The sequence below is a fragment of the Macaca nemestrina genome, chromosome X (assembly GCF_043159975.1).
Source record: "Macaca nemestrina isolate mMacNem1 chromosome X, mMacNem.hap1, whole genome shotgun sequence".
In the NCBI taxonomy this organism is placed as follows: domain Eukaryota; kingdom Metazoa; phylum Chordata; class Mammalia; order Primates; family Cercopithecidae; genus Macaca; species Macaca nemestrina.
In genome coordinates this window covers 108,175,956-108,320,134 of record NC_092145.1, presented here as the reverse complement: position 1 = coordinate 108,320,134, position 144,179 = coordinate 108,175,956, and the positions used below count along the sequence as shown (strand labels likewise).

General features: G+C 41.2%; 2 protein-coding genes, 2 long non-coding RNA genes and 1 other non-coding gene across 9 annotated transcripts; 3 read left to right on the top strand and 2 right to left on the bottom strand.

Moving 5' to 3' along the window:
- Positions 1-46,002: 46,002 nt before the first annotated feature.
- LOC139355393 (melanoma-associated antigen D4-like) lies at positions 46,003-53,432 on the top strand. 3 transcript variants are annotated; one of them, XM_071088305.1, is made up of 13 exons: positions 46,003-46,144; positions 47,065-47,305; positions 47,560-48,393; positions 48,805-49,008; positions 49,112-49,175; positions 49,370-49,449; positions 49,837-49,928; positions 50,553-50,632; positions 50,718-50,760; positions 51,152-51,214; positions 52,159-52,273; positions 52,595-53,025; positions 53,221-53,432. In XM_071088305.1, exons 2-13 carry the CDS (start codon positions 47,096-47,098, stop codon positions 53,228-53,230), a joined length of 2,226 nt encoding a protein of 741 aa, XP_070944406.1. In that variant the 5' UTR covers positions 46,003-46,144; positions 47,065-47,095; the 3' UTR covers positions 53,231-53,432. The 3 variants fall into 3 exon arrangements, with proteins under 3 accessions (XP_070944406.1, XP_070944407.1, XP_070944405.1); XM_071088306.1 differs by having other exon boundaries at positions 46,036-46,144; positions 47,095-47,305; XM_071088304.1 differs by lacking the exon at positions 46,003-46,144 and adding an exon at positions 46,631-46,838.
- On the top strand, positions 51,786-51,913 carry LOC112424069 (small nucleolar RNA SNORA11). The gene has a single exon (XR_003014715.1). It is a non-coding gene; the product is annotated as a small nucleolar RNA SNORA11 (small nucleolar RNA).
- Positions 53,433-56,600: 3,168 nt separating the features above from the next.
- Positions 56,601-139,938, bottom strand: LOC105466790 (uncharacterized). 2 transcript variants are annotated; one of them, XR_011618257.1, is made up of 5 exons: positions 139,700-139,938; positions 64,066-64,198; positions 60,475-60,550; positions 60,118-60,261; positions 56,601-59,585 (listed from the first exon to the last, which is right to left on the bottom strand). It is a non-coding gene; the product is annotated as an uncharacterized lncRNA (long non-coding RNA). The 2 variants fall into 2 exon arrangements; XR_011618258.1 differs by lacking the exon at positions 64,066-64,198.
- Positions 60,890-62,309, top strand: LOC105468590 (putative uncharacterized protein FLJ39060). Its single transcript, XM_071088718.1, has 2 exons — positions 60,890-61,150; positions 62,129-62,309. The coding sequence occupies exons 1-2, from the start codon at positions 60,899-60,901 to the stop codon at positions 62,246-62,248; spliced, it is 372 nt and encodes a 123-aa protein (XP_070944819.1). The 5' UTR covers positions 60,890-60,898; the 3' UTR covers positions 62,249-62,309.
- LOC105468587 (uncharacterized) lies at positions 123,336-133,648 on the bottom strand. Of its 2 annotated transcripts, XR_011618181.1 has the most exons (4): positions 132,541-133,648; positions 131,971-132,014; positions 131,465-131,589; positions 123,336-125,140 (listed from the first exon to the last, which is right to left on the bottom strand). It is a non-coding gene; the product is annotated as an uncharacterized lncRNA (long non-coding RNA). The 2 variants fall into 2 exon arrangements; XR_979540.3 differs by having other exon boundaries at positions 131,465-132,014.
- Positions 139,939-144,179: the final 4,241 nt, after the last annotated feature.

Genomic DNA, 144,179 nt, shown 5'->3' with positions numbered 1-144,179 from the left:
TCAGCTGTGAATCTATCTGGTCCTGGACTTTTTTTCATTGGTAGGCTATTAATTATTGCCTCAATTTCAGAGCCTGCTATTGGTCTATTCAGGAATTCAGCTTCTTCCTGGTTTAGTCTTGGGAGAGTGTAAGTGTCCAGGAAATTATCCATTTCTTCTAGGTTTTCTAGTTTATTTGCATAGAGGTGTTTATAGTATTCTCTGATGGTAGTTTGTATTTCTGTGGGGTCGGTGGTGATATCCCCTTTATCACTTTTTATTGTGTCTATTTGATTCTTCACTCTTTTCTTCTTTTTTAGTCTTGCTAGCAGTCTATCAATTTTGTTGACCTTTTCAAAAAACCAACTCCTGGATTCATTGATTTTTTGGAGGGTTTTTTGTGTCTCTATCTCCTTTAGTTCTGCTCTGATCTTAGTTATTTCTTGCCTTCTGCTAGCTTCTGAATTTGTTTGCTCTTGCTTCTCTCGTTCTTTTAATTGTGATGTTAGAGTGTCAGTTTTAATTCTTCCCAGCTTTCTCTTGTGGGCATTTAGTGCTATAAATTTCCCTCTACACACTGCTTTAAATGTGTCCCAGAGATTCTGGTATGTTGTATCTTTGTTCTCATTGGTTTCAAAGAACATCTTTATTTCTGCCTTCATTTTGTTATGTACCCAGTAGTCATTCAGGAGCAGGCTGTTCAGTTTTCATGTAGTTGAGCCGTTTTGATTGAGTTTCTTAGTCCTGGGTTCTAGTTTGATTGCACTGTGGTCTGAGAGACAGTTTGTTATAATTTCTGTTCTTGTACATTTGCTGAGGAGTGCTTTACTTCCAATTATGTGGTCAATTTTGGAATAAGTGTGATGTGGTGCTGAGAAGAATGTATATTCTGTTGAATTGTGGTGGAGAGTTCTGTAGATGTCTATTAGGTCTGCTTGCTGCAGAGATGAGTTCAATTCCTGGATATCCTTGTTAACTTTCTTTCTCATTGATCTGTCTAATGTTGATAGTGGAGTGTTGAAGTCTCCCATTATAATATTATGGGAGTCTAAGTCTCTTTATAAGTCTCTAAGGACTTGCTTTATGAATCTGGGTGCTCCTTTATTGGGTGCATATATATTTAGGATAGTTAGCTCTTCTTGTTGAATTGATCCCTTTACCATTATGTAATGGCCTTCTTTGTCTCTTTTGATCTTTGTTGCTTTAAAGTCTGTTTTATCAGAGACTAGTCTTGCAACCCCTCCTTTTTTTTTGTTCTCCATTTGCTTCGTAAATCTTCCTCCATCCCTTTATTTTGAGCCTATATATGTCTCTGCGTGTGAGATGGGTTTCCTGAATACAGCAGACTGATGGGTCTTGACTCTTTATCCAGTTTGCCAGTCTGTGTCTTTTAATTGGAGCATTTAGTCCATTTACATTTAAGGTTAATATTGTTATATGTGAACTTGATCCTGCCATTATGATATTAACTGGTTATTTTGCTCGTTAGTTGATGCAGTTTCTTTGTAGCCTCGATAGTCTTTACATTTTGGCATATTTTTGCAATGGCTGGTACCGGTTGTTCCTTTCCATGTTTAGTGCTTCCTTCAGGGTCTCTTGTAAGGCAGGCCTGGTGGTGACAAAATCTCTAAGCATTTGCTTATCTGTAAAGGATTTTATTTCTCCTTCACTTATGAAACTTAGTTTGGCTGGATATGAAATTCTGGGTTGAAAATTCTTTTCTTTAAGAATGTTGAATATTGGCCCCCACTCTCTTCTGGCTTGTAGAGTTTCTGCCGAGAGATCTGCTGTTAGTCTGATGGGCTTCCCTTTGTGGGTAACCCGACCTTTCTCTCTGGCTGCCCTTAAGATTTTTTCCTTCATTTCAACTTTGGTGAATCTGGCAATTATGCGTCTTGGAGTTGCTCTTCTTGAGGAGTATCTTTGTGGCATTCTCTGTATTTCCTGAATTTGAATGTTGGCCTGCCCTACTAGGTTGGGGAAGTTCTCCTGGATGATATCCTGAAGAGCATTTTCCAGCTTGGTTCCATTTTCCCCCTCACTTTCAGGCACTCCAATCAGACGTAGATTTGGTCTTTTTACATAATCCCATACTTCTTGCAGGCTTTGTTCATTTCCTTTTTTCTTTTTCTTTAGGTTTCTCTTCTCACTTCATTTCATTCATTTGATCCTCAATCGCTGATACTCTTCTTCCAGTTGATCGAGTTGGTTACTGAAGCTTGTGCATTTGTCATGTATTTCTTGTGTCATGGTTTTCATCTCTGTCTGTTCGTTTATGGCCTTCTCTGCATTAATTATTCTAGTTATCAATTCTTCCACTTTTTTTTCAAGATTTTTCGTTTGTTTGCGCTGGGTACATAATTCCTCCTTTAGCTCTTAGAAGTTTGATGGACTGGAGACTTCTTCTCTTATCTCATCAGTCATTCTCCGTCCAGCTTTGATCCGTTGCTGGCGATGAGCTGCATTCCTTTTTAGGGGCGATGCGCTCTTATTTTTTGAATTTCTAGCTTTTCTGCCCTGCTTTTTCCCTATCTTTGTGGTTTTATCTGCCTCTGGTCTTTGATGTTGGTGACGTACTGATGGGGTTTTGATGTGGGTGTCCTTCCTGTTTTTTAGTTTTCCTTCTAAGAGTCAGGACCCTCAGCTGTAGGTCTGTTGGAGATTGCTTGAGGTCCACTCCAGACCCTGTTTGGCTGGGTATCAGCAGCAGAGCCTGCAGAAGAGAGAATATTGCTGAACAGCAAGTGTACCTGTCTGATTCTTGCTTTGGAAGCTTCCTCTCAGGGGTGTACTCCACCGTGTGAGGTGTGGGGTCTTGGTGGGCCCCTAGTGGGGGATGTCTCCCAGTTAGGCTACTCAGGGGTCAGGGACCCACTTGAGCAGGTAGTCTGTCCGTTCTCAGATCTCAACCTCTGTTTTGGGAGATCCACTGCTCTCTTCAAAGCTGTCAGACAGAGTCGTTTGCGTCTGCAGAGGTTTCAGCTGCTTTTGTTGTTGTTGTTGTTGTTGTTGTTTAGCTGTGCCCTGTCCCCAGAGGTGGAGTCTACAGAGACAGGCAGGACTCCTTGAGCTGCTGTGAGCTCTACCCAGTTCGAGCTTCTCAGCTGCTTTGTTTATCTACTTAAGCCTCAGCAATGGCAGGCACCCCTCCCCCAGCCTCGCTGCTGCCTTGCTGCCAGATCGCAGACTGCTGTGCTAGTAATGAGGGAGGCTCTGTGGGCATGGGACCCTCCCAGCCAGGGGTGGGATATAATCTCCTAGTGTGCCCGTTTGCTAAGATCCTTGGTAGAGCGCAGTATTGGGGTGGGAGTTACCCAATTTTCCAGGTGTTGTGTGTCTCAGTTCCCCTGGGTAGCAAAAGAGATTCCCTTCCCCCTTGGCTTCCCAGGTGAGGCGATGCCTCGCCCTGCTTCAGCTCTCTCTGGTGGGCTGCAGCAGCTGACCAGCACCGACTCTCCTGCACTCCCTAGTGAGATGAACCCAGTACCTCAGTTGAAAATGCAGAAATCACCTGTCTTCTGTGTGGCTCGCGCTGGGAGTTGGAGACTGGAGCTGTTCCTATTCGGCCATCTTGCTCTGCCCCCAACTTCCCTGTGGAGCATTTTTTCCTATGCTTTTTGGCCATGTGGTTGTCTTCTTTTGAGAAGTATCTGTTCATGTCCTTTGCCCATTTTATAATAGGGTTGTTTTTTTCTTGTTAGTTTTTTAAAATTACGTATAGATTCTATATATTGAACATTAGTCAGATGCATAGATTGCATATATTTTCTAGCATTCTGTGGGTTGTCTGTTAACTCTGATGATAGTTTCCTTTGCTGTGTGAAAGCTCTTTAATTAGGTCCCACTTGTCAATTTTTGTTTATATAACACTGTTTTTGGAGTCTTCATTATGAAATCTTTGCCAGAGCCTATGTCCAGAATGATATTTCCTAGGTTTTTTTCCCAGGGTTATTATAGTTTTCTGTTTTACATGGAAGTCTTTAATCCATGTTGACTTGATTTTTGTATATGGTGAAAGGTTGGGGTTTAGTTTCAATCATCTGCATATGGCTGGTCAGTTATCCCAGCAACATTTATTGAATAGGGAGTCTTTTCCCCATTGCTCATTTTTGTCAACTTTGTCAAAGATCAGATGGTTGTAGCTATGCAGCTGTATTTTTGAGTCCTCTGACCTATTCCATTGCTCTATGTGTCTGTTTTGGACCAGAACTATGCTGTTTTGGTTACTGTAGCCTTGAGTATAGTTTGAGGTTGGGTGGTGTGATGCCTGTAACATTGCTCTTTTTTGCTCAGGACTAATTGGCTATTCATGCTCTTTTTTGGTTCCATATGAATTTTAGAATCGTTTTTTTCCAAATTATGTGCAAAATGTCATTGGTAGTTTGATAGCAATAGCACTGAACCTGTAAATTGCTTGGGGCAATATGGCAAATTTAACAATATTGAATCTTCTAATCCATAAGCATGGAATATTTCTCCATTTGTGTCATCTCTGATTTCTTTCTTCAATGTTTTGTAATTCTCATTGTGGAGATCTTTCATCTCCATGGCTAGCTGTATTTCTATGCATTTTGATGTTTTTGTGGCTATTGTGAATGGGGTTGTGTTCTTGATTTGATTCTCAGCTTGGATGTTGTTGGAGTATAAAAATGTTACAGATTTTTGTACATTGATTTTGTATCTTGAAACTTTTCTGACATTGTTCATCAGGTCCAGGAGCTTCTGGGCAGAGACTATTGGGTTTTCTAGGTAGATAATTATATCATCTGTAAACAGGGATAGTTTGACTTCCTCTTTACCTATTTGGATGCCTTTTATTCCTTTCTCTTGCCTGATTGCTCTGGCTAGGACTTCTACTACTATGTTGACTAGAAGTGGTGAGAATGGATATCCTTGTCTTGTTCTGGTTCTCAAGGGGAATGCTTCCAGCTTTTGCCCATTCAATATCTTGTTGGACGTGGGTTTGTCATAGTTTTGAGATACGTTTATTTGATGCCTAATTTATTGAGGATAATTAACACGAAGGGATGCATAATTTTATTAAAAGCCTTTTCTGCATCCATTGAGATGATCATGTGGTTTTTGTTTATGTGATGAATCACATTTATTGATCTGTGTATATTGAACCAACCTTGGGTCCCAGGAATAAAGCCTAGTTGATTGTGGTGGATTCGCTTTTTAATGTGCTGCTAGATTTGGTTTGCTAGTATTTTGTTGAGAGCTTTTGCATTTATCTTCATAAGAGATATTGGCCTGAGGTTTTCTTTTTTGTCGTTGTGTCTCTGCCAGATTTTGGTATCAGAATGATACTGGACTCATAGAATGAACTATGGAGGAGGCTCTCCTACTCAATTTTTGGGAGTAGTTTCAGAAAGATTGGTATCATCTCTTCTTCATAGGTGTGATAGAACTCAGCTGTGAATCTATCTGGTCCAGGGCTGCTTCTTCTAGTTTGGGTGAATAGAAATATTCATAATAGTCTCTGAGGGTTTTTTGTATTTCTCTGGGGTTAGTGGTAAAGTCCACTGAGTCATTTCTGAGTGTATTTGGACTTTCTCTCCTTTTTTCTTTATTAGTCTAGTTAGTGGTCTATCAATCTTATTTTTTTCAAAGAACAAACTTTTGCTTTTATCGATCTTTTATGTGGTTTTTTCCTGTCCCCATTTTATTCAGTTAAGATCAGCTTTCGGTTATTTCTTATTTTCCACTAGCTTTGGGGTTGGCTTGCTCTTGTTTTTCTAGTTCTTGTAGGTGTGATGTGGGATTGTTAATTTGAGATTTTTCTAAATTATTGATGTGGGCATTTAACACTAAGAAGTTCCCTCTTAATACTGTTTTAGCTGTGTCCCAGAGTTTCTGGTATGTTGTAGCTTTGTTTTCATTAATTTCAAAGAATTTCTTGATTTCTGCCTTAATTTCATTGTTTATCAAAAGTCATTCGGGAGCAGATTGTTTAATTTTCATGTTATTATACGGGTTTGAGAGATTTTCTTAGTATTGATTTCTATTTGTATTGTGCCGTGGTCTGAGCATGTGGCTGCTGTAATTCCAGTTTTTTTGAACTTTTTGAGAATTACTTTATAGCCAAGCATGTGGTCAATTTTAGAGTATGTGCCATGTGCAGATAAGAAGAATGTTGTTGGATGGGGTTTGCAGATATATGTTAGGTCCATTTGATCAAGAGTTGAATTTAGGTCCCAAATATCTTTGTTAGTTTTCTGCCTCAATGATCTGTATAATACTGTCAGTGAGGTGTTGAAGTCTCTCGCTATTATATTATTGTGTGGTTATTCTAGTCTCTTCATAACTCTCTAATAACTTGTTTTATGAATCTGAGTGCTCCAGTGTTGTGTGCATATATATTTAGGATACTTAAATCTTCTTGTTGAATGAAACCATTTATCATTATGTGATGTCCTTGTTTGCTTTTTTAAAAAATCATTGTTGGCTTAAAGTCTGTTTTGTCTGAAATAAGAAAGGCAACCCTTGCTTTTTTTCTTTTCCATTTTCTTAATAGATCTTTCCTTATCCCTTTACTATGAGCCTATGGGTATCACTACATGTGAAATGGGTCTCTTAAAGACACCATACAGTTCAGTCTTGTATCTTCATACAATTTACTACTCTGTGCCTTTTAAGTGAAATGTTTAACCCATTTACATTCAAGGTTAATATTGACATGTGCTGATTTCATCCTGTTAATTGTGTTGTTAGCTGAATGCTCTGTAGACTTTGTGAACCCAAAGTATTTGAGACAGGTCTCAGTCAACATAGAAAGTTTATTTTGCCAAGGTTAAGAATGCAATCATGACACAGCCTCAGGAGGTCCTGATGACATGTGCCCAAGTTGACTGGGGGCACAGCTTGTTTGTATACATTTTAGGGGGACATAATACATCAATCTCTATATATAAGATTCACATTGGTTCAATCTAGAAGGGTGAGACAACTTGAAGCAGGGGTGTGGGCGGGAGGGGAGCAGTATTCTAGGTCATAGGTAGATTTAAACATATTCTGATTGGCAATTGGTTAAAAGAGTTATTATCAGGAGAAAGAAATATCTGGGTTAAGATAAGGGGTTTTGGATACCAAGATTTTATCATTCAGATGAAGCCTTCAGGTAGCAGGCTTCAGAGAAAATAGATTGTAAATGTTTCTGATCAGACTTAAAGTCTGTGTTGATATTAATGCTGTAGGGGTATAATAGGCATGTCCAATACCCACTTTCCATCATGATCTGAACCAGTATTTTAGATTAGATTTTAGAGTGCCCTGGCTACAAAGGGAGTCCATTCAGATGGTTGCAGGAGGCAGGGGGTGGAGGAGTGGGGCAGGGGCTTTGAATTTTATTTTTGGTTTACAACTTGATTGTGTCATTGTTTTATTAGTGTCAATGGTTTATATACTTAAGCATGTTTATGTGTTGGCTGGTAATAGTCTTTTGTTTCCATATTTAGGACTCCCTTAACGGACCTCTTGTGAGGCAGGTATGATGGTAATGAATTCCCTTTGCATTTGCTTGTCTGAAAAGGATTTTATTTTATTTCTCCTTCATTTATGAAGCTTAGTTTAGCTGGATGTGAAATTCTTTATTGGAATTTCGTTTCTTTTTTTTTTTTTCACACAAGAACTGAGGGAATTTATTGCTAATGGACATTTACTATAAGGAATGTTGAAGGACATTCTTCAGGCAGAAGGAAAATTGTATCAGATGGAAACTTGGATTACATAAAGAGATGAAGAGTACTAGAAGTGCTAAATATATGAGTAAATACAAAGGACATTTTTCTATTTTTTGTGTTTCCTTCAGGATATTAATAAGAATGATGAATATATGCCCCCAAGATCTCCTGGCTTGTGGAGTTTCTGCTGAAAGTTCTGCTGTTAGTCTGACAGGGTTCCCTTTGTAGATGACCTGCCCCTTCTTTCTAGCTGCCTTTAAGATTTTTTTCTTTCATTCTTGGAGAATCTGATGATTACGTGTCTTGGAGATGGTTGTCTTGTATAGTATCTTGCAGGGTTTCTCTACATTTCCTGAATTTGAATGTTGACCTCTCTAGTGAGGTTGGGGAAATTTTCATGGATAATATACTCAGCTATGTTTTCCAAGTTGCTTGTTCTCTCTCCCTTTCTTTCATGGACACCAATAAGTCATAGATTTGGTCTCTTTACATAATCCCACATTTCCTCAGAGGTTTTGCTCATTCTTTTTAATTCTTTTTGCTTTATTTTTGTCTAAGTCAATTTGAAGAACTGGTCTTCGAGCTCTGAGATTCTTCAGTTTGGTCTATTTTGCTGTTAATACTTCTGATTGTATTATGAAATTCTTGTAGTAAACTTTTCATCTCTATCAGATCAGTTTGCTTCTTTCTTAAAATGGCTCTTTCACCTTTCAGTTCTTGTATCATTTTACTGGGTTCCTTAGACTCCTTGGATCGGGTTTCAAGTTTCTTTCGAATGTCGATGATCTTCATTGCCATCCAGATTCTGAATTCTATGCCTTTCATTTCTGCCATTTCAGCCTGGATAAGAACCATGGCTCAGGAGCTAGTGTGGTCATTTGGAGGTAAGAAGACACTCTGGTTTTGTGAGTTGCCAGATTCTTATGTTGGCTCTTTCTCATCTGATGTTCTTTTAATCTTTGAAGTTGCTGTCTTTTGCATAGGGCTTTTCGCTTTTATATTCTTTGATGTCCTTAAGGGTTTGACTTTAGTATGAGTTGGATTCAGTTCACTGGCTTTGTTTCTGGATGATTTCAGAGGGCCACGACTCAGCTCGGCACTTCTGGGCTGCTTGCTGTCACACTAGAGGACTGGGCCCAGGTCCATGGCTTTGTTCTCTGGCCCCTCAAAATTAAGCATCTGCTGCATTGGAGGGGCCAAGATGTTCCTGGTCCACTGGCAACAACACTCTGATGGGGGATGCAGGCAAAATAATCTTATAGAGGTGGCAAGGTTCCTGCCAGCATGGTGGGAGTAAGGCGGTGGGGTCCACATGTGCGTGCACCAGCACATGTGGTGCAGAATCAGGAACCATGTATATGCACTTGTGCTGGCAGTGGCTAGGCAGCAAAGTTCATATGCTTACACACGCCAGCAAAGTGGTAGGGGGAGGGTGTGGCCTAGTACATGCTGGCAAGGCAGTGGGGGAAGGCTGTGGATGGGTGCATGCTGATAGGGGATCATCTGCAGAAGCTCTCCAATGGTTAGGTGGGATCTGCCAAGAAGGAGTTATGGTATTAACCACCGGGATGCTCCCCAGTTGAACATCTGAGACTGTGCTTTAAGTGGGCATGGCCAGGAAGGTACTCTGAGAGAGGCCAGCAAACAGGGGCCTGCTCAGATCTGACTGGATCCATTTCACAGGTAAGATAGCCCTGTTCTGTCCATACTTGACAGTCAACAAAGGCCAAAGCCACCCAGAGGAGCATGGTAAGCCTTGGAAAATGGACATCACTGGCTGTGCTCCACTGCAGCCATTCCTATGCCAAACCCTCTGGGCTCCATGCAGGCTGGAGTCCCATCCTGACTAGCTTTCCAAGCAGCTCTCCCTGACAGCTCAAATGTCCATGGAGGTCAAGAGAACTCCTGCAGCTAGTATTCATAAAGTTTATGGTGAAAGTAGGCCACCCCATGCCTACTCACCTCTTCCCCAGGAGCCACTTGAGGCCAGGAATTAGTCCTAGTGTTTGGCAACCTCATGCAGAGTTCCTTGCTTCCTCTCCCTTTACCCCAGGGTCTGCATCCTCCCTCTATCCACACTCAGTGCCTTACTTCAGAAGATCTGCTTGGAGTGTGGTGGTCTTTTTGATGGTCTAATCTCTCAGTGGGGGAAGCTCTTCCCGACTGTGTGTAGTCAACCATCTTGGCTCTACCACCCAGCCTTCATTTTTGAAGCATAGTTGTGCTGGGTAAAGCATACTTGATTGGCATTTTTTTTTCCAACTCGTGGAAGATGTCACTCAATTGTCTTATTGTTTGCATTTTTCCAATGATAATTCTGCTGTAAATCTTATCATTTCTCCTCTGTGTGTAATATGTCTTTTTTTTCCTATGACTGCCTTCAGGATTTTCTCTTTTCCTTTGGTTTTCAGAATTTTGAATAGTATATGCCTAGTTTTCTGCATGTGTGTGTGTATGTGTGTGTGTGTGTGTGTTGGTGTTTATCCTGCTTGATGCTCTCTGACTTCTTGGATCTGTGGCTTGGTGACTGTTACTAATTTCAGGTAACTCTTGGCCATTATTTCTTCAAAATGTATTCTGATCCACTCTCTATTTCTTCTATTTATGGAATTACACATATATTAAATTGTTTGATATTGTCCTATAGCTGTTGGATGCCCTATCCTGTTTTCTTCACTATTTGTTTTTGGTATTTGAAAGTAGATAATTTTATTGACCTATGTTGAAGTTCACTGGTTCTTTCATAGCTGTTTTGAGTTTACTGATGATCCTGTTGAAGGCATTCTTCATTTTTGTTACTGTATGTTTTATTTGTAATGTTTCTTTTTTATTTTTTATAATTTGCCTCTGTATGCTTGAATTGCCTATCTGATCTTTCATGTTTCCTACCTTTTCCAATAGGAACTTTAGCACACTAATTAAAGTTGTTTTGAATTCCCTGCCTGATATTTCCAATGTCTACATCACATCTGAGCTTGCTTTTGTGATTGCTTTGTCTCTCTTCAGGCTTAATTTTTGTTGCCTCACTTTATGCCTTGTCATATCTGTTGCAATCTGCACATGTTGTATGGGTTAGTAGATACTGAAATAAATATATTTTATAATCTATTTTTTATTTTATTTGTTTTAAGAGACAGCCTTATTTTAATTAATTTTTTATTATTGCACTTTAAGTTCTAGGGTACAGATGCACAACGTGCAGGTTTGTTACATATGTATACATGTGTCATGTTGGTGTGCTGCACTCATTAACTCGTTATCTACGTTACGTATATCTCCAAATGCTATCTCTCCTCCCTCCCCCCCTCCACAACAGGCCCTGGTGTGTGATGTTCCCCTTCCTGTGTCCAAGTGTTCTCATTGCTCAATTCCCATCTATGAGTGAGAATATGCGGTGTTTAGTTTTCTGCCCTTGAGATACTTTGCCGAGAATGCTGGTTTCCAGCTGCATCCATGTCTCTACAAAGGACATGAACTCATCCTTTTTTATGGCCGCATAGTATTCCACGGTGTATATGTGCCACATTTTCTTAATCCAGTCTGTCACTGATGAACATTTGGGTTGATTCCAAGTCTTTGCTATTGTGAATAGTGCCACAATAAACATACGTGTACATGTGTCTTTATAGCAACATGATTTATAATCCTTTGGGTATATACCCAGTAATGGGATGGCTGGGTCAAATGGTATTTCTAGTTCTAGATCCTTGAGGAATGGCCACACTGTCTTCCACAATGGTTGAACTAGTTTACAGTCCCACCATCAGTGAAAAAGTGTTCCTATTTCTCCACATCCTCTCCAGCACCTGTTGTTTCCTGACATTTTAATGATTACCATTCTAACTGGTGTGAGATGGTATCTCAATGTGGTTTTGATTTGCATTTCTCTGATGGCCAGTGATGATGAGCATTTTTTCATGTGTCTATTGGCTGTATGAATGTCTTCTTTTGAGAAATGTCTGTTCAGATACTTCGACCACTTTTTGATGGCTTTGTTTGTTTTTTTCTTGTAAATTTGTTTGAGTTCTTTGTAGGTTCTGGATATTAGCCCTCTGTCAGATGAGTAGATTGCAAAAATTTTCTCCCATTCTGTAGGTTGCCTGTTCACTCTGATGGTAGTTTCTTTTGCTGTGCAGAAGCTCTTTAATTAGATCCCATTTGTCAATTTTGGCTTTGTTGCCATTGCTTTTGGTGTTTCAGACATGAAGTCCTTGCCCATGCCTATGTCCTGAATGGTATTCCCTAGGTTTTCTTCTAGGGATTTTATCGCTTTAGGTCTAACATTTAAGTCTCTAATCCATCTTGAATTAATTTTCATTTAAGGTGTAAGGAAGGGATCCAGTTTCAGCTTTCTACTTATGGCTAGTCAGTTTTCCCAGCACCATTTATTCAATAGGAAATCCTTTCCCCATTGCTTGTTTTCGTCAGGTTTGTCAAAGATCAGATGGTTGTAGATGTGTGGTATTATTTCTGAGGGCTCTATTCTGTTCCATTGGTCTGAATCTCTGTTTTGGTACCAGTACCATGCTGTTTTGGTTACTGTAGCCTTGTAGTATAGTTTGAAGTCAGGTAGCGTGATGCCTCCAGCTTTGTTCTTTTGGCTTAGGATTGTCTTGTCAATACGGGCTCTTTTTTGGTTCCATATGAACTTTAAAGTAGTTTTTTCCAATTCTGTGAAGAAAGTCACTGGTAGCTTAATGGGGATGGCATTGAATCTATAAATTACCTTGGGCAGTATGGCCATTTTCATGATATTGATTCTTCCTATCCATGAGCATGGAATGTTCTTCCATTTGTTTGTGTCCTCTTTTATTTCACTGAGCAGTGGTTTGTAGCTCTCCTTGATGAGGTCCTTCACATCCCTTGTAAGTTGGATTCCTAGGTATTTTATTCTCTTTGAAGCAATTGTGAATGGGAGTTTACTCATGATTCGGCTCTCTGTTTGTCTGTTATTGGTGTATAAGAATGTTTGTGATTTTTGCACATTGATTTTGTATCCTGAGATTTTGCTGAAGTTTGTCAGCTTAAGGAAATTTTGGGCTGAAATGATGGGGTTTTCTAAATGTCAATCATGTCATCTGCAAACAGGGCAATTTGACTTCCTCTTTTCCTAATTGAATACCCTTTATTTCTTTCTCTTGCCTGACTGCCCTGGCCAGAACTTCCAACACTATGTTGAATAGGAGTGATGAGAGAGGGCATCCCTGTCTTGTGCCAGTTTTCAAAGGGAATGCTTCCAGTTTTTGCCCATTCAGTATGATATTGGCTATGGGTTTGTCATAAATAGCTCTTATTATTTTGAGATACATTCCATCAATACTGAATTTATTGAGAGTTTTAGCATGAAGGGCTGTTGAATTTTGTCAAAGGCCTTTTCTGCATCTATTGAGATAATCATGTGGTTTTTGTCTTAGGTTCTATTTATATGAGGGTTTACATTTATTGATTCGCATATGTTGAACCAGCCTTGCATCCCAGGGATGAAGCCCACTTGATCATGGTGAATAAGCTTTTTGATGTGCTGCTGGATTCGCTTTGCCAGTATTTTATTGAGGATTTTTGCATCGATGTTTATCAGGGATATTGGTCTAAAATTCTCTTTTTTTGTTGTGTCTCTGCCAGGCTTTGGTGTCAGGATGATGTTGGCCTCATAAAATGAGTTATGGAGGATTCCCTCTTTTTCTATTGATTGGAATAGTTTCAGAAGGAATGGTACCAGCTCCTCCTTGTACCTCTGGTAGAAGTTGGCTGTGAATCCATCTGGTCCTGGACTTTTCTTGGTTGGTAGGCTATTAATTATTGCCTCAATTTCAGAGCCTGTTATTGGTCTATTCAGGCATTCAACTTCTTGCTTGCTTTTATCTGTCTCCAAATTTTGACTTAGCTTTTTGCTCTGTTTTCTAATGAGTTCAAGATTGGTTAACTTGCAGTCTGTGTGGTTTTTTCTTGCTGAAATTATGACAACAATGCTCTTTGCAGCCTGCTACATCTCTGAGCTAAAAGTAGAAATGAATGAGTAAGCCAGTCTATGTATGAATTTGGGTGTAACAGACTATGTGTTATTTTGACATCTGAATGAATATGAGACAACTGTGTTTATGTAATGCCTAAATGAGATTTTGAGACAACTGAATGAGAAAATATGAGCATCTGATAATGGGCATTTGTTATAGTTTCTTTTAGATGATGCACACACCCATTCTGATGTCACCATTGCCCATCTACTGTCACAAATTCATTCAGACATCACTAGTGACTTCAATTATTTTTATGATCCACACATATTCGTTTGGATATTTCCTCACTTTTCACATACACTCCCTCTCTTAAAGCTGCTGCTTTCCTGTTTGCTAATTTAGTAATGGCATCAGCACCACCCACTCAAACCATGAACCAATATGGGAATCATCGGATTTTCCACACACTTTCTCATCAAGACCGTTTCAGCCAACCTTCACTGTGTGTCTGCAGTCCATTCTTTTGTTAGAAACCCTATTGCTACAGCCTTATTTCAGTCTCCTCTGGACCACTATACCGGCATTCTCATTGACATCCTTCCAGTTGATCATTCACCCTGTAATCAAAATGGTCTTTATGAAGCACAGATATGATAATATCACTTGCTTGACTAAATACTATTTAATAATGACTTCCCATTGTTCCATAGAATAAAATCCACTTCTTTTTTATTATACTTTAAGTTCTGGGCTACATGTGCAGAAAGTGCAACTAGGTATGCACGTGCTGTGGTGCTTTGCTGCACCCATCAACCCGTCATCTACATTAGGTATTTCTCCTAATGCTATCCTTCTCCTAGCCCTCCACTCCCTGATAGGCCCCGGTGTGTGATGTTCCCCTCTCTGCATCCATGTGTTCTCATTGTTCACGTCCCACTTATGAATGAGGACATGTGGTGTTTGGATTTCTGTTCTTGTGTTAGTTTGCTGAGAATGATGGTTTCCAGCTTCATCCATACCCCTAACAAGGACATGAACTCCATTCTTTTTTTATGGCTGCATAGTATTCCATGGTATACACATGCCACGTTTTCTTTATCTAGTCTATCATTGATAGGCATTTGGGTTGTTTCCAAGTCTTTGCTATTGTGAACAGTGCCACAATAAACATACATGTGCATTTGTCTTTATAGTAGAATGATTTACAGTCCTTTAGGTATATACCCAGTAGTGAGATTACTGAATCAAATAGTATTTCTAGTTCTAGATCCTTGAGGAATTGCCACACTGTCTTCCACAATTGTTGAACTAATTTACACACTCACCAACAGTTTAAAAGCATTCCTATTCGTCCACATCCTCTCCAGCATCTCTTGTTTCCTGACTTTTTAATGATCAGCATTCTAACTGGCATGAGATGGTATCTCATTGTGGTTTTGATTTGCATTTCTCTAATGACCAGTGATGATGAGCATTTTTTCATATGTCTGTTGGCTGCATAAATGTCTCCTTTTGCGAAGTGTCTGTTCACATAGTTTGCCCACTTTTTGTTGGGGTTGCTTTTTTCTTGTAAATTTGTTTAAGTTCTTTGTAGATTCTGGATATTAGCCCTTTGTCAGATAGATAGATTGCAAAAATGTTCTCCCATTCTGTAGTTTGTCTGTTCACTCTGATGATAGTTTCTTTTGCTGTGCAGAAGCTCTTTAGTTTAATTAGATGCTATTTGTCAATTTTGGGTTTTGTTGCCCTTGCTTTTCGTGTTTTAGTAATGAAGTCTTTGCCCATGCCTATGTCCTGAATGATATTGCCTAGGTTTTCCTCCAGGGTTTTTATGGTTTTTGGTTTTATGTTTAAGTCTTTAATCCATCTTGAGTTAATTTTTGTATAAGGTGTAAGGAAGGGATCCAGTTTCAGTTTTCTCCATATGGCTAGCCAGTTTGTCCAACACTATTTATTAAATAGCGAATTCATTCACCATTGCTTGTTTTTGTCAGGTTTGTCAACGATCAGATGGTTGTAGATGTGTGGCATTATTTCTGAGGGCTCTTTTCTGTTTCATTGTTCTATATCTCTGTTTTGGCACCAGTACCATGCTGCTTTTGTTACTGTAGCCTTGTAGTATTGCTTGAAGTCAGGTAGTGTGATGCCTCCAGCTTTGTTCTTTTGGCTTAGGATTGTCTTGGCAATGCGGGCTCTTTTTTGGTTCCATATGAAATTTAAAGTAGTTTTTTTCAATTCTGTGAAGGAAGTCAGTGGTAGCTTGATGAGCATAGCATTGAATCTATAAACTACTTTGGGCAGTGTGGCCATTTTTCAGATATTGATTCTTCCTATCCATGAGCATAAAGTGTTCTTCCATTTGTTTGTGTCCTCTCTTATTTCCTTGAGTGGTGGTTTGTAGTTCTCCTTGAAGAGGTCCGTCACATCCCTTGTGAGTTGTATTTTATTCTCTTTGTAGCAATTGTGAATGGAAGTTCACTCATGATTTCACTCTCTGTTTGTCTATTATTGGTGTATAGGAATGCTTGTGATTTTTGCATATTGATTTTGTATCCTGAGACTTTGCTGAAGTTGCTTATCAGCTTAAGGAGATTTTGGGCTGAGACGATGGGGTTTTCTGAATATACAATCATGTCATCTACAAACAGAGACAATTTGACTTCCTCTTTTCCTAATTGAATACCCTTTATTTCTTTCTTTTGCCTGATTGCCCTGGCCAGAACTTCCAATACTATGTTGAATAGGGGTGGTGAGAGAGGGCATCCTTGTCTTGTGCCAGTTTTCAAATGGAATGCGTCCAGTTTTTGCCCATTCAATAAGATATTGGTTGTGGATTTGTCATAAATAGCTCTTATTACTTTGAGATACATTCCATCAATACCCAGTTTATTGAGAGTTTTTACATGAAGAGCTGTTGAATTTTGTCAAAGGCCTTTTCTGCATCTATTCAGATAATCATGTCGTTTTTGTCATTGTTTCTGTTTATGTGGTGGATTATGTTTATTGATTTGTGTATGTTGAACCAGTCTTGCATCCCCGGGATGAAGTCTACTAGATTGTCGTGGATAAGCTTCTGGTTGTGCTGCTGGATTCGATTTGCCAGTGTTTTATTGAGGAATTTCACATCAATATTCATCAGGGATATTGGCCTGAAATTGTCTTTTTTTGTTGTGTCTCTGCCAGGTTTTGGTATTAGGAAGATGCTGGCCTCATAAAATGAGTTAGGGAGGATTCCCTCTTTTTCTATTGTTTGGAATAGTTTCAGAAGGAATGGTACGAGCTCCTCTTTGTAACTCTGGCAGAATTCGGCTGCAAATCCGTCTGGTCCTGCACTTTTTTTGGTTGGTAGGCTATTAATTGCTGTCTCAATTTCAGAACTTGTTATTGGTCTATTCAGGGATTCGACATCTTCCTGGTTTAGTCTTGGGAGGGTGTGTGTGTCCAGGAACTTATCCATTTCTTCTAGATTTTCTAGTTTATTTGCATAGAGGTGTTTATAGTATTCTCTAATGGTAGTTTGTATTTCTGTGGGATCGGTGGTGATATCCCCTTGATCATTTTTTTTTTTTAATTGCATCTGTATTGTTCTCCTCTCTTTTCTTCTTTATTAGCCTGGCTAGCGGTCTATCTATCTTGTTGATCTTTTCACACAATCAGCTCCTAGATTCATTGATTTTTTGGTAGGGTTTTTCACATCTCTATCTCCTTCAGTTCTGCTCTGATCTTAGTTATTTCTAGCTTTCTGCTAGCTTTTGAATTTGTTTATTCCTACTTCTCTAGTTCTTATAAATGTGATGTTAGGGTGTCGATTTTAAATCTTTCCTGCTTTCCCTTGTGGCTTTTAGTGCTATAAATTCCCCTCTACACACTGCTTTAAAGGTATCCCAGAGATTCTTGTACTTCATGTCTTTGTTCTCATTGGTTTCAAAGAACATTTTCATTGCTGCCTTCACTTCTTTATTAACCCAGTAGTCGTTCAGGAGCAGGTTGTTCAGTGTCCATGTAGTTGAGTGATTTTGAGTGAGTTTCTTAACCCTGAGTTCTGATTTGATTTCGCTGTGGTCTGAGAGACTTATGATTTCTGTTCTTTTGCATTTGCTGAGGAGTGTTTTACTTCCAATTATGTGGCCAGTTTTAGAATAAATGTGATGTGGTGCTGAGAAGAATGTATATTCTGTTGGTTTGGGGTGGAGAGTTCTGTAGATGTCTATTAAGTCTGCTTGGTCCGGAGCTGAGTTCAGGTCCTGGATATCCTTGTTAATTTTCTATCTCGTTGATCTGTCTAATATTGACAGTGGGGTGTTAAAGTCTCCCGTTATTATTGTGTGGGAGTCTAAGTCTCTTTGTAAGTCTCTAAGGAACTTGCTTTATGAATCTGGGTGATCCTGTATTGGGTACATATATATTTAGGATAGTTAGCTCTTCTTGTTGCATTGATCCCTTTATCATTATGTAATGGCCTTCTTTGTCTCTTTTTTTTTATATTTATTATTATTATACTTTAAGTTGTAGGGTACATGTGCATAACGTGCAGGTTTGTTACATATGTATACTTGTGCCATGTTGGTGTGCTGCACCCATCAACTCGTCATTTACATCAGGTATAACTCCCAATGCAATACCTCCCCCCCACCCCATGATAGGCCCCGGTGTGCGATGTTCCCCTTCCTGAGTCCAAGTGATCTCATTGTTCAGTTCCCACCTATGAGTGAGAACATGCGGTGTTTGGTTTTCTGTTCTTGTGATAGTTTGCTAAGAATGATGGTTTCCAGCTGCATCCATGTCCCTACAAAGGACACAAACTCATCCTTTTTGATGGCTGCATAGTATTCCATGGTGTATATGTGCCACATTTTCTTAATCCAATCTGTCACTGATGAACATTTGGGTTGATTCCAAGTCTTTGCTATTGTGAATAGTGCTGCAATAAACATACGTGTGCATGTGTCTTTATAGCAGCATGATTTATAATCCTTTGGGTATATACCCAGTAATGGGATGGCTGGGTCATATGGTACATCTAGTTCTAGATCCTTGAGGAAACGCCATACTGTTTTCCATAATGGTTGAACTAGTTTACAATCCCACCAACAGTGTAATAGTGTTCCTATTTCTCCACATCGTCTCCAGCACCTGTTGTTTCCTGACTTTTTAATGATCGCCATTCTATCTGGTGTGAGATGGTATCTCACTGTGGTTTTGATTTGCATTTCTCTGATGGCCAGTGATGATGAGCATTTTTTCATGTGTCTGTTGGCTGTATGAATGTCTTCTTTTGAGAAATGTCTGTTCATATCCTTTGCCCACTTTTTGATGGGGTTGTTTGTTTTTTTCTTGTAAATTTGTTTGAGTTCTTTGTAGGTTCTGGATATTAGCCCTTTGTCAGATGAGTAGATTGCAAAAATGTTCTCCCATTCTGTAGGTTGCCTGTTCACTCTGATGGTAGTGTCTTTTGCTGTGCAGAAGCTCTTTAGTTTAACTAGATCCCATTTGTCAATTGTGGCTTTACTGCTGTTGCTTTTGGTGTTATAGACATGAAGTCTTTGCCCATGCCTATGTCCTGAATGGTACTACCTAGGTTTTCCTCTAGGGTTTTTATGGTATTAGGTCTAACATTTAAGTCTCTAATCCATCTTGAATTAATTTTCGTATAAGGAATAAGGAAAGGATCCAGTTTCAGCTTTCTACTTATGGCTAGCCAATTTTCCCAGCACCATTTATTAAATAGGGAATCCTTTCCCCATTTCTTGTTTCTCTCAGGTTTGTCAAAGATCAGATGGCTGTAGATGTGTGGTATTATTTCTGAGGACTCTGTTCTGTTCCATTGGTCTGTATCTCTGTTTTGGTACCAGTACCATGCTGTTTTGGTTACTGTAGCCTTGTAGTAGAGTTTGAAGTCAGGTAGCGTGATGCCTCCAGCTTTGTTCTTTTGACTTAGGATTGTCTTGGAGATGCGGGCTCTTTTTTGGTTCCATATGAACTTTAAAGCAGTTTTTTCCAATTCTGTGAAGAAAGTCATTGGTAGCTTGATGGGGATGGCATTGAATCTATAAATTACCTTGGGCAGTATGGCCATTTTCACGATATTGATTCTTCCTATCCATGAGCATGGTATGTTCTTCCATTTGTTTGTGTCCTCTTTTATTTCACTGAGCAGTGGTTTGTAGTTCTCCTTGAAGAGGTCCTTTACATCCCTTGTAAGTTGGATTCCTAGGTATTTTATTCTCTTTGAAGCGATTGTGAATGGAAGTTCATTCATGATTTGGCTCTCTGTTTGTCTGTTACTGGTGTATAAGAATGCTTGTGATTTTTGTACATTAATTTTGTATCCTGAGACTTTGCTGAAGTTGCTTATCAGCTTAAGGAGATTTTGGGCTGAGACAATGGGGTTTTCTAAATATGCAATCATGTCATCTGCAAACAGGGACAGTTTGACTTCTTCTTTTCCTAACTGAATACCCTTTATTTCTTTCTCGTGTCTAGTCGCCCTAGCGAGAACTTCCAACACTATGTTGAATAGGAGTGGTGAGAGAGGGCATCCCTGTCTTGTGCCAGTTTTCAAAGGGAATTTTTCCAGTTTTTGCCCATTCAGTATGATATTGGCTGTGGGTTTGTCATAAATAGCTCTTATTATTTTGAGGTACGTTCCATCAATACCGAATTTATTGAGCGTTTTTAGCATGAAGGGCTGTTGAATTTTGTCAAAAGCCTTTTCTGCATCAATTGAGATAATCATGTGGTTCTTGTCTTTGGTTCTGTTTATATGCTGGATTATGTTTATTGATTTGCAAATGTTGAACCAGCCTTGCATCCCAGGGATGAAGCCCACTTGATCATGGTGGATAAGCTTTTTGATGTATTGCTGAATCCGGTTTGCCAGTATTTTATTGAGGATTTTTGCATCGATGTTCATCAGGGATATTGGTCTAAAATTCTCTGTTTTTGTTGTGTCTCTGCCAGGCTTTGGTATCAGGATGATGTTGGCCTCATAAAATGAGTTAGGGAGGATTCCCTCTTTTTCTATTGATTGGAATAGTTTCAGAAGGAATGGTACCAACTCCTCCTTGTACTGGTAGAATTCAGCTGTGAATCCATCCGGTCCTGGACTTTTTTTCGTTGGTAGGCTATTAATTATTGCCTCAATTTCAGAGCCTACTCTTGGTCTATTCAGGGATTCAACTTCTTCCTGGTTTAGTCTTGGAAGAGTGTAAGTGTCCAGAATATTATCCATTTCTTCTAGATTTTCCAGTTTATTTGCGTAGAGGTGTTTATAGTATTCTCTGATGGTAGTTTGTATTTCTGTGGGGTCGGTGGTGATATCCGCTTTATCATTTTTAATTGCGTTGATTTGATTCTTCTTTCTTTTCTTCATTATTAGTCTTGCTAGTGGTCTGTCAATTTTGTTGATCTTTTCAAAACACCAACTCCTGGATTCATTGATTTTTTGGAGGGTTTTTTGTGTCTCTATCTCCTTCAGTTCTGCTCTGATCTTAGTTATTTCTTGCCTTCTGCTAGCTTTCGAATGTGTTTGCTCTTGCTTCTCTAGTTCTTTTAATTGTGATGTTAGAGTGTCAATTTTAGATCTTTCCTGCTTTCTCTTGTGGGCATTTAGTGCTATAAATTTCCCTCTACACACTGCTTTCAATGTGTCCCAGAGATTCTGGTATGTTGTATCTTTGTTCTCATTGGTTTCAAAGAACATCTTTATTTCTGCCTTCATTTCGTTATGTACCCAGTAGTCATTCAGGAGCAGGTTGTTCACTTTCCATGTAGTTGAGTGGTTTTGATTGAGTTTCTTAATCCTGAGTTCTAGTTTGTTTGCACTGTGGTCTGAGAGACAGTTTGTTATAATTTCTGTTCTCGTACATTTGCTGAGGAGTGCTTTACTTCCAATTATGTGGTCGATTTTGGAGTAAGTATGATGTGGTGCTGAGAAGAATGTATATTCTGTTGATTTGGGGTGGAGAGTTCTATAGATGTCTATTAGGTCTGCTTGCTGCAGAGATGAGTTCAATTCCTGGATATCCTTGTTAACTTTCTGTCTCGTTGATCTGTCTAATGTTGATAGTGGAGTGTTGAAGTCTCCCATTATTATTGTATGGGAGTCTAAGTCTCTTTGTAAGTCTCTAAGGACTTGCTTGATGAATCTGGGTTCTCCTGTATTGGGTGCATATATATTTAGGATAGTTAGCTCTTCCTGTTGAATTGATCCCTTTACCATTATGTAATGGCCTTCTTTGTCTCTTTTGATCTTTGACGGTTTAAAGTCTGTTTTATCAGAGACTAGGATTGCAACCCCTGCTTTTTTTTGTTCTCCATTTGCTTGGTAAATCTTCCTCCATCCCTTTATTTTGAGCCTATGTATGTCTCTGCGTGTGAGATGGGTCTCCTGAATACAGCAGACTGATGGGTCTTGACTCTTTATCCAGTTTGCCAGTCTGTGTCTTTTAATTGGAGCATTTAGTCCATTTACATTTAAGGTTAATATTGTTATGTGTGAACTTGATCCTGCCATTATGATATTAACTGGTTATTTTGCTCGTTAGTTGATGCAGTTTCTTCCTAGCCTGGATGGTCTTTACGTTTTGGCCTGTTTTTGCAATGGCTGGTACCGGTTGTTCCTTTCCATGTTTCGTGCTTCCTTCAGGGTCTCTTGTAAGGCAGGCCTGGTGATGACAAAATCTCTAAGCATTTGCTTATCTGTAAAGGATTTTATTTCTCCTTCACTTATGAAACTTAGTTTGGCTGGATATGAAATTCTGGGTTGAAAATCCTTTTCTTTAAGAATGTTGAATATTGGCCCCCACTCTCTTCTGGCTTGGAGAGTTTCTGCCGAGGGATCTGCTGTTAGTCTGATGGGCTTCCCTTTGTGGGTAACCCGACCTTTCTCTCTGGCTGCCCTTAAGATTTTTTCCTTCGTTTCAACTTTGGTGAATCTGGCAATTATGCGTCTTGGAGTTGCTCTTCTTGAGGAGTATCTTTGTGGCGTTCTCTGTATTTCCTGGATTTGAATGTTGGCCTGCCCTACTAGGTTGGGGAAGTTCTCCTGGATGATATCCTGAAGAGTGTTTTCCAACTTGGTTCTATTTCCCCCCTCACTTTCAGGGACCTCAATCAGATGTAGATTTGGTCTTTTTACATAATCCCATACTTCTTGCAGGCTTTGTTCATTTCTTTTTCTTCTTTTTTCTTTTGGTTTCTCTTCTCACTTCATTTCATTCATTTGATCCTCAATCACTGATACTCTTTCTTCCAGTTGATTGAGTCGGTTACTGAAGCTTGTGCATTTGTCACGTATTTCTCGTGTCATGGTTTTCATCTCTTTCATTTCGTTTATGACCTTCTCTGCATTAATTACTCTAGCTATCAATTCTTCCACTTTTTTTTCAAGATTTTTAGTTTCTTTGCGCTGGGTACGTAATTCCTCCTTTAGCTCTGAGAAATTTGATGGACTGAAGCCTTCTTCTCTCATCTCGTCAAAGTCATTCTCCATCCAGCTTTGATCCATAGCTGGCGATGAGCTGCGCTCCTTTGCCGGGGGAGATTCGCTCTTATTTTTTGAATTTCCAGTTTTTCTGCCCTGCTTTTTCCCCATCTTTGTGGTTTCATCTGCCTCTGGTCTTTGATGATGGTGATGTACTGATGGGGTTTTGGTGTAGGTGTCCTTCCTGTTTGATAGTTTTCCTTCTAACAGTCAGGACCCTCAGCTGTAGGTCTGTTGGAGATTGCTTGAGGTCCACTCCAGACCCTGGGTATCAGCAGACCCTGTTTGCCTGGGTATCAGCAGCAGAGGCTGCAGAAGATAGAATATTTCTGAACAGTGAGTTTACCTGTCTGATTCTTGCTTTGGAAGCTTCCTCTCAGGGGTGTACTCCACCCTGTGAGGTGTGGGGTGTCAGACTGCCCCTAGTGGGGGATATCTCCCAGTTAGGCTACTCAGGGGTCAGGGACCCACTTGAGCAGGGAGTCTGTCCCTTCTCAGATCTCAACCTCCGTGTTGGGAGATCCACTGCTCTCTTCAAAGCTGTCAGACAGAGTCGTTTGCATCCACAGAGGTTTCTGCTGCGTTTGTTATTGTTTACTGTGCCCTGTCCCCAGAGGTGGAGTCTACAGAGACAGGCAGGTTTCCTTGAGCTGCTGTGAGCTCCACCCAGTTCAAGCTTCCCAGCAGCTTTGTTTACCTACTTAAGCCTCAGCAATGGCAGGCGCCCCTCCCCCAGCCTTGCTGCTGCCTTGCCGGTAGATCACAGACTGCTGTGCTAGCAATGAGGGAGGCTCCGTGGGTGTGGAACCCTCCCGGCCAGGTGTGGGATATGATCTCCTGGTGTGCCTGTTTGCTTAAATCGCAGTATTGGGGTGGGAGTTACCCGATTTTCCAGGTGTTGTGTGTCTCAGTTCCCCTGGCTAGGAAAAGGGATTCCCTTCCCCCTTGCGCTTCCCAGGTGAGGCAATGCCTCGCCCTGCTTCAGCTCTCACTGGTCGGGCTGCAGCAGCTGACCAGCACCGATGGTCCGGCACTCCCCAGTGAGATGAACCCAGTACCTCAGTTGAAAATGCAGAAATCACTGGTCTTCTGTGTGGCTCGCGCTGGGAGTTGGAGACTGGAGCTGTTCCTATTGGGCCATCTTGCTCCGCCCCCCCCTCTTTGTCTCTTTTGATCTTTGTTGGTTTAAAGTCTGTTTTATCAGAGACTAGGATTGCAACCCCGGTTTTTTTTGTTTTGTTTTGTTTGCTTTCCATTTCCTTAGTAAATATTCCTCCATCCCTTTATTTTCAGCCTATGTGTGTCTTTTAATTGGGGCATTTAGCCTGTTTACATTTAAGGTTAATATTGTTATGTGTGAATTTGGTCCTGTCATTATGATGCTAGCTGGTTATTTTGCCTGTTTGTTGATGCAGTTTCTTCATAGCGTTGATGATCTTTACAATTTGGTATGTTTTCACAGTGGCTGATACTAGTTGATCATTTCCACGTTTAGTGCTTCCTTCAGGAGCTCTTGTAAGGCAAGCCTGGTGGTGACAGAAATCTCTCATCATTTGCTTGTCTGCAAAGGATTTTATTTTTCCTTCACTTATGAAGATTGGCTTCACTGAATATGAAATTCTGGGTTGAAAATTCTTGTCTTTAAGAATGTTGAATATTGGCCCCCATTCTCTTCTGCCTTGTAAGGTTTCTGCTGAGAGATCCACTGTTAGTCTGATGGGCTTCCCTTTGTGGGTAACCCAACCTTTCTTTCTGGCTCCCCTTAACCTTTTTTCCTTCGTTTCAACCTTGGCAAATCTGATGATTATGTGTCTTGGGGTTGCTCGTCTTGAGGAGTATCTTTGTGTTATTCTCTGTATTTCCTGAATCTGAATGTTGCCCTGCCTTGCTAGGTTTGGGACGTTCTCCTGTATAATATCCTGAAGAGTGTTTTCCAACCTGGTTCCATTCTCCCTGTCGCTTTCAGGTACTGCAGTCAAATGTAGTTTTGGTCTTTTCATACAGTCCCATATTTCTTAGAGGATTTGTTCATTTATTTTCACTCTTTTTTCTCTAATCTTGTCGTCTCGCTTTATTTCATTGAGTTGATTTTCAATCTCTGATATCCTTTCTTCTGCTTGGTCAATTAGGCTATTGATACTTGTGTATGCTTCATGAAGTTCTCGTGCTGTGAATTTCAGCTCCATCAGAACATTTATGTTCTTCTCTAAACTGGTTATTCTAGTTAGCAATTCTTCTAAGCTTTTATTAAGTTTCTTAGCTTCCTTGCATTGGGTTAGAACATGCTCCTTTAGCTCAGAGGAGTTTGATATTACCCACCTTCTGAAGCCTACTTCTGCCAGTTTGTCTAACTCATTCTCCATCCGGTTTTGTTCCCTTGCTGTGGAAGAGTTGTGATCCTTTGGAGGAGGAGAGGCATTCTGGTTTTTGGAATTTTCAGCCTTTTTCACTGGTTTCTCCCCATCTTCGTGGATTTATCTACCTTTGGTCTTTGAAGTCGGTGACCTTCAACTGGGGTCCCTGAGTGGATGTCCTTTTTGTTGATGTTGATACTATTCCTTTCCGTTTGTTAGTTTTCCTTCTAACAGTCAGCTCCTTCTGCTGCAGGTCTGCTGGAGTTTGCTGGAGGTCCACTCCAGACCCTTTTGGCCTGGGTATCACCAGCGAACAGCAAAGATTGCTGCCTGTTCCTTCCTCTGAAAGTTTCATCCCAAAGGGGCACCTGCCAGATGCCAACCAGAGCTCTCCTGTATGAAGCATCTGTCAGCCCCTACTGGGAGGTGTCTCCCAGTCAGGATACACAGGGGTCAGGGACCCACTTGAGGAGGCAGTCTGTCCTTTATCAGGGCTTGAACGCTGTGCTGGGACATCCACTGCTCTCTTCAGAGCTGCCAGTCAGGGACTTTTAAGTCTGCTGAAGCTGCGCCCCCAACCACCTCTTGCCTCAGGTGCTCTGTCCTGGGGGGTGGGGATTTTATCTATAAGTCACTGACTGGGGCTGCTTCCATTTTTTCAGAGTTCCCCTGCCCAAAGAGGAGGTAATCTTGAGAGGCAGTCTGGCCACAGTGGCCTTGCTGAGCTGCAGTGGGCTCTGCCTAGTTCAAACTTCCGAGCGGCTTTGTTACACTGTGAGGGTAAAACCACCTACTCAACCCTCAGCATTGGAGGACGCCCCTCCCCCCCTCCCCACCACCAAGCTCAGGTGTCCAAGGTTGAGCTCAGACTGCTGTGCTAGCAGTAAGAATTTCAAGCCAGTGGTTCTTAGCTTGCTGTGGGGGTGGGACCCACTGAGCCAGATCACTTGTCTCCCTGGCTTCAGCCCCCTTTCCAGGTTAGTGAACAGTTCTGTCTTGCTGTCATCCTGGACGCCAGTGGGATAAAAAAAAAACAAAAACAAAAACAAACAAAAAAAAACAACAACAAAAAACTCCTGCAGCTAGCTTGGTGTCTGCCCAGATGGAATCCCAGTTTTGTGCTGGAAACCCAGGGCCCTGGTTGCATGGGCACCGGAGGGAATCTCCTGGTCCGCGGGTTGTGAAGACCGTGGGAAAAGCACAGTGTCTAGGCCAGAGTGCATGATACAGTCCCTAATGGCTTTCCTTGGTTAGGAGAGGGAGTCCCCCAATTCCTTGCGCTTACCAGGTGATGTGACGCCCCACCCTGCTTCGGCTCCCCCTCCTTGGGCTGCACCCACTGTCCAACCAGTCCCAATGAGATGAACTCGGTACCTCACTTGGAAATGCAGAAATTACCCGCCTTCTGTGTCAATTTCGCTGGGAGCTGCAGACCAGAGCTGTTCCCATTCGGCCATCTTTCCAGCAGTTCCTCATATCTAAAGTCCACTTTTTTTTTTCTTATTTTCTTTGTGAATTTATTATTTCAACTGTTCATGCTGGACGCCTGGCAGTTTGATTTAACTTCCCTTAATGTTTTGGGACATCATTAGGAGAGGGAAATGAGGACCTGTAATTGTGTGTGCACACCCTGCAGGGGCTCCGGGTGGGCTGGAGTCTCCTTCCTGCTCCCCTTGCTCACATTCAAGGTCCCCAGGGCTGTCTGGGGTTGTCTTGGAGACTCAGGGAGCCAGTTCCTCCCCAGGGAGAAGAGGGCTCTGGTGGGCTTCCCTCTGCAAAGACAGAACGTGGGCATCAGTCTCTGGATCTCCCCTTCTCCTAAGTGATGGGCAAAGCTTCCACAGAGGTGTTGAGCTGGGTCGCAGCTGAGTGGATCCAGCACTTCAGGCTTGAGAACAAGAGAACTGAAGGTAGGGAGCCGTGGGACCACTGAGAAGGACAGAGGCGGAGGTGGGAGGGGAGCAGAAACTGACATTACCACCTTCTCTGTCCTCTACAAACTGTCCAAGGACTTTCAGAGCCATATCCCTTCAACTTATCCCCCACCCCCCGAAATCTTCCTTCCCTCCAAAAAATGTTCAATTCTCCATCAAAACAATTCATCCTAGACCTGTCTCTCTCAGAGTACTCCTCACTCTGCAGGGAGAGCCGGGGGAAGTCCCTAACAGCATGCAGAAAGGATGGCAATTTGGAACACGGAGTGGATTACATGCCAAGGGCTTCCATGCAGTCACTCGCTTATACGCCTTCTACCCGTATCCTCACAGTGTCCTCCGGGAGTTCCAGCTAGCAGGTGAGCAGCCGGACGGCATCATCTTTGCTCTACTTCCCTGCTTGCTGGCTCTCGTTGTCCTTATTCTTGGAGAAAGAAAGTCCAAATTCTTAGCACAGTGTGCAAAGCATGAGCCCTCCAGGTCAGGGCCTGAATTAGGTTCTCTCTGAGTTCCCTCTAAGCCATAGCACTCTGTCCCACCAGCCCAGGACTCCCTGCCCCTCGTCCTTTCTTTCCTCCATAGAACGTACCACCATCTTGTATATTATACGTTTGGTGGTTGTCTAGCTTCCGCAAGTAAAATATAAGGTCCTGGGGGCCACACACATTTGACTGCTGTGTTCGTGGCTGTCTCTCTCATCAGTAGTGGACACACAGCGTTGCATAGAGATGGGGTTTTGCCATGTTGGCCAGGCTGGTCTCAAACTCTTGACCTCACGTGATCTGCCCGCCACAGCTGCCCAAAGTGCTGGGATTACAGGTGTGAACCACCGCGCCCAGCCCTCTTCCCTAGTCTTGATGTGTTCATCTGGGCAATGTGTGTAGGGGATGAGGATAGGGAGGGGAGCTCTAAGGCGAATGTGCTAGGATTCTGCATTTGTCATCCTCAAAACAAATTTGTCACTGGGTAATTCTGCCTGTGATCCTGCCTAATGTGCAAAGCCAGTAAGATGCCTTTACCTCGTCCCCAGGGAACATGCCTCCCAGCCACTTGCCCACACAGAAAGGCAGCCACCTCCCTGCTAAAGGGATCCCACGTCTGTCTCCTGTTTCCACACAATTACCTCGGGAAATGCCTGGCTTCCCATTTCCAGTTGCAGCCACCGTGACAGTTTCAGCCTCTCCCCTCAGCCCACGTCCCTTGCTTGAGCAGCGAGATGTGAAGATGGACAGCCGCTTCAGAACTGCACAGACTGTCCTTAATCTAAGCCATTTAAAAGGCATTTGTGTTACATAAAACCCATTTCCGTAATTCTGTGCCCTTACTTCTTCGAAAGATGGTAACCCTAGGGAGGAGAAGAAATTAGCCAAGGAGGAGAAGTTCAGATGTGCTAATATTTTAATCGCTCATTCTTTCATCACATTAGTCACATTCATTAAGTATGATTAATTTCAGGCTTTGTTGAAAACCCTATCAGTTTCCCTATCAGCCACACATCCATCTCTTGCCAAGCAGGCTGCTGCAGTAGCACCAAAAGTCTCCCAATGTTTTTTACACCTGGATTGTATTATGTGCCCCCTGAAAATTTGTAGAATTAATTGAACTCATTTGTTTCAAATACTTTGCAAAAGCCTGGGCTCTTGAGTCAGGTGACCTAAGTGTGATCCCAAGTCCTCCAATTTTTGGAGTCACTTGGGCAAATGACCGATGCCCTCTGAGCCCTGGTGTCCTCATCTGAGGATGGAGATAAGAATACCTATCTCAAAGGTTGGTTGTGAAGATGAAAGAAGGCTTTCAAATTGCTAAGTTAGTTGGTTGTGATTGTAATTAAGGGCCCTTGGAGATGGCTCATTCATCCATTCAGAAGATTTGTGTAAAGTCCACTTCTTTATTAGCATTGCCTATAAGGCCCTTCTTGACCTGGCCTCGGCAAATCTATTCTGTGCTTTCAAGTAAATCTCTTATTGTTTGGAGAGGCCTACTAGCCAGTAACTCTGATGTAGTTGCCTTGGTTCCCTGATGTCTAGCAACAAGTTTGAGATAGAGAAGTCCCTCAATAAACACAACTTGATATCATACACACACTAACACATCATGGGCATTGTATTTCAGATATTACTATAGTCATTTAATCATAATACATACATTAGGGCGTTCCAAAATATATCCTCAAATGTGACAGAAACATGATCAGATGTTACAATTTTGATGTCATACACACACATTCTCAATCAGAAATTTGTGTTCCTCAGATGTCATAAACACGGACTATACATCTTACACATTCATCCAGATGTTACACATGTCACATACATCCTTTTAGATCATATGCACTTAGTGGAATGTCTCACTTGAAAGCCACATGCAGAGTCATTGTCATACTACACACTCAGATGATACAAATACTCATAGAGAAGTCACAACCACTCAGAAATCACACACACACTCTCACAGGTAATATGTTCACTCAGAGGTAACTAAACACTTATGCAGATGCTGCACTCACGCACTCATACTGATGTTATTTAGGTATTGTAGTATTATACATAGACACATTTTCACACTGATGTTTTCCACATTCCTCCATATGCTTATTTTATGTACACTTATTTAGAAGATGGTGAATTTTTAGATGGTTAATTTTAGGTGTCAATTTGACTGCATTCAGGGATGTCTAAATGTCTGGTGAAACATTGCTTCTGAGTGTGTCTATGAGGGTGTTTCCAGAGGAGACTGATATGTGAGTCAGTGGGCTACGAGAAGAAGTTTCACCATCAATGTGAGCAGGCATCATACAATTGGTTGGGGGCCTGCCTGGAACAAAACAGGTAGGACAAAACTCTCTCTTTCTCTCTCCCTCTTTCTCCCATTTTTGGAGTGGGATGCCTTTTCTTCTCCTGCCCGTGAACATAAGACCCTAGGTTCTTTGTCTTTTGGACTGTGGGACTTATACCAGTGGCCTCCTGAGGGCTCTTGGTCTTTTGGTCTCAGACTGGGGGCTGCACCGTAGGCTTCTCTGTTTCTGAAGCTTCCAGATTTGTATTGAGCCTTGCTACTGGTTTTGAGGAACAGTACTCACTTCTCTGGTTCTCCAGCTTTCGGATAGCCTATCATGGGACTTCTCCATTGCTATGATAATGTGAACCAATTCCCCCTAATAAATTCCCTTTCATGTATTTTAACCTTGGCTAAAACAACATATATTCACTGATGGTTCACTAAAACTCCAGTATCAATCTTATTAAGTACTTTAATTGACATATTTTCAAAAATCCACTTCCTTGAAAACCACGCACAAAAAAAAAAAAAAAAAAAAATTAAGAAGTTCCATCAGAGAATTCAATCATTTCATCAGCTGTGAAGTGTGTGGAGCTGGGATCTCTATGTACCTTTAGATCCAGATAAAATTATGTGTAACTGCATTCTGAAGGCCCCATGAGAATCACCCATCCTTCCTAAGGTTGTGTGAATTCTGGAGTAGCTTACTTTCTCATGATCATATCAGACTTTGAGTGTCTGCTTTCTTTATGCCCTAAAATATCAATCCAGACTTTGAACTCAGTTCTTTCTACAATTCCCACTGCTATTGTTTAGATGTTTGTCACCTCAAAATCTTGTTTTGAAATTTGAAGTGGGGCCTAATGGGAGGTGTTTGAGTTGTGGGGGCAGATCCTTCATGAGTAGATTAATGCCCTTCCTAGGGGTGAAGAGTGGGCAAATTCCTGCTCTGTTAGTTCCTAAAAGAGCCCTTCCCCTATAAGTGGATGCAGCCTCAGGTCCTCGCCAGATGCAGACGCTGGTGCCATCGTTTTTGTACAGCCATGAGAACAAATGTATAGCCATGAGAACCATGAGCCAAATAAACCTCTTTTACTTATGAATTACCAAGCCTCAGGTATTCTTTTATAACAACACAAATGGACTAAGACACCCACAAATAAATTTAAAAGAAATGTAATTTAGTCATAATTTGGAGAGCAGCAAACAACTTCAGCAATACAATGTGAGAAGTAGCAACTATATTCAGGAAAATTCTCCAAATTATCAATTCTGAGGATTTTTCTCTCCCCATGTTACTCGGTTCATCATTTTAGCCACAGTTTAATACCATGTTAATCATCACTCTCCTCTTACTCTTCCTTTTTCCTCCATACCTTATCCTTCATAGCTTGTCCCTTAGTATTACAATTTTTTCTCATACTGCTTTGTGGACTAGTTCATCTTTCTAACCTTCTCTCCCACATTTATCACCATATTCTGTCACAAAGTTTAAATAGTGCAAAGAGGTCCTCTTATAACCAGAGCTAGAACTGCCATGAAGAAAGAATGAAGGAAGGTCAACAGAGTCTGGTGGACTTATGGGGCATCACTGAGCAAACAAATATATGCATATGGAAGTTCTGGAAAGAGAAAAGAGAGAGAATGAGGTAGAGAGATTATTTGAATAAATAATGGCTTAAAGAAATCAAAAATTTGAGGAAATACATTCATGTACAAATCCACAAATCTCAACAAACTCCAAGAAAGATAAACCCAAAGAGATATACAACAAGACACAGTATAATCAAACTGCCAAAAGTCAAAGATAGAATCTTGAAAGCAGCAAGAGAAAAATGACCTATCATGTACAAGGAATCCTCAATAATATTATCATTGGACTTCTCAGAAGAAACTTTGCAGACCAGAAGACAGTGTGATAATAAGTTTGAAGTGATGGAAAAAAACTTTCAAACAAGAGTTCTATATCTGGCAAAATTGTCCTTCAGAAATTAGGGATAAATTAAAACAATCTCAGATACACAAAAACTGAGGGAATTTATTACCACTAGACATGCTGTATAAGAAGTGCTAAAGGGAGCTGGCCATGGTGGCTCATGCCTATAATTCCAGCAATTTGGAAGGTCAAAGTGGGAAGACTGCTTGAGGATTGTTGATCAGCTTGGTCAATATAGTGAAACCCAGTCTCTACAAAAAACAATAAAAAGTTAGCCAGGCATAGTGTCGCACACCTGTAGTCCTAGCTACTTGCGGGGGCTGAAGCAGGAGAATCACTTGAGGCCAGGAATTTGAGATTAGAGTGAGCTATAATCACACCATGGCACTGCAACTTGGGCAACAAAATAAGACCCTGTCTCTAAAAACAAACTAAAAGACTTTGGGAGGCTGAGACGGGCAGATCACCTGACATCAGGAGTTCAAGACCAGCCTGAACAACATGGCAAAACCCCGTCTCTACTAAACATACAAAAATTAGCCAAGCGTGGTGGCAGGCACCAGTAGTCCCAGCTACTCAGGAGGCTGAGGCAGGAGAATCAATTGAACCCGGAAGACAGAGGTTGCAGTGAGCCGAGATTGCACCACTGCACTCCAGCCTGGTGACAGAGTGAGACTCCGTCTCAAAAAACAAAGCAAAACAAAACAAAAATTATCCAGGAGTGGTGGCACATGCCTGTAGTGCCAGCTACTTGGGAGGCTGAGGCTGGAGAATCGCTTGAACCGAGGAGGTGGAGGTCGAAGTGAGCCAAGATCACGCCACTGCACTCCAGCCTGGGTGAGAATCCATCTCAAAAACAAAACAAAACAAACGAACAAACAAAAAGAAATGCTAAAGGGAGTCCTTCAAGTTGAAATAAAAGGAAACTAGATAGTAAATTGAAGCTATATGAAAATATAAAGTTATCAGATAAAGGCAAATACATGGACAAAAACAGTTTTTATGCAATTTGGTGTGTAACTCAACTTCTTATGTTCTATAGGATTTAACAGACAAATGTATAAAAACAATTATAAATCTATGTTAATGGGTACACAATATAAAAAGATATAATTTTTGACATCAATAACATAATGGGGGGTGGAGCTGTAAGGAAGTGGAGTTTTGTATATGACTGAAGTTAAATTGGTATAAATTTAAAATAGACTGTTACAACTTTAGGATATTATATGTGACCCCCATGGTAACAAAAAAGAAGACAGCTATAGAATGTGCACAGAAGGAAATAAGAAGGGAATCAAAGCATATCATTACACAAAAAATCAACTAACCACAAATGAAAGAAGTAATGGAGTAAATTGCGGGGAAAAAAAGCTATAAGACTTGCAAAAAAAAACAACAAAATGGCAAAAGTAAGTCCTGTCTTATCACTAAGTATTATAAATGTAAGTGGATTAAACTTTCTCATCAAAACATGTAGATTAATAGATCAGATAGAAACAACAAGATACAAGCCTATGCTGTCCAAGAAAGTCTCATGTTAGATTTAAAGACATGCATAGATTGAAAGTGAAAGGTTGTGGGGGCGGAGCAAGATGGCCAAATAGGAACAGCTCCAGTCTCCAACTCCCAGCGCGAGTGACACAGAAGACCGGTGATTTCTGCATTTTCAACTGAAGTACTGGGTTCATCTCACTAGGGAGTGCCAGACAATCAGTGCTGGTCAGCTGCTGCAGCCCGAGCAGAGAGAGCTGAAGCAGGGCGAGGCATTGCCTCACCTGGGAAGCGCAAGGGGGAAGGGAATCCCTTTTCCTAGCCAGGGGAACTGAGACACACAACACCTGGAAAATCGGGTAACTCCCACCCCAATACTGCGATTTAAGCAAACAGGCACACCAGGAGATCATATCCCACACCTGGCCGGGAGGGTTCCACACCCACGGAGCCTCCCTCATTGCTAGCACAGCAGTCTGTGATCTACCGGCAAGGCAGCAGCAAGGCTGGGGGAGGGGCGCCCGCCATTGCTGAGGCTTAAGTAGGTAAACAAAGCTGCTGGGAAGCTCGAACTGGGTGGAGCTCACAGCAGCTCAAGGAAACCTGCCTGTCTCTGTAGACTCCACCTCTGGGGACAGGGCACAGTAAACAATAACAAACGCAGCAGAAACCTCTGTGGATGCAAACGACTCTGTCTGACAGCTTTGAAGAGAGCAGTGGATCTCCCAACACGGAGGTTGAGATCTGAGAAGGGACAGACTCCCTGCTCAAGTGGGTCCCTGACCCCTGAGTAGCCTAACTGGGAGATATCCCCCACTAGGGGCAGTCTGACACCCCACACCTCACAGGGTGGAGTACACCCCTGAGAGGAAGCTTCCAAAGCAAGAATCAGACAGGTAAACTCACTGTTCAGAAATATTCTATCTTCTGCAGCCTCTGCTGCTGATACCCAGGCAAACAGGGTCTGCTGATACCCAGGGTCTGGAGTGGACCTCAAGCAATCTCCAACAGACCTACAGCTGAGGGTCCTGACTGTTAGAAGGAAAACTATCAAACAGGAAGGACACCTACACCAAAACCCCATCAGTACATCACCATCATCAAAGACCAGAGGCAGATGAAACCACAAAGATGGGGAAAAAGCAGGGCAGAAAAACTGGAAATTCAAAAAATAAGAGCGAATCTCCCCCGGCAAAGGAGCGCAGCTCATCGCCAGCTATGGATCAAAGCTGGATGGAGAATGACTTTGACGAGATGAGAGAAGAAGGCTTCAGTCCATCAAATTTCTCAGAGCTAAAGGAGGAATTACGTACCCAGCGCAAAGAAACTAAAAATCTTGAAAAAAAAGTGGAAGAATTGATAGCTAGAGTAATTAATGCAGAGAAGGTCATAAACGAAATGAAAGAGATGAAAACCATGACACGAGAAATACGTGACAAATGCACAAGCTTCAGTAACCGACTCAATCAACTGGAAGAAAGAGTATCAGTGATTGAGGATCAAATGAATGAAATGAAGTGAGAAGAGAAACCAAAAGAAAAAAGAAGAAAAAGAAATGAACAAAGCCTGCAAGAAGTATGGGATTATGTAAAAAGACCAAATCTACATCTGATTGAGGTCCCTGAAAGTGAGGGGGGAAATAGAACCAAGTTGGAAAACACTCTTCAGGATATCATCCAGGAGAACTTCCCCAACCTAGTAGGGCAGGCCAACATTCAAATCCAGGAAATACAGAGAACGCCACAAAGATACTCCTCAAGAAGAGCAACTCCAAGACGCATAATTGCCAGATTCACCAAAGTTGAAACGAAGGAAAAAATCTTAAGGGCAGCCAGAGAGAAAGGTCGGGTTACCCACAAAGGGAAGCCCATCAGACTAACAGCAGATCCCTCGGCAGAAACTCTCCAAGCCAGAAGAGAGTGGGGGCCAATATTCAACATTCTTAAAGAAAAGGATTTTCAACCCAGAATTTCATATCCAGCCAAACTAAGTTTCATAAGTGAAGGAGAAATAAAATCCTTTACAGATAAGCAAATGCTTAGAGATTTTGTCATCACCAGGCCTGCCTTACAAGAGACCCTGAAGGAAGCACGAAACATGGAAAGGAACAACCGGTACCAGCCATTGCAAAAACAGGCCAAAACGTAAAGACCATCCAGGCTAGGAAGAAACTGCATCAACTAACGAGCAAAATAACCAGTTAATATCATAATGGCAGGATCAAGTTCACACATAACAATATTAACCTTAAATGTAAATGGACTAAATGCTCCAATTAAAAGACACAGACTGGCAAACTGGATAAAGAGTCAAGACCCATCAGTCTGCTGTATTCAGGAGACCCATCTCACACGCAGAGACATACATAGGCTCAAAATAAAGGGATGGAGGAAGATTTACCAAGCAAATGGAGAACAAAAAAAAGCAGGGGTTGCAATCCTAGTCTCTGATAAAACAGACTTTAAACCGTCAAAGATCAAAAGAGACAAAGAAGGCCATTACATAATGGTAAAGGGATCAATTCAACAGGAAGAGCTAACTATCCTAAATATATATGCACCCAATACAGGAGAACCCAGATTCATCAAGCAAGTCCTTAGAGACTTACAAAGAGACTTAGACTCCCATACAATAATAATGGGAGACTTCAACACTCCACTATCAACATTAGACAGATCAACGAGACAGAAAGTTAACAAGGATATCCAGGAATTGAACTCATCTCTGCAGCAAGCAGACCTAATAGACATCTATAGAACTCTCCACCCCAAATCAACAGAATATACATTCTTCTCAGCACCACATCATACTTACTCCAAAATCGACCACATAATTGGAAGTAAAGCACTCCTCAGCAAATGTACGAGAACAGAAATTATAACAAACTGTCTCTCAGACCACAGTGCAATCAAACTAGAACTCAGGACTAAGAAACTCAATCAAAACTGCTTAACTACTTGAAAACTGAACAACCTGCTTCTGAATGACTACTGGGTACATAACGAAATGAAGGCAGAAATAAAGATGTTCTTTGAAACCAATGAGAACAAAGATACTACATACCAGAATCTCTGGGACACATTTAAAGCAGTGTGTAGAGGGAAATTTATAGCACTAAATGCCCACAAGAGAAAACAGGAAAGATCTAAAATTGACACTCTAACACCACATTAAAAGAACCAGAGAAGATAGAGCAAACACATTCAAAAGCTAGCAGAAGGCAAGAAATAACTAAGATCAGAGCAGAACTGAAGGAGATAGAGACACAAAAAACCCTCCAAAAAATCAATGAATCCAGGAGCTGGGTTTTTGAAAAGATCAACAAAATTGACAGACCGCTAGCAAGACTAATAAAGAAGAAAAGAGAGAAGAATCAAATAGACGTAATAAAAAAATGATAAAGGGGATATCACCACCGACCCCACAGAAATACAAACTACCATCAGAGAATACTATAAACACCTCTACGCAAATAAACTAGAAAATCTAGAAGAAATGGATAATTTCCTGGACACTTACACTCTACCAAGACTAAACCAGGAAGAAGTTGAATCCCTGAATAGACCAATAGCAGGCTCTGAAATTGAGGCAATAATTAATAGCCTACCAACGAAAAAAAGTCCAGGACCAGATGGATTCACAGCTGAATTCTACCAGAGGTACAAGGAGAGTTGGTACCATTCCTTCTGAAACTATTCCAATCAATAGAAAAAAAGGGAATCCTCCCTAACTCATTTTATGAGGCCAACATCATCCTGATACCAAAGCCTGGCAGAGACACAACAAAAAAAGAGAATTTTAGACCAATATCCCTGATGAACATCGATGCAAAAATCCTCAATAAAATACTGGCAAACCGGATTCAGCAGCACATCAAAAAGCTTATCCACCATGATCAAGTGGGCTTCATCCCTGGGATGCAAGGCTGGTTCAACATTCGCAAATCAATAAACATAATCCAGCATATAAACAGAACCAAAGACAAGAACCACATGATTATCTCAATAGATGCAGAAAAGGCTTATGACAAAATTCAACAGCCCTTCATGCCAAAAACTCTCAATAAATTCGGTATTGATGGAACGTACCTCAAAATAATAAGAGCTATTTATGACAAACCCACAGCCAATATCATACTGAATGGGCAAAAACTGGAAAAATTCCCTTTGAAAACTGGCACAAGACAGGGATGCCCTCTCTCACCACTCCTATTCAACATCGTGTTGGAAGTTCTCGCTAGGACAATCAGGCAAGAGAAAGAAATCAAGGGTATTCAGTTAGGAAAAGAAGAAGTCAAACTGTCCCTGTTTGCAGATGACATGATTGTATATTTAGAAAACCCCATTGTCTCAGCCCAAAATCTTAAGCTGATAAGCAACTTCAGCAAAGTCTCAGGATACAAAATTAATGTGCAAAAATCACAAGCATTCTTATACACCAGTAACAGACAAACAGAGAGCCAAATCAGGAATGAACTTCCATTCACAATTGCTTCAAAGGAATAAAATACCTAGGAATCCAACTGACAAGGGATGTAAAGGACCTCTTCAAGGAGAACTACAAACCACTGCTCAGTGAAATAAAAGAGGACACAAACAAATGGAAGAACATACCGTGCTCATGGATAGGAAGAATCAATATCATGAAAATGGCCATACTGCCGAAGGTTATTTATAGATTGAATGCCATCCCCATCAAGCTACCAATGACTTTCTTCACAGAATTGGAAAAAACTGCTTTAAAGTTCATATGGAACCAAAAAAGAGCCCGCATCTCCGAGCCAATCCTAAGTCAAAAGAACAAAGCTGGAGGCATCACGCTACCTGACTTCAAACTATACTACAAGGCTACAGTAACCAAAACAGCATGGTACTGGTACCAAAACAGAGATCTAGGCCAATGGAACAGAACAGAGTCCTCAGAAATAATACCACACATCTACAGCCATCTGATCTTTGACAAACCTGAGAGAAACAAGAAATGGGGAAAGGATTCCCTATTTAACAAATGGTGCTGGGAAAATTGGCTAGCCATAAGTAGAAAGCTGAAACTGGATCCTTTCCTTACTCCTTATACGAAAATTAATTCAAGATGGATTAGAGACTTAAATGTTAGACCTAATACCATAAAAACCCTAGAGGAAAACCTAGGTAGTACCATTCAGGACATAGGCATGGGCAAAGACTTCATGTCTAAAACACCAAAAGCAACGGCAGCAAAAGCTAAAATTGACAAATGGGATCTAATTAAACTAAAGAGCTTCTGCACAGCAAAAGAAACTACCATCAGAGTGAACAGGCAACCTACAGAATGGGAGAACATTTTTGCAATCTACTCATCTGACAAAGGGCTAATATCCAGAACCTACAAAGAACTCAAACAAATTTACAAGGAAAAAGCAAACAACCCCATCAAAAAGTGGGCAAAGGATATGAACAGACATTTCTCAAAAGAAGACTTTCATACAGCCAACAGACACATGAAAAAATGCTCATCATCACTGGCCATCAGAGAAATGCAAATCAAAACCACAATGAGATACCATCTCACACCAGTTAGAATGGTAATCATTAAAAAGTCAGGAAACAACAGGTGCTGGAGAGGATGTGGAGAAATAGGAACACTTTTACACTTTTGGTGGGAGTGTAAACTAGTTCAACCATTATGGAAAACAGTATGGCGATTCCTCAAGGATCTAGAACTAGAAGTACCATATGACCCAGCCATCCCATTACTGGGTATATACCCAAAGGATTATAAACCGTGCTAGTATAAAGACACATACACACGTATGTTTATTGCGGCACTATTCACAATAGCAAAGACTTGGAATCAACCCAAATGTCCATCAGTGACAGACTGGATTAAGAAAATGTGGCACATATACACCATGGAATACTCTGCAGCCATAAAAAAGGATGAGTTTGTGTCCTTTGTAAGGACATGGATGCAGCTGGAAACCATCATTCTTAGCAAACTATCACAAGAACAGTAAACCAAACACGACATGTTCTCACTCATAGGTGGGAACTGAACAATGAGATCACTTGTACTTGGGAAGTGGAACATCACACACTGGGGCCTATCATGGGGAGGGGGGGGGAGGGGGGAGGGATTGCATTGGGAGTTATACCTGATGTAAATGACGAGTTGATGGGTGCAGCACAGCAACATGGCACAAGTATACATATGTAACAAACCTGCACGTTATGCACATGTACCCTACAACTTAAAGTATAATAATAATAAATAAATATTAAAAAAAAAATCCCCTCTCTGAACTACAGTAAGATGATCCTTACACACAAATGTAGTGATCTTGCCAGCTCACTGAGGAGAAATGAGAGAGGAGGATTCCTGTCCAGTGTTACTTGCAGCATTATGACAGAGATGAATGAGATAGAAAGGTACTGGAGGGTATGAAGAAAACATCGGAGGAGGACTTTAAGATTCCTATTCATGGGTGATATATTTATATATATGTGCACATATATATATGTATATACACACATATGTACAGCTAAATAATTTTTAATTCTCTATTACATTTTTAACATAAATGTTGTGGACACGTGGCATGGATTGGCTACTGATCTCTCATTTATGTGCTGTGTCATAAAAGAACAGGATAAGATCTGAGGTTATAGTTTTGTCATACCACTGTCTAAAACAAGATCCTAAAAATTAGAACCTAATAAATAATACCAGGTTTTCAGAGACTGCTAGAATATATGATCAGTTTATACATTTCAATCACATTATCTTTAAAAAATTTACCTGTCTTATAATTGCCTATATATAGTCTTATACAATATACAAATGCATCTAATTTTTTCCTCTTATGAATTACTTGAAGATATTTCTGCAAACTTTCAGATTTGGGGGGGGTGCTGAGATTCATTTATACTTTTATTCAACTGCAGTGCCATAATATATCTTTGTGGAGGAATAAAATGTTTATTACAAAATTTAAGACGGCATTTCAGAAATATTAATTAAAATCATTAGCTTGTTCCAAAAAAAAAAAAAAAAAACCCCAGAGACTATTATGGACACATCTATATATGAACACGAACTAGAAAACCTATAAGGAATCAATAAATTCCAGGATACATACACACGCCCAAGACGGAGCCAGGAAGAAATTGGTTCCCTGAGCACACCAATAATGAGCTCTAAAATTGATTCAGTAATAAATAGCCTACCAACAACAACAACAACAACGACAACAACAACAGGACCTGAGGAATTCACAGCTAATTCTACCAGATGTACAAAGAAGAGGTGGTGCCAGAAACTATTCCAAAAAAACTGTGGAGGAGGGACTTCTCCCCAGCTCATTCTATAAGGCCAGCATCGTTTTGATACCAAAATCTGGCGGACATACACACACACACACACACACACACACACACACACACACACACACACACACAAAGAAAACTTCAGGCCAATATCCTTGATGAACATCGATGCGAAAATCCTCAACAAAACACTGGCAATCCGAACCTAGCAGCACATCAAAAAGCTAATCCACCACGATCAAGTAGGCTCCATCCCCGGGATGCAAGTTTGGTTCAACATATGAAAATCAATAAATGTGATTCATCATATAAACAGATCTAAAGATGAAAAACCTATGATGATCTCAATAGATGCAGAAAAGGCTTTTGATAAAAGTTAACATCTCTTCATGGTAAAAACTCTCAATAAACCAGATATTGAAGGAACATACGTCAAAATAATAAAAATCCATCTGTGACAATCCCACGGCCAGTGTCATACTGAATGGGCAAAACCTGGACGCATTCTCCTTGTAAACCGGCACAAGACAAGGTTGCCCTGTCTCATCACTCTTACTCAACATAGTATTGGAACACCTGGTCAGGGCGACCAGGCAAGAGAAATAAATAAAGTGCATCCAAATAGGAAGAAAGGAAGTCAAACCACCTCTGTTTGCAGATGACATGATTCTATAATCTAGAAAACCCCATAGTCTCGGCCCAAAAGCTCCTTCAGCTGATAAACAATTCGAGTGGAGTTGTAGGATACAAAGTCAATGTACAAAGATCACTAGCATTCCTATACACCACCAACAACCAAACTGAGAGCCAAATCAGAAAGGCAATTCCATCCCCAATTGCCACACACACAAAAATAAAACACCTAGGAATACAGCTAACCAGGGAGGTGAAAGATCTCCACAATGAACACTACAAAACACTGCTCAAAGAAATCAGAGCAGGCAAGAACATATGGAAAAACATCCCATGCTCATGGAAAGGCAGAACAAATGTCATTAAAGTGGCTACACTGCCTAAAGCAATTTATAGATTCAATGCTATTCCCATCAAACTACCAAGGACATTCTTCACAGAGCTAGAAACAATTATTTTAAAATGTATATGGAACCAGAAAAGGAGCCCGGATAGCCAAGGTAATCGTAAGCAAAAAGAACTGTACTGCAAAGCTACAGTCATCAGAACAGCATGGTACTGGTACTGGTACAAAAACAGGCACATAGACCAATGGAACAGAATAGAGAGGCCATAAATAATGTCGCACATCTACAACAAGCTTTTCTGTTTTTCTGACAAAGCTGACAAAAACAAGAGGTGGGAAAAGGACTCCATATTCCATCAATGGTGCTGGCTAGCCATACGCAGAGGATTGAAGCTGGACCCCCTCCCTTACACTATATACAAAAATCCACATGAGGTGGATTAAAGGCTTTAATGTAGAACCCAAAACCATAAAAACCCTGGAAGACAACCTAGGCAATACCACCCTGGACATAGGAGCGGGCAAAGATCTCACGACAAAGGCACCAAAAGCAATCACAACAAAAGTAAAAATTGACAAATGGGATCTAATTAAACTTAGAGCTTCTGCACGGCAAAAGAAACTATCAACAGAGCAAACAGACAACCTCCAAAGTGGGAGAAAATTTTTGCAGCACTATTCATCTGACAGAGGTCTAATATCCAGCATCTATAAAAAGCCTAAACAAATGTACAAGAGAAAAACAAACAACCCCGTTAATAAGGGGGCAAATGACATGAACAGACCCTTCTCAAAAGAAGACATACATGTAGCCAAGAAGTATATGAAAAACAGCTCAATATCGCTGATCACTAGAGAAATGCAAATCAAAACCACAACGAGATACCATCTCACAACAGTCAGAATGGCTATTACTAAAAACAGAAAAGAGCAGATGCTGGCGAGATTGCCGAGAAAAAGAAACCCACACACACTGTTGGCAGGAGCGTACATTAGTCCAACCATTGTGGAAAGCAGTATCGCAATTCCTCAAAGAGCTAAAAGCAGAACTACCATTTGACCCAGCAATCCTATTACTGGGTATATAGCCAAAGGGATATAAAGCATTCTACCATAAAGACACATGCACCCGGACTATTCACTGCAGCACTGTTCACAATAGCAAAAACATGGAATCAACCCAAATGCCTATCAATGACAGACTGGATAAGGAAAATGTGGTGCATATACACCATGGAATATTATGCAGCCATAAAAAAGAACAAGGCCATGTCTTTCGTGGGAACATGCATGGAGTTAGAGGCTATAAGCTCAGCAAAGTAACGCAGGAACAGAAAAGCAAATCTCACATGTTCTCACTTATAATTGGGAGCTAAATGATAAGAACTTATGAACACAAAGAAGGAAACAACAGACACTGGGGTCTACTTAAGGGGGAGGGTGGGATGACGCAGAGGAGCAGAAAAGAGATAACTATTGGATACTGAGTTCAATACCCAGGTGATGTAGTCATGTGTGCGACAAACCCCCGTGACACATGTTTATCTATGTAACAAGCCTTCACATGTACCCCCAAACATAAAAGTTTTTAAAAATGTTACAGTGCAAGTCTATTGATGATCAATTCTTTCAACTTCTGTATGTCTAAACACCTATTTTAACTTCATTTAAAAAGGTATTCACTGAGTACAGACTTAAGAGTTGACATTTATTTCTATTTCACGATTTTAAAGATGGTGTGCCACATGACTTCTGACTTGCACATTGCTAATGAGAAGTGTGCTGTCATTCATTTCTTTGGACATCTAAATGTTTCTTATGTTTTTATCGGATTTTCTAGTTACTTAGGAGAAAGGATATATCTCTGGGAGAGCAGATAGGTAAAATGTCAGGAATGCGTCCCATGGATTCTCTGTGCATAGCCCCTTGGATATACTTTAGATTATGCGTGGCAACATGGATGCATCTTGAAAGCACAGGGCTCAGTGAAATACTTGTATTTCCAGCCATGATGGATTAACAGGAACCGGATTTACCGTCTCGCCTAAATACGTACAAATCAAAAAAAATTATAAGGCTTGACGTTATGGCACCACCTGCATATGGGACAGTGATCGCGGAGAGAAAGGGAACCTGACCAGGTGAGCACTCTGATCACCCAATTCCACCAACTTGTTGCCCAGATAGAGTTTGCAGGCTGCAGCACAGGGGAGCTGAACAGGACAGAGCCTGGCTGACAGTCTGAGTGAAGGAGACAGAGTTGAGAGCTCAAGAGGTCCATAGGACCAGAATTTGCCGGGAGTAATGGAGAGGAGACAGCTGCACAGAGAGGCAGCTCTGGAGACCCTTCAGAGCTAGCCTGTCTGGATGCAGTGTATGAGAAAGGGGGGAGTGGTGATCGATGACTCCCAGTTTCTGGAGTGAGTGGTTGTGTGGATAATGGTGCCATTTACTGAGATTGTGAAGATGGGTGGGGCGGGGGGATGTGTGAGCGTATGGGAGGAGTGAGTATACCAAGTGACCAGTTTTGGACAGGTGAACCATGAAGAGCCCTTGAGACATCCAAGTGGAGATGCCACGTGGGTGGGTGAATGTATGTACTTGGACCTCAAAAGTGAAGTTCAGACTGGGGTTGTAGATTTTTGGAGTGATTAGCACGTAGCACTTTCTGAAGGCTTTTGTTTGTAGGGTGTGTTTCTCTCCCGCAGAGGACATGTTACAGGGGAAGGGCTAAAGAGACACAGGCAGATGACAGGAGAGATTGATATACAACAGCTGGAGAAAGCCACAGAGACAGGCAGAATGGATACCAGTCAGCGGAGAGTAAAAGCTGCGGTCCTAGCAATACCTTCCATTCTTACACAGGGGTTCTGGTGAGGCTGACATAAAAACAAATATAAAAATCTACTACAAATTTTACAAACAGTCCAGGTTCGACTGCAGATGAGACGACAGCATTTTCTGCCTCAAAAGACATCCGAGCGGAGATGTCACATAGGAGGGTGAATGTACTATGCACTTGGACCTCAAAAGTGAAGTTTGAACTGGGCTTGTAGATTGTGGAGTAATTAGTCAGACACACAGGTGTCCGATTGTCCTGACGGATACCAGGAGGGTCTCAGCGGCAGCGTGATTGTATCACTGATAAGGAAGAGGCCTGACAATCTAAGCAGAGAGTGGACCCGGTGGAGCAATTCTCATACCTGGATGGACCCACGTAGAGCCGCAGAGGCGGGGGGCGGGGAGGGGAGGAGGTGGGGCTCTGTCTCCCTGTGTCCTGAATGCAGAGCATGAGCTTAGGCCTTCTACAGCACAAACCTTGCTTCTTTGGGACAGATGTTGGGGTGGGAGAGGTCTGTCACTCAAACGGAGGTGCCTCAGTCCCCAGGCCAGCAGGAGCAGGAGGTGGGCTTTGGAGTCCGGAAGATCCAGGCCCAAATTTTGCATTTTCTGTTTCCTGGGTCTGTGGTCTAGTTCATACAATGTGTCTGTGCCTCAGCTTCCTGATCTGTCAAATGGGGGTGCTGACATCCACCTCCCAGCACTGTTGTGAGAGGAAGAAAAGCCCCAGCACAGATCCCTCTGTGACATACAAGCTGCATAAAGGGTAGCTGAGGAAGCAGATGTTCCCAGGACGTCTGGGGGCCAGAGAGTTGGCTAGTGGAGAAGCACACAAAGCGAAGTGCCATCCTCTGGCCATGTCCGTTTCGTAGCCCCGCAGGTTGAGGATTTCCACTTGTTGCAGTTTAGAGACCCAGCTTATTAATTGTGAGACCTCGCTAATTGTGACCTAAGGCGTCGTGCCGGGGAAACGGGGCATAGTGTATCCCAGACCAGGCTGGAGGAGTTTGGGTGAAAGGGCAGGGCAGGACAGAGAAGCGTTGTGCAAAAGTGGGGGGATTGAGAAGAGATGATTGGGTGGGTCGAGCTGCACTGCAGGGTATGAGTGTGCGCGCCCACAGTAGGAGGAGGAGGAGGAGAGGTGAAGCGGGTCTGGCGGGAAGAGCGCCCCCACCCTACCTTCGACCCCACCGCCCACCCACCCGCGGAATCGCATGCGCACTGGAGACCTGGAGGAAAGGGCTTTTGTTGGGAAAGCGGGCGGGCTGGAGGGGTCCGCGCATGCGCAGGCTACCCAGCCGCGGGGGGTGCACGGAGAAAAGGGGCGGGGTGGTCCGGGCTGCTGTGCTGGCAGCAGTAGGCGAGGGCGCGGCTGCGGGGTTCCTGGTGCTGAGGACGGACGCCATTGGAGCCCCAGAGAAGGTAAGGATCCAGCCCCAGACAGGACCCGGAGAGGGCGAGTGGAACCCGACACGCTGCGCCCTCCCTCCGCCTCCGGATCTGAACAAAGCCCAAGCACTCAGAACCGGAACCCCATTAGACCCAAGGTCTAGATAGGAGCCCCCATCACCGTCAGACCCAGGCGCCCCGATCTGAGCCCTACTGAAACCGGAGCCCAGGATCCTCACCCCTTTAGCGGACCCCTGTGCTGCGAGCTGAGCTCCCTTGGAGCGGAGGCCCCACCCCCACCCCAATCACTCCTAGATTACTCGAACCGAGCTGACCGCTTGCCCCCTTCCTGGAGTGCCCAGTCCTCGCGTTTGAGATCTCCAGCGCTCCGATTGGAGCCTCACCTAGGTCTGAGGCCCCCACTCCATCCGCCTCTAGTGCTCTAGTCTGAGCCCCACCTAGGCCCCCCGCCCGGACCTAGCCAAAAGGTCCCTGGGATTCTGTTTGGCAGAGCTTGCCGCTTGCCGCTGTCCCCGTTGTCTGAGCTCTCCCATCTGCTCCCCCGTCATCCCGGTCCCCTTCTCTGGCCCTTAAATCCAAACCCTTTGTTTCTCTCTTCCCCAATGCATCCCCTTCGGGACTCTTCGGACCCCAGCCCTCCAGAACAGCCCCTCTTCAAATCTAGCCGCTGGGATGGCGAGTCTGCCCATCCTAAACTCCGCTTTCGGTGCGGCGCCTCCTGCGACCTCCTCTGTCCCTTTCTTTGGGCTCTGTCCCTGACCAGGTCTACCCCATCAGAAAGCCAAACCGTCTTCCCCCCACCTCCCCCCCTGCCCCCTACTGCCTAATATTGCCTAGTAACCTGATGATTGTCGCCCCTCACCTCCCGGGAGATCCCGCCTCCCATTGGATCCCGCCCCCTCCCCCTGCAGCTGCTTCACTCTCCCTCTCAGGCTGAGCTCTCATCTCCCTGGGACCCGCAGCATGGCTGAGGGAAGCTTCAGCGTGCAATCGGAAAGCTACAGTGTTGAAGACATGGATGAGGGTAGCGACGAAGTCCGGGAGGAAGAGATGGTTGAAGGCAACGACTATGAAGAATTCGGTGCGTTTGGTGGCTACGGCACCCTCACCAGCTTTGACATCCATATCCTCAGAGCCTTCGGAAGCTTGGGTCCCGGCCTTCGCATCTTATCGGTGAGGCCACCTGCTGGCCTGGGCCTTTCCCTTGTGAATGGGGGAGGGAGGAGGGGGGAGCAAGGAGGGTTGTGTGGGAAAGGACTGCCCAGCTTCCCCAAACCTTTCCTCCCCTGCCCGGAAGAAGAGGATTTGGGAAGGTCTTGGGATGTTCAGGGCTGACTGCTGGGAAGAGGCTGGCCAGCACAGGCAAGCTAACACAAGTGTGTCGTCGAGTGACCTGCCTTCCCCACCCCCTCTCTCTGGCCTTGCAGAATGAGCCCTGGGAACTGGAAAACCCTGTGCTGGCCCAGACCCTGGTGGAGGCATTGCAACTGGATCCGGACACACTTGCCAATGAGACCGCCGCCCGTGCTGCCAATGTAGCCCGCGCCGCCGCCTCCAACCGTGCGGCTCGGGCCGCTGCCGCCGCTGCCCGTACCGCCTTCACTCAGGTGGTCGCTAGCCACCGGGTGGCCACGCCGCAGGTCTCAGGAGAGGATACCCAGCCCACGACCTACGCCGCCGAGGCTCAGGGGCCCACCCCTGAGCCACCCCTTGCTTCTCCGCAGACCTCCCAGATGTTAGTCACCAGTGAGATGGCTGCCCCCGGGGCCCCAGTAACCTCCACAAAGTCCCAGACAGGCTCCCCGGCCCAGGAGGCTGCTACCGAGGGCCCTAGTGGCGCCTGTGCTTTCTCTCAGGCTCCGTGTGCCAGGGAGGTGGACACCACCCGGCCCAGCACAGCCTTCCTGGGTCAGAATGATGTCTTTGATTTCACTCAGCCGGCGGGGGTCAGTGGCATGGCCTTCCCACGCCCCAAGAGACCTGCCCCAGCCCAAGAGGCTGCCACGGAGGGCTCCAGTGCTGCCTCCGGTGTGCCCCAGACTGGACCTGGCAGAGAGGTGGCAGCCACCCGGCCCAAGACCACCAAGTCAGGGAAGGCGCTGGCCAAGACTCGGTGGGTGGAGCCTCAGAACGTTGTGGCAGCAGCTGCTGCCAAGGCCAAGATGGCCACGAGCATCCCTGAGCCGGAGGGCGCAGCTGCTGCCACTGCTCAGCACAGTGCTGAGCCCTGGGCCAGGATGGGAGGCAAGAGGACCAAGAAGGTGAGATCCCCCTGCCCCCTGCCACCTCCACACCCCCTTGCTCCTGTCCTTTCCTTCTCCTCCCTTTCCTGCTCCTCTCCTCCCTCTCCTCTCCCCCTTCTTCCTCTCCTCTCCTCTTTCCTCTCCTTCTCTCCTCACCTCCCCTCTCCTCCCCTCCTCTCCTCTCAGCTAGTCCATGTTTCTCCAACACAAGTTTGCTGAGCATGTTTTCACTCCACGTAGTCCCTACCCTCAGGACTGGTGGGAGAAGAGGCTGGCTCAGTGCCTGGCACTTAGTAAGCATGCAGCACATGCCAGCCGCTGCTGGTACTGCTCTCATTTCCAAGAGCCTGCTACGGGTGAGGTGCGTGCGGGGCGCTTTGGCACGGGGAGCCTGGTAGCCCTGGGTCTCTCCTCTCTCCAATGATACAGTCCAAGCACCTGGATGATGAGTACGAGAGCAGCGAGGAGGAGAGAGAGCCTCCTGCGGTCCCACCCACCTGGAGAGCACCACAGCCCTCATTGACGGTGCGGGCTCAGTTGGCCCCTCGGCGCCCGGTGGCCCCGAGGTCCCAGATACCCTCAAGGCACGTACTGTGCCTGCCGCCCCGCAACGTGACGCTTCTGCAAGAGAGGGTAAGAAGCCCACCCTCCCCCATCTCCCTCCTCTCCTCCCTTGTGGGCCATGTCTCTGCCCTCACCCATGCCTTGACCTCCCCGCGTGTTCCTCCTTCTCCAGGCAAATAAGTTGGTAAAATACCTGATGATTAAGGACTACAAGAAGATCCCCATCAAGCGTGCAGGTAGGCAGCCTGTGCCCCCTTCGCCATCCCCTAGTCTGTGGGCATCCCTTTGCTTGGGTGCTGCGGCTGGTCCCCTCCGTCGCCACAGGACGGGCTCCTGGCTGCACCACCCTCGGCAGGGTTGACCAAGGGGCTACAGCTCTATGACCCCTGCTCAGCCCAGGTGCTTTCTCGAACTCTTCCCCCTCCTGCAGACATGCTGAAGGATGTCATCAGAGAATATGATGAACATTTCCCTGAGATCATTGAACGAGCAACGTACACCCTGGAAAAGGTGGGTGCGGGATGGGAGTAGCTCTGTGGAGGAAGAGCGGGCATAGGGTGGGGCGACCCTGCAGCCCCTCAAGGCCCAGTCTCTGGAGCCATCTCTAACCTCTCCGACTCTGAGCTTCCACTGCACTGGCGGTTTGACTCGTGCTTCCTGCCCTTGGCTTCTCTCTCTCATGCTCTCTGAGTGTCTCGCCATCTTGCGAGGTGGGTCTCATGGCCTCTGCCAGCGTCAGCTCCCACAGCGAAGGTCCTCCGTGTGCTGTCTTCTTCCGCCCTCGCTCACGAGTTTGGATTCCTTGCTGAGGAGCAGTTCTAACAGGGAATCACTGTCTGCCGGCAGGTTGCCCAGCATGGGGTTTGGATCTCACACTCTGTTTTCTCCCCCATGTAGAAGTTTGGGATCCACCTGAAGGAGATCGACAAGGAAGAACACCTGTATATTCTTGTCTGCACACGGGACTCCTCAGCTCGCCTCCTTGGAAAGTAAGAAAGGGAAAGCGGGTTGTGGCCTTCCTCGGTGGTGTCCCTTCCCTGCCCACACCCCTTCAGTGAAGCAGGAAGACGGGGCTTGAGTGCGGTGCACGGCTCCCACACACAGTGAGGGCTGCCTGGTGACTGCTGGATGAAAGGAATGATAGCCTGGGGTGAGGCCTTGCTGCCGTCAGGTCTCCCCAAGCTGCTGCCGGGCTTTACCCCCAAAGCTTCGGAGGAAAGTGGCTTGCCTCTTCCTCCTGCCTGCCTGGCCTGGACCCGGCAGAGCTGGCCTACGGGAGAGCTTCCTCTTCAGTGTAGGTCCTGATGTGGAAGGAGCAGGAAAGGTCTGGAGCCATCTCTGGACACACGTTTGCCATTTGCAGAGCTTCGGCTCCCTGCCTCGCCCTGTCCTCTGCGGAACCCTGTCAGGGAAGTGTTAGTACCCATGTTATAGAGGAGGTGATTAAGTCTCAGGCGGAGGTGCGAATGGTCTGCCAGCAGCTAGTGAACTGTGCCTGTCCTGGGAAGAGTTCCCCTCAAGCTGGGAAACCTGAGAGAGGCTAGTTGGGAGAGCCTGGTGGTGTCTCTCAGGCAAATAGCTGCTACACAGGATTTCTCTTTCTACACCTTTAGAACCAAGGACACTCCCAGGCTGAGTCTCCTCTTGGTGATTCTGGGCGTCATCTTCATGAATGGCAACCGTGCCAGCGAGGGTGAGTGGCTGGACCTGCCACTGGGGGGCTGCCCATAGTCTCATCTTCTGGGTGCCAAACTCTCGTACCTCCTCTCCCCTCGCAGCTGTCCTCTGGGAGGCACTACGCAAGATGGGACTGCGCCCTGGGTATGATTGGCCTCTCCAGCTCCTCCTCTCGGTGCTATCCTCTGGCCAAAGAGGTCCCGGGATTGCAATAGCCTGGTGGTCTGGCGCAAGGGTGTGGGGTGCCCTGGGCTCGGTAGAGAGCAAAGGGTCTCACCGGGGCGGGCGGGGAAGCAGTGCCGGACGCTGCTCGGTCCCCTCTCTGCTCTGTGGCCCCAGATGACATCTAAGAGAGACAGTCAGAGTCAGGAGCTCCATCAAATCCCTACCCGGGGCATCCCTGACCAACAGTCCTCTGGCCTCTGCTCCATGCCCAGGCCTCCACGGCGACTCCCCGTGGGCTGGGAAGTCATAGTCATGCTAGGGAGGGCCCTTGCCACCGCCTCTGCTCATGGATTCCTTTCCTGGCCCTCAGGGTGAGGCACCCATTCCTCGGCGATCTGAGGAAGCTCATCACAGATGACTTTGTGAAGCAGAAGTAAGTATCACCTGAGCTAACTGCGACTCTCACTCGAGCATCCCTTGTGTGCTGGTCTGGCTGAGAAAGCAGTTCCCTATCCCACATCTTCAACTGGAGGGCTGGGTGCCTCTGGCCTGGGAGTGAGTGGCAGTGGGGGTATGCGAGCGTGTGGGGAGCCGAAGGTCAGGGGGGTCTTGGGAAAAGGGAGCGCACGTCACCTGAGAACACGGTGTGGGGTGTGATAACGGCCACCATCTCCTTGAGCACCTGCCCTGTAGACTGACACGAGAGTTCCCCCTGGTTTACACCTAAGGAACCTGGAGCTCAGAGAGGGGACGCCTCTGAGCGTGGCTCCCAGCTGGTAAGGGCCTCAGCCCGACTCTCCTGATTTTCAGGCCAGGGCCCACCCTCTCCCCGTCCCTGGAGGACTTGCCAACGCACAGGCGCGCATGCACACCAACAAAGGGTCAGGACTTGAGGAGGATGCCTGGAGCACGCTTCTCCTGGCTGACTGTTTCTTCCTTTCCAGTCGTTTCCTCTGGTGGGCCTCTCCAGGGCTCCGCCGGGGTGTGGCCAAGACCCTCAAGGTGGGGTGTGCTCAGAGCAGGCGGCCTGAAGAATGGCTCCTCTGTTTACAACACACCCAACAGGAAGCTGGGGCCATGGTGATGAGGGGCACAAACCTGTGGCCTCCCTACAGACAAATGCCCTACATGTGGCCCCCCTGCACCTCCGCATGGCTTCCGGGGAGGACCAATGGCAAAAGGCTTTGAAGGCCTCACTTTTGCGGGCAGAAGTCCTGGGAGTGGGTTTGGGAATGAGTGAAGGGCTGGAGGGGCAGGGCAGTCCTCTTCCAGGAGCTGAGCTGCAGCATCGGGTTGAGGAGGGGCCCCCTGGAACCCATCCGTTCAGCAACAGGTCTGCTTGGCTAGAAGCAAAGTTCACTTTCCTCTCATGCCAAGGTACCTGGAATACAAGAAGATCCCTAACAGCAACCCACCTGAGTATGAATTCCTCTGGGGCCTGCGAGCCCGCCATGAGACCAGCAAGATGAGGGTCCTGAGATTCATCGCCCAGGTAAGGGAGAGCCTCTGTCGGGTGCCCGGCACCGGGGGTGGTGCTCTCCATACCTTGCTTGTTTCTTGGTCGAGGCCTCCTTCCCATTACCCCATATTCCAGTGAGGGTACCGAACACTCACAGAGGCACCTGAACACCCTACGCAAGGTCACAGATGGGGTAAAATCCCAGGTCTGGCACAGGATAGTAGGAGCCCCTGATCCCTGTGGTCCTGATTTTGCCGTCATTGCGCAAAGCACACGGGATGGGGTGAGGCGGGCCGTGGGTGCTCAGCCACTGTGGGGTAGCTCTGTGTCTATGCTTGCCCTTTTCCTCCGCAGAATCAGAACCGAGACCCCCGGGAATGGAAGGCTCATTTCTTGGAGGCTGTGGATGATGCTTTCAAGACAATGGATGTGGATATGGCCGAGGAACATGCCAGGGCCCAGATGAGGGCCCAGATGAATATCGGGGACGAAGCTCTGATTGGACGGTGGAGCTGGGATGACATACAAGTCGAGCTCCTGACCTGGGATGAGGACGGAGATTTTGGCGACGCCTGGGCCAGGATCCCCTTTGCTTTCTGGGCCAGATACCATCAGTACATTCTGAATAGCAACCGTGCCAACAGGAGGGCCACGTGGAGAGCTGGTGTCAGCAGTGGCACCAATGGAGGGGCCAGCACCAGCGTCCTAGATGGCCCTAGCACCAGCTCCACCATCCGGACCAGAAATGCCGCCAGAGCTGGCGCCAGCTTCTTCTCCTGGATCCAGTAAGAGTTTCAGCAGAGAAATGAGACTCTGCAGGAGGGCTGCGGAGGGGGGTGAGATGTCAGAGGGAGGGCCGGGATGGGGGCGTTGCGGGCAACGGCAACAGCATGGACGGACACTTATTTTGTTACGTATATCCCTCCCTGGTTCGCATGTGTCCATGGATGTTGTCACTTTGGTTTCTTGTGCTTTTACAGGCACCGTTGACGAACTGCAGCGATCTTACTGGCCAAGCCAGAGTGCCTCCTCTCAGATTCCTTCTCGACACAGCACCCTAGGCAGCTTCTTCCTGTCAGTCAGAGGTGGCACGCAAGATGAAGCTCTCTTTGCTCTTCCTGCTTTCATTTTGTGCTTTTCCTTGCGCTTTCATGTTTTGGGTATCAGTGTTACATTAAAGTTGCAAAATTAATTTGGACGTTTCTTCCTTTACCTGCACACCCGGTGCTATACCTGGCCGTGCTTGGGCTTGTAGCAAGGAAACTTCTTCAGGCTCTCTGGGATAGGTGGGCCCCACCTCTGCCAAAAAGACCCACAGGGACAGGTGGGATGCTGGGAGGTGCAGAGGTTGGTTACACTTGAGTGTGCGACCAGGAGTTTGGAGAGGCCCCAGTGCTCACGGTTATGTGATTTTCTAGAAGCCTTCCTTGCTCAGCAGCCCCAGGGACATGGCAAGGGGGGCGGCCAGAGCAGGGGTTGGGTGGAAGACTGCAGCTTGGTGCCACTGCCCCTCCCGCCGAGGGACAGGGTCCAAGGCTCTCACCAGGATCCACCTCCCACACCCCCTCCTTGGAGACGATGTTCTGGAACCCTTGGCTCATCATCCACACAGTTCAGGACCCCGTCCTCGGTACCGAGTCTGACAGACAATGAGGTGGGCCCCGCAGTGATGTTCGCAGCCCTCCAGTGGGTAGAAGGAGGGGCCGTGATTGCTGAGGGAGCAGGATGTAATAAAAACAACGCACGGTGCACACGTACACAGCCCCTTGCCGGTGATGGAACGCCGGCCTGTTTGGGGCTTCACAGCCCTTCTCCCCCAGCAGCAGGGCTCTCCCAGTGAGGACACCACCAGGCCTACCTAGATCCTGGTGTGTTCAAGGGCTGGGTGACGTCTGGAGGGGTCTGAAGTAGGGCTGCACATGCTTCAGGTACAAGACAGTGAGGGCAGAGACAGTTTGGTCTCCTGGGAAGGGCTCAGTGGCAGGCAGGGACAGTGTCCAGGGCTTTCTGGAGTTCCCCGGTAGTGTCCAGGGCTTGGGAGGACAGAGCCCTAGATAAGGAGGGAAAACATAGCAGTGGAAGGCTCCCTGCCTCCCACTCCCCACCCAGCCCCAGCTTCTGTTTCCCCAGGAGGGGCTGCCATCTCCACCATGGCCAGATCCTGACCCAGACCGGGCTGCCTAATTTGGGAGGCCCAGTGGAAAATGAAAACATGAGTCTCCTTGTCAAAAACTATGAAGGATTTCAAAACAGCAACAGCAGAGCATGGAGCCACATAGGGAGCCCTGGTGAGCGTTGGACTGCATTGGTTGCACACCCCAGAAGCTGTCCGTCAGAAAGGCTTTGGGTGGGTCTCCATATTGGCTGTCACTGTGATTTCTGCTTCTCTGGTGCTTGGGTCCATGCTTGGCAACACTGACATTCTGGGACTCTGACAGAAATCCAGTCCCAAAGCTTTACTGGAACACACACACACACACACACACACACACACACACACACACACACAATGGAGTCCCCTTCCCTTTATGTCTCCTGGTCTGTGGTCTGGGCTGTGGAAGAGATTAGGGATGCCTGGGACACCACCCCTGGCATCATAAATTTAATGCTATTTGTCCAGGACCTCCCCAGACACCCTTGTGCACATAGCGGGCACATGCCTGTCCTTGGATCAGGGTGGGGGTCGTCACCATAAGCCACAGGAGTGAGTTTGAGCACTGTGTGTGGAAGGCACTTGAGATACGAAAGCTCCACCGGAAAGGAACAAGAAGCAGCCCTCAGAGGCAGGGTGCTGGCCAGGTCACGGCCTCCTCAGGCCTCCAGGCTTGCTGGACACTCCCCCTTTCACGTCACCTTGCAGCGCTGGGGCCTCACCAGGGACCCACTCCCCCTACCCTGTAGGGGCAGTGCTGAGGGCACCTGGGAAGAGAGGAGAGCAGGGAGGCAGGAGCACCTTGGTGGGAAATGGGGGTGGACTGGACTGCGCGTCCTGCAGGAGGGTCAGACCGGCCACCCTGGAGATGGCCACCACCTCACTCACATGGCAAACAGGAGACCCAGGCAGGCTTCCCTCCTGCCCCCAGCCTGGGACCTTCTGTAGACCCCACACCGCAAAGGCCCACAGTCCATGTCAGCAAGTGTTTTCTGAGGCCCTGCTGTGGCAGTGGACAGCACTCACAACCTTCTCCCAGCCAGGCCTGCTTCTTCTGATCGCTCCTGTCCCACGCCTGGCGATAGACAAGCATTGGTGCATTCGCTCATTTCCAGTTATTGATATCATGCATAAAGTTGTTCTGAATATTCATGTACAATTTCTTGTCTGGACCTATGTTTCCATTTCTCGGGCAAGCCCGAGAGGTGGGGGCAGTAAGGCCATTTCATGGTCTCAGCCAACTGAGGCTCCGAGAGGGAAGACGCTCTCCCCAAGTCACACAGCCAGGAAGTGGCAGAGCACAGACTTGAACCTGGGACCCTCTGAGGTCGGGGTGCATGCACTGGGCCCTGCTGTGGGCCGCTCCTGCCATCCAGGGGCTCGCAGTGTCCTGGGGGTGATAAACCCACCTGCTGGGCACTCTCTCCTGACACCCACCCTCCCGCCCATGTGCACATCAGGCCCTGGGCCAAGGGCGTTTTGCCCACTACCTCATGACACCCTCAAAGATTGTCTGAGCTACTACTGTGCATTTGAGGAAACAGACTCAGAGAAGGGAGGTGACTTGCCTGAGATCTCTGACCCAGCTTTGCCGCTGCCTCCACTAGTGACCTTGGCCCAGCCTCTTCTCTTGACCAGTTGCATATCGTTTGGTGTGGCATGTGAAGAACCATTCACATGGTTGGCACATTGATTATGATTTGTCATCTTAATACTGAATTATAAGAGTGCTTTTTTGCGTGCAAACTTTTCCATTGTCGGGTAGTATATATTGCAAACATTGCCACAATTAATGGTTTGCTTTTTCATTTCTCTAATGATGAAAAGCCAGATTTCTAAATTTGATGAAATTCACTTAACGTGTTTTTGCGTGGCTATTGCTTTCTGTGTCATAGCTAGAAGAGTCCTTCACCTACAGCAAGTTTTTCAAGGCTTTATCCTGAATTCTCTTCCAGAGGTCTTATGCTTTAGCTTTTGTGTTGACATTTAGGATCTTCACAAACCTCAGAGGTTCGAAATCATGCCGATTATCTTTTCTGACCACGATGGAATGAAACTAGAAAGCAATACCAGAAGGAGAATTGAAAATGTCACAAATAGGTGGAAATTACAACACTCTCTTCAATAACCAATGGGTCAAAGAACAGACCACAAGGAAATTAGAAAGCATCTTGAGACACATGAAAATGAAAACACCACATACCACAACTAAGGAGATGCAGGGAAAGCATAGTGTTAAGAGGGAAGTTTATTGTGGTAAATGCTTACAGTGAAAAAGAAGACAGACCTCAAATCAACAGCCTGTCTTTATGTTTCGAGAACTAGAAAAGGAAGAACAACGTAAACCCAAAGTTAGCAGAAGGAAGGAAGTAATAAAGATTAGAGCACAAATAAAGGAAATGGAGAATAGACAAATAATAGGGAAAAAAAAAACAGTGAAACTAAGAGCTGGTGTCTCTGAAAAGGTCAACATAGGTTAAGCAGATTAAGAGGAAAACAGAAGGGTCAAATAACTAAACTCAGAACGACGGAGGGGCATTACAATTGATACTACAGAAACAAAAAAGATTATAAAGAGAAGACCAGGAACAACTCTACCCCAACAAATTTGATACTCTAGAAGAAATAGATAAATTCTGAGAAACATACACGCTGCCAAGACTGACTCCTGAAGAAGTAAAAAATCTCAGCAGATCTCGACAACTCGTAAGGAGACTTAACCAGTATTCATCAACCTCCCAACATAGAAAACCCCAGGACTAGATGGCTTCAGTGGAGAATTCTACTAAACATTTAAAGAAGAATTAGGACCAGAAACATACGGACACACACACACACACACACACACCCACACACACTTCCCAAAAGAATGTTTATGCATACATATTCAACAAAAGCCTAGCACACCGAGTTCAACAGCACATGAAAGGCCCATGACCACGTGGGATTTATTCGTGGAATGCAAGGAAGTTTCGATCAATGAAAATCAACTAATTTAGTGTATGGTATCAACAAAATGAAGGACAAAACCACATGATCGGCTCAATTGATGCACTAAAAGCATCTGACAAAAGTCAGCTCCCTTCGTGACAAAAACACTCAAACTCCTTGGAACAGAAGGAAACAACCTCAGCGTTACAAAAGTCCTATATAAAATACTCACTGTGAACACTGTACTAGATGCCGAAAGAGTGAAAGCTTTTCCTCCAAGATCAGGAGCAAGGCAGAGATGCCCGCTTTTGCTACTTCTTCTCAACATAGTCCCGGAAGTTCGGAGGGCAATTAGGCAAGAAAATGAAATAAAAAAGGCATCCTTTTTATTTCACTTCATTTTATCTTTAGAAAAGGCATCCTTTTAATTTCCTGTTTTCTAAATAACCCGTAGCTCAAGGAAAACATCACCAATGAAATCACAAAGTATTTTGAACCTGATGAAAACTTATGGGATATATTTTAATTGTCTAGATTGCATGAAAAAGAAAGACACAACATTTGCATCTTTCCCAACCATGCTGAGCAACAGATTAAACCTGAAGAAAGCAGAAGAAATGAAATAACAATAAAAGTACAAATCAGTTAAAGATAAAACAACACAGCCAGAGGTGGTTTTTTGTAAAGATGATGTGATTAAGACATGCCTTGTGTGGGCCTGAACAAAAAGGAGAGAAATAATGAAGCAACCAGTGTCTGGAGTGGCTAAGAAAACATCACTATGGGCAACGAAGATATTAAAGAGATCATTATTCAAAATCATGAACAGCTTTATGCCCACAAATGTGATACTTTGGATAACAAAATGACAGAAAACAGACGAAACATCTGAATTGTCCTACAAATTCTAAACGGGCGGAATCTGAAGGAAACAACAGCAGCAGCCACAAGAACCTACAGACTCTGATGCCGCCACCGATTAATTCTACAAAACATTTGTGAAGGAAAGAATGTCAATCTTACCTTCTTGCCAGGCAACATAAAAAAGGGGAAATGCTTCCCATCCCATTTTATGAGGCAAAAACCTTAAAGGGCATGGTAAGAAATGAAATGCACAGGCCTATCTTTCACATAAGCACAGAAGAAGAAATCTTGGATAAAGCATTAGCAAAACAAATCAGTTAAATCTCCAAAAATGAAAACGTATCACAAACAAGTCGAGTATTCTAGAAATGAAGCGGTTCAGCGCTTGAAAAATCTATCTCTCAGAAGTAATGTGTGAAAGAGAAAAAATAGGATATTCCCTACAGATGCAGGAAGGGTATTTCATGGGTTTGATTTTTTAAAATGACCACGCACTTATGATAAAACCTCTTAGCCAACTGCAAATAAAAGGAAACGCTCTTGATTCAGTTGGAATATTTTTTAAAAGCCTCCGAAAACAACGATACTTACTGGTGACATGTTGACAGCTTTCCCTCTGAGATCAGGGAAAAATAATAAATAAATAAATAAATAAATAAATAAATAAATAAATAAATAAATACAAACCGCTACATCCACTGTCACCACTTACAGTGCCATGAAGGAAGAAAAAGTAATCAAAGCAGTCCTGCAAGCACAGCCTTAAATGCATAAGCATGTCAACCAAAGGACATCCTTGTGAACGTGCACCACAATAATAACACTAACACTCCAGCGCTGGAAACTACTGAAGAGTCCATTAGAAATAAAAGGCACGAATAAATTGTGGCATTGTCATACAATTCAAAATACTGCGCAGGAAGGCAAAGAAACGAAATTCAGCTACACAGCACGACAGAAGTCAATAGTAAGGAGAAAAACCTTACTGAAAAACCAAGAGAAACCCAGATTATAAAATATGTACTGTAAAATATGTACTGTACTGATTCTACGTACGTGTAATGCGTTCACAAACAGGCGGGATTATCTTCAAGTGTTAAAAGTCACAAGAGTGGTTAGATTGGCCGAGGTGGAAGACAAGAGTGACTGGCATGAGAGTGCTTTTGAGCTGCCAGCAATACAGTACACCATTTCTTAACCCAGATCGTAGGGGATCAGATGTCCCTGTGGAACCATTTACTGAGCGGTACCTTCATTTTTCATGCAACTCCATTTTTGTATTATATTCCACTACAATGTACATAAAGATATTTAAATGAATACAATCCCAGGAATGTCCATAAACAATGGATTCTTCAGCGAGTTGTATATTCTCTGACCACAATGCCACAATGGGATCTAGAAATCAATAACAAAAGATCATTACAAACCCCCATATGTGTTTGTAAATTAAGAAACATCCTCCTTAGTAACCCATGGCTCTAAGAAAAACTAACGTTGAAATGAGAAAATGTTTTGAGCTTACTAACGAAGCAAACTCCAGAGGTCTTTGCCTGCCAATATTACTAAGTCTCCTCTCTAGGGAAGTTTAGATTACACAGGAAGACTCTCCTGCGTCTCTGAGAAGGGGCAAGATGCCAGCAATCTGGACGCCAAACTCCAGCGGAGGTGAGGGACTGCAGATTGCTGTAGACAGCAACTGAAATCCCTACGCTGGGTTGGGATGTATGCCTTCAAGTGAGTCTGAAGTTCCAAAGCCCATAAATCTGCTGGTTCATGCTGTGCAGACAGTACATTTGTCCTCCAACTCCCAGAGTTGGGGGAGAGTGATTTGTCATGCTACGAGGAGCTGAGAGGGGATCTGGGTGTCTAAGTGATTTTTAACTACACTTTCTAGAGCAATCATGCTATTTACAGCCCCCACCATTACCAACAAGATGCAGGGATACACGGCAATGCCAGTGTGGCAGACAGTTGGAAGGTCTGGTGAGAGGGGTAAGTCGGTTGCTTTCCGGCTGTCCTCACTGCCAGTTGATGCTCAAGCTCTCTTGGCAACACAAGTGAGACCCTGTCTCTAAAAAAGCAAAACATTAAAAAAAAAAAAATTAACATGTAGTCCCAGCTACTCTGGAGGCTGAGGCTGGAGGATCCCTTGAGCTCAGCAGCTCGAGGATACAGGGAGCTATGATCGTACCACTGCACTCCAGCCTGGGCGACAGAGCAAGCACCCGCCACGCCCTTCAAAAGGATCAAGCTCTCTTAATCAGCTAAGTCAGATGTCACTCACCTGTTTCCTTACCAGCTTCTGCTACTTTCTTTCTTTTGTCTCCTCAGCCAGTTTCTTTGTCTTTATGGGGTAAAGCCTTAAGAAAGAAGGATGCAGCCAGGAAAGAGGGAGGGGGAAGAGAAGGGAGAAGTGAAGGTGAAAAAGAGAAGAGGTGAGTGAAGTACATGACCAAAGGTGCCCTGGGGAACCTGGGAGCAAGAACAAGGGTCCCCGGGCGAGTTGAAACTACCCCTCGTGCTCTTTGGTCTGTTGGGTGCTCCGGTTGCAGGGAATGGGCATCCGGTTGGACTTCATGAGAACTCACACTTTGGGGTGTGGAGGGCAGGACACCATGAGAGGAGTCCCACCCTGCTGCAAAAGATAGAAGAGGAGAGTTGTCCCCAACATAAAAGGGAAGGCAGTGACAGAAAGAGGCAAGCAGAGGATGGTGGATGGCAGAACAGAGACTATCATCAATGACATTTTCTTCACTGAGCCCACCCCAGAAATGAGCTCCCTTCCTGTGCACTCTCACAGCTCCTTGTCGTTGAATCTCATATCACTGATGATAATTTGCAGAGGAATAATTAAGTTGGTGATTCACTTTAGGATGTACTGCCCTCCGAGGCTGAAAGCTAAACACATAGGGCCCACGTTACGCCCAGTGCCACTTAAGGAACTAAGGATTAGTCACTGGGTAAGTATCAGGGGAAGGGAGGGTGGGGAGGGTGAGGGGAAGGAACGGCGTAGAGAGAAGGAAAAAGCAAAAGGAGGGGAAAACCAGGGAGGACAACATGCGAAAGGAAAGAGGGAGAGAAAGGGCAGTGAGGGATATGGGAACTCGGAGGGAGGACAAAGGGAAAGACAAGGCATGGAGGCGAGAGAGCAGAGAGGGGAGATGAGGGGTGATGACGGAGGCTGAAGTGAGGTAGGAAGAGAGAGGAAAGAGGAAAGGAGTGTAGAGGAATGGATGAGGGAGTAAAGAGAGAGGAACAAGGGGAGAGGTCCTTTACCAAAGGGTGATTGATGAGCGGGGGGCAAGATGAAGGGGCAGTGAGGGAGAAAGGGTAAGGAGGAGAAAACTGCCAGCGTTGAGAACTCTACTGTGCCTCTGGAAAGAGGGGATCCCCATCCCAGGTCAATCTGGGGCTCCCTGTGGGACTATCTCAGAGGGAGGAGCTGGATAAGCCAAGAGCAAAGGGTGCACGGGACCGCTCTTGCCTGGCTGTATGTGTCATTCGGGGCCTTCCCACCCAAACAGGGCGACCGGTCACATCAGCCGCCACCTCTGATGAATCCAAGCTCTGCACCGGATCCTCCTTTACCCTGCCTGTTTCAACAAGCAAATTTAAGGGAATCACTCCCCTTCCTGGGATCCCTCCCTGACTGTATCAGTTGCAACCCCTTTCATGGTGGCAGAGACCTGGCCTCTCCCACAAGAGCCCTACGGGCCAGCCAGTGTGATGCACCGTACATCATCTCTGTTCGGGATGAAGCCTGTGTGTGTGTGTATGGGGTGGGAGTGTGTGTGTGTGGGGTGTGTGTGTGTGTACTAATAATCGCAGGGATCAATACCTCTGTGGGAATTGTGAATTCTTTCGATGTGACTGCCTTGCTAGAATCCCCTCTCCCAGGGGCCTTTATTTCAAGGACCAACTCTGCTTTTCTCCCACAGCCCAATGAATGCATCAGACACTCAGCTTCAGTTCCCATGGCAACAGGGGCTAATGGTCTAGAGACTAAGGATGAGACAAAGACAAACGCAGAGAAATGTGCGTGTTCTGTCTTCCTCTGAGGTACGCAAGCCCCTATTCAGGGATTGAAAAGAACATTTGCTTTAGTTCTACCCTGCCCTCCCCTCAATGCTGGGGGGAGGAGGGCAGAAATGCAGACGGGCCCGATATGAATCCAGAATTTCTACATCCTCTCAATGCACCTGCACGGCTTGGAGACAGGCTTGTTTGTCCCCGAGCCATCATGTTACCAACAATGTATTGTACCTGTAAACCATGCCTGTGGAACCTAGGATTCCCGCTACCCCAACTCACTTTCCTCTTTCCCACCCTCTGGCCTCTATCATAGTAGCGGAGTTTTTTCAGTCATTCCGATTTTCTGACAGAAAGTTCCAGCCAGCCCGATTTCAGAAGCGCTGTCTCAGAAGGGCTCCCTGATCCTTCCTGCCAGAGTCACATAGGACACACCTCCTCCCTCTTCTCCTCTGTGGCCTGGGAGACCTCCGCCCATACCATGGGACCAGTTCCTAGGACTCCCCCTTCCTGCCACACTCCTGTTCCGCCGAGCCTTGGGGAGACTCCAAGGAGGGAGGTTTCTGGTAGTCTCCCACTTCTGGAAGCAGCCCAACTAATGAGAGGCCTCTTCCCTGCCCCTCTTCCTGAGAAGCCCACCACCTCCTGTGTATTGGCTCCCCTTACCAGAGGCTGGACAAACAGGGTGCCAGGCAAGACATGAGACGTCCCACACTATAAATTTGTGATAAACAACAACTCACAAGCTGGGCAAATGCCCCCAACTTCCCCTCTCTTCTTTCCGTCTATTCCAGCAAGTCTCAGAAGTCCCTTTGTCCAGCTGTACTCTCCTCTCCTGGGACCCAGCCGCCCTCCATTTCCCATGTCCTGGAACCCCTCAGTCCAAAATATCTAAAAAAACTCCACTTCACTGCAATGGTGCAACCCACACCCATAGCCATGCCCTACGCCAGAAGGAACCACATGAAGTCCTGCCCATCTTCCCGACCTCCACGGATGTTGCGCGACATCCAGTCTCCTCTGGGTCAGGGGGTTTGTCTCATATGCACTCCTGAGTGCTCACCTGCCAGTGACTCCCCTGTGTTTCACACCCCTCTCAGGGGATCTCAGATCCACTCGGCTGCTGGTCTCTGTCTGGATGACCACGACCAGTTTCCCTTGGAGAAGGACCAATGGGGAATGGCAATGCCAGGAAGGCAACGCTTCGCTTGTCTGCTCTGCTCCTTAAATCCCCAAAAACACCACTCACAGGACTGTAGACGCTATGCCAGTTACAGACTTCAGTGAAGGATCAATAGTGACTACATGAAATGACAGTGGAACAAACTACTGGCGAGCGATGGCTAAGTATCCATGCTGCTAGAATCCAAAAAGAATCACCCACCCCCTGCCTCCCACGGAAAAGATAAGATCTTCTGAGGACATTCCATTTCCGGTGAATTCCTGTTCATGGCTTTTCTTCCGGTTTTGAGCACTGCCCTTTTCTCTCCCTGGAAAGGAGGAAGTCCCCTCCATTAATCTGCTTCATTGTAGGGATTTCTTTATTTCTCAGTAATGGGATCTGTCTATCTCTCCACCTCACTGTGAACACATGAACAGCCAGAGACAATCCCCAAACACTAAGGAGCTATGAGTGTCACATAATCCCTCACCTAGCTCTGTGCAGTGGCTCACACCTATAACCCCAGCTATGCAAGACACTGAGGCAGGAGGATTGTTTGAGGCCAGGAGTTGGACACGAGCCTGGTCTATGTAGCGAGACCTCATCTCTAAAATTATAAAAATCGAAAAAATTAGCCTTATATGGTGGCACGCATCTGTGGTCCCAGCTACTCGGGAGACTCACGCGGGAGGATCACTTGAGCCCAGGAGTTTGAGGCTGCAGTGAGTTATGACAGCACCACTGCATAGAGCTTTGGGAGGCTACACTTTGAAGCCATGAGTTCAAGACCAGCTTGGGCATCACAGCGAGACCCCATCTGCAGAAAAAAATAAAATTAAATTTAAAAAATTAAAAATATCTCTGACCGATACATTTCTCAAAGTTTGAATTTGTCAGTTTACATTAACCTTCGTTACTCAGCCTGGATCCTGTGGACTTCAAACTTCATTTTCTCATCCTCTGGACATGTCTGCCCTGCCAATCCCTCATTCTCAGTTTGGCCATCCCCGGGGATGGAGGTTATCAGTATGGCTTTAACTGAGAGCATGACGCATGGGGCTGGTGGCTCATATTTTCAACAAAGTCAGCCTCTCTGGTTGATCCTATCTTTACCCCTCACTGTTTCACAGTTTGTATTCCTGCAGATGTCCACTGTTTCTCTGCATCTTCACATTCTCCTGCTCCAGCGGTTATTCCCATCAGCATATAATTATGCTCCACTGTCCTCCATTTTAAACAAATACCTTCCCTTGGCAACACTTCCCTACCAGCTGTTCTCCTACATACCTGCTGCCTTTCACAGCAAAACTTTTCTGGTAAGTTGTCTGAACAGGTTGTCACCACTTCCTCATCTCCACCTCCGATGTCTTGCATGGCCTTCTGTCCTCCAATATGCTTTTTTTGTTTTTCATGCTCTTTAGTAACTTACACGATGTCAAATCCAATGATCATCCCTCTGACCTGGCTTGCCCTCTTAGTAGCATTGAACGTGCTGGCCACTATCGATCTCTTGAAATCTTGTGGATTCCGTGAAACCATCCTCTTCTGGTGATCTTCCTTCCAGGATAGATCCTATTCTTTGAGTTATTTCCTGTCTCCTCTTCTTCTAAACTCCTCTACTTGTTGATATGCTCCAGATTGTGGCCTTGTTTCCTCCTTTTCTACATTTTTTCTCTAAGAAATTTCCTTTCACTTTATAGACGTAAATAGCACCTACATCTGCCACCTCCTGTATCCATCAGTATGTTTGGTTAGAAACAACAGAAAAACACTCACGATTGCTCAACCAAAAGAAAAAACCGGCTGCAAGAATACCAGGTTGCACATGGAATCAGTAAGAGGGCTGCATAACCAGGATTGGAAAGCAGGTAGGATTCATGGGAGTCTGAGACATAAAAACAATCACGAAGGTCATGCCTGAGAAATAGCTTTGTCTTGACATGGTTCTTGGAACCTTGCTACTCTGCCAGAGAGGCCGCTTTGGAAGCCTCCTACCACATTTAATTTTTCAGCCTTCTGGAAGTCTTCGTATAGGTTTCATTTTGTAATAATTCAAAAATATCCCTCCAACTTGTATCCTAATATATTAGCACGTATGTTAACTTAGGAATAAGTTATGAACATTTTGAATTCCTTCAGCGATTCTTTCCTCCTTCGTTAAAAGAAACAGCTTTACTGAGATATAATTCAGATACCACAAAGCTCACCCTTTAAAAGAGTACAGTGCAGTGTTTGTTAGTATATTCAAAAAGTTGAGCAACTCCCATTCTGTAGGTGGCCTTTTCACCATGTTGATTGTTTCATTTGGTTCGCCATAGGTTTTTGGTTCGGCATAGTCTCACCTATCTAATGTGGCTTTCTGCTGCTTGTGCTTTTTGTCATATTCGAGAAGTCATTTCCAAGTCAAATGCCATGGAACTTTTCACCTATGTTCTCTTCTAGGAGATTTATTGGAAAAGATATTTGAAAAGGATATATATGACAAAGGATTAATATCCAAGCTATACAAGGAACTCCTACAACTCAATACCAAAAAAGAAGACAACAAACTGACTAAAGAATGGGCAAAAGACTTGAATAGACGTTTCTCCAGAGAGGACATGCACATGTCCAACAGTGTATGAAAAAGTGCTCAACATCACTACTCATCAGAGAAATGCAAATACAGACCACAATGAGCTACCACCTCACACTTTGAAAGATAGCTATTATCAAAACAAGAAAGAAAAAGAAAAAAAAGAGAGAAAGAAAGAAAGAAAAGAAATAAAGAAGAAAGGAAGGAAGGAAGAAAGAAAGAAAGAAAGAGGAAGAAAGAAAGAACGAATGAAAGACAGAAAGAAAAAGAAAGAAAGAAAGAGAGAGAGAGAAAGAAAGAAAGAAAGAAAGAAAGAAAGAAAGAAAGAAAGAAAGAAAGAAAGAAAGAAAGAAAGAAAGAACAACAAGTGTTGTTTGGAGAAGATGTGTAAAAATTCCAACATGGGCACACTGGGGTAGGCATGTAAAATGGTGCAGCCACTATGGAATACACCATAGTGGTTCCTCAGAAAATTAAAAATAGCATGACAATATGATCTGGCAATCCCACTTTTGGGTATATAACCAAAAGAATTGAAATCAGGACCTTGAAGGGAATATATGCACTCCCACCTTTATTGAAGCATTACATCTAACAGTCAAAATTTTAAAACAATATGGAAACAACCTAAATGTTCATTGACAGATGAATGCATATTAAAAATGTGGTATATACATAAAATGGCACATTACTCAGCCTCCATGAAGAAGGAATTCCTGCCATCACACACAAATAATGTGGGTTCTAAATATTTCAGCTGTCTAAAATAGTCAATCTTAAAAACCAGAGTGCAATGTCGGCTGCTTGAACCTTGAGGGAGGGGGAAACAGGGAGTTGCTGTTCTATGGGTATAAAGTTTCCATTGTGCAAGGGGAATACATTCTTGAGATCTCCTGTACAAGCCTGTGCCTATGGTTAACAATATGGCATTCTGCACTTAAAATTTTAGTGAGGGCGGATCTCATGTTACGTGTTCTTAGTACAATAAAATAAAATTTAGAAAACAGAAAGTTGTGCAACTATCACAACCATGTAATTTAAAAACTGTTTTATTTTAAAAAACACACTGTATGTATTTAAGTGACTTAATCTTCCCTCTTCTTCAAACCACTGGTACCCTCTGATCTATCTTCTGGCTCTCTGATTTTGCATGTAGTGAATGTTTTTCATAAATCAGATCATACAATACATGACCTTTTTGACTGGCTTTTTTCAGTAAGCACTATGTTTTCCAGATTAATCAATGTTGTGGCTCGTACATTTGATTAACTACCATATAATGGTTACTCATTCAACTGTTGATGGACATTTAGATTCTTTCACTTTTTGGCTTTTATGGATGAGGCTGGTATGGACACTCTTGTACAGGATTTTACCTGAGTTACTTTTTCAAATCTCCTGGGTGAATACCTAGAGTGGACTTGCTGGGTCCTAAAGGAACTCTAACTTTTGGAGGAACTGCTGCACCCTCTCCCAAAGTGATTGAACCATCTTACAATCCCATGAGAAATGTCTTAAGATTCCAGTTCCTCCACAACCTTGCCAACATTTGTCATTGTCTGTTTGATTTCAGCCATCTTAGTGAGTGGGAAGCGGTATCACAACGTGGATTTGACTTGCACTTCCCTAATGACTAATGACACTGAGCATCTTTTCTTGAGCTTATTAGCCATTTGTATATGTTCTTTAGAGAAACATCTATCACAATCCTTTGCCCACTTTTATTTGGGCTGTGTCTTTTTTATTAGGCAGTCGTAAGTGTTTATTAGATATTGCAAATAGAGTCAAATATGAGATATATGATTTTCCAGTCTTTTCAATCATCTCATCTCATAAGTTGTCTTCCTTGTCCTTGATGGTGGGCTTTGAAGCACAAAAGTATTTAATTTTAATGAAGTACAGTTCCTCTGTGTTTCACGTTCTTCACCCGTGATATGGGTACCATATCTACAAAGCCAATTCCAATTTCAAGGTCATGAAGATTACCCCCAAAGTTTTTTTCCAAAAGTTACATAGTTTTTTCCCCTTAGGTTTATGTCTGTCATTCATTTTGAATTAATTTTCAGACATGGCATGAGATGGTGGGTCCGCTTCATTCTTCCCCACGGGCATAACCATTTGTCCCAGCACCCTTTGTGGAAAATGCTATTCTTTCTCACTTTGAGTTGCCTTGAGACACCTGTCGAAAATCAATTGAACTTAAAAGAAGAGGTTTATTTCTAAAATTTGCATTTTTATGACACTGATACATATGCCTAAATTTATGCCAGTACCACAACACATTGATTACTGTAGCTTTGCAGTAAGTTTTGAAATAGAGACGTGTGAGTCCTCCGTCGTTGCTCTTTTTCAAGATTGTTTTGGCTTTTCTGGGTCCCTTGCATTGCCATGAGAATGCTAGAATCGGATTGTCAATCATGGCAAGAAAATCCTGGTGGGATTTTAAACAGAGAGTACGTTGTATCTGTAGATCCACTTGTGGACTGCTGCTATTCTAATGATACACAGTCTTCCCATCCATGCATAAGGGACACCTTCACATTTCTTTAGGTCTCCTTTAATTTCTTTCAATAAGGTTTTGCAGTGTTCTCTGTACAAGTCTTACACTTCTTTTGTGAAATTTATTTCTAACTATTGTGTTTCTTTGGATGCTATGATAAATGGAATTGTTTTTAAAATGTCCTTTATTGGATTATTCATTGGTAGTATAAAGAAATAAAATTGTGTGTTTTACATTGATATAGATATTATATAGAATAAACTCAATGACTCGTCCTAATAGTATTTTATTTTCTGGCTTCTTCAGTGTTTTCTACATACATGATAATGTCATCTGTGAGCAGAGAGAGTTTTACTTATTCCTTTCAAGTCTGGAGGTCTTCTATCTCTTTTTCTTGCCTAAATGCATTAGCTAGAAGCTCTTGTACAATGTTAAATAGAAATGGTGAGAGCACACATTGTTGCTTGTTGAGGGTGAAAGTTTTCAGCCTTTCACCATTAATCATGATGGCGATTGCGGGTTTTTCATAGAGTCTACTGAGTTGCAGAAGTGCCTTTTTTCTCCAGTTTCTTCGTATTTTTTTTAATTGTGAAATGGTTTTGGATCTGTCACAAGTTTTTCTGTGTCTATGGAAATGATGATATGGGATTTTTATTTGGTTAGTGTGGTATATTATATTGATTGATTTTTGTATGTTGAACCAACTTTACATTCCTGGAGCAAGTTCCACTTGGTCTTTGTGTGAAATCTTTGTGTGTGTGTGTGTGTGTTCGCACGCACACGTGTGTGTGTTGCTGAATTAGGTATGTGTGTAATTTGTGGAGGAGATTTGTGTATACATAACAGATATTCATCTGTAATTATGTTGGTGATCTCCTTCTGATGCCTTGTCTAATTTTGGAGTTTGGTTAAAGCTGGGCTCAAAAAACTAGCTGGGAAGGTTACCCTTCTGTTCTTGAGCAATCTTGTGAAGCCTTGGTGTTAAGCGTTCTTTAAATATTTGGTAGAATTCCACCAGTTACCTCTGGACTTTTCTTTGGGGAAATATATCTGTTAGTAATTCAATCCCTTTACTTGTTGTAAATCAGTTCAAATCTTCTACTTCTCCTTTAGGCAGTTTCAGTAATTTGTGTGTTTCTGGACATTTGTCCTTTTCACAAGATTATCTGATTTGTTGATATGCTGTTGTTCACAGTATTTCCCATAACCTTTTTATTTCTGTAAGATTGTATTAATATTCTATATTCTAGTTTTGAGTTTTGTAATATGCATCTTTTCTATTCTTTTGTAGTCTGGCAAAAGCATGTCAATTTTATTGATCTTTGTTAATGAACCAACTGCTGGTTTTTTTAATTTTCTCTATTATTTCCTATATTCTTTTTATTTCTATCACTCTAACGGTCCTTATTTCCTTCCTTCTGCTTGTTTGGGGTTAGTTTAATTTTCTTGCTCCTGTATCTTAACATAAAAATTTAGGAGAATTGTTTGAGAGCACTACTCTTTTTTTTTAATATAGGCGTTTATAGCTATACATTTGCATCTAAGAGCTAATTTAGCCACATCCTACAAGGCTGGGATCTTGTGTGCATCTTTTTCCCTTCAGTTGTGTCCATTTTTGCTTCATGTATTGTGGGGGCACTATTGCTATGTGTCTATATATTTTTATAACAATCTTTACATCTTCTTGATGGATTGAGCACTCTACCATGTTAAAACGTCCTTCTCTGTATCTAAATCGAATTGTTGTCTCGAAGTATATTTTTGTCTCAGAGAATATTAGTAGAGCCACTGCAACTCTCTTTTCATGATTGTTTCCACACTATACTTTTTTCATGCTTTTATTTTAAGCAATTTACGTCTTTGAAAGTAAAGCACACCTCTTCTAGACAGCATGTGATTGGAGCATTTAAAAAATCTGTTCTGCCAATCTCTCCTTTTGGTTTTGTTGAGGGCATTTTCACCTACATTTATAAAAGATATTGTTCTGTGGTATGCTCTCCTTGTGATGTCCTCTTCTGCCTTTGGTTTCTGGGTAATATTGGTCTCATAGATTGACTTAAGTGAGTTTGAGCAAGTTACTTAACTTTCGTGAACCTCAAAGACTAAGAGGGATGTGAATGGGCTGAGTCTGGAAGGTTTTCTTTTCTCTAAGCGGTCTTCTCCAGGTGGTGGTGGGGCGGAGGCACCTGCTAGGAGTAGAATGCGGGGCGGATGGATAGTGGGGTCAGATATCATCTTGTGCACCCCTTATCTCCCAGGTCCTCCCTTCACCTTCTTGCCCATCCTGTCTCCCTCCCCATTTACATCTACCACAAGGAATTCGAAGGAGTTTGCGGAACTTTAGGTGAACTTTCTCTTTCTCCAAAAGTGGATTGGATAAGAGGCGCACAAAATATTTCTGAACCCAAATAGTTTTCAGAGAACGTAGGATGATGAAGAAACAATGTGCCGCCATTGAACTTCTATTCTTGCTCCCACACAGTGAAAAGCTTATTTAGTCTTTAGAGTGGGTAATAAAATCCCTGAGTCCAGAAAATGAAACCTGGGGCAACGAAGAGGCTTCACTGAGGCTTCAGCATTTTGGCTAAGGAAGGGCTTGCTGGGGCACTAGGAGCAGGACTGATGACTGTAGAATCACACGCCATACAGAATGGATGATCAGGCTTCCTCTTACCATGGGAACTCCCAATCTGGTTTGAAAAAGGGGACCCATACATGACATTATTCAATATAATGAAAGGTGCTACATAAGTTGAAGAGCCTTCGAAAAGATGGATGAGAATTAGTCACTGCCATTGAGAAGTTCAGAGTCTGGTGGGAGAGATAAGGCTCATAGACAATGATACTTATCATAGTCAGTATTACCTTTCTTACAGGAACAAAGAGGAGGGAAGAAACAACTTCCTGAGGGAGTCAGAAGCACTTACTCCAAGTTTAAGGGATGAGTTGCAGGTTATCAACCATCAAAGCTGTGGGAATGACATTCCGGGAAGAAGGAACAGAATTTGCAAAGAAGGAAGCTTATTGGACACACATTTTTTGAGAACTCTGTCTTCCCCAAATACTGTGCAAGGTTTGAGAGCTAGAGAGGAAATCAACAATGCCTCTGTCCAGATCACTAATGAATCCATGTACCCTGAGCTGGCAAGGGAAACATTCACAAACCAGTTCTCATCATTTTAAAAGGTATAATGACTCCAGGGATGCCTGGGGAAGGCCATCTCGTCATTCAGTCAGGTCCCCCACCGGGGAAGTCAGTACCATGCTACCTTCACCATTATTCCCAGTTTTGTAGGTCCAGCAATTAAACATTGTCCACACATCCAGAGGGAATTGGGCTACAGAAGACTGCCTCACATTGATAAAATTTACCAAAATTATACCCATATGGTACACAAAATGAGGTCAGGTGCATCATTTGAATGAAACATTGACAATTTTAAAACACGTTAAATAATTTTTCCTAAATGATACATTTTGCCTCACTTGCGTTTGTTTTTTACAGTAACTTTCTATTTACGACAAGTGATGCTGGATTTCCACTTATGGTAGTGATATTAGGTTTCCTTTGAAAATATACTTACTGATGAAAAACTATTTTGTTCAAAGGAAAACACTATGCCTTCTAAACACGACAATGAAGATAGCATGTGATATTAATGAATTAAAATTCTAAGCAAACTATAAGAAATGCAAGTGAAGTATTAATGTAGATCGGAAGCATTTGGTATTATAATAGTTTTATCACAATTAAATATGGCAAAAAGAGTGAAGGTAGTAAACGGATAATTACTGAAATCAGGGACCAACTCGAATTTTCTCCCAGAGTCCGATGAATGCGTCAGACACTCAGCTTCAGTTTCCATGGTAACTAGGACTAACGGTCTCGGGACTAAGAATGAGACAAAGAGAAACACAGAGAAATGTGCACATTCTGTCTTCCTCTGAGGTACACAAGCCCCTATTCAGAAAATGAAAAGAACATTCACTTCAGTTCTGCCCTGACCTCCCCTCACTGCTGGGTGGAGGAGAACGGAAAGGCAGAGGGATCCAATACCAATCTTAAGGGTTTACATCCAGGCTTCCTTGTCCCTTAGCCACCATCTTACCAACAATGTATTGTACCTCCAAACCATGCCCGTGGAATCTAGGATTCTTGCTATCCCAATCCACTTGCCCGGTTCCCCACCCACTAGCCTCTATCATAATATGGGAGGTTTTCAGCCATCCCCATTTTACGTCAGATAGTTCCAGCCCGATTTCAGAAATGCTGCCCCAGAAAGGTTCCCTGACCCTTCCTGCCAGATCACACAGAACAGAACAGACTCCCTCCGTTTTCTCCTCTGTGGCCTGGGAGACCTCAGCCAGATCATGGGACCAGTTCTTAGGGCTCCCCCTTCCTGCCAGACTCCCATTCCACCAGGGCCTGGGGGGAGACCCAAAGGAGGGAAGTTTCTGACAGTCTCTTGCTTTGGGAAGCAGCCAAACTAATGAGGGGCCTCTTCCCCATCCCTTTTTCCTGAGTAGCTATCTCCTTTGTATTGGCTCCCTGTATCAGAGGCTGGACAAACAGGGTTCCAGGCAGGACATGACACATTCCACACCATAAATTTGTGAAGAAAAACCACGCAAAAGCTGGGCATAGGCCCACAACTTCCACTCCCTTCCTTCCATTTATTCCAGCGAGTCTCTGAAGTCCCTTTGTCCACCTGCACTCTCCTTTCCTGGGACCCAGCTGCCATTTCCCATGTCCTGGAAACTCTCGGCCCGAAATATCCAAGTAACTTCATTGTACTATTCCTTTCTTGCATTGCTGTAAAGAAATACCTGAGACTGGGTAATTTATAAAGAAAAAAGGTTTAATTGGCTCACAGTTCTGCAGGCTGTACAGGAAGCCTGATTTTTGGCATCCGCTCGGCTTCTGGCAAGGCCTCAGAAAACTTGCAATCCTAGTGGAAGGCAAAGGAAGAGGAAGCACTTCATAGGGGGAGGGAGCACTTCACATGGGCGGGGCGGAAGGAAGAGAGTCAGGCGGAGATGCTACACACTATTAAACAACCAGCGCTCATGAGAATTCTATCATGATAACAGCACTAGGGAAATGATGCTAAATCATTAGAAACCACCCCCATCATCCAATCACCTCCTATCAGGCCCAACCTCCAACACTGGGGATTACAACTGGACATGAGATTTTGGCAGAGACACAGGTCCAAACCATATCCCTCATCTTCACTGCAATGGAGCAACCCACACCCATAGCTGTGCCCTCCACCAGAAGGAACCACATGAAGGTCTGCCCATCTTCCTGACCTCCATGGACAGTAGGTGACGTCCAGTCTCCTTTTGATCAGGGGCTTTGTCTCATATGCACTCCTGGGTACCCACCCACCAGTGACTCCTCTGTGTTTCACACCCCTCTCAGGGAATCCCAGATCCACTTTGTGTTGGTCTCTGTCTGGATGACTAGGACCAGTCTCCCTTAGAGAAGGGCCAATGGGAAATGGTTATGTGAGGAAGGTAATGCTTCACTTGACTGCTTTGCTCTTAAGTCCCCCCAAAACACCACTTGTTTACAAGACTGTAGACTCTATGCCAGTTACAGACTTCAGTGAAGGGTCAATAGTTTCTATATGAAATGATAGTGGGACAAACCACTAGTGAGCAATGGCTAAATATCATTGCCCCAGGAGTCCACAAAGAACCACCCATCTCACAGAAAAGGTAAGGTTCTCTAGGGACACTTCATTTTGGGTGAATCCCTGTTCATGGCTTTTCTTCCTGTTTTGAGCACTGCCCTTTTCTCACCCTGTAAAGGAGAAAGTCTCATTCATTAATCTGCTTCATTGTAGATTTCTTTATGTCTCAACAATGGAATCTGTCTACATCTCTACCTCCCTATGAACATATGTACACACAGGGATACTCACACAAACGCTAAGAAACAATGAGTGTCACGCAATAATCCCTAACCACTTTGGGTTAGTGTCACATAATAATCCCTAACCACAATAATCCCTAATTCACTTTGCAAAATCTGAATTTGTCAGCATAGGTTAACCTCCATTACTAAGTCTGAGTCTCAGAATCTTCAAAGTTCAATTCCTCATTCTCTAGACATCTCTGCCCTGCCAATCCCTCATTCTCAATTTGGCCCTCCCTGGGGATACAGGTTATCAGCATGTCTTTAACCAATAGCATGAAGTGTGGGGCTGGTGGGGTGAGTTTTTTTTTTTTTTTTTAATTAAACAAAGCTAGCCTCTCCGGTTGATCTCGTCTTTACCTCTCACTGTTTTAAAAGTTTTATTTCTGAAGATGACCATTGTTTCTCTGCATCTTCAATTTCTTCTGCTCCACTGATACTTAACATCAGCATATTCCGCCATCCTCTATCCTAAATACCTTCCCTTGTTGACGCTTCCCCACCACTTACTGTTCCATATATTTGCTGCCGTTCACAGCAAAACTTTTCTGATATCTTGTCTAAACTGGTTGTCACCACTTCCTCATCTCCACCTTCAATGTCTTGTATCCCCTTCAGACCTTTAAACATGCCTTTCTTCATGGTCTTTAGCAAATAAATGCAATAGCAATCCTTAGAGGAAAGTTTATAGTAATAAATGCCTACATTAAAAAGTAGAAAAATAACAAATAAACAACTTAACTTTACACTTCAAGGAACTGGAATAAAAAGTACAAACTAAGTCCAAAGTTAACAAAAGGAAATGATAAAAAATAATAAAAATTAGAGCAGAAATACGTCAAATAAATAACAAGTCAAATAGATAAATGGTAAAGAAAATCAACAAAATTAGGAGTTTCCTTCTTGAACAGATTAACAAAATTGATAAGCCTATAGCTGGAAGCCACTAATAAATAAAATCAGGTATGAAAGAGAAGACATTTCAATGGATGACTCAGAAATAAAGAATATCATAAGGGAAGATTATCAATGTATATACACCAACAGATCAGATAACCTAGAATGGATACATTCTTAGAAACATAAAACCTTCCAAAACTGAATAAAGATGAAGTAGAAATCCTGAACAGACCAAAAATGTAAGGGTATTGCATTATTAATTAAAAATAGCCCAACAAATAAAACCCCAGAAGCAGATGGATTCGTGGGTAACTCTACCAAACATTCAAAGAAAAAGTTCTAAAAATCCTTCTCAAACTCTTCCAAAAAATAGAAGATGGAATACTGGCAAACTCATCTTATAAAGTTAGCATCTCCCTGATCACCAAAGATACCAAAAGAAAATACGACTGCCGACCAATACCCCTGACAAACATAGATGCAGAAATCCTCAATGAAATATTAACAAATTGAATTCTAAAGCAACATACGTCACAACCAAGTAGGATTTATCTCTGGGATACAAGAATGATTCTTCATGCTAAAGTCAATCAGTGTGATACATCACATTAACAAAAGGAACATAAATATACCCCATATGATTATCTTGATAGATGTACAAAAAGCATTTGGCAAATTTCAACATTGATTTGATTAATCTATCCATGATTAAAACTCTCAACAAGATAGATGTAGAAGGATCTTACCTCAACACAATAAAGGCCATGTATGAAAATCCCACAGCAAACTTTATAATCAATAGGGAAAACCTAAAATCTTTCCCTCCAAGTTCAGGTACTAGGCAAGTATGCCCGCTCTCACCAATTCTATTCAACAGAGTACTGGAAGTCTTAGAGTTCTAGCCAGAACAACGAGATACAAAAAAGAAATAAAATGTTTCCAAATTGGAAAGGAAAAAGTAAAATTATCTCTGTTTTCAGCATCATCATCATCATAAACATGTTTTGTTTAAACAATGTTTGTAAAACGATGATGTTTTGACATCATCATAAACAAAGAAAACCATAAAGACTCAACCAAAAGTAACATTAGAATTCATAAATCAATTCGGTATAATTGCAGGATATAAAATCAATATATAAAAATTAGTCACATTTCCACATGCAAACAATGAACTATCTAAAAACGAAGTTAAGAAAACAACCCATTCACAACAGTAACAAAAATAATTAAATAATAAAATACTTAGGAATAAAGCCAACTGAAGAAGTTTAAGACCTGTACACTGAAAATTACGGAACACTGATGAAATAAATTAAAGAAGACAGAGATTAATGGAAAGACATCTTGTGCTCTATACATTTCCAATATCTATAGAAACTTCTAAAAGTCAATAGCAAAACATATATTAAAAATTTAAAAATGGCAAAGACTTGAATGGACATTTCTCCAAAGAATACAAACAAATGGCCAACAGGTATATGAAAATATGCTTAATAACACTAAGCATCAGGAAAATGCAAATCAAAACCAGAAGGAGATATCACCTCATGCCTGTTAGAATAGTTGTAATAACAAAAAAACACTAAGGGCAATATGTATTGATAATATTGCAGATAAATTGAAACCCTTTTAAAATATGGTAGGTATATAACATGATGCAGTCATTATCAAAAACATTATGGGGTTCCACAAAAAATTGCCATATGATCCAGCAATCCCAGTTCTAGATATATAAAAAAAAATGAATACAGGATCTCAAAGGGATATCTGCACTCTATGTTTGCTACAGCATTATTTACAATAATCAAGTGATGGAAACAACGCAAATGTCAATTGACAGCTGAATGGATCAAGAAAATGTGGTGATACACACAATGGGATATTATTCAGACTTGAAGAAGGAAGACTTCCTGTGGAGGAGGTAGGACAAGATGGCCGAATAGAAGGCTCCTCTGATCGACCCCTCAACCCCTACTCCACAAGGACATCAATTTATCTACACACAAAAATATGTTCATGAGAACCAAAAATCACAGTACCTGGTTTTCATTTTGTATCACTGAAAGATGCACTTAAGATGTAAACGGGACTGTCTTGAATTGCTGACACAACCCATCACACACCTCCCAACAGCAGTGGTATAGTGTGGAGAGCACTTTTGCATCCTGGTGGAGGGAGAGCACAGCAATTGTGAGGCATTGAACTGAATGCTGTCCTGTTAGAGCAGAAAGGAAAACAGGACCATCAACTCAGCTGATGCCTACCTACAAAGGGAGCATTTAAACCAGCCTAGCCAGAGGGGAATTGCCAATCCTAGCAGTCAGAACTCAAGTTCCCACAAACCTCGCCACTGAGGAGTAACATGTTCTGAGTCTCGAAGTAAACTTGGAAGGCAGTCTAGGCCACTAGAACTGCAACTCTTAAGGCGAGGCCTAGTGCTGAATTGGGCCCAGAGACAGTGAACTGGGAGGGCACGTGACCTACTGAGACACTAGCTGGCATGGCTAAGGGAGTGTTGGCATCACCCTCCCTGAACTCCAGGCTGCACAGCTTGCAGCTCCAAAAGAGGAGAGGAGAGGAGAGGGAAGACTGGGGAGGACCTTGTCTTACATCTTGGATACCAGCTCAGCCACAGCAGGATAGGGTACCAGTCAGAGCCATAAGGCCCCCATTCCTGGCTTCCTGGCACTAGCTCCCATACAACATGTTTAGACACTCCCTGGGCCAGAAGGGAACCCACTGTCTTAAAGGGAAGGATCCAGTCCTGGCATCATTTATCACCTGCTAACTGAAGTGTGCTTGGGCCCTTAAAAACCAGAAGTGATACCCAGGTACTACGTTGAGGGCCTTGGGAAAGTCTCTGAGACTTTCTGGCTTCAGGAGAGACTCAGCACATTCTTAGCTGTGGTGGCTAGAGAGCAAAACTCCTTCTGCCTTAGGTACCAGCTTGGCTACAGGGGAGTTGAGGACCAAGCAAGCTCTTGGGGTTCCTGATTCTAGGACTTGACTCTTGGATGACATTTCTGCACCTACCCTGGGGCAAATGGGAGCCCATTGCCCTGAAGGGTGAGTTCCAGGCCAGGCAGCATTCACCACAAGCTGACTTAGGAGCCCCTGGGCCTTACAGGAACATCAGTGATAGTCTGGCAGCACTCCCTGTGGCCTGTGGTGGTATTGGCTATAGGGTGAGGCTCCTCTGCATTTGGAAAGAGGAGGAAAGAGTGAGAAGGGCTGCATCTTGTGGTCCGATTGCCAGCTCAGCCACAGTACAATAGAACACCAGGTAGACTTCTAAGGTTTTTGACTCTAATCCCTAATTCCTGGATGGTACCTCTGGACCCACTTGGAGCCTGGGGGACCTCACTGCCTTGAAGGAAAGGACAGAAGTCGGGCTGGCTTTGCCACCTGCTGATTGTGGAATCCCAGGGCTTTGAGTGAACATAGGCAGTAGCCAGCGAGTGGTTACATCAGGCCTTGGGCAAAACTCAGTGTTGTTCAGGCATCAGATCTGACCCAGTGCAGTCCTAGTGGTGGTGGCCACAGGGCATCTTGTGTCTACCACCGGCTTTAGGTGGCTCGGAACACAGAGAGAGACTTCGTTTGCTTGGGAGAAAGTAAGGGAAGAAAATAAGAGTCTCTGCCTGGTATTTCAGAGAATTCTCCCAAAATCTGTCCTAGACCATCAGGGTGGTACCTCTGCATATCTGCAAGAACGATAGCATTAATGGGCTTGGGGTGCCCCCTAAAGCAGATACAGCTTAAATCACAACACCAACTCCTTTTAAATAGTTGGAAAGCCTTACCAAGAAGGACAGGTACAAACAAGCCCAGACAATGAAAACTACAATAAATACCAAACCTTTCCAATGCACAGACACTGACGAACATCTACAAACATCAACATCATTAGGGAAAACATTACCTCACCAAGTGAACTAAATAAGGCACCAGAGACCAATCCTGGAGAAACAGAGATATGTGACCTTTCAGACAGATAATTCAATATAGCTGTTTTGAGGAAGCTCAAAGAAATTCAAGATAACACTGAGAAGGAATTCAGAATTTTATTGGGTAAACTTAACAAAGATATTGAAACAATTAAGATGAATTGAGCAGAAATTCTGGAGTTGAATAATGCAATTGGCATACTGAAGAATAGATCGGCGTCTTTTAACACCAGAATTTATCAAGCAGAACAAAGAATTAGTAAGCTTGAAGACAAGCTATTTGAAAATACACAGAAGAGAAAAACAAACAATGAAGCACACCTAAAGGATCTAGAAAATAGCCTCACAAAAGCAAAGCTAAGAGTTATTAGCCTTAAAAAGAAGGTAGAGAAAGAGATAGGGGTAGAAAGTTTATTCAAAGGGAACATAACAGAGAACTTCCCAAACCTAGAGGAAGATATCAATATCCAAGTACTAGAAAATGATAGGGTACCAAGTAGATTTAAACCAAAGAAGACTAGTTCGAGGCATTTAATAATCAAACTCCCAAAGATCAAGGATAAAGGCATTCTAAAAGCAGCAAGAGACAAGAAACAAATAACATATAATGGAACTCCAATACCTCTGGTAGCTGGCTTTTCAGTAGAAACTTTACAGGCCAGGAGAGAGTTGCGTGGCATATTTAAAGTGCTGAAGGAAAGAAACTCTTACCCTAGAATAGTATATCTGGCAAAAAATATCCTTCAAACATGAAAGAAAAATAAAGACATTACCAGACAAACAAAAGCTGAGAGATTTCATGAACACCAGACCTGTCCTACAAGAAATGCTAAAAGAGGTACTTCAACTGGAAGGAAAGGACAATAATGAGCAACAAGTAACCATCTAAAGATACAAAACTCACTGGTAATAGTAAATACACAGAAAAACACAGAATATTATAACACTGTAACTGCAGTGTATAAACTACTCTTTTCCTAAGTAGAAGGACTATATGATGAGCCAATCAAAAATAATAATTACAATGGTTTTTCAAGATATCAACAGTACAATAAGATATAGAGAAAAAAGAAAAATTTAATAAGTAGGGGGACAAAGTTAAGGCATAGCATTTTCATTAGCTTTCTTTTTGCATGTTTGCTTATTTATGAAAACAGTGTTGCTATCAGCTTAAAACAATTGGTAACAAGATAGAAACTGCAAGCCTCATGGTAACCTCAAACCAAAAAAAGTATACAATGGACACACAAAAGATAAAAATCAAGAAACCGACCTATATCAAGTGAAATCACCGTCACTTGAGGAAGACAGGAAAGAAAGAAAGAAGGAAGAAAGGACCACAAAACACCAGAAAACAAATAACAAAAGGGCAGGAATAAGTTCTTACTTATCAGTAATACCTATATTAGTTCATTCTCATGCTGCTTTAAAGAACTGTCTGAGACTGGGCAATTTATAAGAAAAGAAGTTTAATTGACTCACAGTTCCAGAGGGCTAGGGAGGCCTCAGGGAACTTGTGATCATAGCAGAAGGGGAAGGAAACACATCCTTTTACACACGGCAGCAGGAGGGAGAAGTGTTGGGAGCAAGCCCCCCAAAATCTGGCCATAAACTGGCCCCAAAACTGGCCATAAACAGAATCTCTGCAGCACTGTGACATGTTCATAATGGCCCTAACACCCAAGCTGGAAGGTTGTGGATTTACAGGAATGAGGGCAAGGAACACCTGGCCCACCCAGGGCAGAAAACGGCTTAAAGATATTCTTAAGCCACAAACAATGGCATGAGTGATCTGTGCCTTAAGGACATACTCCTGCCGCAGTTAACTAGCCCAACCTATTCCTTTAATTTGGCCCATCCTTTCGTTTCCCATAAGGGATACTTTCAGTTAATTTAGCATCTATGAAAACAATGCTCATGACTGGTTTGCTGTTAATAAATATGTGGGTAAATCTCTGTTTGGGGCTCTCAGCTCTGAAGGCTGTGAGACCTCTGATTTCCTACTTCACACCTCTGTATTTCTGTGTGTGTGTCTTTAATTCCTCTAGCACCACTGGGTTAGGGTCTCCCCAACCAAGCTTGTCTCGGCAAGTGGTGTCCATCATGGGGGCTCAAATCCAGGTCGAAGGGTCACTGGAGCAATGGTTGGAACAGAAAACTAGCTGGAGGACACCCGAGTACTCTTAAAGCAATCCCAGTGGTGAGTAAGAAGGGGAGCTCAGAATCATGAGGGTAACAATGGGACAAGTGTGGACTCTGGTTCGTTTCACCTTGGAACTTTTTCACACTGATGATGAGGAGGAACAAGAGTATAATGAAGTAACAGAAGAGGTTACAGACCAGGTTTATTTGTCAGCTAAAGCTAAAGAAGCAAAGGAGGGAGAGGTTCATCCCTACCCTTCTGCACCCCCTTCATTATTATTTTGAGGAAAAAGACCCCCCCAGATCTTTCTTTTCCAGAGGACTCTGGGCAAAAAGTAGTTGCCCCAGTGACTGTTCGAGCAGCGCCTCAAGTGACTGCTCTTAGTTCTACTCAGGCAGGAATTCAGCAAGCTAGACGAGAGGGTGATTTAGAGGCTTGGCAGTTCCCCATTAGAATACACCCCCCAGATCAACAGGGAAATATTATAGCTACATTTGAGCCTTTTCCTTTTAAATTACTCAAATAATTTAAACAAGCTATGAATCAGTGTGGACCAGGTTCTCCTTTTGTAATGGGACAGTTAAAGAATGCTACTGTTTCCAGTCGGATGATTCCTACTGACTGGGATGCTTTTACTCGAGCTTGTCTAACTCCTGCTCAGTTCTTACAATTTAAAACTTGGTGGGCAGAGGAAGCATCCATTCAGGCTGCTTGCAACAAAGAGGCCCAACCTCAAATTAATATAACTGAAGATCAACTTTTGGGGGTTGGCAGCTGGGCTGGTTTAGATGCATAAGTGGTCATGCAGGATGATGCTGTAGAACAGCTTAGTGGAGTGTGTATTAGAGTTTGGGAAAAAATCAGTTCACGTGGAGAACAATACCCTTCCTTTAGTGCTATAAAACAGGGACCAAGAGAACCATACATTGATTTTATAGCTCGGCTACAGGAGTCTCTTAAAAAGATGATTGCAGACAAACAGAGAGCCAAATCATGAATTAACTCCCATTCACAATTGCTTCAAAGAAAATAAAATACCTAGGAATCCAACTTACAAGGGATGTGAAGGACCTCTTCAAGGAGAACTACAAACCACTGCTCAATGAAACAAAAGAGGACACAAACAAATAGAAGAACATTCCATGCTCATGGATAGGAAGAATCAATATTGTGAAAATGGCCATACTGCCTAAGGTAATTTATAGATTCAATGCCATCCCCATCAAGCTACCAATGACTTTCTTCACAGAATTGGAAAAAACTACTTTAAAGTTCATATGGAACCAAAAAAGAACTCGCATTGCCAAGACAATCCTAAGCCATAAGAACAAAGCTGGAGGCATCACACTACCTGACTTCAAACTATACTCCAAGCCTACAGTAACCAAAACAGCACGGTACTGGTACCAAAACAGAGATATAGACCAATGGAACACAACAGAGCCCTCAGAAATAATACCACACATCTACAGCCATCTGATCTTTGACAAACTTGACAAAAACAAGAAATGGGGAAAGGATTCCCTATTTAATAAGTGGTGCTGGGGAAAAATGGCTAGCCATAAGTAGAAAGCTGAAACTGGATCCCTTCCTTATACCTTATACAAAAATCAATTCAAGGTGGATTAAAGACTTAAATGTTAGACCTAATACCATGAAAACCCTGGAAGAAAACCTAGGCAATACCATTCAGGACATAGGCATGGGCAAGGACTTCATGCTTAAAACACCAAAAGCAATGGCAACAAAAGCCAAAATTGACTAATGGGATCTAATTAAACTAAACAGCTTCTGCATAGCAAAAGAAACTACCGTCAGAGTGAACAGGCAACCTACAGAATGGGAGAACATTTTACGCAATCTACTCATCTCACAAAGGGCTAATATCCAGAACCTACAAAGAACTCAAACAAATTTACAAGAAAAAAACAAACAACCCCATCAAAAAGTGGTCGAAGTATATGAACAGACACTTCTCAAAAGAAGACATTTATGCTGCCAACAGACACATGAAAAAATGCTCATCATCACTCGCCATCAGAGAAATGCAAATCAAAACCACATTGACATACCATCTCACACCAGTTAGAATGGCGATCATTAAAAAGTCAGGAAACAACAGGCGCTGGAGAGGATATGGAGAAATAGGAACACTGTTACACTGTTGGTGGGACTGTAAACTAGTTCAACCATTATGGAAAACAGTGTGGGAATTCCTCAAGGATCTAGGATTAGAAATACCATTTGACTCAGCCATCCCATTACTGGGTGTATACCCAAAGGATTATAAATCATGCTGCTATAAACACACATGCACACATATGTTTACTGTAGCACTATTCACAATAGCAAAGACTTGGAACCTACCCAAATGTCCATCAATGATAGACTGGATTAAGAAAATGTGGCACATATACACCATGGAATACTATGCAGCCATAAAAAAGGATGAGTTCAAGTCCTTTGTAGGGACATGGATGAAGCTGGAAGCCATCATTCTCAGGAAAGTATCGCAAGGGCAGAAAACCAAATACCACATGTTCTCACTCATAGGTGGGAATTGAACAATGAGAACACTTGGACACAGGAAGGGGAACATCACACACCAGGGCCTGTGGTGGGGTGGGGAGAGGGGCAGGGATAACATTAGGAGATATACCTAAGGTAAATGACAAGTTAATGGGTGCAGCACACCAACATGACACATGTATACATATGTAACACACCTGCATGTTGTGAACATGTACCTTAGAACATAAAGTATATTTTTTTAAAAAAAAAGGTTCAAAAAAAAGAGATTCAAAAAAAGATGATTGCAGATTCATCTGCTCAGGCTATAGTGTTGCAGTTATTAGCTTTCGACAATGCTAGTCCCGATTGCCAGGCTGCTCTGCGACCTATCAGAGGGAAAGCACATTTATTTGATTATATCAAGGCCTGTGATGGTATCAGAGGTAATCTCCATAAAGCTACTCTGCTATCACAGGCAATGGCAGGACTGAGAGTAGATAATGGAAATACTCCATTTCCTGGAGCTTGTTTTAACTGTGGGAAGCAGGGTCATACTGAAAAAGAATGTAGAAAAAATCAGCGAGTCAGGCCGCCAGATATGGGAAAAAAGAAAACTGCTGAGCCTGAAATATGTCCAAAATGTAAAAAAGGAAAACACTGGGCTAATCAGTGTCACTATAAGTTTGATAAAGAAGGGAACCCGATTTCAGGAAAGGCCATGAGGGGCCCGTCCCGGGCCCCATTCTAAACCAGGGTATTTCCAGCTCAGGCCATTCCCTCACCCCTGTACAATATCTGTCCCCCACCACAGCAGGTAGTGCCACAGTAGATTTATGCTGCACAAAAGCTGTGAGCCTTCTGCCTGGGGAACCCCCGCAAAAGGTCCCAACAGGAGTCTGTGGACCCTTGTCAGCAGGGACAATAGGATTACTTTTAGGAAAGTCTAGTTCAAGTTTAAAAGGCGTACAAATACATACAGGAGTCATTGATTCAGATTATAATGGGGTAATTCAAATTGTTATATCTACTTCTGTTCCCTGGAAAGCAGAGCCAGGAGAGCGCATAGCACAGCTCCTGATTGTGCCGTATGTGGGAATGGGTAAAAGTGAAATTAAATGAACAGGAGGATTTGGAAGCACAAATAAACAAGGCAAAGCAGCTTGTTGGGTAAATCAAATTACTGATAAACGTCCTACCTGTGAAATAACTATTCAGGAAAAGAAATTCGGAGGCGGACATTTCAATCATTTCTCTACAGCACTGGCCATCCACATGGCCAATTCAACCCGCTCAATTGAACATAGTTGGAGTTGGTAAAGCCCCTGAAGTATACCAAAGTAGTTATTTTTTTGCATTGTGAAGGGCCCGATGGACAACCTGGGACTATTCAACCAATTATAACTTCTGTACCTATAAATTTATGGGGAAGAGATTTATTACAACAATGGGGAGCACAAGTTCTAATTCCAGAACAATTATATAGCCCTCAAAATCAACATACAATGCATGAAATGGGGTATGTCCCGGTATGGGACTAGAAAAAAATTTGCAAGGTTTTCAAGAACCACTTCAAGCAGAAAGACAAGTTCCTGCCAAAGATTAGGGTATCATTTTTGATGGCGGCCATTGTTAAGCCTCCAGAACCTATACCTTTAAAATGGTTAACAGATAAACCAATTTGGATAGAACAATGGCCACTAAGTAAAGAGAAACTGGAGGCTTTAGAGAAATTAGTTACTGAACAATTAAAAAAATGGGCACATAGCTCCAACATTTTCCTCTTGGAATTCTCCAGTTTTTGTAATTAAGAAAAAATCAGGTAAATGGAGAATGTTACCTGACTTAAGAGCTATCAATTCAGTTATACAACCTATGGGAGCATTACAGCCAGGATTGCCTTCTCCTGCTGTAATTCCAAAAAATTGGCCTCTAATAGTCATAGATTTAAAAGACTGCTTCTTTACTATCCCTTTAGCTGAGCAAGTCTGTGAACAGTTTACATTTACAATTCCTGCAGTAAACAACCTGCAGCCTGCTAAGCGTTATCATTGGAAAGTGTTGCCACAGGGCATGTTAAACAGTCCCACCATTTGCCAGACGTATATGGGGCAAGCAATTGAGCCTACTCGTAAAAATTTTTCACAGTGTTACATTATTCACTATATGGATGATATACTTTGTGCTGCCCCCACTCGAGAAATATTACTCCAATGTTATGATCACTTGCAAAATTCGATTTCTCGTGCTGGTTTAATTATAGCTCCTGACAAAATTCAGACTACTACTCCTTACTCCTACTTGGGGACCTTAGTAAATGACACTACCATTATGCCACAGAAAGTAACCTTATGTAGGGATAAATTAAAAACATTAAATGACTTTCAAAAATTACTAGGGGACATTAATTGGATATGACCTGCTCTAGGCATTCCTACCTATGCCATGAGTAATCTGTTTTCTATCCTTAGAGGAAATCCTAGTCTCACTAGCCCTCGACAATTAACAAAGGAGGCTGAGGCAACATTACAACTGATTGAGAAGCAAATCCGTAAAGCTCAAATAAACAGAATAGATCCAGAGAAGTCTCTACATTTGCTAATTTTTTCAACTCAGCATTCACCTACTGGTGTTATTGTCCAAGAACAGGACTTAGTAGAGTGGCTTTTTCTTCCACATACTAATTCACGGACTCTAACTCCTTATTTAGATCAAATTGCTACTATGACAGGGATTGGGAGAACTCAGATTGTTAAATTACATGGATAAGCCCCTTATAAAACCATCAGATCTTGTGAGAACTCACTCACTATCATGAGAACAGCATGTGGTAATCACCCTCATGATTCAATTATGTCCCACCAGATCCCTCCCATGACATGGGGATTATGGGAACTACAATTCAAGGTGAAATTTGGGTGTGGACACATCCAAGACATATCAATATTGAATGAAAATGGACTAAAATCTCCAATCACAAGACATAGACTAGTTGAATGGATAAAAAAACAACACCCATCAGTCTGTTGCCTACAAGAAACACACTTCACTTATAAAGACACACAAAGACTGCAAATAAAAGGGTGGAAAAAGATAGTCCATAGCAATGGAAACCAAAAAGCAGCAGGAGTCCCTATACTTACATCAGACAAAATAGATGTCAAGACCAAAACTATAAGAAAAGAAATATGTTACTGTATAATGCTGAAGGGTTCAACTTAGCAAGAGGATATAACAATTTCAAGTATATATACACCCAACACTGGAGCACCCAAATATATAAAACAAATATTATTAGAGTGAAAGAGACAGGCAATGATAGCTGGAAACTTCAACACCCCATTTTCAGCACTGGATAGATCTTCCAGTCAGAGAATCAAGAAAGAAACATCAGATTTAATCTTTACTATAGATCAAATGGCTCTAACAGTTTGCAAGAGCAAACCAAACACCAACGTTAGTAGAAGAAAAGGAATAATAAATATCAGAGCAGAAAAAAATGTTGAAGAAAGAAGGCAAAAGATTAATGAACTAAAAAGTTGCTTTTTTGAAAACTTAAAATTGACCAACCTCTAGCCAGCCTAAGAGAGAAGATCCAAATAAAGAAAATCAGACATGAAAAAGGAGACATTACAACTGATACTGTAGAAATTCAAAGGATTATTAGTGGCTACTATGAGCAACTAAATGCCAATAAACTGGAAAATCTAGAAGAAATGGGCAAATTCCTAGACACATACACTCACCAACATTGAACCTGGAAGAAATCCAAAACCTGAACAGACCAATAACAAGTAACAAAATAGAGGCCATAATAAAGTCTCCCAATAAAGAAAAGCCTGGGACCCAATGGCTTCCCTGCTGAATTCTACTGAACATTTAAAGAAGAGCTAATACTAATCCTACTCAAAACTATTCTGAAAAATAGAGGAGGAGGGACTACTTCCAAACTCATTCTACAAGGCCAGTATTACCCTGATACCAAAACCAGCAATCAAAAAAAAGAAAACTACAGGCCAATACCTCTTAGGAATATTACCGCAAAAATCCTCAACAAAATACTAGCTAACTGAATTCAACAATACATTAGAAAGATCAGTCATCACGACCCACTGGGATTTCTCTGTGGGATGCAAGGATGATTCAACATATGCCAATCAATCAATGTGATACATCCTATCAACAGAATTAAGGATAAAAACAATATAACCATTTCAATTGATCATTTCTATGTAAAGCATTTGATAATATCCAACATCCCTTCAAGATAAAAACCCTCAAAAACTGGGAATAGAAGGAATATAACTCAACATAATTAAAGTCATTTATGACACAACCACAACTAGCATCATACTGAATGGGGAAAAACTGAAAGCATTTCTTCTAAGATCTGAAACACAACAAGGAAGCCCACTTTCACCGCTGCTATTCAGTATGGTACTAGATGTCCTAGCTAGAGCCATCAGACAAGAGAAAGACATAATGGACATCCAAGTTGGAAAGGAAGAAGTTTAATTATTCTCATTTGCAGAAAATATGATCTTATATATGAAAAAATCTAAAGACTCCACGAAAAACTATTTGAGCTAATAAACAATATCAGTAAAGTTGCAGGATACAAAATCGATATACAAAAATCAGTAGCATTTGTATATGCCAACAGTGAGCAATCTGAAAAAGAAATAAAAACAGTAATCCCATTAACAATAGCCACACATAAAATTAAATACCCAGGAATTAGCCAAAGAAGTGAAAGATCTCTATAAAGAAAACTATAAAATACTGATGAAAGAAATTGAAGAGGACACGAAAAAATGGAAAAATATTCCATGTTCATAGATTGGAAGAGTCAGTATTGTTAAAATCTTCATACCACCCAAAGCAATTTACAGATTCAGTGCAATCCCTATCAAAATACCAATGGCATTCTTCACAAAAATAGGAAAAACAATTCTAAAATTTATATGAAACCAAAAAAGACCAAGAATAGCAACACTATTTTAAACAAAGAAAAATAAAACATTATGAACTTAAAATTTATACTACTGAGATATAATAACCAAAACAGCATGGTACTGGCATAAAAAGACACACAGAGACCAATAGAACAGAATAGAGAACCCATAAACAAATCCACACACCTACAGTGAACTCATTTTTGACAAAGGTGACAAGTACCTACAGTAGGAAAAAGACAGTCTGTTCTATAAATGGTGCTGGGAAAACTGGATATCCATATACAGAAGAATGAAACTAGGCCCCTATCTGTCACCACATAGAAAAATCAAATCAAAATGGATTAATTACTTAAATCTAAGACCTCAAACTATGAGACTACTGCAAGAAAACATTGGGGAAAATTTCCAGGACACCAGACTGGGCAAAGATTTCTTGAGCAATACCCCACAAGCACAGGCAACCAAAGCAAAAATGGACAAATGAGATCGCATCAAGTTAAAAGGCTTCTTTTGCACATCAAAGAAAACAATCAAGAAAGTGAAGAGACAACCCATAGAATGGGAGAAAATATTTGCAAACTACCCATCTGACAGGGATTAATAACCAGAATATATAAGGAGGTCAAACAACTCTACAGGAAAACTTCTAATGATCCGATCAAAAAATGGGCAAAAGCTTTGAATAGACATTTCTCAAAAGAAGACATACAAATGGCAAACAGTCATATGAAAAGATGCTCGACATTACTGATCATCATAGAAATGCAAACATCAAAACTACAATGAGATACCATCTCACCCCAGTTCAAATGGCTTCTATCCAAAAGACAGGTAATAACAAATGCTGGTGAGGATGTGGAGTAAAGGGAACTCTTGTGCACTGTTGGTGGGAGTATAAATTGGTACAACCACTATGGAGAACAGTTTGGAGGTACCTCAGAAAGCCAAAACTTGAGCTACCATATGTTCCAGCAATTTCACTGCTGGATATACACCCCCAAAGAAAGAAAATTAATATATCGGAGAGATATCTGCACTCACATATTCATTGTCGCACTATTCACAATAGCTAAGATTTGGAAGCAACCTAAGTGTCCATCAAGAGATGAATGGATAAAAAAAATGGTACATATACACAATGGAGTACTATTCAGCCATAAAAAGAATGAGATCCTGTCGTTTGCAACAACATGGAGGGAACTGGAGATGATTATATTAAGTGAAATAAGCCAAGCACAGAAAGACAAACATTGCACGTTCTCACTTATCTGTGGGATCTAAAAATCCAAACAGTTGACTCATGGACATAGAGAATAGAAGCCTAGTACCAGAGGCTGGGAAGGGTAGTGGGGGCTGGTGAGGAGTAAGGATCATTATTGGGTGCAAAAAAATAAAAAGAATTTATAACACCTACTATTTGATAGTACAACAGGGTGACTGTAGTCAATAATAACTTAATTGTGCATTTAAAAATAACTAAAAGAGTATAACTGGTTTATTTTATTATAACACAAAGGATAAATGCTTGAGGGCATGCATATCCCATTCTCTATGATGTGATCATTGTACAGCACATGCCTGTACCAAAACATCTCACGTATGCCATAAATATACACACCTACCTATATACCCACAAAAATTAAAAATAAAAAAGGAAATTCTATCTGTCATGACAACATGGATGGACCCAGAAGATACTAGCTAAGTGAAATAAATCAGTTGCAGAAGGACAAATACTGCATACTTTCTCTTCTATGAGGCATCAAAAAATAGTCAAACATGTAGAAGTAGAAAATAGAGCGGTGGTTACCAGGAGATGAGGATGTGGGATATTAAGAGCTCTTTTTTCAGTGGTTATAAAGTTACATTTATACAAGATGAGTGGGTTCCAGAGATTTCCTGCATAACATAGTGTCTATAATTAACAATGAGGTATTGTCACTTAAACATTTGTTAAAAGGGTATATATCATGTTAACTTTTCTTATGCCACCCCCATTAATTGTAGTGATGGCAACATGAGTGTATACATATGTCCAAACTCATCAAATTGTACACGTTAATTAGGTACAGTTTTTATATACCAATTGTACTTCAGTAAATCTAGAAGCAGGAAGAAATCTTGTGTCACTTCATCAAAAATACATAACCATCCAAATATGTTATCAGCTAATTCCAGAGATTCAAAATACATGAATAAAATATTGACAGTAATAAAAGAATAAATAGACAAATCTACAAATATAACTGAAGACTTTCAGCATCTTTCTGCCAAAAATTTACACAAGTAGACAAAAGAAAACCAGAAAGAACATTTTAAAAACTAAACACTACCAACCAACTTGACCTAATTGATGCTTATAAAGCATAGCACCTAACAACTTCAGAATACATTCTTTGTGAGTCCATAAGAAACATCTATCAAGATTGACTGTGTTCTGAGCTATAAGGCATGTCTCAGTAAATATCAGAGGACTGAAATTCAGATTATATTTTCTGATCAAATCATTATTAAATGAGTTATCTATAATAATATCAATTAATATCTATTTGGAAATTAATCCACTTTTAAATAAATAATCAATTCAGGAATAAACCATAGGGAATTTATAAAATATTTTCTACTGAATTGCTATCAAATTTTTGAGGCAGATCTCAAATCAATAATCTTATGCCTTAAGACTCAAGAAAAGGAATAGAAAATTAAATCCAAAATAAATAAAAGAATAAATAATTAAAACAGTAGATGTGATCATGAGAAAATATAAAAAATAAAAAAAACAAATTCAAAAGGCCATTTAAAAAATATTAGTAAAGTTTATATAACCCTAGCCAGAGTGATTAAGAACAAAAATGACTCAAAATACCAACATAAGGAATGTAAAAGTGGAAATTACTGTAGACTCCAGTGAAATTAAAGGAAAGTAAAAACATATAAAAACTGGATAACAAAAATTTGGAAAACTTGGATAAAATGAACAAAATTTCTTTAAAAATACGAAATAACAAACTTACACATGAAAATATAGAACATGTAAATGGTCCCATATAGAACTTAGTCAAAAGCCTTCTATCCTAGTTAGCTTCACCAGTGTATTCTCTTGATAATAAGTAGGAAAACAATGCCAGTTCTACAGAATTTCTTTCAGAAAATTGAATAGAATTTAAAACTTCCCAACTCATTCGATGAGACCAGCATCAACTAGATAAAATGTAAAGTTTCTTAAGTATTTCCAAATCAAGCAATGTAATATATCTCATTAACAGAATAAAGGAAAGATAGTGTAACTATCTCAGTAGATTAAGAGAAAACTTTTGACACAATTTAAGACACACATGTGATTTCTTAAAACCAATTTCTAGATGTTAGGAGCTACTATTTGTATCTTTCTTAAAGAAAGTCTTAGTTTTAATAATCTTTTGGGGTGAATAATTTTAAGTTTACATAAAAGTTCCAAAGATAGTACAAAGAATTCTTGTATAGCCTCTACCAAGTTTCCTTTAATGTTAACATATCAATGATACATTTGTCAGAACTAAGAAATTAACATTGGTACAATATCAATAGCTATAGACATTATCAGATTTCACTAATTTTCTAATGTAGGGGCAGAAAAGGTGTGATACCTTTCTTCAACCATCATAACAGTCATGGCCAACATTCTTATAACAAAGACAGATTAGCAAAAGAAATGCATAACAAGTTTATTTAATCAAAGTTTTACATGACATGGGAGAAATCAGAAATGAAGGCTCAAAGACCCAGGGAAAACTGCCCACATTTATGCTTAGATTCTATGAATAATGGACAGCCATATGGAAACATGAGTGGACAAAAAGGTATAACCTAATGATAATAGGCCAATAGGGGGAACCTGGCAAGGCCTGTCCAGATTCTTCTTGGCCTCTCTGTTTAGCATTCCTTCCTCCAGGGTATGGGGCAAGACCCTTCTGGAATGGAGGTCTTATGACCTACCGTCAGACAAATTAGTTCAGAGAATTTCTTTATGGCCAGCCCTTACACAGAAAGGAGGGGGTAGGTTAGAGTAGAATTTCTAGGTTTTATGGCTGACTTTGGGGGAGAGGAGGTGTAATTTCTATAACTATCCTTGGGGAAGAATAATTTTGTTTCTATAACTTGTTTGGGGGGAGAAAGAAGGGTGAGAGACAGGGCAGGAGAAGGTCAGAGAGACTTTGCTTCTGAGGCTACTTCTGAGGTCTTCTGATCTCCTTTAGTTCAAAGTACTCATCATGCAAAAGCACCATACTTTGGAGTATTATTTTCTGAGCCTTAACACCACTAATATCCTTTTTCTGATACTATACAGTATATCACATTACATTTTGTTATTGTGTCTCTGTATTCTTCTCTACTCAGTGATAGTTTTTATTGTTTCTCTTTTTTTATGGCCTTGATACAATTGAAGCATACTGTTAAGGTAATTTGCAGCATGTTCCTCAATTTGAATATAACTGATGTTTTCTCATGATTAAATGGGGTTATAATTTTGGGAGAAGAATATCAGAAAAAGTGAGGTTTCCTTCTATTGCATCTTTCTCTCCAGAAGCTGGAGCTTAATTTCTTCCCTCAGAGTGTGGGCTGAATTTTTTGACTTGCTTCCTAACAGCAGATTATGGAAAAGGGAAATAGCAACTTTACAGTGAAGAAACATGGCAGACAACACCTTAAACAAGTGATCAATATTAACATCACGCTTGATGTAATGCAATGAGAAGTGAACTTCTCCTTTCATGACCAGTGTTAAGGCATGCCCTCAATCTGAGGGATCTGAATCTAACTCCAGGTGGATAATGTCAGAATTGAATTAAATCATAGGACACATGATTAGTGTCCACTGAATAACTGTTTGGTGTGGGGGTAAGCCCCTACACATCTGGTCACAGAAGTGATCTGTCTTGGGATTTTTTTTCCCCTACTTTACAAAATGTATTTTGTGTGATCTCTATTCTCTTAAGTTTGTTAAGACTTATGGCCCGGAATGTGATGTCTCTTGGTGAAGAATATATATTGTCCTGGTGTTGTGTAGAGTGCTCTATAAAATGTTCAATTGGTCAAGTTGGTTAGAAGTGTCATTCAGGTAATCTATACCTTTATTAATTTTCTGCCTACTTGTTCTATTGATTACAGAGAAATGAGTTTTAAACTCCCCAACTATTACTCCAAAATTGTCTGTTTCTCCTTTCAGATCTATCCATTTTTGCCTCATGTATTTTACATAAAGCTCTGTTGTTAGGCACACACATATTAGGATTGTTATGTCTTCTTGGAGAAGCAACATCATTATCACTATGCAATGTTCCTCTTTATCTGTTATAATCTTATGTGACCTGAAGTCTACTTATCCAAAATTAATATAGCTATTCCAGTTTCCTTTTAGTATTAGCACTGCATACCTTTCTTGATCCCTTTACTTTTAACCTAAGTTTTTATACTTAAAGTGGCTCTCTGTAGACAACAAATAGCTGGGTATTGGCTTTTAATTCAATCTGATAATCTCTATCTTGTTTTATTTGTAAAAAGTTAAGAGATACAAGTGCAATTTTGTTACATAGATATATTGTATAGCAATGAAGTCTGGGCTTTCAGTGTAACCATCACCTGAACAGTGTATATTGTACCCATTAAGTAATTTCTCATTTCTCATCCCTCATCCCCCCCTCACCCTCCCATCATTCAAGTCTCCAGTGACTATCATTTCACACTCTTTGTCCATTTGTACATGTTATTTAGCTCCCACTTATGAGGGAGAACATGTGTTATTTGACTTTCTGTTTCCGAATTGTTTCACTTAAGATTAGGGCCTCCAATTCCATTCACATTGCTGCTAAAAACATGATTTTATTCTTTTTATTATTGCAGAGTAGTATTCCATTATGTGTGTGTATGTATATATATGTATATGTATATATCACAGTTTTATATATACATATATTTGTGAGATATATATGTATATGTGTATGCATATATATCACATTTTCTTTACCCAATCATCCATTGATGGACATGTAGGTTGATTTCATATCTTTGCTATTGTAAATAATGTTATGATAAACATATGAGTGCAGGTATCTTTTTGAAATGATGATTTCATTTTTTTTGGGTAGATACTCAGTAGTGGGATTTTTCTGCATCAAATGATACTTTAGTTTTTTGAGGAATCTCCATGTTGTTTTCCATAGAGGCTGTACTAATTTACATTCCCACCAACAGTGTATAAGTGTTCCCTTTTTTTTGCATCCTCGCCAACATCTGTGGGTTTTCTTTTTTGTCTTTTTAATAATAGCTATTGTGAGTAGTGTAAGGTGATATCTCATTATGATTTTAATTTGCGTTTCTCTGATAATTAGTGATGTTGAGCATTTTTTCACATGCTTATTGGCCATTTTTATGTCTTCTTTTAAAAATGTGTGTTCACAGGCAACCTACAGAATGGGAGAAAATTTTTGCAATCTACTCTCTGACAAAGGGCTAATATCCAGAACCTACAAAAAACTCAAAAAATTTACAAGAAGAAAACAACCCCATCAAAAAGTGGGCAAAGGATATGAACAGACACTTCTCAAAAGAAGACATTTATGCAGCCAACAGACACATGAAAAAATGCTCATCATCACTGGCCATCAGAGAAATGCAAATCAAAACCACATTGACATACCATCTCACACCAGTTAGAATGGCGATCATTAAAAAGTCAGGAAACAACAGGTGCTGGAGACAATGTGGAGAAATAGGAACACTTTTACACTGTTGGTGGGACTGCAAACTAGTTCAATCATTGTGGAAGACAGTGTGGCCATTCCTCAAGGATCTAGAACTAGAAATACCATTCGACCCAGCCATCTCATTACTGGGTATATACCCAAAGGATTATAAGTCATGCTGCTATAAAGACACATGCACACGTATGTTTATTGCGGCACTATTCACAATAGTAAAGACTTGGAATCTACCCAAATGTCCATCAATGACAGACTGTATTAAGAAAATGTGGTACATATACATCATGGAATACTATGCAGTCATAGAAATGGATGAGTTCATGTCCTTTGTAGGCACATGGATGCAGCTGGAAACCATCACTCTCAGCAAACTATCGCAAGAACAGAAAACCTAACACTGCATGTTCTCACTTATAGGTGGGAATTGAACAATGAGAACACTTGGACACAGGAAGGGGAACATCACACACTGGGGCCTGTTGTGGGGTGGGGGGCTGGGGGAGGGATAGCATTAGGAGATATACCTAGTGTAAATGATGAGTTAAAGGGTGCAGCACACCAACATGGCACATGTATACATATGTAACAAACCCGCACGTTGTGCACATGTACCCTAGAACTTAAAGTATAATTTAAAAAATATGTGTTCATGTCCTTTGTCCACTTTTTAATGGAGTTATTTGGGGGTTTATGTTGAGTTGAGTTCCTTGTAAATTCTGGATATCAGTCCCCTTTCAGATTCACAGTTTGCAGTTTTCTCCCATTCTGCAAATTTTCTGTTCACTTTGTTGATTATTTCTTTTTTTTTTTTTATTTTATTTCAAAAGTACACAAGGTCACAAAACTAGAGCAAGTTGTTTTTCTTAACAGATTTTGTTCTTACAAATTTCAAAATCTGCACAATTGGATATATAAGCCAGAAATCGTACTTACAAAATCTGAAACTGACACTGTCAATTCTATACTTTGCACATGTGAGGTGTCAAAATATTTTTCTCAGTAGTACAAGTGTATTTATCACTAAAATTCACAATTAGGGAAAAGAATAAGTGAATCAATGAATTGTGGTTCTCTTAAAACTTGTGTCATTAAATAAGTCAGCAGAAAACACAAAGTTCTGTTTTGATGGAACTTTTGGTCTCAATGACTAAAACCAAACCCAACTGATATGTACTACATTCTTAAATTATAAAATAATATAAATTATAAAAGTTAACCTTAATGAATAAGAGGCTGGTATTATCTGCTATAAGATAAATGATCAGCCTTCCCTAAAGATAAACTGAACCACAATTCACAAATTTGTTTATTATTCTTCCCTGCTTCTGTAACATTTATAAAAAGAATTTGTGCTCAGTTATGGCTTATTTTAGTGTTAAAATAGGTAAATGAGTAAGAAATCCTATTGCAGAACATAAAGCCTTTATCACTGGAATATCCAAAGGCATTCAAAATGTTAAAACTTACCCAGAACATTTACACTACTAAACACAGGAATGTTATAAAGATATATGTACATATATATATATATATGTAAAATAATGTCACAAGTCACTAAGCAGTTAAAATTCTGCCAACATTTTCTACAAACTACTCTTTATGTGACACATCAAAGCATTAACCACATAAAATATGAACTTTTTCTGTTCCCACTGGAATAAGGCATCTGAAAGCCCTAAACACTGCTGAAGTGAAAATTAGAAGAAATGACTCTTAACATTCACATAACACCAAATGTACATGCTGCATGCACACAAAAGACACTGAGAATATTTTTAAGATTATTTCTTTTGCTATGTAGAAGCTCTTTAGTTTAATTAAGTCCCATTGTCTATTTTTGGTTTTGTTGCTTGTGCTTTTAAGGTCTTAATCTCCATCTTTTAATTGGTATATTTAGATCATTCTCATTTGAAGTGGTTATTGATACAGTTGGATTAAAATATGTAACCTTTCTAGATCTTTACTATTTGTTTCATTTGTTTTTTGTTGCCTTTTTCCTTTTATATCTACCTTCTCTGGGTTTAATTGATGTGTTTATGACTTTTCTATATGCTTTATTGAATTATTATTTATACCTCTATTTTGCTTTCTACATGATTGTTCTTATATTTGCAATGAACGTTTTTAAATAACCTAAGTCCAATTTCAAATACTATTATATGAATTGTTGTGTAGTGTAAGAAACTTATAACAGTACATTCCCTATTGTCCCCTCTCATACCTCGTGGCATTGTTTATGTTTCATTTTTACATAAGCTATCAACACATAGTATTTTGTTACTATTGTTGTTTTAAATAATCTGTCCTATTTTCTAGTAAATATAAGAAAAGGAAGATTATATTTTATCCTCATGTATTATTCCATTTTCATTGTTCTACATTTCTTTGTGTAGATCCAAGTTTCTGGCCTTATCATTTTCCTTTTGCCTGAAGAATTTATCTTAACATTTCTACAAATGGTCTGCTAACAATAACTTATCTCAACTTACATTTATCTGAGAAAGCCTTTATTTCTCTTTTACTTTTGAAGAATAGTTTCATGAAGGATAGAATTCTGGGTTGAAGGGTATTTTTTTTCTTTCAGCACTTTAAATATTTAACTTCATTGTCTTCTGGCTTGTATGATTTCTGATGAGAAGTCTGCTGTAATTGTTATTATAGTTTATCTATAGATAATGTGCCCTTTCCTATCCATTGGCTACTTTCGAGAATGTCTTTCTTTGGTTCTCAAAAACTTGAATATGACTTGACTGTATGTGGTTTTATTTTGGTATTTATCCTGTTTGATGTTTTCTGAGCTTCTTGGACCTGTGTGGGGAGGGGTTGTTTGTCATTAATTTTGGAAAATTTGGGGCTATTTTTCTGCTCAGATTTATTTTATGGCCCTTTCCTTCTTCTAAGATTTCAATTATGCATATATTGACCTATTTGATATTGTCTAACAGATGTTGGAAACTCTATTCTGCTTTGTTTTCACTCTTTATTCTATGTTTCAGTTTATGAAATTTTGCATGATATTTTTTCAAGCTCAGTGATTCTTCCCTTGGCTATATTAAGTCTACTGATACACCCACTGAAGGCATTCTTCATCTTTGCTACTATGTTTCTTATTTCTACCATTTACATTTGACCTGTTATCATCATTTTCATCTCTCTGCTAAAATAATCTGTCTGATCTTGCATGCTGTCTACATTTCTCATTAGAGATTTTGATACATTAATCACAGTTATTTTTAATTATTTGATAGTTACAACATGTGTTTCATACCTGGGTCTGGTTCTAATTATTGCTTTGTCTCTTCAGAATGTGAGATTTTTGTATACCTCATAATTTTTGTTAAAAGCAGGACATGTAAATAGGACAGGAGATACGAACATAAATACTACATTTTATTCTTGGACATGAGTATGGCTTTCGTTTTACTAGAACTTTATTATGGGGAGTTTGCTAATATAGTAAGGAGTTGACTTGGGTTTGAAGTTCCTTGTTGCAATGGTTACTCTACATGAACCAGAGATTTAAGATTGATACATTGAAACACCTTCTGGGGGAAGCAGGACAAAGGGAAGATGCAAAGAAAAGGGGAGTAGGGAGACAAAAACAAGACAAAAAAACTTCTCCTCCTGCTCCTTCCCAAGGAGTAGCACTGCTTTTCTTTTTTCCATGTTCCCCTCGTACAGCCAGGTTATAGTTTTGATACCTCTTTCTCTGTAGATTAAACCTTTTTTACTATAAGGAAAATAGGGAAGACGAGTCAGCTGGAACTTTTGGTAGGGGCTTCTGTTTCTCTCTCCCAGCAAACTCTATTGGTGTTCTTTCTAAGGATCCTCTCAGATCTTTTTGTGGGCATCTAGAGAGGTTCTTGGAGAAAAAGCTCAGGAGACAATGTGAGACCCCTCCAGGGACTTCATACTCTCCTGGTAGCCCACACTCAGCCTTGTCTTGAAATTTTAGCCATTTCTTGAAATTTTCTATTTTAATCTTCTTAATGTCTTATGTCAGTGTCAGTGGTCCTCAACCTTTTTGGCACCAGGGACCAGTTTCATGGAAGACAATACATATATACACATATATATATATATAGTTCTTGTTGTTGTTGTTGTTGAGATGGAGTCTCGTTCTGTCACCGAGGCTGGAGTGCAATGACGTGATCTTGACTCACTGCAACCTCCATCTCCTGAGTTCAAGAGATTCTCCTGCCCCAGCCTCCCGAGTAGCTGGGATAACAGGCGCGTGCCACCATGCCTAATTTTCATATTTTCAGTAGAGACAGGTTTCCCCATGTTGGTCAGGCTGGTCTCGAACTCCTGACCTCATGATCCGCCTGCCTCGGCCTCGCAAAGTGCTGGCATTACAGGCATGAGCCACTGTGCCTGGCCGGAAGACAATTTTTCACGGACTGGGCATGGGGTATGGTTTCAGGATGATTCAAGTGCATTACATTTATTGTGCACTTTATTTCTGTTATTACATTGTAATATATAATGAAATAATTATACAACTCACCATAATGTGGGATCAGTGGGAACCCTAATCTTGTTCTCCTGCAACTAGACAGTCCCTTCTGGAGGTGATGGGAGATAGTGACAGAGCATCAGGAATTAGATTCTCATAAGGAGCGTGCAACCAAATCCCTGGCATGCACAGTTCACAATAAGGTTCGCATTCCTATGAGAATCTAATGCCACCACTGATCTGACAGGAAGTGGAGCTCAGGCGTAACACAAGTGATGGGGAGTGGATGTAAACACAGATGAAGCTTTGCTCACTCACTCTCCACTTACCTCCTGCTGTGCAGCCCTGTTCCTAACAGGCCAGGGACCAGTGCCAGTCCGGGGCCCAGGGGTTAGGGACCCCTGGCTTATATGGCATTTGGGCAGTGTCTGTCCCAGGCAAGCAAATGCTCATGTCCTCTTTCCACCTGCAAGCACCTGAGTTTCACTAATTTTTAAGTGAAATGTATCTCATGAGACCTCAGTTCTCTGAAGGGTTCCCAAGAAGTCATTAATTTGCAGTTTTTCCACCTCTTTTTCTTGTTTTATGAGTAGGAATGATGCTCCTGACAGTTTTGGGCATTTGTGAGCTCAAACCATAAACGCTCAGCAAAAATCTTTTTAAAAGATGGTGCTGATCAGTTGAATATCAATATGAAAAGAAATTTGATCCTCGATCCCTATCAGACTTCATATATGGTCCTTCACCAAATAGCAATATTTCAGTCAATGACAGACCACATATATAATGGTGGACCCATAAGATTATAATACAGTTTTTTATTGTACCTTTTATATGTTTATATACGTTTATGTATACAGATACTTGCCACTGTGTTACAATCAGTTATAATATTCAGTACAGTATTATACTGTACAGGTGTGTAGCCCAGGAGAAATATGGTTAGGTGTACAGCAAGCCATATAGTCTAGGTGTGTAGTAGGTTATACCATCTAGGGTCATGTGAGCACACTCTATGATATTTGCACAATTATGAAATTGCCTAACAATGCATTTCTCAGAACATATCCCCATCATTAAACAACACATGATTGTACATCCTTATCTTATTACAATCCACTGTTTGGGCCTATTGAAGACATCAATCTGGCAAGTTACTCTACATGCTCTTAAAAGTTCTACTGGCTTTTTCTTACTCCAGTAAAGTTCCTTCGCCTATTATTGTTCTGATACCTTGTCCACCATTGAACAGACTCATCACACAACTCTAGCAGCTAGTGATCTTTGTTCACCAAACAAGGACATGTCCTGTTATGGAATTTAGTTTCAATAAATTTATTTGTTTACACAGCTCTTTTGTGTCTTTCTAAATGAGTACCTTTTTGCGTTTTCTTTTATTTTGTCACTTTTTTGTCTTAGTTGATACAATCGTCACAACGGTCTGTCATGATATTCATCCCTGGGATGCAAGGCTGGTTCGACATACTCAAATCAATAAATGTAATCCAGCATATAAATAGAACCAAAGACAAAAATCACATGATTACCTCAGTAGATGCAGAAAAGACCTTTGACAAAATTCAACAGCCCTTCATGCTAACAACTCCTAATAAAATCGGTATTGATGGAATGTACCTCAAAATAATAACAGCTATTTATGACAAACCCACAGCCAATATCATACTGAATGGGCAAAAACTGGAAGCATTGCCTTTGAAAACTGGCACAAGACAGGGATGCCCTCTCTCATCACTCCTATTCAACATAGTGTTGGAAGTTCTGCCTAGGGCAATCAGGCAAGAGAAAGAAATAAAGGGTATTCAGATAGGAAAAGAAGAAGTCAAATTGTCCCTGTTTGCAGATGACATGATTGTATATTTAGAAAACCCCATCATCTCAGCCCAAAATCTCCTTAAGCTTATAAGCAACTTCAGCAAAGTCTCAGGATACAAAATCAATGTGCAAAAATCACAAGCATTCTTATACACCAGTAACAGACAAACAGAGAGCCAAATCATGAATGAACTCCCATTCACAATAGCTTCAAAGAGAATAAAATACCAGGAATCCAACTTACAAGGGATGTAAAGGACCTCTTCAAGGAGAACTACAAACCACTGCTCAGTGAAATCAAAGAGGACACAAACAAATGGAAGAACATACCATGCTCATGGATAGGAAGAATCAATATCGTGAAAATGGCCATACTGCCCAAGGTAATTTATAGATTCAATGCCATCCCCATCAAGCTACCAATGACTTTCTTCACAGAATTGGAGAAAACTACTTTAAAGTTCATATGAAACCAAAAAAGAGCCCACATTGTCAAGACAATCCTAAGTCAAAAGAACAAAGCTGGAGGCATCACGCTACCTGACTTCAAACTCTACTACAAGGCTACAGTAACCAAAACAGCATGGTACTGGTACCAAAACAGAGATATAGACCAATGGAACAGAACGGAGCCCTCAGAAATAATACCACACATCTACAGCCATCTGATCTTTGACAAACCTGAGAGAAACAAGAAATGGGGAAAGGATTCCCTATTGAATAAATGGTGCTGGGAAAATTGGCTAGCCATAAGTAGAAAGCTGAAACTGGATCCTTTCCTTACTCCTTATACGAAAATTAATTCAAGATGGATTAGAGACTTAAATGTTAGACCTAATACCATAAAAATCCTAGAGGAAAACCGAGGTAATACCAATCAGGACACAGGCATGGGCAAGGACTTCATGTCTAAAACACCAAAAGCAACGGCAACAAAAGCCAAAATTGACAAATGGGATCTAAATAAACTAAAGAGCTTCTGCACAGCAAAAGAAACTACCATCTGAGTGAACAGGCAACCTACACAATGGGAGAAAATTTTTGCAATATACTCATCTGACAAAGGGCTAATATCCAGAACCTACAAAGAACTCAAACAAATTTACAAGAAAAAAACAAACAACCCCATCGAAAAGTGGGCAAAGATATGAACAGATATTTCTCAAAAGAAGACATTCATACAGCCAACAGACACATGAAAAAATGCTCATCATCACTGGCCATCAGAGAAATGCAAATCAAAACCACAATGAGATACCACCTCACACCAGTTAGAATGGTGATCATTAAAAAGTCAGGAAACAACAGGTGCTGGAGACGATGTGGAGAAATAGGAACACTTTTACACGGTTGGTGGCACTGTAAACTAGTTCAACCATTGTGGAAGACAGTGTGGCCATTCCTCAAGGATCTAGAATTAGAAATACCACTCGACCCAGCCATCCCATTACTGGGTATATACCCAAAGGATTATAAATCTTGCTGCTATAAAGACACATGCACACATATGTTTATTGTGGCACTATTCACAATAGCAAAGACTTGGAATCAACCCAAATGTCCATCAGTGACAGACTGGATTAAGAAAATGTGGCATAGATAGCAGCTCAAGGAAACCTGCCTGTCTCTGTAGACTCCACCTCTGGGGACAGGGCAATAACAAACACAGCCGAAACCTCTGCAGACGCAAGCGACTCAGTCTGACAGCTTTGAAGAGAGCAGTGGATCTCCCAACACGGAGGTTGAGATCTGAGAAGGGACAGACTCCCTGCTCAAGTGGGTCCCTGACCCCTGAGTAGCCTAACTGGGAGACATCCCCCACTAGGGGCAGTCTGACACCCCACACCTCACAGGGTGGAGTACACCCCTGAGAGGAAGCTTCCAAAGCAAGAATCAGACAGGTACACTCGCTGTTCAGCAATATTCTATCTTCTGCAGCCTCTGCTGCTGATACCCAGGCAAACAGGGTCCAGAGTGGACCTCAAGCAATCTCCAACAGACCTACAGCTGAGAGTCCTGACTGTTAGAAGGAAAACTATCAAACAGGAAGGACACCTACACCAAAACCCCATCAGTACATCACCATAATCAAAGACCAGAGGCAGATAAAACCACAAAGATGGGGAAAAAGCAGGGCAGAAAAGCTGGAAATTCAAAAAATAAGAGCGCATCTCCCCCGGCAAAGGAGCGCAGCTCATCGCCAGCAACGGATCAAAGCTGGACAGAGAATGACTTTGATGAGATGAGAGAAGAAGGCTTCAGTCCATCAAATTTCTCAGAGCTAAAGGAGGAATTACGTACCCAGTGCAAAGAAACTAAAAATCTTGAAAAAAAAGTGGAAGAATTGATGGCTGGAGTAATTAATGCAGAGAAGGTCATAAACGAAATGAAAGAGATGAAAACCATGACATGAGAAATACGTGACAAATGCACAAGCTTCAGTAACCGACTCGATCAACTGGAAGAAAGAGTATCTGCGATTGAGGATCAAATGAATAAAATGAAGTGAGAAGAGAAGCCAAAAGAAAAAAGAAGAAAAAGCAATGAACAAAGCCTGCAAGAAGTATGGGATTATGTAAAAAGACCAAATCTACGTGTGATCGGGGTGCCTGAAAGTGAGGGGGAAAATGGAACCAAGTTGGAAAACACTCTTCAGGATATCATCCAGGAGAACTTCCCCAACCTAGTAGGGCAGGCCAACATTCAAATCCAGGAAATACAGAGAACGCCACAAAGATACTCCTCGAGAAGAGCAACTCCAAGACACATAATTGCCAGATTCACCAAAGTTGAAATGAAGGAAAAAATCTTAAGGGCAGCCAGAGAGAAAGGTCGGGTTACTCACAAAGGGAAGCCCATCAGACTAACAGCAGATCTCTCGGCAGAAACTCTACAAGCCAGAAGAGAGTGGGGGCCAATATTCAACATTCTTAAAGAAAAGAATTTTCAACCCAGAATTTCATATCCAGCCAAACTAAGTTTCATAACTGAAGGAGAAATAAAATCCTTTACAGATAAGCAAATGCTTAGAGATTTTGTCACCACTAGGCCTGCCTTACAAGAGACCCTGAAGGAAGCACTAAACATGGAAAGGAACAACCGGTACCAGCCATTGCAAAAACATGCCAAAATGTAAAGACCATCGAGGCTAGGAAGAAACTGCATCAACTAACGAGCAAAATAACCAGTTAATATCATAATGGCAGGATCAAGTTCACACATAACAATCTTAACCTTAAATGTAAATGGACTAAATGCTCCAATTAAAAGACACAGACTGGCAAACTGGATAAAGAGTCAAGACCCATCAGTCTGCTGTATTCAGGAGACCCATCTCACACGCAGAGACATACATAGGCTCAAAATAAAGGGATGGAGGAAGATTTACGAAGCAAATGGAGAACAAAAAAAAGCGGGGGTTGCAATACTAGTCTCTGATAAAACAGACTTTAAACCATCAAAGATCAAAAGAGACAAAGAAGGCCATTACATAATGGTAAAGGGATCAATTCAACAGGAAGAGCTAACTATCCTAAATATATATGCACCCAATACAGGAGCACCCAGATTCATCAAGCAAGTCCTTAGAGACTTACAAAGAGACTTAGACTCCCATACAATAATAATGGGAGACTTCAACACTCCACTGTCAACATTAGACAGATCAACGAGACAGAAAGTTAACAAGGATATCCAGGAATTGAACTCATCTCTGCAGCAAGCAGACCTAATAGACATCTATAGAACTCTCCACCCCAAATCAACAGAATATACATTCTTCTCAGCACCACATCGCACTTACTCCAAAATCGACCACGTAATTGGAAGTAAAGCACTCCTCAGCAAATGTACAAGAACAGAAATTATAACAAACTGTCTCTCGGACCACAGTGCAATCAAACTAGAACTCAGGACTAAGAAACTCAATCAAAACCGCTCAACTACATGGAAAGTGAACAACCTGCTCCTGAATGACTACTGGGTACATAACGAAATGAAGGCAGAAATAAAGATGTTCTTTGAAACCAATGAGAACAAAGATACCACATACCAGAATCTCTGGGACACATTTAAAGCAGTGTGTAGAGGGAAATTTATAGCACTAAATGCCCACAAGAGAAAGCAGGAAAGATCTAAAATTGACACTTTAACATCACAATTAAAAGAACTAGAGAAGCAAGAGCAAACACATTCGAAAGCTAGCAGAAGGCTAGAAATAACTAAGATCAGAGCAGAACTGAAGGAGATAGAGACACAAAAAACTCTCCAAAAAATCAATGAATCCAGGAGTTGGTTTTTTGAAAAGATCAACAAAATTGACAGACCACTAGCAAGACTAATAAAGAAGAAAAGAGAGAAGAATCAAATCGACGCAATTAAAAATGATAAAGGGGATATCACCACCGACCCCACAGAAATACAAACTACCATCAGAGAATACTATAAACACCTCTATGCAAATAAACTGGAAAATCTAGAAGAAATGGATAATTTCCTGGACACTTACACTCTTCCAAGACTAAACCAGGAAGAAGTTGAATCCCTGAATAGACCAATAGCAGGCTCTGAAATTGAGGCAATAATTAATAGCCTACCAACCAAAAAAAGTCCAGGAACAGATGGATTCACAGCTGAATTCTACCAGAGGTACAAGGAGGAGTTGGTACCATTCCTTCTGAAACTATTCCAATCAATAGAAAAAGAGGGAATCCTCCCTAACTCATTTTATGAGGCCAACATCATCCTGATACCAAAGCCTGGCAGAGACACAACAAAAAAAGAGAATTTTAGACCAATATCCCTGATGAACATCGATGCAAAAATCCTCAATAAAATACTGGCAAACCGAATTCAGCAACACATCAAAAAGCTTATCCACCATGATCAAGTGGGCTTCATCCCTGGAATTCAAGGCTGGTTCAACATTCGCAAATCAATAAACGTAATCCAGCATATAAACAGAACCAAAGACAAGAACCACATGATTATCTCAATAGATGCAGAAAAGGCTTTTGACAAAATTCAACAGCCCTTCATGCTAAAAACGCTCAATAAATTCGGTATTGATGGAACGTACCTCAAAATAATAAGAGCTATTTATGACAAACCCACAGCCAATATCATACTGAATGGGCAAAAACTGGAAAAATTCCCTTTGAAAACTGGCACAAGACAGGGATGCCCTCTCTCACCACTCCTATTCAACATAGTGTTGGAAGTTCTGGCTAGGGCAATTAGGCAAGAGAAAGAAATCAAGGATATTCAGTTAGGAAAAGAAGAAGTCAAACTGTCCCTGTTTGCAGATGACATGATTGTATATTTAGAAAACCCCATTGTCTCAGCCCACAATCTCCTTAAGCTGATAAGCAACTTCAGCAAAGTCTCAGGATACAAAATTAATGTGCAAAAATCACAAGCATTCTTATACACCAGTAACAGACAAACAGAGAGCCAAATCAGGAATGAACTTCCATTCACAATTGCTTCAAAGAGAATAAAATACCAGGAATCCAACTTACAAGGGATGTAAAGGACCTCTTCAAGGAGAACTACAAACCACTGCTCAGTGAAATCAAAGAGGACACAAACAAATGGAAGAACATACCATGCTCATGGATAGGAAGAATCAATATCGTGAAAATGGCCATACTGCCCAAGGTAATTTATAGATTCAATGCCATCCCCATCAAGCTACCAATGACTTTCTTCACAGAATTGGAGAAAACTACTTTAAAGTTCATATGAAACCAAAAAAGAGCCCACATTGTCAAGACAATCCTAAGTCAAAAGAACAAAGCTGGAGGCATCACGCTACCTGACTTCAAACTCTACTACAAGGCTACAGTAACCAAAACAGCATGGTACTGGTACCAAAACAGAGATATAGACCAATGGAACAGAACAGAGTCCTCAGAAATAATACCACACATCTACAGCCATCTGATCTTTGACAAACCTGAGAGAAACAAGAAATGGGGAAAGGATTCCCTATTGAATAAATGGTGCTGGGAAAATTGGCTAGCCATAAGTAGAAAGCTGAAACTGGATCCTTTCCTTACTCCTTATACGAAAATTAATTCAAGATGGATTAGAGACTTAAATGTTAGACCTAATACCATAAAAATCCTAGAGGAAAACCTAGGTAGTACCATTCAGGACATAGGCCTGGGCAAAGACTTCATGTCTAAAACACCAAAAGCAATGGCAGCAAAAGCCAAAATTGACAAATGGGATCTCATTAAATTAAAGAGCTTCTGCACAGCAAAAGACACTACCATCAGAGTGAACAGGCAACCTACAGAATGGGAGAAAATTTTTGCAATCTACTCATCTGACAAAGGGCTAATATCCAGAACCTACAAAGAACTCAAACAAATTTAGAAGAAAAAAACAACCCCATCAAAATGTGGGCAAAGGATATGAACAGACATTTCTCAAAAGAAGACATTCATACAGCCAACAGACACATGAAAAAATGCTCATCATCACTGGCCATCAGAGAAATGCAAATCAAAACCACAATGAGATACCATCTCACACCAGTTAGAATGGCAATCATTAAAAAGTCAGGAAACAACAGGTGCTGGAGAGGATGTGGAGAAATAGGAACACTTTTACACTGTTGGTGAGATTGTAAACTAGTTCAACCATTATGGAAAACAGTATGGCGATTCCTCAAGGATCTAGAACTAGATGTACCATATGACCCAGCCATCCCATTACTGGGTATATACCCAAAGGATTATAAATTATGCTGCTATAAAGACACATGCACACGTATGTTTATTGCAGCACTATTCACAATAGCAAAGACTTGGAATCAACCCAAATGTTCATCAGTGACAGATTGGATTAAGAAAATGTGGCACATATACACCATGGAATACTATGCAGCCATCAAAAAGGATGAGTTTGTGTCCTTTGTAGGGACATGGATGCAGCTGGAAACCATCATTCTTAGCAAACTATCACAAGAACAGAAAACCAAACACCGCATGTTCTCACTCATAGGTGGGAACTGAACAATGAGATCACTTGGACTCAGGAAGGGGAACATCACACACCGGGGCCTCTCATGGGGAGGGGGGAGGGGGGAGGGATTGCATTGGGAGTTATACCTGATGTAAATGATGAGTTGATGGGTGCAGCACACCAACATGGCACAAGTATACATATGTAACAAACCTGCACGTTATGCACATGTACACTACAACTTAAAGTATAATAATAAAAAATAAATTTAAAAAAATGTGGCATATATACACCATGGAATACTGTGCAGCCATAAAAAAGGATGAGTTTGTGTCCTTTGTAGGGACATGGATGCAGCTGGAAACCATCATTCTTAGCAAACTATCACAAGAACAGAAAACCAAACACTGCATGTTCTCACTCATAGGTGGGAATTGAACAATGAGATCACTTGGACACAGGGAGGGGAACATCACACACCGGGGCCTATTGTGGGGAGCGGGGAGTGGGGAAGGATGGCATTGGCAGTTATACCTGCTGTAAATGATGAGTTGATGGGTGCTGATGAGTTGATGGGTGCAGCACACCAACATGGCACATGTATACATATGTAACAAACCTGCACGTTGTGCACATGTACCCTAGACCTTAAAGTATAATAAAAAAAAAAAAAAGAAAAAAAAAGATATTCTACCTCGGAAGTGGCAGTGACACATCTATTAATAGTTATTTAAGTGGTATGGTCAAAGAAGGTACATTAAGGACTGCCTGACACAAGTCATTTCTAACTAAAAGCCACCAAAAATTATTGCTGACTAGACGCCTTCATTTTTATTTTTTGAAAAAATATCAAAATAATACTCCATAAAACCTTTTGTAAATTTTATATTCTATGTATTACTGACATATTGGATATTTGTACATAATCTTTAAGTATATATTTATTAATGCCTGTATACTGCAATGCCATATGGATGTACCATAATTTATTTAAACACTCCCCTATTGGTGGTCATTTAGATTTTTCTCCTGGTGATAAGTAAGAAAGCCTACAGGTTTTAGCAATAGCTACAGACGATATAATTGGTCAGGTAGTTTTTTTAAAGCACAGACATGTTCTTAATTATTCTTGAAGATTATAATTTATGTTAGAAGTATTTTAAAGGACTAAATTAATGTACTCAGTAGAAAAACTCTTAGTCAATAAAATATGAGGAGACGGAGATGAGATTTTAAAAAAAGAAGACTATTGCCAGGCACGATGGCTCATGCCTGTAATCCCAGCACTCTGGGAGGCCACGGCGAGTGGATCACCTGAGGTCTGGTGTTCAAGACCAGCCTGGCCAACATGGTGAAATCCCATCCCTACTAAAAATACAAAAAGTAGCCGGGTGTGGTGGCGTCTGCCTGTAGTCCCAGCTACTTGGGAACCTGAGGCAGGAGAATCGCTTGAACTCGGGAGGCAGAGGCTGCAGTGAGCCAAGATCACACCACTGAACTCCAACCTGGGTAACAGAGTGAAACTCCATCTCAAAGAAAAGAAAAAGAAGACTACAAATATTCTCAAGGCTCAGGACCACAAAATTTAACTGAACTGAGGATATAGCTGGAATCTGAGAGAGTGGGGGACATGTTTCATGTAAAACTGAAGGGACGAATCTACTTCAGGTTTTTCCATTTATGAGAACCATCTCCTGACCTTTCCCCAACCACCCCCAAGGGCACATTTGCTGTTGAAATTATACGAAGCAAATCCAGTCACAAGTTAAATAAGTAGAAATGAAGAGCAGAGATACACGGCTTTTACGAACTTTAAGGGGAGAATTTGGGAGATGTTTGACTAGAGTATAAAGGAATAAAGTGTGACATTCTATGGAGAAGGACTTGAAGCTAAACACAAGATGTATTTTGAACCTGCAAACTTGAGAAATTCTTAATCTTTGTATCTGCCTGTCATCTCCCCATCTGCAAGGAGTAGGATCAAGGTAAAATAACCAAGTCTTTTTTTTTTTTTTTTTTTTTTTTGGAGACGGAGTCTGGCTCTGTTGCCCAGACTGGAGTGCAGTGGTGCGATCTCGGCTCACTGCAAGCTCTGCCTCCCGGGTTCATGCCATTCTCCTGCCTCAGTCTCCCCAGTAGTACAGGCGCCCACCACCTCGCCCGGCTAATTTTTTGTATTTTTTTTTTTTTTAGTAGAAATGGGGGTTTCACCGTGTTAGCCAGGGTGGTCTCAATCCTCTGACCTCGTGATCCACCCGCCTTGGCCTCCCAGAGTGCTGGGATTACAGGCGTGAGCCACCGCGCCTGGCAACCAAGTCTTTTTAAGTCCAGACTGCATATTTCTATTATATTTAGAAGAGAATAAAGGAAAGAGGAGAGGAGAGTGAGAGCCTGGGTGCAGCTATATCTGGGAGTGGGTGGTGGCTTGTTTTGATGGGAGTTGTCAGTTGTTCTCAGTCCACTATCTTGACTTATCTTCTTGCCTCTTGCTGCTGCCAAAGATCATCAATTTACTCAGAGTTAGTTGAATGGGAATACTTCGGAAGTCTTAGACAAACAATTTATAATATCTTATTCCAAATACTGTTGTAATGGTCATACTGTACATAAAATTCTTATTAGGCCAGGCATGGTGGCTCACACCTGTAATCCCATCCTTTGGGAGGCTGAGGTGGGAGGATCACTTAAGACCAGGAGTTTGATACCAGCCTTAACAACATAGTGAGACCCCATCTCTACAATAAATAAATAAATAGCCAGGCAAGGTGGCACACACTTGTAGTCCTAGCTACTCAGGAGGCTGATGTGGGATTATTGCTTGAGCCCTGAAATTTAAGGCTGTCATGAGCTATGATCATGCAACTATACTCCAGCTCAGGTGACAGAGTGAAATCCTGTCTCTAAAAATAAATAAATAAATAAATATAAATATAAATATAAGTTATCATTAATCTCTGATTTTTTCCTTAGGATTAATCTCCAGAAGTGTGCTACCAGTTTATTTTCTCCTATATTGCCAAATTCCACTGTAGGTTCTTCTTTTAATGACCAACTCCAAGAAGTTTCTACATGATTTATTTTCCCCAAATAGGGTGTAAATCATGAGAACATTACAAGAAAGGGCAGAAACAAGCAGTGGAGAAAGGATTCCCTATTTAATAAATGGTATTGGGAAAACTGGCTAGCCATATGCAGAAAACTGAAATTGGACCCCTTCCTTACATCTTATACAAAAATTACCTCAAGATGGATTACAGACTTAAATGTAAGACCTAAACCCATAAAAACTCTAGAAGAAAACCTAGGCAATACTCTTCAGGACATAGGCATGGGCAAAGACTTCATGACTAAAACACCAAAAGCAATGGCAACAAAAGCCAAAATAGACAAATGGGATCTAATTAAACTAAAGAGCTTCTGCACAGCAAAAGAAACTATCATCAGAGTGAACAGGCAACCTACAGAATGGGAGAAAAAATTTGCAATCTATCCGTCTGACAAAAGGCTAATATCCAGAATCTACAAAGAACTTAAACAAAATTACAAGAAAAAAAAATAATAACCCCAACAAAAAGTGGGGGAAGGATATGAACAGATACTTCTCAAAAGAAGACATTTATGCAGCCAACAAACATATGAAAAAAAGCTCATCTTCACTGGTCATTAGAGAAATGCAAATCAAAACCACAATGAGATACCATCTCACACCAGTTAGAATGGCGATCATTAAAAAGTCAGGAAAGAACAGATGCTGAAGAGGATGTGGAGAAATAGGAACACTTTTACACTGTGGATGGGAGTGTAAATTAGTTCAACCATTGTGGAAGACAGTGTGGCGATTCCTCAAGGATTGAGAACCAGAAATACCATTCAACCCAGCAATTTCATTAGGGGAACCACCTGGGTATACATGCAAAGGATTATAAATCATTCTGCCATAAAGACACATGCACACACATGCTTATTGCGGCACTGTTCACAATAGTAAAGACTTGGAACCACCCCAAATGCCCATCAATGATAGACTGGATTAAGAAAATGTGGCGCATATACACCATGGAATACTATGCAGCCATAAAAAAGGATGAGTTCATGTCCTTTGCAGGGACATGGATGAAGCTAGAAACCATCATTCTCCGCAAACTAACACAGGAACAGAAAACCAAACACCGCATGTTCTCACTCGTAAGTGGGAGTTGAACAATGAGAACACATGGACACAGGGAGGGCAACATTACACACCAGGTCCTTTTGGGGGTTGGGGGGCTATGGGAGGGATAGTATTAGGAGAAATATCTGATGCAGAGGACGAGTTGATGGGTGCAGCAAACCACCATGGCACGTGTATACCTATGTAACAAACCTGCACATTCTGCACGTGTACCCCAGAATTTAAAGTATAATAATAAAAAAAAAATACTAAAGCTGAAAGGTTCACATTAACAGATAGCAATGCTTATTTAAAAAGTGTAGTAATTAAGAGACTGTATTATGGGTAAAAGAATAAAAACTAGACCAAATGAACAGGCTAGACAGCCCAGAAACACACATACACATATATGGTCACTTGATTTATGACACAGTACCATAACACTGCAGTGGCAAAAAGTATTTCTAATTGTGCTTTGTCGATTGAATATTGCTATGGAAAAAAGCAAATCTTAACTCCTTCTGCGTAACATACAAAATAATCAGTTCTAGAAGTATTTTTGATCTAAATGTGAGAGGTAAAATAATAAATATTTTAGAGGAAAACATAGAAGAAAATGACCACAACCTTGCAGTATCAAATGTGTCTTAAAATTTCTGTATTCCTTTTATTTATTCATTTTTAAATCTTCGACACAATTTAACCTCCAGAAAAGTTACGAGAACAACACTAAAAGGCCTATATACATCTTAATATTATATGTCATTTCCTAAATTCTCCTCTCTCTTTAATTGTCTATATATCTGTATATATATTTTTTCTGAAGCCTTTGAGAGTACGTTGTAGGCATGATGTCCCTTTATCTCTAAATACCCTGTTGCATATTTTCTTAAAAACTAGGAAATTCTCTTTTCTAATCACAGTTCAATTAGAAAAATCAGACAACTAATATTGATATAATAATATCTAATTATAGAACTTATATTTTGTAACTTCAAATGAGTCCATTTTTACAGCCTCTGGATTCTCGATGTTAGTTGGAAATCCTTTCACTATACGTAGGTTAAAGAGGAATTTATACACATTCTTCTGGTATTTGTATGATCATTTTTGGTCTATTTGGCAAAACCAGTCATCTAAGCAAAATTTATTAAACAGTTCATCTTTTAGCCATTTGAAATGCCTTCTTCATCTCATACTGAAGTTCTACATGTACTTTTACATAATGGAAATTCTCTTTTATTCCACTGGTCTTTCTATTCATGCACCAGCACCAGTTTTAATCATAGTGACTTTATAATGTGTTTTACGTCTTAAAAGTCTTAAAGGGCTAGTCCCCCTCCCCCCTTGCAGCTTTTTCTTTTTAAAAGACTGGGATCTCATTATATGGTCCAGGCTGGACTTGAACTCCTGGGCTCAAGCAATCTTTCTGCCTCGGCTTCCCAAGTAGCTAGGATTACAGGTACATGCCACCATGCCCAGTTGTAGCTTTTTCTTTTAGTGTGTATTCTTGTATATTATTTTATGTTTATTTTTCCATATGGAGTTTTATACCAAAATGTCTGGATGCATCAAAATGGTGACTGACATTTTTAATTGAGATTGACTGAAATTTATGAATTAACTTACAGAAAAAATTGTAATTTTATGATGCTGAATAATTCTATCCAAGAAAATGTGAAGTCTTTCCATTTGTTCAAGTTTACTTGTGTCTTTCACAAGTATTGAAATTTTAATTAATTTTTTTTTTGAGACAGAGTCTCACGCTGTCATCCAGGCTGGGGTGCAATGGCACAATCTGGGCTCACTGCAACCTCTGCCTCCCAGGTTCAAGTGATTCTCCAGGGGTAGTAGAGATGGGGCTGCACCATGTTAGCTAGGCTGGTCTCCAACTGCTGACCTCTAGTGATCCACGGAGGATCGCTATTATTTTCTTTTGGGAGCCTCGGCCTCCCAATGTGCTGGGATTACAGGCATGAGCCACTGCACGCGGCCTCTCAATAAATTTAAGTATCTTATCGTGTTTTTTTCTATTTCAAATGGATTTACCTACAGGATTATAATCTCTAATTAATTTGCTTCTATAAAAACTATTAAGAGCTATGTGGTAATTTTCTATCCTATTTATTGTATTGAATTGTTTTGTTGTTTGAGTAGCCTTTATCGTTGATTCTCTTGGGTTTTCCAGATAAACAATCACACTTGCTAATAGAAGTAGTTTCAATTCTTTCTGTGATCTTACAGCTCTAATTGATGCTTCTAATTGCATTAGTTAATACCTCCAGGAAAATGATGAATAGTTGTGGAAACAAGTTATATCCTTATCTGTATCCTGATCTCTTAATGTCTTAATGCGAAATGATCTCTTAATGTCTTAATGTGAAATGCATTTAGTGTTTCATCATTAAGAAAGATGATGAGTTTAAGTATGAACGGTGTGTGTGTGTGTGTGTGTGTGTGTGTAATATACAATATTAATAAGTGATATCTATCTGTATTATTCTTTTTGGTACTGTCTTGCCCAGTTTAAGTATCAATCCTTGAGTTGCTTTCATAAAAACAACCATGACATTTCCTTTAATTTTCAACGCTTTGGAATAGTTAATGAAGCATTGGGACTATCTGGTTTTTGAACATAGGGAGAATTCCCCTTTAAAACCATCTTGGCTTGCAGATTTTAATGGGATACTTATAAATTTATATTTTATTATTTCTATGAAAAATAGTCTTGTCTAAATTTTCCATCTCTAATGGAGTCAATGTTGACACACAGTATTTTCCTAAGCAATTATACATTTCATCTGGGTTTCAATTTTATATGCATAGAGTATCAGAAAGAAATATTTATGATTTTTTAAAAAGTACTCCCATTTTAACTGTTATTATCCATTATAGCTTAGATTGTATATTTGTAATTTCTCTGGTTGTTAATACAGTGAAGTTAGCTAGTGTGTTGCCTACTTTATTTTTTCTAAAAATCTATGATTTTGATTTATTAAGTAATAAATCTAGCATTTATAGATCTAGGATTTATCATTACTTTCTCCTTTTTCCTTTATTATTTTCTTTCTTGTGCGTTTGTTTGGTTTATTTTCTTGCTTTTTTTAGCTTTTTGAGATGGGAGCTCAATTTATTTTCATTCCTTTATTTTTATTGATGAAAATGTGTAAGACTATGACATTTTTTCTTTGATCATCATTTTAGATGGATGCCACAGATTCTCATACACAGTGTTTTCATTATTCTTTGTTTAGAAATCCTATCATTTTTGTTTGTATTTCCCACTTTACCTGGGAGTTTTTAAATAGACTTTTCTTAAAATTCCAGTTGGAAGGCTATGTGTGCTTTCTTAGTTTATTTACAATTTTTAGTTTCATTACATTGTGATTGGGTAATGTTGTTTGTAAAATTTCCACTTTGAAGATTAAACACAACCCAAACATTCAGAAAGTTAAAGATTTTTAAGTTTCTATATGCATATATGTAGGGTATAAAGAATAAAAATGGATTGTTATTGTATTTCTTACAATTAACATGAAGAACTTCTGTTCTTCAAAAGATAGTATTAAGAGAGTGAAAAGACAAGCCACAGAATGGGATATATTATGTGATACATATCTCCAAAAATTTTTTTTTTTACTAAGGATGTGTTAAGAACACCAAAAATCAATATAAACAAGACAAAAATTTAACAGAAAAAATGGCAAAAGTGTAGAACAGGCACTGCACAAAATATTCCAAATGACTAAAAAAAAATGTGACAACATGCTTTACATCATTAGGCATCAGGAAATTAAACTTATAATGGCATTGCCACTGCGTGTCAACTTGAGTGGCTAAAAGGGAAAAAAATGCCAAATTTTAGTGAATGTAGAGAAACAGAAACTGTAATACGCAGCTGATGGGAGTGTAAATTTATATGGCCATTTTGAGACTTATATGCCACTTTGGTAGCATATAAGAAAGCTGGATGTATGCAATGTCCTATGATCTAGTAGTTCCACATATAGATAAATACTTAGGGAAATCCACATACGAGTATAATTATCACCAAAAAATATGTGCAAGATTGTTCATACAGCACAATATATAATATTGCAGACATAATGAGTAGAATTAATAAGTGAATTTTCCTACATTCATATGACGGAATACATTGTAGCAATACAATGACTGAATAGCTACCATATGCAATGGCATAAATAAAACATGGGAAAATTATGTTGAGCTAAAGAAGCTAAACACAAAAGACTGCATATCATATGATTCTACTTACATAAATTTAAAATCAAACAAAAAAAGGCCATTGGAAGTAAAGATAGTAGTTACTTTTGTGGGAGAGGGATCAAGATAACTGAGAACTGCAAAGGGACACAAAGGGGACTTGTAGGGAATTATGCATTATACTAACTTTTAATTTGAGTGGTCATTACATAGGTATGTTCACTGTGCAATTTCATTCAGCAATATAATTATAATTTCTACACTTTTATATATGTCATACTGTAATGACTAAATGTATGTGAAAAAATTGGAAGGCAGGGGAGAGTGTGGCAGAAAGTACAAGGAGCTTATCCTCCTTAAATTTCATCTTTCAAAGCAAGGAATTTCCTGTTTTCTTGCATAAATTTTTAAACATCATTAAAAATAATTGTGGTTCCAAACTGGTGTTGTTTTTGAAATTCTTTTAGCTTAACCATGAAGGAATCTCTCAGGAATGAATATCTTTTCAGTTAGAGAAATTATTAACCAAAGATTCACCTCTTTCTTGTTCTCCTTCCCTTTATTTTATCATAATCTAGTAAAATAAAATCTAATACTTTAAAAATTTGAATAGCACAAATAGTATAAGTTCATCGTTATAAAATTTATTTCTGTAAAATTATCTCTCTTTCTGGCTATCTACTTGTCTATCCATTTATTTCTTTTTTTATTTTTATTTTTATTTTTTATTATTATTATTATACGTTGAGTTCTAGGGTACATGTGCATAACGTGCAGGTTTGTTACATATGTATCCTTGTGCCATGTTGGTGTGCTGCACCCATTAACTCGTCAGCACCTATCAACTTGTCATTTACATCAGGTATAACTCCCAGTGCAATCCCTCCCCCCTCCCCACTCCACATGATAGGCCCCAGTGTGTGATGTTCCCCTTCCCAAGTCCAAGTGATCTCATTGTTCAGTTCCCACCTATGAGTGAGAACATGCAGTGCTTGGTTTTCTGTTCTTGTGATAGTTTGCTGAGAATGATGGTTTCCAGCTACATCCATGTCCCTACAAAGGACACAAACTCATCCTTTTTTTATGGCTGCATAGTATTCCATGGTGTATATGTGCCACATTTTCTTAATCCAGTCTGTCACTGATGGACATTTGGGTTGATTCCAAGTCTTTGCTATTGTGAATAGTGCCGCAATAAACATATGTGTGCATGTGTCTTTATAGCAGCATGATTTATAATCCTTTGGGTATATACCCAGTAATGGGATGGCTGGGTCATATGGTACTTCTAGTTCTAGATCCTTGAGGAATCGCCATACTGTTTTCCATAATGGTTGAACTAGTTTACAATCCCACCAACAGTGTAAAAGTGTTCCTATTTCTCCATATCCTCTCCAGCACCTGTTGTTTCCTGACTTTTTAATGATTACCATTCTAACTGGTGTGAGATGGTATCTCATTGTGGTTTTGATTTGCATTTCTCTGATGGCCAGTGATGATGAGCATTTTTTCATGTGTCTGTTGGCTGTATGAATGTCTTCTTTTGAGAAATGGCTGTTCATATCCTTTGCCCACTTTTTGATGGGGTTGTTTTTTTCTTGTAAATTTGTTTGGGTTCTTTATAGGTTCTGGATATTAGCCCTTTGTCAGAGAGTAGATTGCAAAAATTTTCTCCCATTGTGTAGATTGCCTGTTCACTCAGATGGTAGTTTCTTTTGCTGTGCAGAAGCTCTTTTGTTTAAGTAGATCCCATTTGTCAATTTTGGCTTTTGTTGCCATTGCTTTTGGTGTTTTAGACATGAAGTCTTTGCCCATGCCTATATCCTGAATGATATTACCTAGGTTTTCTTCTAGGGTTTTTATGGTATTAGGTCTAACATTTAAGTCTCTAATCCATCTTGAATTAATTTTCATATAAGGAGTAAGGAAAGGATCCAGTTTCAGCTTTCTACTTATGGCTAGCCAATTTTCCCAGTACCATTTATTCAATAGGGAATCCTTTCCCCATTTCTGGTTTTTCTCAGGTTTGTCAAAGATCAGATGGCTGTAGATGTGTGGTATTATTTCTGAGGGCTCTGTTCTGTTCCATTGGTCTATATCTCTGTTTTGGTACCAGTACCATGCTGTTTTGGTTACTGTAGCCTTGTAGTAGAGTTTGAGGTCAGGTAGCATGATGCCTCCAGCTTTCTTTTGACTTAGGATTGTCTTGGCAATGAGGGCTCTTTTTTGGTTCCATATGAACTTTAAAGCAGTTTTTTCCAATTCTGTGAAGAAACTCATTGGTAGCTTGATGGGGATGGCATTGAATCTATAAATTACCTTGGGCAGTATGGCCATTTTCACGATATTGATTCTTCCTATCCATGAGCATGGTATGTTCTTCCATTTGTTTGTGTCCTCTTTTATTTTACTGAGCAGTGGTTTGTAGTTCTCCTTGAAGAGGTCCTTTACATCCCTTGTAAGTTGGATTCCTAGGTATTTGATTCTCTTTGAAGCAATTGTGAATGGAAGTTCACTCATGATTTGGCTCTCTGTTTCTCTGTTACTGGTGTATAAGAATGCTTGTGATTTTTGCACATTGATTTTGTATCCTGAGACTTTGCTGAAGTTGCTTATCAGCTTAAGGAGATTTTGGGCTGAGATAATGGGGTTTTCTAAATATACAATCATGTCATCTGCAAACAGGGACAATTTGACTTCTTCTTTTCCTAACTGAATACCCTTGATTTCTTTCTCTTGCCTGATTGCCCTAGCCAGAACTTCCAACACTATGTTGAATAGGAGTGGTGAGAGAGGGCATCCCTGTCTTGTGCCAGTTTTCAAAGGGAACATTTTCCAGTTTTTGCCCATTCAGTATGATATTGGCTGTGGGTTTGTCATAAATAGCTCTTATTATTTTCAGATACATTCCATCAATACCGAATTTATTGAGCGTTTTTAGCATGAAGGGCTGTTGAATTTTGTCAAAGGCCTTTTATGCATCTATTGAGATAATCATGTGGTTTTTGTCTTCGGTTCTGTTTATATGCTGGATTACGTTTATTGATTTGCGTATGTTGAACCAGCCTTGCATCCCAGGGATGAAGCCCACTTGATCATGGTGGATAAGCTTTTTGATGTGCTGCTGAATCCGGTTTGCCAGTATTTTATTGAGGATTTTTGCATCGATGTTCATCAGGGATATTGGTCTAAAATTTTCTTTTTTTGTTGTGTCTCTGCCAGGCTTTGGTATCAGGATGATGTCAGCCTCATAAAATGAGTTAGGGAGGATTCCCTCTTTTTCTATTGATTGGAATAGTTTCAGAAGGAATGGTACCAGCTCCTCCTTGTACTTCTGGTAGAATTCAGCTGTGAATCCATCTGGTCCTGGAGTTTTTTTCGTTGGTAGGCCATTAATTATTGCCTCAATTTCAGAGCCTGCTATTGGTCTATTCAGGAATTCAGCTTCTTCCTGGTTTAGTCTTGGGAGAGTGTAAGTGTCCAGGAAATTATCCATTTCTTCTAGATTTTCCAGTTTATTTGTGTAGAGGTGTTTATAGTATTCTCTGATGGTAGTCTGTATTTCTGTGGGGTCGGTGGTGATATCCCCTTTATCGTTTTTTATTGCGTCTATTTGATTCTTCTCTCTTTTCTTCTTTATTAGTCTTGCTAGTGGTCTATCAATTTTGTTGATCTTTTCAAAAACCAACTCCTGGATTCATTGATTTTTTGGAGGGTTTTTTGTGTCTCTATCTCCTTCAGTTCTGCTCTGATCTTAGTTATTTCTTGCCTTCTGCTAGCTTTTGAATGTGTTTGCTCTTGCTTCTCTAGTTCTTTTAATTGTGATGTTAGAGTGTCAATTTTAGATCTTTCCAGCTTTCTCTTGTGGGCATTTAGTGCTATAAATTTCCCTCTACACACTGCTTTAAATGTGTCCCAGAGATTCTGGTATGTTGTATCTTTGTTCTCATTGGTTTCAAAGAACATCTTTATTTCTGCCTTCATTTCGTTATGTACCCAGTAGTCATTCAGGAGCAGGTTGTTCACTTTCCATGTAGTTGAGCGGTTTTGATTGAGTTTCTTAGTCCTGAGTTCTAGTTTGATTGCACTGTGGTCCGAGAGACAGTTTGTTATAATTTCTGTTCTTGTACATTTGCTGAGGAGTGCTTTACTTCCAATTATGTGGTCAATTTTGGAATAAGTGTGATGTGGTGCTGAGAAGAATGTATATTCTGTTGATTTGGGGTGGAGAGTTCTATAGATGTCTATTAGGTCTGCTTGCTGCAGAGATGAGTTCAATTCCTGGATATCCTTGTTAACTTTCTGTCTCGTTGATCTGTCTAATGTTGACAGTGGAGTGTTGAAGTCTCCCATTATTATTGTATGGGAGTCTAAGTCTCTCTGTAAGTCTCTAAGGACTTGCTTTATGAATCTGGGTGCTCCTGCGTTGGGTGCATATATGTTTAAGATAGCTCTTCCTGTTGAATTGATCCCTTTACCATTATGTAATGGCCTTCTTTGTCTCTTTTGATCTTTGATGGTTTAAAGTCTGTTTTATCAGAGACTAGTCTTGCAACCCCTGCTTTTTTTTGTTCTCCATTTGCTTGGTAGATCTTCCTCCATCCCTTTATTTTGAGCCTATGTATGTCTCTGCATGTGAGATGGGTCTCCTGAATACAGCAGACTGGTGGGTCTTGACTCTTTATCCAGTTTGCCAGTCTGTGTCTTTTAATTGGAGCATTTAGTCCATTTACATTTAAGGTTAATATTGTTATGTGTGAACTTGATCCTGCCATTATGATATTAACTGGTTATTTTGCTCATTAGTTGATGCAGTTTCTTCCTAGCCTCGATGGTCTTTACATTTTGGCATGTTTTTGCAATGGCTGGTACCGGTTGTTCCTTTCCATGTTTAGTGCTTCCTTCAAGGTCTCTTGTAAGGCAGGCCTGGTGGTGACAAAATCGCTAAGCATTTGCTTGTCTGTAAAGGATTTTATTTCTCCTTCACTTATGAAACTTAGTTTGGCTGGATATGAAATTCTGGGTTGAAAATTCTTTTCTTTAAGAATATTGAGTATTGGCCCCCATTCTCTTCTGGCTGTAGAGTTTCTGCCGAGAGATCTGCTGTTAGTCTGATGGGCTTCCCTTTGTGAGTAACCCGACCTTTCTCTCTGGCTGCCCTTAAGATTTTTTCCTTCATTTCAACTTTGGTGAATCTGGCAATTATGTGTCTTGGAGTTGCTCTTCTTGAGGAGTATCTTTGTGGCGTTCTCTGTATTTCCTGGATTTGAATGTTGGCCTGCCCTACTAGGTTGGGGAAGTTCTCCTGGATGATATCCTGCAGAGTGTTTTCCAACTTGGTTCCTTTTTCCCCCTCACTTTCAGGCACCCCAATCAGACGTTGATTTGGTCTTTTTACATAATCCCATACTTCTTGCAGGCTTTGTTCATTTCTTTTTCTTCTTTTTCCTTTAGGTTTCTCTTCTTGCTTCATTTCATTCATTTGATCCTCAATCGCTGATACTCTTTCTTCCAGTTGATCGAGTAGGTTACTGAAGTTTGTGCATTTGTCACGTATTTCTCGTGTCATGGTTTTCATCTCTGTCAGTTCATTTATGGCCTTCTCTGCATTAATTATTCTAGTTATCAATTCTTCCACTCTTTTTTCAAGATTTTTAGTTTCTTTGCGCTGGGTATGTAATTCCTCCTTTAGCTCTGAGAAGTTTGATGGACTGGAGCCTTCTTCTCTCATCTCGTCAAAGTCATTCTCCGTCCAGCTTTGATCCGTTGCTGGCGATGAGCTGCGTTCCTTTGCAGGGGGACATGTGCTCTTATTTTTTGAATTTCCAGCTTTTCTCCCCTGCTTTTTCCCCATCTTTGTGGTTTTATCTGCCTCTAGTCTTTGATGATGGTGACATACTGATGGGGTTTTGGTTAGGGTATCCTTCCTGTTTGTTAGTTTTCCTACTAACAGTCAGGACCCTCAGCTGTAGGTCTGTTGGAGATTGCTTGAGGTCCACTCCAGACCCTGTTTGCCTGGGTGTCAGCAGCAGAGGCTGCAGAAGATAGAATATTGCTGAACAGCGAGTGTACCTGTCTGATTCTTGCTTTGGAAGCTTCCTCTCAGGGGTGTACTCCACTGTGTGAGGTGCGGGGTGTTAGTCTGGCCCTAGTGGGGTATGTCTCCCAGTTAGGCTACTCAGGGGTCAGGGACCCACTTGAGCAGGCAGTCTGTCCCTTCTCAGATCTCAACCTCCATGCTGGGAGATCCACTGCTCTCTTCAAAGCTGTCAGACAGAGTCGTTTGCGTCTGCAGAGGCTTCTGCTTTTTTGTTGTTGTTGTTGTTTAGCTGTGCCCTGTCCCCAGAGGTGGAGTCTACAGAGACAGGCAGGACTCCTTGAGCTGCTGTGAGCTCCACCCAGTTCGAGTTTCCCAGGGGCTTTATTTACCTACTTAAGCCTCCGCAATGGCGGGTGCCCCTCCCCCAGCCTCGCTGCTGCCTTGCTGTTAGATTGCAGACTGCTGTGCTAGCAATGAGGGAGGCTCTGTGGGCGTGGGACCCTCCCGGGCAGGTGTGAGATATAATCTCCTAGTGTGCCCGTTTGCTAAGACTCTTGGTAAAGCGCAGTATTGGCATGGGAGTTACTCGATTTTCCAGGTGTTGTGTGTCTCAGTTCCCCTGGCTAGGAAAAGGGATTCCCTTCCCCCTTGCACTTCCCAGGTGAGGCGATGTCTCGCCCTGCTTCAGCTCTTGCTGGTCAGGCTGCAGCAGCTGACCAGCACCGATTGTCCAGCACTCCCTAGTGAGATCAACCCAGTACCCCAGTTGAAAATGCAGAAATCACCTGTCTTCTGTGTCGCTCGCGCTGGGAGCTGGAGACTGGAGCTGTTCCTATTCGGCCATCTTCCTCCGCCCCTCTCCATTTATTTCATAAGTGAATAGAAAGATATTTGTAATGATTTTGACCCAGTGTCCCAAATAGCTAATTCTGGTGGTTGCAATTTGATTTAATATAATTTATCTGTCTTCATATTTTCTTGCAGCACTTGATGTTTTTTGCTACAAGCTCTTAAAATAATTCCAGTGCTTTATTTTTAAAACAATAAAAATGTTCTAATAAGTTTATGAAGTCATTTTTCTGTTTTTAAATTTATATACCTCTCACCCTGTTATATATTGTGAGTGTAACAGTATATTGTCAATCAAAGCATGTAGTTTATTAACACTATGATTAAAAACCTTAACATCTTGGGCATTTATATACTATACTATATTTTGTTCCTTTTTAATTTTCTGTTGAAAATTTCCTTTTGTGAATTTACCTTTGGTTTTGTCAACTGGCCCACATTTTAAGTTTTCAGATTTGATATATTTGAGATTTTAATAGCAAAACGAATTTTTTACACACATCCTACTTTCTCTATGTTCAGACCAGTTTCTATCTATAGTTCCAGGTCACTGGAGGTAGGGGCAGGTTTCTCTTTTCAGTATTCCTAAACTTACACAAAACGCTTTTCTCCAAAGCCCTTTTGTCACTCCTCCCTTGAACAAGGGAAGACTGATGTGATGGGTCAGATTCAGGAGCACTATCAGCAGTACCACCGTCTAACATTACACTCATGCATGTAGGACATGGCCATGCTCTTCCCTCTCACAATATCAAAGTGATAAGCTGAGCCAGTGCCTCCTGTGAAGGCTGGGCTCTGCCACATTACTCCCTATTCCTTTCTTCTCACTGGAGATTTGGCACTCCGTTTTCCACACACTACGGGTCAGCTGGTGATAAGATGCAGAGTTAGAGAGTTGGAGATACCCTGCTTCCTTCTTGAGTCTGGGCCTGTGCTTCAACCCAGCTTGGCTTGAGATCTCTGCATTGAGGGTCATGGGAATTGGTCCCGTGAATTATATTCCAGGTCCTTGTGTGCATGTCTCCTTCAGGGAAAATCCTGGGAAGAGACAGAACAGCAGTGTAGGGTAAGAGTGGGGCATTCTTGTGTCCTCTGAACAAATACTAGCCCCACACTGCCAGATTCTCACCATTAACACTATACATTTGGATGTCTCTCGTTCTACTCTAGATGGTGTAGATGGTGACCCGAATGTCGTAACCCACATTGAAACATCACATGAAACCATTCCCTAATCATGCTCCCATATAGAGGTCAGTACTTGGTGTTTTCAGGCATGGTTGCTGGATTCCACACATGAAAGGATAAGGTAAATATCTGTTGATGTGAAGATGGTGGTCAAGGCCTCCTGAATTCCAGTGGTTACCCCACACTTGTCTCTTTCTTCAGGGGCTCCTGCATCAACCTCAGATAACAGGAAGCCAGTATTCTGGTTTTTAAACTGATATCACAAAAACAGGCTGTCCTCATTTGCGCCTCATTTAAGCTGTCAGAACTTTGATCTTGACATTTACATGATCCAAATTGCAAATACATCCCATGGCTGACTCACTGGCTTCTGCTGGAATTGGCCACTTACGGTCCTCTTCAGTAATTACTTCCCCATATCTAAATAATCATCATCTTTCCTTGCATACAATGTTATTTTATGTACTTCACATTTTACAATTGCCTTCACATAGAAAACATATATCACTCACTACTCCTCTTTTAAGAAATGCCTTCCAGCTATCACTAAGTTTGTATTTCAAATTTTCTCCTTACTTAGAGGTATCCCAGGTGTCCTGTATTATCATTACCACTTACCAATATAGATAGATGATTAATTGATAGATACATAAAGATAGGTATGTAGGTAAGTAGATAGAGAGATTAGACAAATAATTTTTTCCTTGTCACAAAATCTCATGCAGGTCAATGTCAACTGTGAATAGAGTCAAAATAGGATGAGATAAGCTTCTCTTTGGTGATCAGTTTCCAAATATGCCTCCACATGAACAGGTGGTGTCTTCTCTACAGTCTCTATAATCCATCCTAAGCTGCCTGCTCCATAACAGTTTGTTCACCACTGGAAAATTAATTCTCTGTTCCCATAGGCTCTGGTCACGCCCACATTCATCTGCCATCCCAAAATAAATTCACTACTGAGATCATACTCATACCACATGGTGCCATCACTCAAATTGAACCCTAGTGAAATGGTAATACACTAAGTATTCCATAAAACATGCTCAGAAAATGAGAACGAAAGACCTCATGACAAACTTAAGATAGATGTGGTAAAATGGTTTCTGGATGGGATGCATTTTTCTATTTAAGTTCATCTGAATACTGCAAGAAAGACTTGGCTAAAAGACTCAATATCAGACTGTGTTAACTATACTGACTCATGGTGAAGTCAGTATAATATACACAACATATAACTTGAGAAACATTCACAACATATTGCAGCTTATTTTATTAACACACACCTTAGTGTTTAATGGTTAGAGTTGATAATATTTTCTTGTGCCAGGGGACTAAGACATTCATGGCTCCTAAATGCAAGTTGCCTATTTAGTAGATTTTTATCCAACAAATTAAAAATATGAGCATGAGTTAATTTTGCTAAAGAGAAGGGATCTGATAACATTCCAGTGTCTCAGAAAAAGGTATGAATACTTCATCAAGAAATATTCAAAAGATTCCCAAGATAAACGTTTTAGCAATGACAAATAAAGCAGTTTATAATATTCCCTACCTGAAAGAGGAAGTCTCCATAATTCTTGTCTGTTCCTTACAGAGTGATATTAGGGATTTTCTAAAAACATACTCCCATCAGAATTCTTTCAAACCTCACCCACATGATAAACTTAAAACTTCGTGGTATGTGACTTTTTTTAACCAGCTTTATTTTTTAGAACAGTTTCAGGTACACAGCAAAAAGGAGCAGGAAGAACTCTGTATACACACTCACAGACTCCCTGACTATTAATATCCCCTCCCAGAGTAATGCAACCAATGAATCTACTCTGACACATTATCACCCAAAGTCCACAATTTACATTAGGCTTTACATTTGGTGTTGTACATTCTATAGGTTTGGACAAATGTATAAAGACATGTGTCCACCATTATAGTATCATACAGAGTAATTTCACTGCTCTAAAAATGTGTGTTCTGCCTATTTATCATCCCTTCCTTCTAACCTCTGGCAACCACTGACCTTTTTACAGTCTCCTTCGTTTGTCTTTTCCAGACTATCAAATATTTAAACTAATACAGTATGTAGTCTTTTCAGATTGACTTCTTTCACTTAGTTTTATGCATTTTAAGCTTCCTTCATCATGTCTTTTCATGGCCTGATACCTCACTTTTGGTACTGAATAATATTTCATTGTCTGGATGTACCACAGTTTATCTGTTCACATACTGAAGGACATCTTCATTGATTCCAACTTTTGGCAATTATGAATAAAGCTGCTATAAACATCCATGTGCAGGCTTTTACGTGGGTGTAAGTTTTCAACTTATTGAGTAAATAACAAGAAGTTTGATTGCTAGATCATACGGTAAGAATATGTTTAATTTTGTAAGAAACTGCCAAACTGCCTTACCAAGGCTATACCAACAACGATGAATGAGTTCCCATCACTCCACATCCTTGTCAGCATTTGGTGTTGCTAATGTTCTGGATTTTGTTCATTCTAATAAGTATATAATGACATCTCATTGTTGTTTTAAGTTTTATTTTCCTGATGACATATGATGTTGAGCAGTTTTTCATATGCTCATTTGCCATCTATGTATCTTCTTGGTGAGGTATCTGCTAAAGTCTTTCACCCATTTTTTAATAGAGTTGTCTCTTTTCTGAATGTTTAGTTTTAAGAGTTATTTATATATTTTGGATAACATTACTTTATCAGATGTTTCTTTTGCTAATACTTTCTCCCAGTCTGTGGCTTATCTTTTCATTCTACTAAAAGTGTCTTTCACAGAGCGGAAATTTTAAATTTTAATTAAGTTCAGCTTACCCATACTTTTTAAATAGAATGTACCTTTGGCATTATATCTAAAAAGTCATCACCAAATCCAAGGTTATCTAGATTTTCTTCAATGTTATTTTCTAGTAGTTTCATAATTTTGCATTTTACTTTTAGGTTGGTGATTCACTTTCAGTTAATTTTTGTGGCAGGTGTAGTTTCTGTATATAGATTCATTTTTTACATGTAGATGTTCAGTTGTTTCAATACCATTTGCTGAAAACACTACCTTACTCCATTGTATTGCCTTTGCTCCTTTGTCAAAGATCAATTGAATATACTTGTGTTGGAGCTACTGCTGGGCTCTCTGTTCTATTCCATTGACCTAAGTGTCTGTTCTCTTACCAATACCACACTGTCCTGATTACTGCAGCTTTATAGTAAGTCTTAAAGTTTGGTAGTCTTCCAACATTTTTTTCTCAGCAGAAACTTCAGAATTAATTTGTCAGTTTCCATGGAAATCCAGCAAAATCGCCCTGTTGGGATTTTTATTGGAATTGCACTGAATCTATAAAGGTGAAAAGAACTGGCATCTTGACAATATTGTCTTCCTACCCATGAATATGGAATCTCTACATTTATTTAGTTCTCTGATTTCTTTCATCTGAGACTTGTACATTTCCTCATATAAATCTTTTACATATTTTGCTAGATCTATATGTAAGCATTTCATTTTTATGGATACTAATGTAAGTTATATTGTGCTCTTATTTTCAAATTCCACTTGTTTATTGCTGATATATATGAAAGTGATTGATTTTTCTTCTATCTTGCAACTTGCTATAATTGCTTAGCTGTCCCAGTTTTTCTGTCAATTCTTTTAAATTTTTTACAGAGATAGTCATGTCATCTGTGAACAAAAAAAATTATTTTTCTCTCCTATTATGCAAACCTTTTATTCCTTTTCCTTGTCATACTACATTAGCTAGGACTTCCAGTATGATGTTGAAAAGCAGTGATAAGGGGGAACTATTTGCCTTAATCCTGATCTAGTGGGAAAACTTGTAGTTTCTCACCACTCAGTATGATGTTAGCTGCAGGTTTTTGTGAATGTTCTTTATCAAGCTGAGTAAATTCCTCTCTATTCCTAGTTTACTGAGAGTTTTTTTTAAAATCATGAATGGGTGTTAGACATTGTCAAATGCTTTTTCTTTGTCTATTGATTTGATTGTGCGGTTTTTCTTTTTTAGCCTGTGGATGCGATGAATTACGTTAATTGATTTTTGAATGTTGAACCAGTCTTGCATACCTGGGATGAATCTCACTTGGTCATGATGTATAATGCTTTTGATACATTGTAGGATTTAATTTGAAAAATTTCAGAATTTTTGCATCTATGTTTATGAGACATATTGGTCTTTAATTTTCTTTTTTGTAATGTCTTTGTCTGTCTTTGGTATTAGGTTTATGATGGCCTCATAGAATGAATTATCCAGTATTCCCTGTGCTTTTATATTCTAAAAGATACTGTAAATAATTGGTAAAATTTCTTTCTTCAATGTCTGGCAGAATTCACTGCTGAACTCAACTTGATCTAATGCTTTAGTTTTGGAAGGTTGTTATTGATTCAGTTTCTAAAATAGATATAGGCCTATTCAGATTGTCTATTTCTTCCTCTGTGAGTTTTGGCAAATTGTATCTTTCAAGGAATTGGTCCATTTTCTCTAGATTATCAAATTTGTGGGCGTGGAGTTGTTCATAGTATTTCTTTAGTATTCTTCTAAGGTCCATGGCATCTATAGCAATGTCCCTCTTTCATTTCTGATTTTAGTAATTTGTTTCCTCTCTTTTTTTTTTCCTAGCCTAGCTGGAGTCTTGTCAGTTTTATTGATCTTTTCACAGAACCAGCTTTTGGCTTCATGGATTTATCCACTGATTTTCTATTTTCACTTTCATTGATTTATGTACTACTTTTAATTTTTTTAGTGCTCAGTTTGGATTTAATTTACTCCTCTTTTTGTAGTTTCCTACAGTGAAAGCTTATGGATTTTAGATCTTTCTTCTTTTCTAATACATGCATTCAATACTACAAATTACCCCTGAGCACTGCTTTCACTGCATCCCACAAATTTTCATACATTGTATTTTCATATAATTTAAAATATTTTTAAATTTCTTTGATGTTTCTTCATTGATATATGTGTTATTTAGAATTATGTTATTTATTCTCCAAGTACTTGAAGATTTTCCAGCTTTTTTGTTACTAATTTCTAATTTAATTCCATTTGGTCTAAGAGTATACTTTGTATGATTTCTATTCTTTTATATTTGTTGAGGCATGTTTTATGGTCCATAATGGAGTCTAGCTTGGTGAATGTTTCATAAAAATTTGAGAAGGTATATTCTGTTAATGTTGCATTAAGTAGTCTATAGATATCCACCATACCAGGTGATTTATGGTGTTATTGACTTCACCTATACACTTACTGGTTTTCTGCCTGCTGAATGTGTCAGTTGTGATACAGAGATGTTGATGTCTTTTACTGTAATAGTGGATGCATCTATTTTTCCTTGCAATTCTATTGGTTTTCACCTCACATATGTTGATGCTCTCTTGTTAGGCACATACATAATAAGGATTGTTATGTCTTCTGGAATAATTGGCCCTTCATAATTTGGAATACCCATTTTATTCCTGATAACTTTCCTTGCACTAAAGTCTACTCTCTGAAATTAATACAGTTATTCTTTTCTTTTGATTGGTGTTAGCATGGCATATAATTCTCCATCCTTTTAATCTGTATGTGTCATCATATTCATTGGGGATTTCTTGAGACAATATATATTTGCATCTTGTTTTTTGATCCACTTTGTTAATCTCTGTCTTTTAATTGGTGCATTTCGAAGGTTGATGTTCACAGGGATTATTTATATAGCTAGATTACCATCTACCATATTTGCTACTGTTTTCTATTCCTTGCCCTTGTTCTTTGTTCTGATTTTTGTCTTCCACTCTTTTACTACTTTTTGTGGCTTTGAGCATTTTATATGATTTTATTTTCTCTCCTTTCCTAATATATCAGCTATATTTCTTTTTTGTAACTTTTTTTACTGGTTGCCAGAGAGTTTGCAATATGTACTTACAACTAATACAAGTCCACTTTCAAATAACACTATACTGCTTCATGGGTAGTCTGAATACCTCATAATAATAAAATATTCTAATTATTTCCTCTGGTTCCTTCTATAATAGCTATCACTCATTTCAGTTATACATAAGCACACATAAGCATATGTGCTTACGTATAAGCATACATAACTGGTTATATTATTGGTATTATTATTTTGAACAAACTGTTATCTGTTCGACCAATCAATAAGGAAAATAAAGTTACTTTACCTTCACTTATTTCTTCTCTGATGCCTTTCCCTTCTTTATATGTATCTGAGTTTACAAACCTGAGAGAAATATCAGGGAACTTCAGTGAAGCCTTGAAGCATCACAGTCCAAGCATATTGTTTATTCTATGTGAAAGCAAAAAGACAGTGGGAGTAAGGAAAATGGAATACTAAAAAAGGCTAAAGAGAGACCTACTACTATGTTCAATTTTGAGATAGAAAAGCTAGGATAATATTTGCATTGGGGACCAAGGGAAATGTGTATATTATGTAACTTATATCCCTTAAATCTTTATTCATAGAGTTACTCACATTCACTTGGACTTCTTATCTGGAGATAGGGGTGCTGCAGAGACTAGTACAAGGAATGAGTAAGCCCTTAGCTATGAAATCTACAACAATGGGCTGTATTCCTTCCAATACTTACAGTTTTAGGAGATACTGGGACAATTTAGGCAGAAGAATTATGGTGTCAGTATTGACTTGCATGGCTTTAATATTACTTACTTATTCCATGTCTGCAGATGATGTGGACCAGAAAATATGGGGTACTGAAAAAAGCAAATCAGAAAATTGAGGTTATTCTAGGGATAAGAGAGTTGGAAACAGAGTGCAGGATAGAAAAGGGAGGTCACCATAGGATGGTACATTGGGTCATCCCATTCAGGGAGATCAAGAAAAAATCTTTCAGATATGCACCTAATCATGACTCCTCATCAAGCTAAAACATCCTATCCTGATAGGCTGGACTGGGTGGAAAGACTGAGGAGAAAGGCATGTTAAGATGTGAAGTGACCTAAACAGGTGGGGAAAGGTGTAAAGAGAAAGAATATATTCAACTGGTAAATCACACCACTGAAATCTCTTTATTACTTCAAGGTAAGTTGGAAGGAAATTGGGAGGAATTATCAGTGAAGACTGTGGCTCCAATGTCTATAAAAAAGTAGATGACTGTGATGGTTAATTTTATATGCCAACTTAGCTAGGCCATAGAAACACTACTTTAGATGCTTTTATAATGATATTTTAAAAATGAGATTAATCATTTAAATCAATAGACTGAATAAAGCAGATTACCTTGCATAATGTAGGTGGTGTGTTTCATCCAATCAGATGAAGATCTTAATAGAAAAAAGACTGATGTTCCCCAAGGAAGAGGAAATTCTGCCAGCAGATAGCTTTCAGACACAAGCTGCAAGGTCAACCCCTGGGTCTCCAGCCTGCTGGCCTACCTGCAATTTTGGACTTGACAGTATCACAATCATGTATCAATTCCTTAAAATACACACACACACACACACACACACACACACACACACACACACACGTTCTGGTTCTCTGGAGAATCGTGATTAATACAATGGCCATTTACTAACAGAGTTATTTCTCCTTGCTAAATCAAAAGCAATTGGAGACACTAAAGACAGATTCCTTGGGAGTCATATTGTTTCTAATCGAGCAGCTTTTGGGGCTGCTTGTGTCCTGGTCAAAGCAATAAAATTGTAGGCATAGTGACATCCCCCTCCCAATATATGCAAGTATTCTTGCCTATCTGTGTTGTATTTGTGGAGGGTCTTTTGTTTCCCTCAAGTTAAGTTGTAGTGTTGCAAGTTTCTGGATGTAGTTTTGTCTTTGTTTTTCAGGGTATCCTCAAAATGTTGGACTAATTGTTGTGACTCATGAATGGGTATGGCATGCCAGCCTATTTTCTGCTTCTGAACAGCAGCTGATATTTCAGGCTTAGGGCTATTAACCAAAAAGGTGGTAATTTCAATGGTGATGTTAGCATTAATGCCCAACCCTGAGCATTCTTTAAAGTGATTTATAATAAAGATTCATTCCATTCCTGTCAATAGGGTTAGACTGTTCCCCAGCAACTGTGAGAGGGATAAACTTCAATATACCATTTAAAAGACCTTCTTGTATCTCTAAGGCATCAAGGTTAGCCTAAATCCTCATTTGTGTTGACCCATTTGGCCTTGTCACACCAGGTTCTGGCACCTCCTGGTTCTACTAAAAGGTGTGTTAACTAATACAAATCTGGAAGCCATTTCAGTCAGCCTCTTAGTCAGTAAGAAATCCTTTCAGATTTTGCCAAGTAGTCGGAGGCCAATTGTAACTTAGGAAACTGAAATCACAAAGAATGGGGATAAAAATAAGTAACAGGACAGGTGGTTGGGAGCCTTTTCAACCTTCTATTAATAATAAAGTGAAGTTACACAAAAAAAGATTGAGAGGACTACATGAAAATACAATTATCTATGCATCTTAAAACTACACATTTAGGAAGCAAAAACCAGGAAAAGTATTTGCAATGTATGTGACAGAATGGAAGATCAGTATCTTGACATATAACTTACAATCAATAAGATAATTAGATAATTATCTTTAAAACATTGATAAATGCTAGTTAGAGTATAAAAGAACAAGAATTCTCACATAATGTCAGTGGCAATATAAATGGGTATTGTGTTTCTTGCAATGCACCAAGAGAGTTAAAGTGTTCATGCCTTTCAAACCAGTAAATCTATTTTTGGAAATCTATTATAAATAATCAGAGATGGTAAAAAATATATGTGTGCAAAAATATTCTTGTCATTTAATGACGGGATAAACTTTAAGAAAATCTATCAATGTGCTTTCCTTGTACACATTTCCTTGACTGAATCGCCCTAAAAACTAGTAGCATGAATTTTCTACTAGAAAGCAGAAATGGGAAATTGAGGGAAAGGTTTCAGCTCTATGTAAATCTGAAGAGTAAATTTTATCAAACTCAGTCTCATGGATTGAAAATCCTAATACACACATTGTTGCAAATACTGGAGACAACGACAACAATAATTATATGTCTACAGTTGCCAGGAACTAAGAACCTGTTGTGCTATTTACGGTGACCACCATCCTCCATGAAGCAGGTGCTATTATAACCTTCATTTTACTCACATGGAAACTGTGATACAGGAAGAAGCAGTAAATTGCCAAGGTTCTTGGAGTTCCTCAAAGAGGGCACTGGCGTTGAGGTCACTGGTCTATCATACATAAGATTATACACGGTTTACACAATGCTTTCCTGCCTCCAGTGCAAGAATGAAATAAAAGACAAACTGGGTAGAGTGTAAAATAGCCAGCAAAACTTTTTTCAAAATGGTAATAATTTAATGCTCACAATAAAGTGCCAAATGGAAGGGTGAGGGGGAAGCCACGTTGTTTCATCCAGTATCATCTAAGCTTATGAAAAAATACACTGTATTTACAAAGATAAACATCTGGAAGAAATAAGGTATTTGTTCATTTATTCAAAACTGTATGTTGAGAACACTCCTGTACAGTCTTGTCAGTTTGCCGAAAAGGCAATGTTGAGCAAAAACAAAGCAGAACAATCATAGTTCCTGTTCTTAGGAAGGTAACATGATTACATTTACCGATGAGATAGGGGGTCGGGGTTATTTTTGCTTTCCATTTCAGTTACTAAGTATTTTTTCGACGCATCTAGACTGTGTATTGTTTTAGAATGAGAAATGAGTAAAAATTTTCAAGCATTTTTCAAATGATTTTTAGGGCACGGTAACTCACACTAAAAATCTGAGTTTAAAAAAGATGAACTAACGATGGAATATGAACTCGTGTTTAAAATGCACCTTTGGGAATGAAAAACTCTAAGGAAACAAATATTATCAGTGGTCATTTCTGGGTGATGGGACTGAGGGTAAGACTGGCTTTCTTTATTACATTGTATTTGTCCTCCAAATTTTCTATAGTGAGGTTGAGTGACTTCCATAATAAAAGAATGCGTGTATTTATCAATATAAAAGCAGGTCCACAAAGCCCAGTACAACCTGGGGACAGAGAATGACAAGACGATTGAGAGAAGTCAAAATACAAGTTGCTAAGGAACTTAGGCAGCATCTCAAGAGGAATGCCAATTTCAAAAGCAAAAAGTTTTTGTTCATCAGCTCTGAGTTTTCTTAAGGGATGCCACCCGCCCCGCCTCACCCCCTAAAAAACAGGCAGCCCCAGAAGCAAGACTTGGAAGGTTTAAGAACCAACCTCTTCTCTCAAAAAAGGTTCCGCGGCAGTTTTTTCAAGCAAGAAGGGCGGGGGGAGAGGCGAGTAGGGTTTAGCCACGGAGCAACATTGCCACCTGCAGGCCACGAGAACGAAGCGCTACCAACCACGAAAGAAAATTCATCCTTTCTACTGCTTTTCGGCCAAGAGCTGGTAGAGCTAACCTGAGGAAGCCACGCGGAATGAAGATGAGGACAAGAGAATAGACTAGTACCGGTCAGGCAGGCCCCTACTAACCAGCCGTAGAGTGCAGCCTCCCATAGTCCCGCCCTCGGAGCCATAGCAACCCAGCAGGAAGTTCCTGCGCCACCGGAAAAAGCAGCCCTCCGGGCGGGGTTGGCCTAGGATTGACGGGCTCTGGGCCTGCGCATCGGAGTCCGGGGAGTTCGGCGCCAGTCTCTGTCTCAGGGTCAGCCACAGGCTTCCTTCCTTGCTATTGACAGTTGATGGCTCAGGTTCGCGACCGCTGAGGGCCAGGGTCTACACGACTGCCCCAGCCGCCCCACGTTCGAGACCTGTGCCAATCCCATGTACACTCTCCTCCCACCCAGCCCCTGGACACGCTTCTCACGTGACACACGCTCTGTCATCCTCTCAGCCCTCACACCGCGGATCCCCCCCCAGCGACCTCAGCGCCCCCGGGGCTGACAAGGCCACGGCCGGCTCCCCTCCGTCTTGAGGGGGCCTCCTCCTCCCCACCTAAGTCTCCTCGGCGCGGTAATGCTCTGGGCCTCAGGAAAGACCAAGCCCCTTCAGGATGTCTGTTTCCTGCATCCCGCAATCTCACCAGGGGCAGCACCCAATCCAGTCCTAATAGCTCCCTCCTTCCAGTGCTCCAGCATCCACGGCCTTCAGCCTCAAGGAGGCCTCCTCTCCACCGACCCCAACCGCGTTCCTCACCATTCACCTTCCTTACCCAGCTTACCCAAAACTAGTAACTCTCCCTCCTCAAACGCATCTCTTCATTTTCCCTCCTCCCTACTCTCCTGGCAACCCCCTCCACCCCCCCGAAACCAAGTAGACAGACAATGTGCACCCTCCACAAGTGTACCTTCTCTGTCCTCTCCCTACAATAGCCCCCACAAGGACCAGCACCAACTCTTCTCATGATATTCCTTGATATTCTCCTGAGAAAACAGGAGCGATTGGAGAGAAACTCTCACCACTTCCCAAAAGCAGTGGGCCTGCACTTGTAATCTCAGCTGCCCCAATGGAGGAAGTGACAGGATCCTACTTGAGGCCGGCCCTTCACCTGAATCCTATGCCCTCTACCTTCTCAAGGTAGGGACTTTTGTAGTGATTATCCCTTTTTCCTGAATTGTCACATTCTTTATTCCGAATTCTTCTGTCATCTACAAACCTGCTCTTGTTTCTGACATTTTATACAAAATGTAGTAAAACAGAAAGCCGTTCCTTATCCCATATTTCTCCAAGGTAATGACACATTTCCCTGATGCTCCAAGCAGCAAATCTGTCTTCCCTTCTTCTAAAATCATTGTCATTACAAACCTCTTCAATGCAGCTTCTACCTGCTCACCACCCAACAGAAAAGTTCTTTTGTTAAAGGCACCCATGGCCTTCATATTGCCTAACCCTATGATCACATCTTCATCCTTTTATACTATGTCTAGATGCCTTCAGTACATGTGACACCTCCCTCCTTCTCAAAGCCTACTCTCCTCCCTCCTTCTTTATCTCGCTCCCTGCCTTCTCTCCTCTTTGCCCTGCCTTGTTTTTCTTCTTAATCATAAAATTATTTTATTGATGTTTTAGGTGGCATAAATACAATAAATTTGAGGGAGAATGAGGAAGATGTTAGCTAATGAATAGGTCATGTAGGCCTCCACAAAGCTTCAGGACTAATACAGACATGAACATACACCTAAGCTTGCCCCCGTAACTCCACGAACACACCACAAGCTTCAGGATAGTTTGTCTCTGATGCTCAAGTAATCTCAGAAGTTGCCAGACAATGGTGGGGAGAGAGAGCTTAGAAGTGACGCTCTCTGGACACACATATTAAAACTGCTGATGCAGCACCTTGTAGGCCCCTTTTAAAGCGTGATGACTCCTGTGATGGTTAATACTGAGTGTCAACTTGACTGCATTGAAGGATGCAAAGTATTGATCCTGGGTGTATCAGTAACGGTGTTGTCAAAGGAGATTAACATATGAGTCATTGGGCTGGCAAAGGCAGACTCACCCTGAATCTGGGTGGGCACCATCTAATCAGCAGCCAGTGCGGCCAGAATGTAAGGCAGGCAGAAAAACATGAAGAGACTAGACTGGCTCAGCCTCGCAGCCTACGTCTTTCTCTCATATTGGATGCTTCCTGCCCTCGAACATCAGACTCCAAGATCTTCAGCTTTGGACCCGGACTGGTTTCCTTGCTCCTCAGCTTGCAGACGGCCTATTGTGGGACCTTGTGATTGTGTGAGTTAATACTACTTAACACACTCCCATATATATATATATTAGTTTTGTCCCTCTAGAGAACCCTGACTAATACAACTCCCTTTGAACTCCAAGTTTACTTTTACAGAGAGCTTGTCCTGCTACTGATGGTGTATTGACTTGTATTTGGTAATCCCTTCCACTTTGTATTTCTTTATCTGTTAGTCAATCTCCTTCAAACATTCCGAATGAATTTGAATTCTACAAGAGAAAGTACAAATCCTAAAGACTTCCCTTTATGATCTGGATTTACTATGGGAATCCTTATGTCTAGATGAAAGATAAGGCAAATAAACAACTGTTCTGTTCCAGTCATGGGGGAGTAGAAGGCATGGAGACAGTGTCAGATGCAGGTAAGAGACTCTCATCCCAGTCTCTCTTCTATGGGCCTTATTTTACATGTGACAGGTGTGTCAGAGAAGTGGAAGGGAGTTCCAAATAAAGAGATTTTTTCCCAACTGAAATTTAGGACTCAGAAGTTTACTTTTGCAGGATGAAATAGTGAGCTCCTTGGTTAGAATAATGGCTGGACTTTAGGAATTTCTATTTTTGGAGTTGATCTTGGTTCCTGCAGTGAGCTACATTCTCTGAGAGGGGGACTGTGGAAGTGGCTGATTCAAGAGCCTGGGGAGCTACCATGAAACAAGCATAAGCCAGATAGAGCCTTGGTGACCCTGCAGCTGAGGCTGTGATGTGGCCAGCCCTGCCCAGATGTGGGAGGGAGATGAGACCCAGATTCAGAGGGGCCTGCTGATGCCAGCACGGGTGGGCCGAGGCCGAATGAGCCCGGGAGCACCAGATTCCCTTACAAACCACCGAGAACACTGCCATCAACATAAGATGTCATCAACCCCTTCTCGTTATCACTATGAAGACTCGAAAGCCATACACACCGTTAATCATCTTGGAAAGGAGTAGGGAGATGGGGCAGAAATCTGGGAGACTGATCATTTTCAGCAAAACAGGCTGAGCATTTGTACAAATGGACCATTCACGTGATAGCATCAGCTGACACCAGATTAGACATAACTCCAGTATTTTCTCACCTTACTGTCCAGTACAGAGGTTATGCACTCATAATGAAGATCAGATCGGCATTAGCAAGTAAACGCACCAAACCCCCATCAGGTCTGAGAAGCGCAAGTTAATTTGTGGTCTCTGCATACCATCTCTTTCAGTTCCCCCTCTGCCCACTGTCTTATCAGTTCATGGAAGAGGGGATTGGGACATCCTTGCCTCCTCTTCTCCTTTAACCCAGGACAATTTTAACCTGTTATAAATTGACCCTGACAACAGAGCACAGAAAGAGGAGAAGACCAGAAGAGAGACACAGAGTGGAGTAACAGATGAGAGTTATTGCTGAGGTGAGCAGGGCCTCCTCTAGGCTTGCAGCTGCCCTCCACAAGTGATACCAGGATCCACTGCCCTTTATGGACACAAATTCTTTCCCAGGGTCTATGTCCTGGAGCTTAGAGTCAGAAAATATTCATAGCTCTGTGTACTGCTAGAGAAAATCACAGAACCATATGTTAGAAACACTGCATTTTCATAGTCATCATTGTCTCCTAGGATCTCAGTGCCCAGCAACAGGCTTTCTTGGTGACTTGTCCCTCCTCCAGTCCCTTCTGAGGGGATCCCAAGATTTCTCCTCTCTCCTGGAACCCTCTGTCACACATCTGTCCCCTCGCTCTTAGCCACAGCAAATTCCCATTCTCACCTGAGATCCAAGCAGGCAGGGAGAGGGAGGAGGGCCTCGGTGCTGGAAAGGGGTATGGATTCTGTTGTCTTGGCAACATTCTTCTTCACATCGGCACTGGGTCACTCAGCTCAGATCCATGGTTGGTTACCTGGGAAACAACCTTTATCCATCTGACTCCAGAGAATAGCAAACAAAAGAGTGGAAACTAAGAGGATTATCATGGGAGGCCACCCACAGACATGGAATCGTGACTCTCAATAGATGTGTTTGTCACAAGGGTCCTTGCACATGCAGAGACACGTGTATATGTGTTTGCTCAGTAGCACTCATTGCTCCCTAGAGGAGCACAGTGACTACGGCAAAGGTACACACTGGGGAGGCAGAGGATGAGGTGGGAATGTAGGCACATGACAGATCATGAAAAGCATGGAACGTATAATATCAATGACATCCTCTTCACTGAACATAAACAAGACGCTGTCCCACAGACCCTTGCAGCCATGAGTGAGCACCTCACTGTGAGGGTATAGGCAACTGCTTCTCCATAATGTACAAGACACCTCTTCAACGGTTGAATTTGGGAGCTACATTTAGAACTCATAAGGCAAACTATTTCGAATATGGTAGAAACACAAGTTCCTAGAGCTCCAACCTTCCAAATCTATTAAGGAAGCCCAACATGTGGTAGGAATCTTTGGATTCTGGCACCATGACATTTCTCACATCCAATATTTGCTGGATGCTATCTATGGAGTCTCCCTTAAGTATTCTGCTTTCCAGTGGGGACCTGAGCAACAGACAATAGAGAAACTAAAGGAAGCTATTACTTCTCTCATGTGCTCCAAAGGCATGACTTACAATGAGAATTTTCTGCCATGCCGAATTTGCTTCCAGGCGCCTCTGGACCAAATGGATAGGCAAACACCTACCCACCAGCTTTTGCTGTAAGTGGCTCCCAGCATAAGCCCAAATATATTCACCATGAGCGAGGCACCATGTGGCAGTGTACTGGGCACTTCTTAAAACTGAAGCCCTTACTGGGGTAGAGCCAGTTACCCTGTTATGCCCTGCACAGTGGAAGAAGCTCTCCTTAAAACTGAATCGGCAACGGAGACTCCCTTATAAAATGGTCTTCCCAGACTCCAGCTAAACTCAACCCTACTGGAGTGTCACGTCGCATGAGCAAATAGCCACATGCCCTGCCCATAAGGCTAACTTGCCAAACCCCAGAAATGGCTTCATCCCTTGCTCAAGGGGAGCCAGAGGGAGGAAGGCCAGCACTCTAAAAACAAGAAAAGCAATGTTTTTTTCCTCTCCCAAGTGTATTACCTAGACAATGGAGATATAATTAGCAAATACCTGTAGTTATTTTTTATATAATAACCTACGACAGGATGTAAACTTAAAAGCACATTTATCCTGAGTAGGATCCACTATAGTTAGAAGTTTCGTAATAATAGGAAATGTCAAGACATTAGGGAAATTGAATTTTCCTTGCAGGATCCATGAACATCTTCAACCAAAGCAGAAATAGCCTAATCAGAAGAGAAGTGAGGGTTCAGGTCACCAAATAAGGTTCAGTTGGTTTGGGGTTGGAGGAGCTTCAAATCTTCTAAAGTTTCCCATAATACAGCCCTGATAATTTGAAAGAGACATTGTTTCATAAACTTGGTTTAAATAAGAATTTCAATGGAGTCATGGTTTATTTAAAAAGAAAAATTTACCTCCCAGTGGCAGATGAAAGAGTCAGTGTTCCTCTTCTGGCTGAAGGAGAAAACTAACAAATGTGAGTTTAACGTACATCTTAAAAGAAAACAGAGGCTGGGATCGGTGGTTCACATGTATAATCTCAACACTTTGGGAAGCTGAGCCAGGAGGATCGCTTGAACTTAGGAGTTCGAGACATGTTGTCTGTCATATGTGGGAGCTAAAAATTTTGATCTAATGGAGTAGAATTTTGGTTACCAGAGGCTAGGAACAGGGGTGGGTGGGATGAAGAGAAGTTGGTTAATGGGTACATACAGTTAAGTAAAAGGAATAACTTCTATTTGATAGCACAGTAGGGTGACTAATGGTAACAATAAATTATCATATATTTCAAAATAGCTAGAAGGGAAGATTTAAAATGTTCCCAGCACAAATAAATGATAAATATTTGAAGTGATGGATATCCTAAATACCCTGATTTAATCATTATCCTTTGTATACGTGTATCAAAGAATCACATGTACCCCATAAATATGTACAACTATGTATCAATAAAAAAGAAATAAGTAAACAAAATACAATCTAATTTACAGTGGTGTATGTATGCACAATGGAATACTATTCAGTCATGTAAAAGAATGAAATCCCATCATTTGAGGAAACACGTATGGGCTTCAAATGTGTGAGCCTGTAGGACATTAAGTGAAATAAGCCAGACACAGAAAGATAAATACTGAATGTTCTCATTGATATGTGTAAGCTAAAATCTTTTATTTCATAGAAGTAGAGAGTGGAATAGAGATCAGTAGAGTCTGGGAAGGGTGGGGGATGAACAGGTAGAGTTTAGCTAATGGATACAAAATTAAATAGGAGGAATAATCTCTAGTGGTCCATCTAATACTGTAGGATGACTATAGTTAACAATAATCTATTGTGTATTTTCAAATAGCTATAAAAGAGGATTTTGAATGTTTCCAACACAAAGAAATGATAAATGTTTGAGGTGGTGGATATGCTGATTATCCTGATTTGATCATTACACATTGCGTATGTGTATCAAAATATCACTGTACTCTGTGAATATGTACAATTATGTATGAATTGGATATATGTACACACACACACACACACACACACACACATGTCCTAATTTACTAACAAAAAGCTACTAGCTCAAAGCCCCCTTCCTCTCCTTCCCTTTAATATATGACCTACCACACTCATAAGTTATCTAAAAGTAAGTAATGAGAACTGAAACCATGCACACAGCTTACTGTCTGCATGAACAAGAGTTTACTATTCCACTGGCTTCATTAACATAACTTTATTACTACAAGAATCTCTTGCCTGGAAAGATAAAAGTTAAACATAACTTTATTATTAATTCTAGGAACTGCTTAAAAGGCCTATCCACTGTTCAGTAAAAAGTGCCAAATGACATTTTACAACCTCAAGACTCTTTGAACCACTTGCCTTAAAATCCTTGACTTGCTGTGTTCACCAAACCTAAAACCAGCATATCACTATTCCCACCCAATCCTAATCACATCCTTCCCCTACATTGAAAGACCTGCTTTACACCAGATTTCAAAATATGAATAAGTGTCCCTCAAATCCTTCTACCTCTGAGACTCCACTAAGACCCTGTTCAGGAAGTACTCTGCCTTACAGCCTTATGCAGAAGGGTGCTGCTTGCACCTCTGGCTGCTGTGAGAGCACACCGAACAAAGGAGGGAAGGGGTTTTTATCCCTAACACTCTGCCTACCTCTATGTCACTCCCCCATGGTCTGGGGTCAGACTGCACAATCTAAGGTGACTCAATTGGCTATTTGTGAATATTTTCCCAAATAAGGGAAGGGAAAGGAAGGGGGATGTGAGTTACAGGCTGGGACTGGTGGTTTTGGTGGGAAGAATAGTTGCAGAGTGGGTAACCAAGGGAACAGATGTGAATTATTGATTAGAACAGGTGGGAAGGTTGTTTACTGTAGCTAGGGGGCAAGGAGGCACAAAGAATGAGGACGTTAGGCTTTGAAAATAGAGAACAAAGAACAAAGAAGTTGAACAAGCTGACTTTTTGAAGAGGAACTTACTGTACCTAACACCAGTTTGGTCCTCATGTCCTTAGTTGCCAATTATTTTGCCTGGGTTGCCAACTTGTCTGCCTTGGTTTTTTTTTTCCCAAGGTCCTCCAGGTCTATTTTGAATAAACCTTCAGACTTTATTAAATGTAAAGAATTTTGGTGCCTTCCTGAGATTATCTCTTGGTATTTTTTAAATTAGGTTTGCCATAAATGTTACCTTGTGAGTTCCTGATAATTCGGCAGAAAGTTGAAAATTTTCTGGTATACTTTCTATGGTTCTGCATGCTGAAAGAGCATTCATGTAGGAGACTTTTAGGTTAGGTGGTGCTCCTACAAGTGCTCTTTCAGTTTCATTTGTAGCTGGAATTTCAGATGGAATGCTGTATTGATTATATCCATCATTTATCATTCCTAAAATAACTAATTTTCTTGTATCTTTTTGTGTCTGTGTTAGATCAGTCCATTTAAGTCCATCTCCAAATTTTGTTGGGTTTAAATATTGGCTAGATAGATATCAGGCTAATGTAATCCAGTCCCAGATGGATGGGACACATTTTGTTAGTTCTAATAATTTCTGATTTAGTGATGGGTTTTCTGCTAGTGTATTGATCTGATGCATTTCTGTGCCTGATAGTGCTATGTTCTTTGCTTCATTATTGCATAATGGAAGCAGTCAGTCTGCATCTGTGGTCTGTCTTTGGCAAAAATT

Excerpts from the sequence above, each read along its gene's own strand:
- LOC105468590 (XM_071088718.1), top strand. The coding sequence starts at position 60,899 with ATGGTGGATGGCAGAACAGAGACTATCATCAATGACATTTTCTTCACT. Across the intron at positions 61,151-62,128 it reads AACTAAGGATTAGTCACTGG|CCCAATGAATGCATCAGACA; the intron begins GTAAGTATCAGG and ends TTTCTCCCACAG.
- LOC139355393 (XM_071088304.1), top strand. The coding sequence starts at position 46,735 with ATGCATCCCCTTCGGGACTCTTCGGACCCCAGCCCTCCAGAACAGCCC. Across the intron at positions 46,839-47,064 it reads CATCCTAAACTCCGCTTTCG|GCTGAGCTCTCATCTCCCTG; the intron begins GTGCGGCGCCTC and ends TCTCCCTCTCAG. Across the intron at positions 50,761-51,151 it reads AAGATGGGACTGCGCCCTGG|GGTGAGGCACCCATTCCTCG; the intron begins GTATGATTGGCC and ends CCTGGCCCTCAG.